The sequence below is a fragment of the Photinus pyralis genome, unplaced genomic scaffold (genome assembly GCF_008802855.1).
Source record: "Photinus pyralis isolate 1611_PpyrPB1 unplaced genomic scaffold, Ppyr1.3 Ppyr1.4_LG8, whole genome shotgun sequence".
NCBI classification, from domain to species: Eukaryota; Metazoa; Arthropoda; class Insecta; order Coleoptera; family Lampyridae; genus Photinus; species Photinus pyralis.
In genome coordinates this window covers 22,257,080-22,385,038 of record NW_022170819.1, presented here as the reverse complement: position 1 = coordinate 22,385,038, position 127,959 = coordinate 22,257,080, and the positions used below count along the sequence as shown (strand labels likewise).

The window sequence follows — 127,959 nt, the reverse complement described above, 5'->3', positions numbered from 1 at the left end:
ACTGCCTTTTTTTGAGGCCCTCAAAAAAAATCGTCTCAGATCGACCCGGAAAAAAATTTTCTTATAGAATGTGGCCTGTAGAATCTATAATTTCAAACAGTTCCAAGATTGGGCTACTAGTTCAAAAGTTACAGCCCTTTGAATTTTCTTTCGAAATTGGTTTCTAGTCCATAACTTTTGATTGAGAAGTCTGATCGAAAAAGTTCGAATTGTTTTGGATTCTACGCACCAAAATTAATAAGAAAAAGTGTTTTCCCGAGAAATTTTGGTGTAGTCAATTTTTGGTAAAAAAGGAAGGTTATACACTGCCTTTTTTTGAGCCCCGAAAAAAAATTGTCTCAGATCGACCCGGAAAAAAAATGTTCTTATAGAATGTCGCCTGTAGAATCCATAATTTCAAACAGTTCCTAGATTGGGCTACTAGTTCAAAAGTTACAGCCCTTTGAATTTTCTTTCGAAATTGGTTTCTAGTCTATAACTGTTGATTGAGAAGTCCGATCGAAAAAGTACGAATTGTTTTGGATTCTACGCACCAAAATTAATAAGAAAAAGTGTTTTCCCGAGAAATTTTGGTGCAGTCGATTTTTGCTAAAAAAGGAAGGTTATACACTGCCTTTTTTTGAGCCCCGAAAAAAAAATTGTCTCAGATCGACCCGGAAAAAAATTTTCTTATAGAATGTGGCCTGTAGAATCCATAATTTCAAAAAGTTCCAAGATTGGGCTACTAGTTCAAAAGTTACAGCCCTTTGAATTTTCTTTCGAAATTGGTTTCTAGTCTATAACTTTTGATTGAGAAGTCTGATCGAAAAAGTACGAATTGTTTTGGATTCTACGCACCAAAATTAATAAGAAAAAGTGTTTTCCCGAGAAATTTTGGTGCAGTCGATTTTTGGTAAAAAAGGAAGGTTATACACTGCCTTTTTTTGAGGCCCGAAAAAAAATTGTCTCAGATCGACCCGGAAAAAAATTTTCTTATAGAATGTGGCCTGTAGAATCCATAATTTCAAACAGTTCCAAGATTGGGCTACTAGTTCAAAAGTTACAGCCCTTTGAATTTTCTTTCGAAATTGGTTTCTAGTCTATAACTTTTGATTGAGAAGTCTGATCGAAAAAGTACGAATTGTTTTGGATTCTACGCACCAAAATTAATACGAAAAAGTGTTTTCCCGAGAAATTTTGGTGCAGTCGATTTTTGGTAAAAAAGGAAGGTTATACACTGCCCTTTTTTGAGCCCGAAAAAAAAATTGTCTCAGATCGACCCGGAAAAAAAATTTTCTTATAGAATGTGGCCTGTAGAATCCATAATTTCAAACAGTTCCAAGATTGGGCTACTAGTTCAAAAGTTACAGCCCTTTGAATTTTCTTTCGAAATTGGTTTCTAGTCTATAACTTTTGATTGAAAAATCTAATCGAAAAAGTACGAAATGTTTTGGATTCTACGCACCAAAATTAATACGAAAAAGTGTTTTCCCGAGAAATTTTGGAGTAGTCGATTTTTGGTAAAAAAAGGAAGGTTAAGTATTCAAATACTATGCGAAGTATTCGAATACTAAATATTTGTGAAAGTAATTGAGTTACAAAAACAAATACTGCTTCCATAAAAGTATTTAATTACAAAGTATTTGAATACTTTAAAGGATTTGAATCAAAATCGAATACTGCCCAGCTCTGGGTTTATTTGTGTTTTTGTTTTACTTTTTGTAACTGCAGTTTGCGGTCTATTTGCTTCCTTTATCGAACTAAAATAAAATGTGAAGAGGAAGAAGAAGACCGAGACACTTCGCAAGTTAAAAATTAGGTTTAATAAAAGCATTGCGGTGGTTGAGTAAAAATCGCTATACAAGCCGAGTATCGATCTCCAAAATCAATCCAGTGTTTTAAGAAAATAACTACGGTACCATAGTGATTATATTTCCACCCTTCTTCTACGCAAAATTATAAAGAAGATAAAGATGTTTGTTTCTATTGTAGATTTCTCTTACACTCTATATAAACGGCATCAAACGTTTTGTTTCTCTTATTTGTAATTTACGAAAACGAATAGACCTCATGAGAAAATATGGTGCCAATGCATCATCTATGAACTTATTGATGCGTTGAAGGCGTATCTATAGACTTAATTAACCACGATGGTCAGAAACATTAGCTATTGAAAGGAGACCGTATTCATTCGGGAACTGAAAGGAAAGTCTAGAAAGAGAAATATATCCAGCATTTACTAAAAATTTCTCGACGTAGATAGAGGTAGGGAAAAAAGGAAGATTAAAGTAGAAAGTAACTAACTGTTTTATGTTTATCTACCTTTAAGCAGGAAATGTACAAAGTTCTAGTTTATCGTTATATACAAAGCATTTATTTTATAACTTCTAATGAATATTAATAGGAAGGGGATTCTATATTTTCTGGCATTCCGGTTGTTTGCTGCTCTCAAAGGATATGTAAATATCACAAAATAGGAATTGTAATTCCGCTAACACAAATAAACGTATTTTCTGGGGAAAAAACTCATTAATACTTAAAACAAAAGATTTGCAATAAATCAGCGAAAGAATAGGCATTGATTAGATAAAAACAGAAGGGTAGTTCGACTGCCATATAAAGGCGAATAACGAGTTGATATTTCTGTCACGAGGCAATCAATTTCAACACATAATAAAATTTCTGTAAAACTCTGCGTCGACATTAGCATATGAAACGTAGAGTTGGAAGGCCGTTTTTCATTTTTTTATGTAGTCGAAGAATGCATACTGTATTATCTATGAATTATAACTCAAACTTTTTCCCTATTCTCGGCCATTAGTTTCCAGTTTTTTTTTTTAATTTTATACATAAATACGCTTTTCCAATCTCTTCATTAACAATGGCTGACCCAAAATCCCATTGTTAAACACTCCCGAAAAAGAATGCGGAAAATTTAATATTTTTTCGAGGAGGAAAATGTTTTATGAGAAGCTGGCGTCTAGAAAATATGATGCAATAGACGTTGTGTGAGAGTGTTTGTGTTGATAATATGCCCAACGTATAAAAGGGATAATTATTTTTTTCGTTACTTTAGAAAGTCTTGTTTTAAGTTCGTAATCTAATTTGCAATTGTTGGGAGAGTACTTCAAATTCCCTTAGGCGTGTCCATGAATATATATTCAAGTTTGAAAGATTGTTATGCAAATATCGTAAAGTGGTTACTTACTTCTTATTTTCAAATTTAGAATATGCTTCGCGGTAATCGGGCTCCAAATCTAAAAGTTTGGAAGCAATTAAAATGTAACTTCGTGCAACACATTTCGGAGTGATATAGGTTTTTAATACGAGTACTATTGTATTTCTAAACTGTTGGGAAATGACTAAAAATGTGTAAAGGAAGCGTACAGTAAAATAGTCCTTTTCATTACAATTAATGTCATCACTTCGGCCTTTGTCCTAGGACGGAGGAAATTCTAATTTCGGGTTTATCGACATAAATCCGTTATAGTGCTTTACCTACTCCGGTATGGTTTCACTATCGACCCCCAGCTTCATCGACCCGTGTTGATGCTAATGCCTTGACTGTGGTGTTGTGTTCCTCAAGTTAAGTAGTTTTTCGTTGTGGACCCCAGTCTTTCTGGATGCCCCTGAAGGAATCTCACGATGAGGATGATCTAGCACGGTGCTGTGAATTTTCGACCAGCGACGTCCTTTCGATTGTGGCAAACAATCTTCGTGTAGCAATTTAAAAACTTCATTTTGACATCGAAATATCACCTATCGTAGCAATGCGAATAAATCAGCGAATAAATTTAAATTTTTGATACGATTACTGCGGACTATTTCATCAACGTGGTGATGATGGACCCAAATGTAATTACTATCGAGAATTGAGAATAGTCTTAAAAATAAGTAGGTTTTGCTATTCAAACATATGAATGTTTAAAATGCATAATTTCCCTTGGGAAATTATGCTTATTAGACATTCAAACTAGTAAAAACTAACGTACAGTCAAGATTATTATACGAGCATTACTATCGCTTAATATGTATCTACCAATTTTAAAGTATATACCGAGTTTATTGTAAGTTGTAAATGCATATTGCAGTTCTATGTACCAGTAGTTAACAGCTGAAGTTTCATATTGTGCGAATTGCAACTAGGTTTCTCATTTTAGTGTGTTTATGACTGGTTAGATTTACAGGAATATCGGCCATTCTAGGAAGCACTGCCGGAGACTTTATAATTGAATTTGAAATGGTGTAAAGCATTTCCAGGGGATACTTCGTAAATTAACAAAACGTACAATGAACAAAATTACCGTCCCAGTGAACTAAATAGCAAACACGCATTTATCTTCTTGTAATTGAAGACGTCGTAGAACCCCCTCTAAATGAATTAAACGGTCTTCAAACGTGTTACAGATGACCAATGACGTCGTCAACATTGTAAACGCCTTTTCATCCATCCAAAAATCTCTGGAATGTGGATGGTGCTACCTGACTTACTTGCGGTACTTGCCAGCACCCAGACCTTGGGTATAGGGCAACGGATATGCGTCCATACCCGTCAGATGGTTCACTTGTCGATAATTTCCGGAGGATTTTTGTGCCAATATTATCAGTGAGCCCAGGGGAAATTTTACGGTACAATCACTTCATCCTGTAACATCTTGCTTTGTGGCTCCACTCCAGGCTTTAGAACATTAGCAGGTTCGATGGCATTTATACGCTCAGGAAGGGTTCGAAACTGACCTAGTTCTTCCTCCAGGAATTGGTTTAATCTGTGTAGCTGGACTTCTTCGAGTGCTCGCAGACCTGCTAGATCCTGATCCTGATCGAGTCGGGAAAAAATATATCTATAAATAGCGTACGGTCACAAGTATCGAGAGTAATACAGTGACTTTTCGGAAAATCCAACTGGCATTTCACTTGTAAGGGTCTGCCATTCACGGCAGGTATTTGGAACAACCCTTGCGTCGATACTACAGTTTCTTGTACCAATGATGTTTGCTGGTTCTGGATGATCACCGGGCACTACTGGTATAATGTACATCTAGAAGTTGCCCTCGAACTCCCTGTGATAATATTCTTGTTTTCCGAACATGGGCAATCTCTGCATAATAATGTTCGGCCACACCTGCAACAGAATCGCTTAAAGACCACCCTGTAATTAAGCTTTATATGGCATCTTTCTTCACTTAATACCAGATCACATAGGTGATCCTGTTCCTGAATTGTTCAGACTGGGATACAAAGTTCTCCCCGGGCTGGACGGCCTTGTGGCAAAACGTACCCTTTGACTGGAAGTAGGCCTCGGTTCTTGAACAATAAGCGGTGGCAGCTTTTCGAATTGTCTAGTTCTAGTAGTTCGGTTGGTGAGTTGAAAATTTAATGGCGTCTCATCCAATTCCTTCAGGTCTGCTTATGGTTGCGGTACCAAAGAAAAGCTATTCCCTTTAACAATTTTGGAAATGCGAGGGGTAGGTCGGCTCCTATAAACCCATAACATTCTCGCAGTTCGTGTTTTCTAGGAAAGCCTGAGTACTACCGAATTTTCGCAATCTCAGACCTTCGCTGCGCAAATAAGTCCCACATCTGCTACTTTGGTGTCACTGGAACCTAATTTTCTGTCGGTTGTACTCATGGTAAGTTGACTACCAATACCAATAGGAAGAGAAAATTAAATTAACGGAGCTAACAAAAAATGAACTAAGCATGTATGAATAATAAACTTATGGCTTGGTTTTCAATTGTTGCTCGGGCGCCATATGTGAGATGTACTGGTTTTTACCTTTGGCTAATTCCATCCGGCTTGATAAAGGTAAAAAAACGGAATAGTTTTAATACTGTTTAATTAAATAATCAATTATTATAAATAAGAAATTACAATGTAGGCAACTTGTGTTGCATGTTGTGGTGGAACGGACAGGCGTTACATCTGTCGAAAACGTCGCGCGCGTTTTATTCTCCTGGTGCTACGTGATGAGCGGATTGAGCGGTGAGTAGTGGGCTTCGGGCTTGGATCGATTCATTAACTGTAATTAAATTAATTATTTACAACGGTGAACAGACAATCAAAAATAATTTTGAGAATCGGGACGCATCGAGCGATTCTTTAAAAGCGTTAACTTTTTTATGGTTCTATTTAACCAAATTGCACAATTTTTATTAATCAGAGGGCCAAGGGCCTATTATATAGTTACCTTTCTTGTTATATTTCGGAAGTTATTCTATTTGTTACATAACTAGGAAAATTCCACAGTTCGTTGATTTGCATAAATCATCGGGACAATTGTTAGAAAAGGTTGTTTTACGACTCCACTAGTGTAAAAAAATTAAGAAAGTTCTGGCAGGCACCGAGTCTGAAAGACAAGGCATGGTTTTTAAATTTTGTTTATTTCATTATGCAATAACTTTAAAAACTGCCCGATAGATAGTTACATTCACGAAACTCCAACCCCTTTAAAATTTCGCTAAAATACAGAGGGACAGCTGAGACCACTTTCTACACCTGTTGCACCAGAGTCGAAACCGTAAAACATTTCAACTGTATCTCGTAGAAAATCCCCATAAACAACCAATGCGATGCATGTTCCAAGGTAAAATCTATGGAGATAAATACAGGACTGAAAAAATTAGAAGATACTGTAAATAAATTTTGTTTGGTATTTGGAGGAAGTAAATTACAAGATCAAACGAACTTACCTTAAGTGATGTTCGATCTTGATTATATGAAGGCCTCGTTGAAGTAAATAAAATTGTAGTACCTCTGCTTTCCGTTAGAAAAACCACACTTTAAAGCGAAACAAGTAGGCTCCGCATGTTTACCCGTTGTCAAGCCAACAACGCCTCAGTCTCTTTGACAGTAGTTGTTGCATGGAAGTAAATGGGATTTAACAGCATAAATTTGGGTGGGTATGGGACTATTTACTTCAACGAGGCCTTCATATAATCAAGATCGAACATCACTTAAGGTAAGTTCGTTTGATCTTGTAATTATATTCGGCCTCGTTTCGTAAATAAAATTGTAGATGTTTAAAGATTTTGCAACAACTTTATTATAATACACGATGTTTTCGAAGAAAAACAATATCTGATTTTATCTCTAAAATACAGAAAACATTTATAGAACAATTCCAGTAACACAATTTTAAGCTATATTTAATACCGCTCTAGCAAAAACAGTATTGTCCTGCACAGGCCTGTTATAAAATCGTGCAAAGGTATTAGATTTTGATGACCATCCAGCAGCAAGTCTGATGGTATCATAGCTTACTCCGGACCTGGCTGCTTTCGAAGTCGATGCATGCCTCGTGCTTTGCGGTTTAAATTGGGATGTATCTAAACCACAATCTTTTAAGGCTTGACCTATCCATCTACCTATAGTCTGAGTTGAAGCCCGACGATGAGGCTTCTTATTGGTGATAAAGAGAGACATGCATTGACCTCTATCTTCCTTGGTCCTTTTCAGATACTCTAACAATACCCCTGCCACACATAGGTTTGGATCCGTTTTATAAAAGGGCAAAACTAATAATGGTTGCAATTTATTTACACCTGAAGTCTTTATCCTATTAGGGATTCTAATCTCAACCTTGTCATTAAGAACAACAATGTTATCAATATTAATTAAGGACAGAGTTTGAATCCTTTGACCTGTAGCAAGAGCTAATAACAGTACCAGTTTTTTCGTTAAACATGGCAGAGAAAGAGTTTTATTATTGAGAGCCCTTGCATAACCCAAGGCTATGTCCGGGTCCCATACATTTTCATATCTAGGCCTCGGTGGTCTCAGACTAAAAACACCTTTAAAAAATCTCTTTACACGAAAATCAGACGCAATTTCTGGTCCTGCTATTTGTGCAATTGCACTTCTATACGAATTCAAGGAACCAAACGAAACACCTATATTAAATTGACAAGTCAAAAAATCTAGCAAGGCTGGAATAGTGACACAAAACGGATTAACTAACCGTGTATTACAAAATGTCCACCACAGTCTTAATCCACTGTTATATTGCTTAAGCGTCGAAGCTGTAATGGAAGCCAAGCAGATTTCTATTGTGTTTTCCGGTATGTTTTTGAGTTGAAGAGCTTTCCGGATAACTTCCCTACCACCAGGGAAAGGTGTTTTGCCATCGGATGTGGTATCCCGCTAAAAGAAAGTAATCGGTCAGAAGGTTCAAGTATTAACGGTTCTTCCGTTAGTAACGATAAAAACACAGGGTACCACGGCTGAGATACCCAGTAAGGGGCTACAACCACCCCTTCTGCTTGATCTTTAATAATTTTTTGAAGAGTCCTCAGCATTAAAGTAAAGGGAGGGAATGCATAAAAGGAAAAAACGCTCCAATTTAGAGTAAAGGCATCTACCCTGAAAGCTTCTGGATCTCTTTTCCAAGACACGAATGTCTTGCATTTTCTATTCAACCGACTAGCAAATAAATCTATATCTGGGACACCAAATCTTTTCAACACTTTTTGAAAAGCAGAATTTTCTAGAGACCATTCTGTCTCCTGGTGTTCCTGTCGAGAAGCTTTATCCGCAAAAAAATTCTCGCTTGACGATATGTAAGATGCAAAAATGTAAATATTTCGTTCTTCACACCAACCCCAAATGAGTCGAGCAATCTTGTTAAGGTTTTGAAACCTCACACTTCCCATACGATTAATTGTACCAATGGCAGTCGTGTTGTCCACCCGACATAAAATATTGCAATTATGACAACCTCGAGCAAAACATTTTAACCCAAATAAGACTGCTAAGAGCTCGAGTTCATTAATGTGATTTTCTTTCTCTGAATTGGACCAAAAACCAAAAGAGGTGTTACCATTACAGTATGCTCCCCAACCGGTCTTCGATGCATCAGTAAACAATTCTATATCGAAAGTGTCAGAACGAATAGGATTACATGAAACCGCCAGTTTACTGATCCACCAAGAGATATCTGAATGTAAGAAGGAATCTAGAGTCATCTTAGCCTCATAGTTTCCCCCAGAATGCCGTAGAGCTCGATATTTTTTTTGTTCAAACAATTTTGTATATAGGAATCCATATTTTATAGCTGGGGCTGCCGACACCAGAGATCCAATAAATTTTGAGAATTCTCGAATCTTACATTCTTGTACAGTAATGAATTGATTGGCAAGCTTAATCAATTTAAGGCGTTTATCAGATGGTAGGGATAAAGACATTGTTCTGGAATTATACACAAAACCTAAATATTTGCAAGTCTGGTTTGGTATAAGGTTACTTTTCTTGTAATTCACTATAAAACCTAAACATTCAAGTAGTTTTACTGTTTCCGTTACGTTGCTAATACACTCGGATCGTGTTCTCCCTAACAGGAGAAAATCATCTAGATAAACAACGGAAAGTAAACCTTTCTCTCTAAGCAGACTTACAACGGGTTTTAAAATTTTTGTGAATACCCACGGTGCACAGCTCAGCCCGAAAGGTAGACAATTCCATTCGTATAACTTGCCATTGAAGCAAAAACGTAAATATTTTCTATGGCAGGGGTGAATGGGTATTAGATAATAAGCATCTTTTAGATCGACAGTGCACATAAAGATATCTGGCCTAATTAATCGAGCAACAGTAGTGTAACCCTCAATCTTAAAATGATCAACAGTAATAAAATTATTAAGATGTTTTAAATTCAAAATCAATCGATTAGATCCATCTGGCTTAGGTACAAGAAAAATGTTTGATATATATTGACCTTCCCTCGGCTCAACTATACTGATAGCCCTCCTAAGCAACAGATCTTGGATTATATTATTTACAATTTTGGATTCTTTTTGTGACCATTTTGGTTCTACAGGTACACCAAGTTGACTTGGTTTTGTATGAAAGGGAATATAAAATCCCTTGATATAGGACACTATCCTATTGTCAATACATAACGCACTCCATCTAAACGCAAACTGTCTGAGTCTTCCACAAGGACTACTAACCTCTAACGATCCCTCTGTCCTTGTTTGGATTGGAAATGTTTGTAACGTTCCTGCCTCTTCAGGGGAGTGTACGCTGGTGCTCTGGTTTGGGTGTAGGGAGTTCGGTAACTTTGTCTCAATTGTTGCACTCCCTTCTTCTGCAACAACGGACGTTTTGCGTTTCCCTGTTTCGAAGGTAAAGACGGTCCAGAAAATGTACGCTTCTTAGGTACCTTTAATTGATTTGCAGATTTTTCCAAATCTTTTGCGGCTTTTATGCTACTGTCTAATTCACTTCCAAATAACCACTCGGTTATGCAAGTGTTTTTTAAGGTATCCCGTAAATCCTTATTTAAATTGAGTGCGATCAGGTCCCTACGCGATATCGACTCGGTGTGGTAGATGTCACTCAGCAAACGTCCTACATCGTTCAAAACTTCGATGTACGATATGTGTTCTCCGCTTCCTTCCTTAATTAAATTTGTGACAACACAACCAACACCAGAAATCGCAGCACTTAACTGCGATTGAAGTTGACTCAATCGTATGTCTCTCCGAAATGTACCGTCTTGCACCGCAACTTTTACCTCCGGGTTAATTTTTGGAGGTAACAAATCTGGGCAGTTTTTCGGTGGAAGATACTTTTTAATTAAATTTGTTTTTATGTCTTCTGACAACCCTAATTTTAACAATTTTGTCCAGCGAGAAGCCAAGTCCGGATGGATTGAATCGGAAAAACCTTTTTCCATAATGTCATCTTCACCTAACAAAGTTAAAATAGCTGGCGGAAGCACGTCCTCAGACTCGTCTTCACGAAGCTCCTGAATTGTTTCATCTGCAACGCCAGATAAATATAAGCAACAATTCAAAACCCCCGGCCTTACACAACCAAAAACTTTAAAAGTTTGGAATGGGTATGACCGTATTAAATTATAAAAACCAATATAACAAAGACATAACTGAATTTTCAGTCGGTCTTCTAGGTAAAGACCCAATTAGTGTTGCTCTAGGCACAAGAACTCTACCACACTAGGTAGGTACCTATGTTAAAAAATTAACAAAGGCGAAATAAAACAGGTTCACCTCACTCGGCGAACTAACTGTACTCACTGACAGTTAAAGGAAGGCAAAAAAGCCGACCAGTGCCTCACTAGGCACGTTCACCTCACTCGGCGAACTAACTGTACTCACTGACAGTTAAAGGAAGGCAAAACAGCCGACCAGTGCCACACAAGGCACGTTCACCTCACTCGGTGAACTAACTGTACTCACTGACAGTTAAAGGAAGGCAATAAAGCCAATAAGTGCCACACTAAGCACGTTCACCTCTCGGCGAACTAACTGTTCTCACTGACAGTTGTAAAAAGAAAACGCATTCCAACTTACTACCATTGTGTGTAAAATTTTCTATCCCGGCTGAGCAGTTCAACAATTCTGTATCTGCTACTTCCTCATTAACACCAGAAGGGCCAGGAGAAGATAAACGTGACAATCCTTCACGTACTCTTGACGGCGAAAAAGGTGACTGGCTACATTCGCTATCAGAAGGATACGGAGACGGTGATTTCCGCCGGCGTCTTCTTTGTTTTCTCTCAACCTTTTCTAGTCGTCGATCAATTTTCTTAAGCAAACTTCCAAAGACGTGCAACGCATCTGGAGAAGGGCTGCGTTTCTTTAAATGTTTCGGCATAATACCAAGTAAAAAGAACGCACTAAAAAACGACGCGTGTAGTTAAACCAACACAAAAACAAAGACTGAGGCGTTGTTGGCTTGACAACGGGTAAACATGCGGAGCCTACTTGTTTCGCTTTAAAGTGTGGTTTTTCTAACGGAAAGCAGAGGTACTACAATTTTATTTACGAAACGAGGCCGAATATAATAAGCATAAAATATGGTGCAATATCCAAAATGTACATACAGGGTGTTACATGACCGTATGTAAAAAAAATCGGGTGATAGAGGGAATCAAGACAAGAACTATTTCCAAATAAACCGAGGGTCCAACGTGTTTCGTTTGGGAGCCACCCCCAAAGAAGTGGTGAAATTTGGATTTCTTCTTTAATGTTTTTCTCAGCAACCATAAGAGTCTTCTCATCGATGGGTCACACACTGGCTGAGCAACACTTCAAAGACTTTCGAGGATGTATATGTATGTATTTTGTACGTATTTTGGAACTCCGTATCTATTAACACCCGGGCGACTTTGAATCCTTCCAGTCCGCTTATTATGATTTTCAAGGTCTGGAAAAACGCACGACTCCCTGTCCTATTTGTACAGGGGGATTCAGATGGAGTAGAGTGTGGTGACCCCTTTTCTTTCATAGTGTTATTAGCCCGAAGTTCGGAACAGGTTAATGTTACATGCGATTTGCCCCAAATTACACATTTTTTTCGGAGTCGACAGGGTCGTTATTGATGACCGGATTTTAAGTAACACAAACAGGCGTTCTTTGCAAATAAAATTCCTCACAGTTTTTGTAAGCTTAAATATGGACCCTTAAAACCACAGTGACTTTATAGAGACAGTGGCGACAACAGAGTATTATTTAGTTTTTGAACATGAAAATGATGAATCTGGAATTAGTTTTTGAAAATTCGAAAAAAAAGTTCCACTGCAATTCTTAGCCGGACAACGAAAATGGAGAGAATTCCACGAAATTTGTTGTGTGCATGTTACGCACACACATCGAAAAGCTCAATGAGCGAAAATAAGGCCCAGAACGCGTTATGGACGAAGCATAAAATGACCAAACACCGAAATTAAATATTTTTCCGTGTTATAGTCGTGAACTTATGCTCATAACGCGTTGTGGTCATTTTAGAAGCGAGCATAATGCGTTGGTTCATTATCTGTTTTAATTAAAAATTACGTGTTCTATTTATTTTAACGATATTATTTGCTTGCTGGTCACTTTATTTTCATGTTAAAGGATTGCTGTGTGCAATGGAATGCGGTCAACTACACTGCCCACAAAACACTTATCAAATAGGGCGAATAAAAATTGCGTAAAGACACGTACACGCTTTTCGACCGTCGCGAACCAGCCACGTTTTTTCATTGATTCCAGTATTTAACGAAACGCCACTTCTACTATTAAAAATCTCTTTCTCCAGGACTTTCAAATAAATCCGCCCATTACAATTAAGGCCTCAACACACGAGTCGGTTTTCACCGAGTCGCCCGACGACCGGCAACCTCCTGTTATTTAATAAGACAATGTATTATGGTCATTCTTCAAACGAAAAAAACGCGTTCTGGCCGCTTCTAAAATGACCACAACGACTATAACACGTAAAAATACTTCATTTCGGTGATTGGTCATTTAGCTTCGGCCATAACGCGTTGTGTGCCTTATTTTCGCTCATTGAGCGTTTTCGATATTTGTGCGTAACATACATACTTGATGAGTTAAGGAACAAAGTTGTCGAACAGTTTTTTAATAGGCGACATTTTCAATTAACTACATGCGAAATTAGATTACTCACTAGTAAGCGGGGGACACTTTGTAACCCGAAGGCCCAATCTTCAAATAAGTACAACTTGTGTTAGAAAAGTTATTTTTAAAAAAACCAATCGACAATTTTGTTCCTTAACTATGTTAACTATGTATGTACATAACAAATTTCGTGGATTTCTCTCCATTTTCGTTGTCCGGCCAAGAATTGCAGTGGAACTTTTTTTCGAATTTTCAAAAACTAATTTCAGATTCGTCATTTTCATGTTCAAAAACTCCCAGATACCAAATTTCGTCGAAATCACAATTTTTTCGCACCCCCAAACAGGGGTACGCTCTTTCATGGTAGGAATTTTGGAAAAAAAATTTCAAAATCGGATAGGGCATACCCGAAAACCTATTCAAAGACGTGCCACCCATATTTGTAAATCTTATGGTTGCTGAGAAAAAAATGAAAGACGAAATTCAAATTTCACCACTTCTTTGGAGGTGTCTCCCAAACGAAACATTAATCATTAAATTGTGTTTCACATTTCAGTGTCTTCTGTTACTTCTTGTCCCTTGTCGCGTGTTTCTCCTTCCGGGATAAAAAGTATTATTTTAGTCCCTCAAATGGAAGACAAAACACGTTGATTTACTCATTAGGTATTTAGGCCATTTAGGGCTTCTGAAAAAAGTTTTTCATCAATTACCAGTAGTAAGAGGTTAGGCACCGTTTTACATCTAAAACACTTTATAAGCGAATTACATGCCTTATAATATCGTAAATCCAAGTTATATGTCCGGCTACCTATATGCGTCTTTAAAAATCGAGTTTATATAAAACTGGAGACGGAAAACGTAAAATAAAGCAAACACAGAAACAAAGTGTAAACTAGTAACGTGAAGCCGTCACAATCACAGGTGACACTGTCAAAACAGTATAATTAATTATTATAGCACGGAGTGTACCGCGTCGTTTTGGAGGCTTTCTATTGGCCAGTTTGGAATTTAGCTCCAATATGGCGACCGGAACCAACGACCAATCAAAAACGAGATACCCTGTTGTCGCCACTGTCTCTATAAAGTCACTTGTAGTTTTAAGGGTCCATATTTAAGCTTACACAAACTGAGAGGAATTTTATTTGCAAAGAAGGCCTGTTTGTGTTGCTTAAAATCCGGTCATCAATAACGACACAAAGCAAACAAAACGGACGTGCCAAAAAATGTTTGTCGTCCCACTCATCTAAAGGAGCCTTGACACTAGGACCTACTACAGTGTCACATTCTGAACCAGATCCCTTTTTCTCTTTTGGACCCTTCCTGACTTTTAAATTTTTTCTCTAAATATTTCTTTAAATCCAGTGGCCTGTCTTAGATAGCAGAAGAAGGTGTTCATCGTACTTTTCATCTGAAAGTTTGTCCGTTTGCTCCAGTATTTTTGGTACTTCCATCACAATTTTAATAACCATAGAAAATAATATGAAAGATTAACATGCGTCAATAATTTTTCTTCGCCTTTACAGAGATGTTATAACTTATAAGGTATCTTAGTAGCAGATTGGAAAGCGGAATGGATCGTTTGGCACAAAAACAAAAATTAGAATCAATTCGGAAAAGTGTTTAGGTTAAATATAATAATTGATTCAGCAATATTAAGCGCCGTTTAGCTTAGAAAGCACAAACTGTGATTCAATGGAGATCCACGTCTATAAAAGTGAGGTAGTGGATTTCGAGAAGATAATATAACCTATAAGACGCAATCGACATTGAAACCAATCCGCGAACATTCCTGCTTAACAAAAAATGCCGGTCCGCTATTGTTTTTAAAGTGTCGCTGTCGCGAAAGTTGCGTTGGGTCCGTTTCGGCTTTCTGTACAACAGTATAAATAGCCAAGCACAAAGAGAAATGGAGGGCCATTTTAATGGCTGCAAGAAGAAGATCGGTTTAAAATAATTCTCAGCCGAGGGGTTACAATTATAATTAGGGTGTAACGTTCGAGTAAACAATACGTGACCGACATTGAAACGAAATCGCTTGATTCTCTAAACGGGTTAGAAAGTCCTTTGATGCCGCTCAGCTCGTAGTCAGGCTCATCGCTAATAAATCAAAGACAAGTTCGACCGTGGATCACCCAGAGCAGACAAAGCACAGTCAGTCGAATTCCAACTTTGAGAAAACCAGTCACACTCATTCGAGAAGTCACAGCGAAATGAAACTCAAGAGTCTGCATCACCAAAACATCCTTCCGGACGACGCGCGGAAAATCGCGGGCAAGCTGCTCGAGGGCATCGACAGCGCGATTCAGAAGCGCCACCAGTTGGCAACGGCGGCAGATGCCCGGGTCTATGACTACTTCGTGCAGTATACCTGAGATCAAGGGGTTGCATTCGCGCGAGAATCGATCCTGTCGTGCAGACCCTTCTGGCAACTGAAACAGACCTTGAATTTCCGACAGTCTGAGGTGAAGAACAATATCGAGAAAATCTTCCATTCGATGGTGATAGACTACTGGCCAAGTCCGTACAGCGAGAGACCAACAGAATGGCTTGTCGATTGGTACGAATTGAGAGTGTGAATGTTATGGGTATTTTTATCTATTGTCCTGTACCAGGCTCGTTTCTGATTTTCTTTTAATCTGTCGACGTATTGGTAGACTTCACGATTAACTTCAAACATAGACGTTACGGACTAGCCCAATACACCTTTTTCCTTCGATGATTTAGTTGTTGATTTTCTATGCTTCTTTGCACCAATTCGGTTTCTTTATTCATGACATAGCGAAGGAGTGGTTTGCCACCCGAAACGTTCCTCTCTCAAATCTCGCATGGTCCACATGTTCTACTTACATCCCGGATAATATTTTCTCGATTTCACATGTTGAATCAGCTTTTTTCGAAAACTGCAAATGACATTCGGATGGTGACCAAACTCTTTATTATTGATGAGAACCTGTGTTCAGGTCGAGGTTTTCTTCGTGTCGATTTGGAAAAATTTGCCCTGTAATGCCTCTTCCTAATTTTTGGCAGATGAACTATATCGTAATACAACAAACTTAAATGTGTATTTATTATTGCTATGTGACTACCACTTCCCTTTTTATAAAGTACAAACGAAATACATAAGATCAGTACAATTACGAATAACTGTCCAAGACTGAAAAGGGATCGACCTGTTGAGATTTTTTTTACCGTCTCCACTCACACACCAACAAACACAGTAATAGATCTGACACCTAGGTATTTCCAGGCTGTCCATTGGTAGTGTATTTAGTTTCCGTCATATATACAAGCATCAACGACGCATTGAAGACTTTATTTCAAACATGCTTCCTATTCATCCACACCAACAACATTTCATGTTCTTTATAATAGGCTTTTGCATTTGGATTTGGCAGGTACCAACTTTATCTGCTTCTGCAACAATCCACTGAATGACAGAAGCCATTTTATAATATGTATAGGCTGTATCGAAAGTTTATATGAACAAAGGTAAATCTCACGAGTACGACGAAATTAAAATATTACCTTTGAACTGTGGCAGGACCGTCTGAATTCAGAAGAGCGCTTTCTGCCAATAATCTGCAATCAGATAAATCACAGCAAGAAAACAAGAAAAGGTAGTAACAGCGCGGCATAAAAATGCGAAAAAAAATTTAAATTTGTCACGTCGAGCGACTCAAATACTAGAAATCAATATTTAATGGAAATCAAGATTTCAATTTACGTTATATTACGGTATACAAATCGTAACGTAACGTTAACTTCAGGAACTAATTTTTAAAGTAAAAAAAAAATGACTATACAAAAAAAGTTATCTGAAGGATTTGAAACGTAATCAAACGAACACGGGTTTCGATTTAGGTCACTACAGCAAATATTGACGATATCAATCTAACTTAAAATGGTGGGTCCCCATGTAAAATGCAATGTCATCCAGGTTCGATGTAGATATTTATTCCACGGATGCCGCGTAGTAGGTAGTAATAACGGGTGATCAAAAATGAGTTGCTGTCGAGTCGCTTTTGGAAGTTCAAGTTAAATACGATTTTCCATGTAAACAAACATTTCAAAGGCGACTCGACAGCAACTCATTTTTGATCGCATAGTATAGTAATGTTCAATGAAGAGATAAATATAGGCACCATCGCAACAGCACAATCTTCTCTGAACAAAAACAAGTACAGCTTGCAAGCAGGATTAAAAAAGAAGGGACACAATTAAATGCAGAAAGGTACATGGCGTGACCTCTAATGACAAAAAAAGGAACTAAGGTAAATGAAACACACTATATCTAGACCAAACAGATTTACAGAGGAAATATATAAATGGCATAACAGGTACTAAATGGAAAGCAAATTTTAAATGTTCAATGTAAAGAGACGTCACAAACTATCATCTGGGGACGAAATAAAAAATTTTCTTAAGTCACTTACTGTAAATACAAAAGATTTCTTTGTCTTGTATTCTTTGTTTGAAGCTTTCACACACGCACGGCTAAACCTGTCCTAATTTTTAATCACAGCCTTTGACATTGCCAACAACATTTCCTATTCTTTGTAAATAGTGTAACGAAGCACTAGGAGTTCATACCAACTTTAATGACAACACCGTACATTTGGGATTCTACCAGCTTTAATGAACACCCGGTATTTAGAGGCGTTGTGGTACGAAATGTGTTGTTCCGGAGCAATTTACTTCTTTTAGGAGTTAAGTTACTTGCCTGCTTTTGTTTTTGTAAGGTACGAAAGTTTTCTTGCCAGGAAGAGCTTCAGTTCCGTTAATTACTTATTGGCAGATTTAAGTTTCTCAATGCTATTTTAAAAACGACCATTAAAGCTGCAAGGTCTTGCAGTTTATTTCATTATCGCAGACATTTTAAGATTGACCCAACATTCCAAGTAACAATGGACATTACTACTGATTTGGAAATTTTAATCCGGAAAATTAAGTGAGTATAATTAACCGTAGTTAAATACTAAGGTGTGTTTGCGGTAAGTGTTTGCTAGTTTTCTGCCGGTAATTAGAAGGAGAGGTATTGTTTTGCCGTAATAAAGCTGCTTAGACCCTACGCCCGTGTCCGACCGCTGTTTGCCCGTATGGGCACTGGAGTTTCCTTTTCCTTTGAGAGAGTTTGTTCATGGTAACCACTCCTATCGCCGACCTTTGACCAGGAGCAAGGGTTACCGTTCCGTTCCGCCGGTTTCTGCAGCTTTCGCCGTATAAATCTACAGGGTGGCCATTGGAATATAGTATATATTATCTCGGTAAATATCGAATGTATACAAAATTTTTCTAAATGAAAGTTGTTTAACATTTTATTTTTCATAATAACGCAGCATCAGTTGTTTTTATTTAAAAAAACAAATGAGTAACGAAAAACAATTCAATTTTTTAATGGCAGTGCACCTTTTCATTTGGCTCATTTGATAGAGATTTTTTTTCTCTTTTCGATGATTTAACATGTTAGTACCTTAATTCAAGAAAATTTTTCAAAAAAAACTCACACCAACACACATCAATAACATTAATCCAGATATCCTACATCAAAATAAAACAAATGAACGTGTACGTTTCTTATTAAACCTTGAAGACAAAATGAAATTTGCAATAAAATGGTAAGAAACGTACACATTTATTTGTTTTATTTTGTTGTTGGATATCTAGATTAATGTTATTGTGATTATAATATTTTTTTTGAAAAATATTCGTATATTAGGGTACTAACATGTTAGATCATCGAAAAGAGAAAAAATCTCTATCAAATGAGCCTAATGAAAAGGTGCACTACAATTTTAAAAAATTCAACTATTTTTGGTTACTCATTTGTTTTCTGAAATAAAAACAACTGAATGCTGCCTTATTATAGGAAATAAAATGTTGAACAAAGTTCATGTAGAAAAACTTTGTATACATTCGATATTTACTAAGATATATACTATATTCCACACATAAAATTTTATTTTTATTTCATTACATCTTATCTCATTAAACTATACCGTTTCATATTTGCGCGGACTTCCCCACAAAGTTCATCGTAATAGACTTTATTGGATTTTGTAGGTATTGACTTTTCTTCTGCTTATGCAACAAACCACTGAATGGATGGTGTGTTACGTTTTTCAACTGAAGTCATTTTATGTAGTATGAAGACAATGATTTTTATAAACAAACTTCAAGTGGAATGTCCATGGCAATCGTGGAGTTAAGAATAGCCCGCCCGCTTAATCATGTATTTGAGTAACTTCGATATGATTTTATCTATTATTTTTAAATTAAGTACGTATTATATTGTAGATCATTAAAGCACTTGCAACGTTTAAAGTCACCCCGCGTTGCAGGGGATGCCTAAGAATCACAACGTGTAGGTATAAGAATGCTTTGCCGACGAGTGGAAACTTTGGTCAGTTGTATTGTGCAGGGTTAAAAATCCACCCCTTACGTGGGCCTAAAGCATAAAATATATACATTGAGTTTTAGTAACTTTGTTTTCAAGGCAATGACGTAGGCAACTGCTTATGTAAGACTAAAAGAGCAATAGATGTCTAAATCAACCCTAACAATTCGGATGCACGCGATTTTTGTGCGTTACTGGTCAGCACTCGAAGTATTTCCCATTCGTAATCTCTGCTGTTATCGGCGTATCCCAAATCGGAACAAATGGGCACTTGAGATAGGAAAGATTAAATTATACTGAAAGTATAAATACCTACGATAATGTCCATAGTCGTGAAGATTTTTGAAGATGCTACGACTATTAGTTTTTGTAAGTTGCCTGTGTATTTTTGAAAGCGGGCATATCTTCGTCAAAGCAGGTGGTGCCGCCCGTAAGTACCTACATTTTATTATTGCTGTCTCAGTCTCATTTTATCAGATTTGCACAATCTTATTTCTTGCCATTTATTTGCATCTGATTCTGTAATTTCATTGGATCCCATCGGTTCACTTTTTTTTGGGTCAAATTAATAGCAACAAATAGTACAATTTGAATATTTCCCATTTTTGGGATCCACTTCATGTAATTTGACTTAATTGTTTGAGATAATTGTGAAAATAAACAACCTAAACTCAACTTTTGACAAGGTAGATTACCATAGATATACTTAATATAGATACCTACTCAAGTGGAACACAAAAGCGATACGTGTTCCACACGAGTTTGTTTGTACTCATTACCATTGGAGCAACCAATTTCCAGCAAGATTAAATATTTGGAAAATCTACACGAATGCTAATTTTAAGATAGCCGCTCTGTAGTCCCCAATTACACAAACATGCTTGATTTTATTTCAGCAGTACCAGCACCCCGTGCGATCTGCGAGAATACTGCCTCTCTGATCAATACCCCCAACGGAAATGGAGAAACGTCACTTCACCTTTCCGCCCGATATGGCTACGTCAACCTAACAGAACAAATGGTTGTAAGCGGGGCGAACGTATCTATACAAAATAAAGACGGCGACGCAGCTATCCATGTCGCCATGAAGTATAATAATACACAAACCGTAATTGTACTTATGAAGAACAAAGATTCCTTAACGGCTGTGAACAAGGAGGGGCAAACGGCGCTCTTCAATGCAGTAGCCAATAATAGTTACTATTGGACCAAAGTACTTGTCGAAAATGGAGCAGACCCGAAGGTAAAGAGAAAGGATGGCATAACTGTTATTTATCTCGCCGCCTTCCAAGAAAATGTCCAAATAGTAAAATACCTTATCGACCAAGGCGTAGACGTTAACGTTCTTACCGACAGAGGAGTCTCTCTCCTCGAGGTCGCTCTAAACTCGAAAAATCAACAGCTGATAGAGTTGCTAATTAATAGGGGGGCCAATCCAGACCGTGCTCTCTCAAATGGACACAACGCGCTCCATTTAGCCGTTTTACAAAGGAACGTATCACTCATCCAATTGTTGATCAACAAGGGCGTTGATGTTAAGGCTAAGGACGCAAAGGGAAATAACGCTTTGCAATTGGCCATCAACGAAGGTTATCCAGAGATTGCCATTCTATTGCTCAGCGCTATCGACGCCAAGTGTCACTCGGCGACTCCTTAAGGGAAACCGTTCGAGCTAGTTACCAATATAATGCTTGGATTGTTTAATTTTTATAAACGATTGTCGAATTTGTAAATGGCCATAACCAATTCTTTTTTTTATTGATCAAATAAATTATATGTATGTTATTAAACCGTGTTATTTCTGACGTAGATGAGCTAAAATCAAAATTATGACCTCTCGAAGGAAATATTTTTCACTTCCGTGAATATAGCAGAACTCTCAAAATTTCGAAAATACCATGTAATAATAATAAATAATAATAATAATAATAATGTAAATACTCTATGATAGTGCTGCGACTATATCAGATTCGTCAAGTAGCGTAGATAAAACGAACACTAAAGAAACAAAACAAAAACATGTACTACAAAAGAAAAAAAAGTAGTAATAGTTACAGGTGCCATTCCGCACTTAAAAATTCATCGACAGAATAAAAAGGGTGTAATTTAAGGTATTTACTTACCTCATTTTTTAATTTATTGAAAGATAAAAGACGCAGATTTGAGGGTAACTTATTATAACATTTTATCCCGTAATAGTTACTACAGTTCCGAGATGTTGTAAGTCGAATAGATTTTGAGCTAATATTGTCTCTACACCTAGTGGAGTATTCATGTATGTTATATGAAAACTGGTAATCAGCAATGTTTTCTTTTATGAATAATATACAATGTAGAATGTACAAGCTGGGAAGGGTTAAAATACCATGTTCAACAAACTTACACCTACAACAACTTCTGTAGCCTAAATTAGTGAGTATCCTAATCGCACGTCTTTGTATAGCAAACATCCGTTTAACCCCAGAAGAATGTGCCCATGCAATTATGGCGTAGCTCATTACTGAGTGGAAGTAACCATAGTAAGCATTTAGCATAACTTCATGAGATGTCATTGATTTCAAACTCCTCAAAACAAAACATGCTTTCGACAATTTTGTGCACACCTGATTGCAGTGCTCAGACCAATTCAATTTCGGGTCAAGATATACACCCAGGAATTTTAATGAACCAGTATTATTGATTTGATCAATTTGTTTTAAACTAAATATGCACTTAACTGATTTATCATGATTTACGAGCAACTTATTATCAGTAAACCACTCTTCAAGAATATTAATTCCGGTGCTTGTGTAGTCAGTTATGGTGTTACATCTATTTATTTATAATAAAGTAGTATCATCTTCATATAAAATTAACTCATCATGCTTGGTTACCTGAGCAATGTCGTTAATATATATTAGGAAAAGTACTGGGCCAAGTACTGAACCTTGAGGCACGCCTGTCTCAATTTGTTTAAAACCCGATGCACAGTAGTCCAGGCTATATAATATTTTTTACAAGAAAAATTAGTTACCGGGCGAAACCGGGTTTTTCAGGCAGGTGAAATGAATAGAAACTGGGAAAAAATAATTAAAACAGCTGAATTTTTCCGCGGGTGAAATCACGGGGGTTGAAAAGGGTGGAAAGATTTCTTTTGCAAATTGTGGCTAAACTATTAATTTTAGAGGAAAATGTTCAATGTAAAAGCTATAGAGATTAGAAAAATGAGCAACTTTTGTATCTTCACTATTTTCACATAACCTCCAATTTTCCTAGAGAAACCGGAAAAACTGTTTTTCGTTTTTTATTTTTATTTTTGCGAAAAATGTCGTAGGGGTTCGGAGGAAACATAGCTTGTTTTATGATAAAAAAGAAAATAATTTTTTGGGCCCGTAAAGTTGGACCGTTTCCAAGATCTCACTATTTCTGAAAAAAACCACCTCTTTTTCAAGGGGATGAAAAATCTATTTTTTTTTATCGTACAGAGGTGCGCGGGGTAGCAAAATTTTCGGGATATTTTAATAAACAAAAATAAAAAAAATATTATTCCTATAGCAAAAATTCGAGAAAATCGCCAAAAACTTGAAAAACAGTTTTAAGATATACCTACACGGTTTTTGACATGATAAATCAACGTGTTGGCCGTTAATAAAGATTTTTTCGAAATCTGTCTTCTGGCTACTCTTTAATGTTTGCTTAAATATTGTCTTTTGTTATCTTATGTTCAACTGCTTTAGTTAAAACGTCTTTATTATTTCTTTTTTCTGCATTTTGACCGCAATAAAAGCAATTCGAAATAAAATGGATTATCTTGCTTCTTAATTCCTGAACAATTTCTTTTTGTTCACTGACTCTTCATCCTGCCTGTTTTATAGCTGATGCAATTGCGTTGGGCCTGTTGATAAACTTGCAAAATCTGCAATAAGAACGTTAGTTTTACCGGTCAAAGCAAATGATTTGAGATTTAAAACATGGAATAAACTTTTTGAGGATTTTATTCATAATTCCTATAAATTAACAATCAGCAGGTCCAGCTTAATCCCATCAACTGTAAAACAGGCAGGAAGAAGAGTTAGTGAGCAAAAACAAATTGGTCAGGGAGCAAAAGAATTCGATTTTACTTCAAATTGCGGTAAAATGCAGAAAAAAGAAATAATAAAGTTGTTTAATTAAGGCAGTTGGACACTAGGAAACAAAAGAAAATATTTTAGCAACACTAAAGAGGAGAGACAAGACAGATTTCAAAAACTTTTTATTAAGGCGGATCCAATACATTAATTTATTTGCAAGAAAGCTATTTGCCTACAAAAACTGTATATCTTAAAACTGTTCCCCCAGTTTTTGCCTCTTTTCTTAAAATTTTTCTATTGGAATAATATTTTTTATTTTTGATTATTAAAATGGAAGTCGTTACGAAAGTTTTGCTACAAAAAGAGGTGTTTTTTTTTCAGAAATCTTGGAGAGATCTTGGAAACGGTTCAACTTTACAGGCCCAAAAATATATCTTCATTTTTATCATAAAACAAGCTGTTTCCTCCAAATTTCAAGCCCCTACGACATTTTTTTCGCAAAAATAAGAATAAAAATCGAAAAAAACAGTTTTTCCGGTTTTTCTAGGAAAATTGAAGGCTCGATTGGAGGTTATGTAAAAATAGTGCAGATACAACAGGTTGCTCATTTTTTTAATCTCTATAACTTTTACATTCAACATTTTCGTCTAAAATTAATAGTTTTGCCCTTTCAACCCTCCGGATTTCACCCGCAGAAAAATTCAACTGTTTTAATTATTTTTTCCCAATTTCTATTCATTTCACCTGCCTGAAAACACCGGTTTCGCCCGGTAACTAATTTTTTTTGAAAACCTTTAGAAATTCATATCGACCTCCAAAGATACAGCTTCTCGAAGATCCGAAATACTAAGATCCTTCTCACGTATCCAACTATCTTTGTGGTTGAATCCAAACTTGTCCGCGAATGTGCACATTTTACCGAGACGGTAAAGTGTATGCAGTCCTCCTTTGTTGTCCAAGCCGTCCATTCCCGATCGTGTGATAATTCGTTCGGGGGAATCTGCAGCGCCTATTCCTTGGTAGGTCCACTGTGAATTGTGGTACTTAAATCCCCCAACGTTGTAAAGGCACTCGTGAAAGTCCTAGACCCCGGCTTACGATTTGACAAGCTATAGTCAAGATCGGTAGGAACGCCGTAAAGCTTGAATCGGAGAAAAGCGAACTCCCTGTAGACCTTCTTGAGAAGACCGGTCTCACCTACAAGTCGCAAGACAAAGCCGTTCCATTTTGGATGTCTCGTCTGATCTCTCTCCGGAGCAGATCAAGGAACCCACCTCTATCTCGACTTCAGTTTTGCTTTCGAGGAAGTCCTCTCCTTACCGGACAAATCCTTGAAAGTGATGTTCCGGTTGGTTTGCGCGAAACTGGAGACTTGAGTGCGACGGTACCGTACGCAAGAATCTCTTTAAGCCATCGTGCATACGTCGGACGGAATGCCTGCCGCATACAAAACCATGTCTGGATCGTGCGGTGCTTTAAGTGCAAAAAATTCGGTTCCTAGTGAAACTTAATGCGATCACTGCGTAGGTAGTCAAGACAGCAACGCCTGTCCTAAGTTCCAACAGGAGCCCTCCTACGCAAATTGCGTGAAGCTAGGACATAAAGGCTATGTTATGAAGCATAAGGCTTCCGTCGCGAACTGCCCTTGTTATCTGAAGCGCGTTGAATGCAAAATCGTGAACACTAATTATGAACAGTGAGAAAACACTGAGATCTCTTTTGGGGAAGCGAATCTCCAAAATTCTCGAATTGCGACCTTTGACAATAACATCGACGTCTTACTGGTGCAAGAGCCATATAAAGTTAGTGCGAGAAGTGGGTATAGATCAATGGTATAGAGTAGTCGGTACTTCCGCTCCTTATAACAAGATCACCGGATGTTCCTCATTGCGGTTTTTCTCTGCTATAGTTTACAATAGCCTTAAACCGAAGGGTGCCGTTTCACTGAGTCATTTAACGAACAACTGCTCAGGTGTAACTATGATTACCGTTGGGAACACCTCATTGGCAATCGTGGGCGTTTATTAGCCGCCAAATGAGGATGTCCGAATTCATTTGAAACATCTCAACTGTCTTGAATGAGTTGAAAGTCCTCACAGCTCGCGATTTTAATTCTAATTCGCCGCTTTGGCACTCCTCGGCGACGGACGCACGAGGTGCCTTAGTTGAAAACCTCGTTGCGAGACGTGACCCATGTGTTTCAACCCACCAAACAACCCGCACACCTTCTCGAACCACATGGATTCAACTAACATCAACGTGCGCCTGGAAGGTTTTAGCGGACGTGCTCATCGTATGATACGATTCGATTACACCGTCGATATTCCAATAGAAACCCTATGATCCTTGATTTCAAATACTTAGATCTGGTCCCGGTCCGACTCAACGCGTATTGCTCGGGCCAAATTCCTGTGTACCTTCCACCTGATACTACGTGTCACGATCCTTAGATGAAACTGCATGGAGGCTGACAGAGTTGGTCCGTCATACGAGCCAAGTATGACATAAACGAAGAATCGTTACTGATGGTGATGTGAAAGACTGGACAGGCTGGAAAAAGAGATCCATGGGAGGAGTCTGACATGTCGGGTAACCCTGGGGAGTAGTATACCGCATGTCTTCTCAAAAGCAAGCTCCCAACACTGTTTCCGAACAGCAAACGATAGAATATCCTCTTTTTTGACGACGATCCCACATTGGATGAACCTCTGCGCGCCGAAATGCGTTCCCGATAATTCAACTTGGCATCCAGACAGAACTTAGTGGTCATTAAGGCAGACATTCCTCCACACCAAGAATCCCCAAACATAAAACTCCTGGACCGGAGGAAATTCACAGTAAGGTACTAAGAACAGCACCGGAGACCCTTTTCTGACATTCTCGCCGAACTATTCAATTCCTGTATAAGACTCGGCTACTTTCCTGTCATTTGGAAAATTGGTAAATTTTTAACTATTCTAAAACCCGATAAGTAGGATCTCACCAATCCCAACTCGTACAAACCGATAACCTGATTACGCAAATCTGAACCTTTCTATCCCAACCAATATGGCTTTGGCCCCGGACAAAGCTCGACCGATTGTGTGCAAAGACTAGTAAAAAAAGGCGACATTACCGAAACATTCAACATTCTATTATGAATGCTCTCGTCGTCAGTCCCTGCTGACGTTACTCGCGTCATTCGTAACTATTTTACGGACCGCTCGATCCGTTTTACTTCGGTACCCTCAAAGGTGCCCGTCTCTTCCATCTCAGCCTGATGATGACGTTTTAAGACGAAATCGATAGCCTATAGAAAAAAAATTTTTTTTGAGTTTTGATTCCTTTATTCGTTTACAATCTTATTAAGTTTTAGTCCGTTAATTATCGATTAAACGATTTTAGTTTTCTAATGGTATACGAAACTCCAGGATTGAAACCGGCAAGGTCGTACAGTTTAAGGAAAATATCAACGTGATAGCAGATCGCGCCGCTTGACCTCTAATCCCAAAGAACAAACGAGAATTTCTGGATTGCCGGACTTGTAGAATTGCCGTAATTAGGCGAATGGGTTGCAGTAACAACCTTCGATTAAGTCGAGATTACATCCGTTAAGCGTTTTTATATTTTACATGAGATTCGCGTCGAACCATCCGAAAATTAACCCGAAGGTGTCGTCAGCAAAATTAAGTTTGTCACCTGTAAATCGCCGCGGGGTGGTTTTTTATTTTGTGCGTTGAGCCGCAAGCGAATGCAAGTCAGCACCGGGAATTTATCGCAGGGTGAATTTTATTATGTGAATGCGTGTCGAACCAGCGAAGTTAAGTCTAACACTTGTAATTTATCGCAGAGCGATTTTATACATTGGTACGACACTCTTATTATCGAGAGCGTGTTTTACTTGCGCAAAAATAGCGCACACCTATGGTGACAAAACTGAACCTCTACGGCACTGGCAAAAACCGTAGTATGACAGTTTTTTTATTTACCCACTGCTAGTTCAGTAATAAAACTGTTTTTTATACTCTTTACCTTTCGGAAGTTTGGTCTTTAGCTTTTCTTAAAACCTAATATACAAAATCCAATGTTTTGGTTTGATTGAACTCGAATAAATACGACTGGATGTAAAGGATTGCTTCGGTTTAGAAACACATATATAAAAAAATGCAATGCCTATCTCGTTATCACGTGTCCATTCCCAATTTGATCATTATCTAGAATTCACCTTTACCACATAATGAATTACTGGTACATTCTCCTGTCCAAAATACACACACACACACACACACACACCCTCACCCTCTCTCACCTCTAAATGCTAAACAAAATTTTCGTTTAACCAAAGGAATTACTGAACTGAACTGAAATTAAATGCAAATTTAAAATCGCTGAAACAAAATAACCAAAATCGGATTGGATTTGATGCTAATTAATAAACGCAATAAAACTCTGTTTCATTCAAGTCATTTTCATGGGTCGATTCCTCTAGGAATATTAAAATTACTTCGACCAAAGTTACAAATCTTGATTTATTAATCATCACGCAGATCGAGTGGTTATTCTCAATGAAACAAGAAATTGACTGTAGTCATATTTGCGAGGTCAAAGATTAATTTCTCATCTGCAAAACTGACAGGTAAATCCAATTAACTGAGCCACAAAAATTCAGAAAAGGCTGTATTCAGGAACATTCATCTTAATAGCCAACAAAGATCCTTCAGAACATCTAGATTTTTCAGATCCTTGTCCGTATTGTACGTTTTCAAATTACAGATTTAATAAAAGCTCCTCGCATTGTTTACTCAACTGACTTACGACAAAAAAAGACCTGATCACGTAAGTATTTTATTGAACAGTGTTACAGTGCGTATTTTCAAACTGTTTCTTCACTACTGTAAATGCGTTGGGTTTTGCTCTACGTGCTGTTACTTCTAACATCTATAGCACTAGCAGGATCATTTTGCTGTGATTCAAACAACATTGCGGAGTTACCCTTTGCAATGACATTCCCACCGATGTTAATCCGAATTGCTTTCTCTTGGTGGTACGGAGATAAATTGGGAACAGTTGCGTCACCCTTGCTACTAGCGCTACTGGAAATAATTGTCCCACCGGATAATACCAGGTTCACCGATTTCTGAGAACCGGTAGGAAGCGACGTTGCCAAATTCGTAGCGTGCACATTGCCACTGAGCGGTACTTGTATTCCGTGTCCATCTCTATGATCTACCGTGTGTCCACTGGTACTCTTGGGAGCGTTCCCTACTCCGGAAATAACAAGCTTGACTGCTTTTTCGTTATCAGGCGTAGCGCCCACATCACTACTTTTACGGTTGGCGTTACCACCGATCTGTATTCGAACCGCTTTCTCTTGGCCATACGGAGAATTGTGCATACTATCGGGACTATTTGCGGCACCAGGTCTAGCAAAAGTCGTTCCACTAAGAAACGATGTTTCCAAATTGTTGTGTTTCGCGTTGACTTTTCCACTGAAAAATGCATCTTCTTGGCTATATGTGGCAAATTTGTGGAGTGCCGGCTCGCCCGTGCTGCTGACCCCGCCGTGGCGAATATTTGCACCAGGAGATATAACCAGATTTACGGTTTTATCACCACGACCTAAAGTACTGTCAGTTGGCGTTGTCAAGCTGCTGTCTTTCGTAATGAAATTGCTAGAAAACCCTCCTTCAACTACATTATCTACACCTTGGACTGCTGTGTCTCCCCCCTTGAAATCATAGTGAACTACAGTGGTTCCGTTACCAAGCAATGTTGTCACGTCTTTCCTTATTGGCATGTTGCCACCGACAGAAAACCGCCCCTCTCCGCTTACGTTGGTGGCATTTAAGCCAACCACATGCGATGTTATAAACTTCATTACACCGATCTGATTGACAACTGCCTTATCCTCAGACGGATCAAATGTGGCTTTAGCGCCTACGTTAAAATCGTGCCCCAACACCATTTCTAGGTCGTTTTTATGCAGTGGGCCATTGCTGCTTGCACCATAGTGCCTCCAAACTGCACCTAAATCAAAGTGGGGTCTTAATTCAACAACACCAAACAACTGTGCGACAATGCTGAAATTATATTATAAAAGATACGGCCGGACTATCGGAAACCCGACTAAATTGCAAACTTACGAAGATAAATGTAAGAAAGTGCATTATAAAACCCAAATTTCAGCATATTTACCTGCGGCAGGAGTTGTGCTTCCAAGGCACAAGAGCACAACTGCACTTATTCGCAATATCGCCAACATTTTGCAATTGTTACTGAAATTTTTAAAACATCCTTATATAAATATAAAGGTTACAACCTAAGATAAACGAGAATATTCTGATAAATGACGAAATTTGGAGGTCACCTACATACATCTACCGTATCGCAAAACTACAAATTTAAAATGTTTCACGTGCAGAAGTTAAACAGTACTCCCTAGGCGTCACCGGTTAGGAACCAAAAACATGAACAGCCTCCCGGTGGGATTAAATGTAAAGCTTTTCGCTGAATATACTGCTAAGTTCTGTCATCAAGGTACTGCCTAAGGGTGAAATTATGTAGAGCTCATTATTATTGTTTCATGGTATTATTACTTGTCGGAGAACCCCCGTAACATCTCCAACGTTTTATTGACAGCACCACATACCGAAGCGCGCGCAGGTTTCCAAGACGCGTAAATTTGTCACTTCCTTTCCGACAATTATTCTTCGGCACGCCGATATTAAGCCGCTTAAAATTTTTCCATGAGATGAATTGCAACCTGTTTAGTTAAAAGCCATTTTTTTTTTATTTTTATTTTTTTTTATTCTCCTTTAATTATACAATCTGCCATAGCTTATTTAGCAATAAGTATTTTATAGGATTGAATTAGTTATTACAAAATGACATGTGGGGCAGAATTCCAGCGAAGTCTCCCCTTACATTTTTAATATGTGATGTATGCTATGAAAATAATATAGGTATACTTTTCGATTATAGGCGATATCTTGGTGCATTCTTTTAGGACTCTGCCAGTTGGCGGTTGAACCGGCGTATCTGTGAAGTTTTTGTTGTAATTGTCGTATGTTCGGATTAACCCTCCCGTGGATTAAAGGTTTGTGGGAAGTTGCGATTAGATGGTTTTTTAATGTAACTTTTGCAAAGGGTTTTTAACGTACGGCCTATAATTCCATCGAGTTCGAGTTTTAAATCCAAGCAAACACTAAGATCTACTTGTCAAGGGCAACCACATTTAAAGCAGCCACTTTGAGATTGCGGATAGCAGCCATTTTATAGGACAGGTATCAACATCTGGAATCTGCATTTGGTCGCGGTTTTGTTTTAAATCAATTTTAATCAATAATTTTGGATATCTCGCATTATTCTTGCATTTGTCGGGAAACAATAATTATTTTCGGGGACAATTTTACTTTATTGAAAAAAAAAATAGTATTTCTTTCGTTAATTTGGATTGTTATTTTCCTTGCATTTTCCTAGTTTAATAAACTGGGTGACGCTCAACTAATGGTAAGTTGTAAAGAAGTGCCGAAGATGACATGCTCAAAAAGAATCAACCGCTCTGGAAGATCTCTACCCTGAGCTAGCTGGCCGTTTATGCGGGGGGTTAGAGTCAAAGCAGCGGTAGCTTAATCCTACTGTTATACTGTCGTTGAAAGTGAATGTTTAAAATTCAGTTATGCGGAAGCATGTATTACGTTTGTGAAGCAGTTTAGTTCAACTGTTGTGTCTACCGTGCGCTTATCCAATACCAAGTTAAAGGTAGCCTTTCCGCTCTAATTACAACGAACCCAGTGTCGCCTTACTCAAAGTAAGTTCCGAAGTATCTTCAGTGTGCGTTTGTTTGTGCGCCATTTATTGTAAATCGCAGTTACGCTGGGAGATTTTGGAATTAAGATCTCTTTAACCAACTGTTTTTATCGATCGCTTGTTGTGTGGTATTTGTCTTCTGGCCCTAAGTCCCTTATTTCTTTTGGCTTATTTGATTCATTGATGTCGAATAAACTTGTTTCAACTGTGAATGTGTTTAATCGAGCAGTAACGACGTGATAATAAAATAACGTTGTAGTATGCCATTTGCAGACGCTACACCAACAGTTGACGAAGTTTGTGAGCTCAATTTAAAACTTTAAATAGAGAATCATCGAGAATTCCGACCTGACCCTAGCAGAATGTCAACGTTGTGTAGAAATCTTTGGATACCTACAGTGTGGTTCAAAATTCTGAAGTGAAGGTACAATAAAATTAACTTTGCAATTGTCGACATTTAAGAGGACCGTAAAACAATACGGTTACTCTATGTATGGCTATGTAAAATGATTATTTTATTGCATACCGGTCGTTGCGAAGAGTTCAGTTGTAGCTAAAAACTTAATTAATTTGTGAACAGATGGTCGCAGGTGTTGCGTTTTAGATAAGAATTGTGCGTATTTTAACAAAATAATAATGAAGTCTGAACGGACATGAGAAACACAGGGAGGAGTTGTTAAATGGAAGAGAAAGTTTTTCGATATAGATTTTCGCCTTTGGCCTTTCGCTTTTGGCCGTTTGTGGGAAGTCGGGTTTTTACCCATGGCATATTAGAGCTTTCGGAACTACGTCAAGTGTTGGTCGTGTTTCTTATATTAATTACAGTTGTATTTGCAAGTAAAGTCAGTTTCTGGTTAGTAAATTTTATTTAAAAAAAAAGATTGGCAAATTAAGGGAGTGTAGGTACGTCGGTAAAAATTAAATAGTAGAATTCGAGTTTCAGAACAGTTAAGTGTTTGCGTTTTGAAGTGACATTAGTTTGTTTTATTCTTGTGTGTATCAGTTTCTTTTTAAAATGAGTCCATGCTACAACCCCGTATTTTAAGAACTTCATGTTAATCTTTTTTTGCATTTAAAGACACTCAAATTAGTCCGACACTTGTAATTCATCGCAGTGTTTTTATATATTGGTACGACACTCTAATGGTGGCATTCCTGTGACCCATAAAACTAGAAGAATAGACCTATTAAACTACATGCCGTAATTCTGTAACGGTTTCGTTACATTTACAAGGTCCGAAGACTCACATGCATAATATAAAATTAAACCTCTACAGATGGCAAAAAACCTTAATACGACAATTGTTAATTTAGTTACGGCTTTGAATATACCTAATTTTATATTCAAAGGTTACGGTTAGTTGAGTAATAAAAAATGATTTTATTTGTTACTCAGTTGTAAACGTTGATTAACAAGACAAAACGCAAACGGGTAAACGTCATGTTTAAACGCTACTGACTTGTAAAACTGACAGACTTGTAAAACTGACAGCAGACTGTAAAACTGACAGCAGACCTGTAAAAATTTTACAAGTTAGTAATCTAGTAATTTCATTGGCCAGAATTAATGCGAAGTCTCTGTTACATGGATCACATGATATTTTAGACATTTCTTCAAGATCAATTTAAGAACTAATTATTTACGTTTACTATTGTTTACAAATGAGTAACAAATAAAATATTGTACATTATACGCCAGGTAATAGTTTTTACTGGCTCTAGGAGATGACGGGCTCGCCTAACGGCTCGCCAGTCAACTTCTCCTATCGCCAGTAAAAACTCACTTACCTGGCTAATAATGTAAAATACTATTATACCCCTTACCTTACAGAAGTTTTGCCCTTTAGCTCTTCTTAAAACCTAATATTCAAAGTCTAATGCTCGGGTTTGATTGAACTCGAATAAAGACGCATATGACTTTAGTTGATTGAAATATATTAATACAAACAAAAGCGACAGTTTCCATTTTTTACTCGTTCCTGGTTGTGAAGTATTGTTTTAGTTTAGAAATAGAGATACAAAATCTCGTGATCAGGTGGCCATGCCAAATTTGATTATTATCTAAAATTCATTCTCCTGTACACCTCTGAATACTAAACAAAATTTTAATCCAACCAAAGGAGTGGTATCACTAGAATTAAATGCAAATAAACAATAAACGCAACAAGAAACTGTTTCATGCCAGTAATTTTCGTGGGTCGATTCCTTTAGGAAAATTAAAATTACTTAGACTAAAATTACAAATCTTGATTTCTTTATCATCACCCAGAGCAAGTGTCTCTGTGAAACGAAACAAGAAATTGACTGTAGCCATATTTGCGTGGTCAAAGAATCCACATATAAAAGATTAATTTCTCATCTGAAAAACTGACAGGTAAGTCCACGCAAAATCCAATTAACTGAACTACAAAAAAAATAAAGAAACAGCTATATTTAGAGACACTCACTTTAATAGGAAGTAAAAAAAATGGAGTTAAAATGGAGGTAGCAGCCCTCCCACTGTTACAATGGCTCCTTTGGATCGTTCCTATCGTTCGGATCGTTCAGATCGCTCAGCCCCAGTTGCACCAACAGAATTAAGCCTTGCTTAAAGTCGAACTTAAAATCTATGGTGACGATTATTAAGACAAAAATTGCTATGGTATTTAAGTTATGCTTAACTTTAAGGGATACTTAATTTTGACGGTGCAATTGGTCCTCAGTCGCTCAGATCTTTCAGTTAGGAAATGTATGTATCGTGTGGGTGGTACTCCCTCGGTACAGACGATTTCAGATCGCATCAATAACCTTCCGTGTGACCTAACGACAGTCCTGGTATAACTGCTGAGACCCCCTGCTTTACATATCCTCCGAAGCATGGTAGTCAGGAGATGTTCTGTACTCCTAAAAACTGGCAAGTAGTGAAAATGCGTTTTTCGATGAAAAAACCGGATCTGATCACATAAGTATTTTATTGAACAGTGTTACAGTGCGTATTCTCAAACTTTTTCTTCACTGGTTGCACTGGCTTTTGCTCTAGTCCAAAAAATCAGTTTAGTCTTAGCCTTGCATTAATTTCTAACCATGTTACTTCTGACATCTATAGCACTAGCAAGATCTTTTTGCCCCCTATCAAACAACAGACTCCCCACATTATGATTTCCGCGTGCAGTAGCTACCTGTAAAGCAGTTTTTCCTTGCAAATTTTTGGCGTTTATATCAGCGCCCCCATCTATAAGTGCCTTTGCCGCGTTTTCTTGACCATACCACGCAGCCGCGTGAAGCGGCGTGTCTCCTGAATCATTCCGATCATTTGGATTAGCGCCGCGTGACAGTAGCAAACTGACAACTTTAGCATGATCGCGAGAGGTCGCGGTATCAAGTGGCGTTTGCGAATGGTTGTTCCTGGCCGTTATATCGGAACCGGCATCCAGAAGAGCGTTGATTGCGTTTATTTGCCCGTGCCAGGAGGCTACGTGCAGTGGAGTTCCTCCTCTGGCGTTAACTTCATTCGGATTTGCGCCACTTGATAGTAGGACCTTTATTATGCCTGCGTAGTCGCGCGCAGCTGCAATGTCAAGTGGGGTCTCGGATTCCTTGTTTTTTGCGTTTACGTTGGCACCCCCTTCTAAAAGAGTCTTGATTGCGTTTTGATGGCCATGCCACGCGGCTGTGTGCAGTGGAGAGTTTACGTCACCATGTGACGTAAAGATTCCTACAGTACGCCTCAATGTCACGTCTCTATTGTCAGTGGCGCTATTGAGATTCTCCCCTTGTGATATAACCTTAGTTACTTGGTCGTCCCCGTGGAAGTAACCACTATGAGATTTCGTCGCTTTATCTAGTGCCTGACTTCGCTTATTGTCAGGTACGCTAGATATAACAACATTTACTACCTTTTCGGTATCTCGTGGACCAGTACCCAAAGGCGTTGTCAAACTATTAGTTTGACCATAGTGAAATGTCGGGTCCTTTGTGCCACCGACACCTTTGTGAACATTTGCAGATATAACCAAATTTACAGTTTTTTCGGCACCACGAGTATCCGCGAAATCTATGGGCATTGCGGAGTTACCCTTGACACTGACATTCCCACCGATTAGAATCCGAACTGCTTTCTCTTGGCCGTACGGAAGAGTCGCGTCACCTTTGCTACTAGCACTATTGGAAATACTTGTTCCACCGGATACACTAGTAGGAAACGCCAAATTCTTAACGTACGCGTTTTCACCGAGCGGTGCTTGTATTCCACTTCTTTTCCCATCTGTATGGCCTACCGTGTACCGACTGGTACTCTTGGGAGTGTTCCCCGCTCCGGAAATAACAAGCTTGACGGTTTTTTCATTACCAGGCGTAGCTACCACATCTGTACCTTTAGGCTTCACGTTACCGCCGATCGGTATTCGGACTGCTTTCTCTTGGCCATACGAAGAACTATGCATACTATTAGGAATATTTGCGCCAAAGGTCGTTCCACTGAAAGACGTTTCAAAATTGTTAGGTTTCGCGTTGACTTTTCCACTGAAAAGCGCTTGTAGTGCATCTTCTTGGCTATATATGTCAAGTTTATGGAGTGCCGAATCGCCCTTGTTGCTGACACCGTGGCGAATATTTGCACCCGGTGGTGTTATGACCAGATTTACGGTTTTATCGCTACGACCCAAAGCTGTTCCGTCAGTTGGTGCTGTCAAACTGTTACCTCTCGTATTGAAATTGCTGGAAAAGCGTGCTTCAACTACATTATCCACACCTTGGACTGCTACGTCTCCCCCGTTGAGATCACAGTGAACTTCAGTTGTTCCGTTACCAAGCAATGTAACCACATCGTTCCCACCGCCAGAAATCCGCCCCTCTCCGCTTACGTTGGCGGCATTTAAGTTGACCACATGCGATGTAATAATCTTCATTACGCCCACCTGGTTGTGAACAGCTTTTTCCCCAGGTCGATCAGATGTGGCTTTAGCGCCTACGTTGAAACCGTGCCCCAACACCATCTCTACGTCGTCTTCATGCAGTGGACCATTGCCGGTTGCACCATAGTGCCGCCAAACTGCACCTAAATCGAAATGTGATCATAATTCAACTACACAAGAGAACTGTGATCATTGAAATTCATGCAACCGGACTGACAACTATCTTCTAAAGAGTGCTTCCGAAAATTAAAGGAAGTGCACTACAAAACCTAAATTTCAGGATGTTTACCTGCGGCAGGAGCTGGGTTTCCAAGGTACAAGAGCACAATCACACTTACTGATACCGCTAACATTTTATAATTGTTAGTTAAATATTTAAAACATCTTTATATAAATATAAAGGTTACAACCTATAGATAAACGAGAATATTGTGATAAATGAAGAAGTTTGGAGGTCACCTACAGCTACCGTATCGCAAAAATTTAAAATGTTTCACTTGCAGAAGTTAAACCCTGTGCTTAAAGCCTAGCGCCACCAATTAGGAACCAAGAGCAGTCTCGCGGTGGGATTTAAATGAAAAACTGAATTATTGAACAAAAATTACCCACACACAAGGAATATTTTAAACCAAATGTCTTGAATTTGAACGTACACTTGACTATTCTGGCGAAATGTAGAAATGCTAAATAACATAAAAAAATTTATTTAAAAAAATCCGCATCGACCGGGGATCGAACCCGGAACCGCCAGCGTGACACCTACAACGATTAGACGAACGACGACGGCTAGCATCCTAATAGATATGGATTTTTAGTGGTTTCTTGGTGCAGAAACTGCATGAAATGTACCTCGGGAGCAATCACCTCATACAAAACCAGTAGAATAAAACGCTGTAGAGTTCCGTATCGACCGCAGTAGTTAAAGCCTGACTATTTCCTCTCTCTTTTTTACTTGCTGTTTTACTAGCTGTTTTATCTTTAACCCACCCCAATAACTCTTCCAACCGTCTGAAATTTCAACATACAAAATTATCTCCGAATTATGATTTCATTTATATCGACGACAATGGCTTCACTATGTTTTAATGTCTGCATTAGTTACTCTAAACAATCGATGAATCGTATAAAAGTCTCATAATTGAATCTTTGATCACGACTCATTTTCAAATTCCTCGCACAACAACACATATCACGTGATACATTAAGTCCCATTCGCAAAATTTTGCTTCCTGTATTATTTAACGGTATCGTCGTATTGTAAAACAGACGACGCTCTTCCTCCTGCAGCCGATCGGTTTATTCATGTGTCGTTATACCATAATGATGTGTCGCCCAAGTTTGAAAATCTTGATATTCGTCGTATGTAGCCTGATAGTTCGATGAATTCTCTGTCGTCTGCTCTGCCGTCATTCAATATAGACAGTGAAACGAGACCACATTTAAAATTACTGTTCTACGGTATTTTATGTACGACGGATATTATATGTAACTTGTTTAGTATTTAAAAAAATTTTACCGGGTTCAAAATACCCCCAGCAGAACCGAATGGCTGGCAGATTAGTGCCATTATGACACCCCGGAGCAAAATGGTCGAACACAAACACACTGCACACTGTATATTTAATTTCAAAAATACCTACACGCGATTCAATTTGGCCTTATCGGAACAAAATGGCCGACCAGTTAACGATCTATTAGCAACCATAGACATAAACATCGATCACAAATACTCTGCATTACCATTACACCCTGTATATTTAAAATGACAGCCAAACACAGTAAACATTTCAAATTTTCCGCAAAAATTCAAATTTACCGCAACAACATGACGATCAGGAAATTCAACAATTCAAATCTCCCGCACAAATTTAAACTTGCCGCTACAAAATGGCCGACATCCGGAAATTAAAAAATTACAACTGACCACCACAAAACTAATCACAACGCAGCACTGTGACGTCAGAAAAAATAGGGTGAGGGGATAGTCGGGCTTTGAATACGGACCGCCTTGTACACCTGAGATGGGAAGGGGCAACTCTTGCATCTTCCATGGGCCGCCTTTTTCGCATCGACTTCTTTTTCCGTATCGATCGCCTTGTACACTAGAGAGAACAAGACGCATCCCTGGGATCTTCCATGGGTCACCTTTTTCGTATCAACCGCTGATTAACATCAACTCTCTTGAACAAACGAATGAGAGTAGTTCTACATAAAACGAGTTAAATAGTTAATATTCTAATTATGATGAATGAATAAAATTCTGCTTATCTGTAAATAATTTACACATGAATTATGCAAAACCTATAGAGAACTACTTACTGCAAATATGGTATAGTTAGAAATACATATACAGGGTGATTCCTATAGTACCTGCCACCGTTTGGGAGCGTATAGGGGGTGCCTAGGGGAAGTCTTTTCATATAGGACACTTGGGGTCGGAAATCCAAAATAAGGGCGCCAGAACCAAATTTATCTTCTGGAATTTCACGCCTGTATGTAGGCAACCCAACCGACCGACGTTTCGCGCGGAGCGATGCAGAGCGAGTTAGCGCGAGGAAGCGACATGGGAGGGAAGGAGGGAAAACGACAGTCAAAAGCAATAACGTTTACAAGTGTTCAACGTGGCCACCGTTGTTCTCAATGCACTTCCTACATCTAGCCAACCACTCCCCTCGAACTCGCGTGAAGACTCCTATGTCCTGGCGAACAGCCTCTCCGGCCATGACGACGCGCGCAATTAAGTCCTCTTCGGATTCGACGGGAGTCTCGTAGACGTGCGCTTCCATCACACCCCACAAGTAAAAATCTAATGGGGTGATGTCGGGCGAGCGGGCAGGCCACTCCACCGCACCTCCACGGCCGATCCATCTGTCCGGATAGGTTTGGTCCAAGTGTTCCCTCACCTGCCGCCCGTAGTGAGCAGGGCACCCATCGTGCTGGAACCAGTGGTCCCAGTACAAGTTCACTGGAACATCCATTAAAAGTTCTGGTAGCACCTCGCGCAAGAAAATCAGGTAATTATGGGCATTTAGACGCGGAGGGAGGATGTAAGGCCCCAGTAGGTTGTCCCCCAGGATGCCAGCCCAAACGTTTAAAGAAAACTTGTCCTGGTATCCTCGCGTAAACGTTTCATGAGGATTGTGCTCCGCCCAGTAGTGGCTGTTACGAGGATTGAAGGTCCCCTCTCTTGAGAATCCTTTCTCGTCAGTAACTAGCACGCTCCTCAGAAAGTTCGGATTAGCTTCTTCCTCCTGGACGACTAAGTTGCAGAATTCCAGCCTCCTTTCATGGTCACCCGGCCGTAACTCTTGCACTTTCTTAAACTTATAGGGGTGTAAGTTGTTGTTGTTGGCGATGTTCCACACTGTGTGTTGACTACAACCCACCTGATCTGCTACAAGTCGAGTGCTAGTACGCGGGTTTGCCTCGAAACGTTCCAACACATCCTCCTCTAAGGCATTTACCAACGGGCGATCGCGATCACGGGCGCTAGTGGGCTGCGAAATAGGAGGAGGTCGGTGTAAACAAACAAACTTTTCGAAATGGGTGCTTAAATGACCCAAGTATCGATGTGCATCACGAATCTGTGTGTAAAGTTAAGCCTCCGTCAGCTTACCTGCAATTGCCCTGTCTCGCACAGTCGGAAGTGAACTTCTTGAAAGACCTGTCTGCAGGGTAACTGACGGTTTGGATACCGCTCACCGTACGCTCGTCGTGCAGCTCGTGCGTTACCATTTGCCAATCCGTACATGAAGTGCATGTCCGCGTATTCCGTGTTAGTAAAACGTGCCATAGTGTTTATTCACTTGATACACGTCGTTGCAGACGGGATTTCGTGGGTTTAAACAAAATTCTGATCAAGTGTCAGCCACACATCGCCGCCTGAGATCGCTCCGTGTGCACCGCCGGCCGGTTGGGTTGCCTACCTACAGGCGCGAAATTCCAGAAGGTAAATTTGGCTCTGGCACCCTTATTTTAGATTTCCGACCCCAAGTGTCCTATATCAAAATACTCCCCTACACACCACCTACACGCTCCCAAACGGTGGCAGGTACTATAGGAATCACCCTGTATGGTATTACATCAGCACTCTCTATTTTTTTTAACATTTATTAAAATATCTGCAAAGCATTGTCGAAAAACTTAGAGAAGGAAAGAGAAATCTAAATCGAAAATTGATAACCTACCAAGAAATTTAAGTTGGCATTCAGGAATATTACGCACACCCTTGTCGACTTAAAAGTGATCATGAAATATGGGGTAATCGACGAAACTAACCGAACTTTTTATTCATATTATGGAAAAACAATTTTTTTATTGTCTTTAATAAATTATTCAAATCTACAAAAATATAATTTACCCAAAATCGTCCTGAAACGTTCATTTTCATGCCTACTTTATGTCAGGAAATTCCATGACAGAGGCAGAGAAGACTACCTTTCCTGCCGCTTGTCACTTTACCGGCCGCACCGTCACTTTACCGCATTTGTGACATTTCTAAATGTCTATAATGACTCCTGTCATCACTGACAGATTGACATTAATCAAAAGTTCTAAATAAAAATTGAAATTTTGTATTAAAAGAGTAAAAGACGATTTCGGGTAAAATTTAATAGAAAACTCGTCAGTAAAATGTCATTACCTGACTCGGAAGTTAAAGTACTCGGCTCGAAAGGGGCCTCGCCCTTCAATATTTCCTCGCCAGTAATGTATCATTTTCCTGACTTTTATGTAAATATCTATTAATTAATATTTAGAAAACCAGCTTACAGCCATTTTTATGACTCCGTATCTCTAAACTGTACTCCTAAAAATCCCTAACTTAAATATATCTAACATTATTGTGGTTCACGTACCATACCATCAAAACATTTATAATAAGAAAGTAACCTGAAGTGAATAGAATGGGTAAGATTTTTGGAGGGCAGATATTCCAAGGATGAGTTTTTGAAGACAAAATACTAGTTTTTCGAGGAAAATTATCCGAATTCCCACCATGAATTATTACTTACTATATTTAGATATGGAACAAGGCCTCTGTGTCAGAATTTTTGAATTTTTAAAAGTATTTTTACTTGGTATGGGAGAAAAATTGACATTTTCTTCTACAAAAAAGTATCTATCGCCTGAAGCTCTTTAACCTATGGAGTGGTAGTTTTCTAAATGGCCTTCTGTGGTCTTTAACATTGCAAATTTATGACTTAGACCAAAATTTTGTACACTTCCTCGCACAATGCGAGAAACGCATTAAAAGAGTTTTTATTCTACAACTTCACGTTCATCGAATGAAGTACGTTAAGCCATTTACCTGGAGTAGAAGGCTAAATATTATTATAAATATCTACCTTCTATAAAGATAAATTATAGCAAATATCTTCTGAATTCTTATGATCTTTGTCCCTCAAAAATATGGTTTAGTTCGCAGACACGCTTGATAACCTTACCGTCTGATAAACAGTCTAGATGAATAACAAAACAAAGATTTTTGTTTAGCTCCCATATAATAACACATTACAGACCCAAACAAGAATCCGTGATACAAATTTTCCACTGCACGGTCGACTTAGTATTTATTCCAGTGTGGCTTTTCCTGCACTAAGTTGAGCACCCTGGCAGAATCTAATGTAACAAACCATACTGAAGTCAAAAATTTCATTTAGTTGAATGACAATCAGTTGAAATCCAAGCTCTTGATGGATCTCAATGATACAAAGACAGCGGGTTACACCTTCTAACAAAGGAATATTGTTAAGTTGCCAAGCACAGCTTACACTAAACCATATTTCTACAATCTCTTCGGTACGGGGGCAGAATAAGTTGCGATGAATATGCTCTGCCCCAAGATGTCTGTCCGTCTGTCCGTTAGCACGATATCTCTTAGTTGACGGCTCCGTTCAATAATCTTAGTCACAAACTGCACACTTCAGATTTTTATGAGGCAAAATGACACCATCAGCTTTCTTAAACCCATCACCCTAGTCAAAATCATGAAACCCGATACCAATTCGAGACGTTCAGACGCTCTCACTTCCTAAAGCCATTAAGAACACAAAGCCAATCAAATGGGACAACGTCGAAAAACACATGTACGTTGACTGCAATTACCCAATTTGTTCTTCCCACCGGTTACCAAGACCATTGTTCATCTGGGGAAATGATAAAATTCGCTAAATAATTTAATATGAAAATTACTTCTTTAGTTATTTCTACGAACAATCGAAAAAATTAAACCAAATCTAATTTAACTAAGTTACCGCTTCACCTCAGAATAAACAAAATTCAAAGAACTGGGTACTACCAATGGCTAGGGCAGTCAGTGCAAAATTAAAGCATTCAAGCCACACTGGCCCATAGGACCGTGTCAACGATAAGGGGCAATCAAAAATAAAGGAAGATATATCAAAACTCTTACCAATGAGTCAACGGGAGCAAGATTAAAGTGCCCACGTTGGAACACTAAGAAAGAGAAGAGTAAAATTCGAACTCTTATTTTACATCGCCTTCACTGTTCTTGTGGTTCACGTTACATCGACGAAACTGGTAGATCAGTTAGAACTCGAATTTCAGAGCACGAACGACATGTTCCAGTTCATCATAGCTCTAATTAAAAACGGCCGCTATACTTTGTTTCAAGAAGCCTCTATCCCATTCTCCCATCTTCTATCAAAGAAAAATCCAGGAGGGCATTGAGAACACCCAAACAACTTGACGATGGATGGTCACTTTCTCCGCTCTAGAAATCTGTTATCTCACTGGCTGATGGGTCATTTTCTCAAATTTCTCCTGACGGAATAGGTTGAAATAGCTAGGTTTAGCCTTCTCTTTTTCAGTGTTCCAACGTGTACTTGTATCAATAATTATTTCCATGGTAACCGATGCTTCAAAGGTAAACAACACGAATAAATTATCCATTAATCAATAATCTATCTCTGAAACACCTAATTTTGTGGAACTGTGGACTTTTTGGCTTCTTTTCAGGAGTATTATAAGTGAATAAGATATGTACCTATTTTACTTTATTTTTGATTGTTAATTTGTGTTTTCTTCTCCTGATGAAGCCCCTTACGAAAGTGGACGAAACGTTGACTTTGCGTTCAACATTGACACGGTCCTATCCCAGAAGTCGCTCGCATACCACCAGCCGTTTTGATGGCAAATTCCATGAATTCAGAGATCGTGCTAACAACTTTTTCATTCATTCGCCGGTTCAAAGATCCTAAGTACTCTCAGACAGTGCCCTTTTGAGTGCTCTAAAATTTGTCATTCACTACCCTTATGTTTCTATGATATTGTCACAACTCACAAGTGTTTTAGTTTACATTATTTTATGACTTGAGCAATTCATTTGCCACTTTCACGTGTCCGCGTGCAGAAGCAACATCAAATGGTGTAACGCCCCATTGGTTCCTAAGGGTGGTGTCGGCGCCTTTACTAACCAATGCGGTAATAATTGCCTCATCTCCGTACCACGCAGCAAAATGTAGCGCAGTATTGCCATAGTACACTGGTGAATTAACAGGTGCTCCGGCGTTTAAAAGTAACTTCACCGCATTTAGTTGATGCCTTAGAACCGCCATGTCTAACGCAGTTAGATTCGCCTTGTTTTGGAGTGTACTATTTGCCCCATTTTCTAAAAGAGCAGCAACAAGTGCGTCGTCCATGGTCAGGTGTAGATCGGCGTCGCTAGATCTGTTGGCAGCAGCCGCTCCCAGGTCTGCAAGTAATTGCAGAGTACCTAGGAATCCAAATATACTGGTATCTGTCTGCTTTTCAAGAATCGCGGCAACAGTGGCATCGGCTCCGTGCCATACGGCGAGGTGTAACGCAGTGTTGCCATATTTATTCGGTATATTAGCAGACGCTCCGGCACTCAAAAGTAATTTGACAGCATTTAAATGTCCTTTAAGCACCGCTATCATCAAAGGAGTTTGATTTGCCGTGTTGCCGCCGTTGTTGCCGTCGTTATTAGGTATATTAGCAGATGCTTCGGCATTCAAAAGTAATTTGACAACATTTAAATGTCCCTTCATGACCGCGACATCCAATGGAGTTTGATCTGCTTTATTTTTGAGAGTAGTATTTGGCTTCTTTTCGAGGATTGCGTCAACAATGGCATCGGCTCCTTGCCGTGCGGCGATGTGTAACGCATTGTTGCCATCTTTATTTGGTATATCAGAAGACGCTCCTGCATTCAAAAGTAATTTGACGGCAAATAAATGTCCTCTAAGCACTGCCGTATCCAAAGGGGTTAGATCAGCTTTATTTCTGAGAGATGTATTTGGAGCCTTTTCAAGAATAGCGGCAACTATAGCATCGGCTCCTAGCCAAACGGCGACGTGTAGCGCGCTGCCGCCGTGATCCTTATTGGGTATATCAGGAGACGCTCCGGCGTTCAAGAGTAATTTGACAACATTTAAATGTTGCCTCATAACCGCCACATCCAATGGGGTTTGATCTGCTTTATGTTTGAGACTAGTATTGGGGTTCTTTTCAAGAATTGCGGCAACAATGGCATCGGTTCCTTGCCATGCGGCGATGTGTAACGCATTAAAGCCATACTCGTTTGGTATATCAGGAGACGCTCCGGCATTCAAAAGTAATTTGACAACATTTAAATTTCCGCTCAGTACCGCCATATCCAATGGAGTTTGACCATCCTTGTTCTTGAGACTAGTATTTGGCGCTTTTTTGAGGATTGCGGCAACAATAGCATCGGCGCCGAGCTGAACAGCCTGATGTAGAGGGGTATTGCCATTTCTGTCTGCCAAATTAACCGAAGCCCCTCCGTTCAATAACAATTCTACAACATTCACGTTTTCTCTTTGAATTTCTATATTTAAAGGAGTTTCATCCTCCTTGTTCCTGATTGTAGTATCAGCATCCTTACTGAGAAGAGCGCTAATAATATCAACATCTCCTCGCTCGACGGCATGATGCAGTGCAGTATTGCCTTCGTTGTCCATTGAATTAACAGGCGCTCCTCTGGATAGTAATGCTACTACGACATTTAGGTGTCCACCTATAACAGCAAGGTCAAGTGGAGACCTTCCAGCGCTGTTCCTGGAACTAATATATTTGTCAAGGATATCGGTTACTTGATGAACTTCTCCATTCGATGCAGCACGATGCAGAACTGAATTTCCTTGCGAAGCTACGCTATTTGGCGCCCCGTGTACTTCACCTGAAACAAAACGTTACCGTCAGTCATAACCCAGGAAGGTTAACAAATAGTAGTTCTTTGGTACGTGTTCGTTTTTACGCCGCCGCCAACAGTTTAAGAGATTCATTGTCTGTTAAGCCAAAGCAACACAAAAAGGAGGATTCAAGATGGCGGGAAAATAACCGAAATACTCCGGGCAAAGAGTAACCATAAGGGCCAACTGCCGAAATATGATCTCCCACCCCGAACCATCTTGCAAAATCTCACACTTCGAGCCAACTGCCAAAACATCCAGGACCAACTGCCGAAATTTGATCTCGCATCCCGGGCCAACTGCCGAAAATTGACATTGAACCCCGCACCAATTGCCAACATTTGACCTTGACCCACGGACCAATTGCCAAAATTTGACCCGGGCCAAAGACTATGAATGTAGTGATTTCGGCTGCACTATCATCATCAGGGTGCAGCCTAATGAAGCTTTTTGATTAGACACGACGTGGTGTGGTTCGTGAAATAAATAAAATGTAAGGCCACGCCACTGTTTCCCTATAAGAATCATAGATGGCTCCTAAGGTCCCCTAAAAAATTAGCCCAAGATCATTAGGCGTACCATAACTGTGTACATTTTGATCGTTCACCTTCACTTTTTCCCAAGCCTTCAATCTAAGGATGACCGAGTGCTTCCCTGATCATTGCAAGGTACTCAAGTCAGAACTTTAGGTTCTTTTAAATGTGAACCTATGTTTTTCGCCGGTGGTTTCGTGTTACAAAAATTTTCCGAAATATTCCATTTTCCCCTTGTAGCTAGCTTCCTGTAACATTAATTTAAGAAATATTCACAATTCAGTTTTTACATCGCCAGTAGATGTGTCTCGTCTAGACGATCTTTCCGCCCTTTGAGAGTACCCTTTTCCGTCACTTCGTTTTGAATATATTTGCAGTTAAAGTTTTGACATCCTTAGTTGATACATCTCGTCCAGACGTTCTACTTACCCTTCATTAGTAACCTCTTATTCCCACACTTCCTTTTCAAGATATTCGAATCGACTTCAAACGATTCATTTTGTCAGGAATTTCGCTATTAAAGTTTTGAAATCACCAATATTTTTTTCAGACGTTCCAATCGCCGTTTATGAGTACCCTCCTCCGACAATCTGATCTTGTGGTATAAGGAATTATATCCGATCACGTTAAGGGGTTAGAAGAAGTACTATGGTTGCTAAAAATTAATTCCTTTTGTTGAGACCTTTAATACCCCCCTCCCCCCGCAATCGCCGCTGCCCTATTTTAATACAAAACTATCTAATAATAGTTTATTTTCCGAAAAAATACCTCAAAATGCTCGGAAATACCCAAAAATGTGAATGTGAATAAAGGTCTGCAGGACATGCAACTGCGGATTATATCAAACATTCGGTGCACAGCACTGTGCTAATCCCCCCTTATGGTTAGGCAACACACCTTACATCTGAAACAAAAATATGACATGCTCTGTATATAACCAATCGACCGTTCTGCGCAGATGGCGAAGACTAAGGGATTTTCATAACGAAGCTAGGAGAAAAAAATGAACGTGGCAGAATGAAGAAAATGGCGACGGGTCGATGGAGGGCATCGCGCCTTCTTGGGTTTTTCTTCTTGATTATTTAGGTTGTAGTGTTTCGAAGGTGTATTTACAGGTAGTAACCATTTTATTCTTTCTTGTACTACCTATTAATCATTGAATTTCTTGCCACAATTTGATATTATTTACATTTTACTGATTTTACATAACTGCGATATCTAAAAGTGGCGTACTCCATGCTTTTGTTTTTGAGTACCGTTAGATGAATCGTGTTTGTTTATACTGTACAGGTGATTATGCCATTATTTTGTTTTATTAAGTAGGTATTTATTTCTGTATTCACGAGGAGTTGATTATCGTAACTTTTCCGTGAGGGAAGTTTGATTGTTCGCTGTATCTGTTACTTTCTTATTCGTGGCGTGCTGCAGTCCTTGTGCGTTAGCTATACGAAGGGGGGCTCTTTTATTTGATGTTTCAATGTTTGTGTGTGTGTGTGTGTGTGAGTGGTTCACTCTGTCTCCGTGGAGTGGGTACAGTTCCATCTTTCGCTGTATCTGTTACCTACTCGTCTCGTGCGGATTGTAGTTCTTGGCATCTTAGCCATGCGAGATATTTAGGGGCCCTCTCATTAACATTTCCTCTATTTAAAATATGTTCTGCTTGAGCGATAATCGATTTTCAAATGAATACTTGCTATTGGTATTCTCACATGTACCTTTCGTGTTAAATTAATTTATGTTAACTGAAGGTTGGAGTAGAGCCACGACATTTTGATATTTCTTATGTACATGCCATTTATTTATTTTACGAGTTGTGTTATCTCAATTGATCGTACAGGTATTTTGATGTGTTTTTGTACTGAATTGCTTTGTGAGGTTTTCCACTGCATTTATGATGTCTTGTTTTTATGAACTTGTATAATTGCATTTGATTTGAGTATCTGATTTTTATCATACAATTTGAGATGTTTTATTTATGTGTATCTTCTCTTGCATTTTATTGCTGTAGGTGTTTATTTCATGTATTTGTGTGGCCTATGCCGGGGTTTTTGTCCCGCAGAAGGTTTCCCTATATATTTATTTGTTCTTGTCATTTTTACGCGCAAAAGTTCTGTCTTTTATTTAATTCCCTTCCCGATTATGTGTTACGTCCCAACACATGCAAGAACCGATTACACAACGTAGGAGTTCATTCGTGCCATCCAAATTCAAAAGTACCGCGAAACGTCCATCGTTTCGACTTGAAAGGTGGGTGGCTCTGCTTGTAGTAGTTTTTCCCAGAGTTGCCAACGGTAAGTATAGGGTAAGTCAACGTTTTCAGTGTTGACTTGATAGACCCTTAGGACCATTGTAGCGGTTTACAAGTGCAATTGCACTAAGTAGACAACACTGAAGTAAAATTAAAGTACGTATGATTTGTAGGGAAAATGCACTTCAAGTGATCGAATAATGCACTTAACATATCATAGAGTAATGGCTCAGTATGACCAAAAATAAAACAATAATTATCAATTTTATACCATAGCTTATGTAGAAACCTTAAATATACCAGTTTGAAGAAGAAAGGATCTTAAGCGCGCGCAATCGTAGTTAATATTCAGAAAATCCGCGTTAAAACGGTACTGTCACTTTTACGCTTGCATAACTTCCGGTTTACATCAACAACCGGGCGTGGAAGGTATACATGTATGGTACCATTTTAAAGGTCTTTTCACTGCCCACAAGATTGTAGTGAGCAAAAAATTGTGTAAAAATTCAAATTATTTCTTAGGGTCTTGAGAAGCTTCATGCAAAATTGAGTGCTTGTACCCGCTTGGTAAATGTAATCTAAAAATTTTACAACCTCACTATAATTCGCAATCTTCGGTACCATCCGAAACGCAATCCTACTATATGAAATTGAAATATCACCCAAAAATACCCCAAATTACCTAAAAATATCCGAAAAATTAATACCTACAGTTTGTACAATCAAATATCTCATTGGTTTCCCCCTCGATTAGAATACTATAAAGGAGATCGCGCGTGTGTGTGGGTCCGAACGGAGGGACAGATAAAACGCAAAAAGTAGCACATTTTTTAATTCTTAAGAAAATGCTCTAAAAATAGAAAACAAGTTAAAAAGTAATCGTAAACGATTTACATAAAGCGCATTTCCACTTGCATTCATTTCCCATTTGTAAGATGCAACTTCTGTTAAAATCGTAAAAATCCGGCCACAAATATGAAAGATAGCGTTGCACATGGGCAATCCATTTTTGACGTGCTACTTCAATTTCAGTTTATGAGAAGAAATTCATTTCAATGCTTTTCTAAATAAGAAAGTTGGAACTGCGCATGCGCAAACCTAAATTTTGAAACTAATGTTAGATTTTCCTTTGTTCCAAGCGCCTAAATATCAAATTTCACTTAAATGCTTCTATAAAAAGTTGGCACTGCGCATGCGCAAAATAAAATTTTGAAACTGGCGCTAGATTTTCCTTTATTCCAAGTGCCTATGTATCAAATTTCATTTAAATTCTTCCATAAATCAAAAAGTTGGCACTGCGCATGCGCAAAACCAAATTTTGAAATTGGCAGTTGATTTTCCTTTATTCCAAGTGCCTATGTATCAAATTTCATTCAAATGCTTTTATAAGTAAAAATTTTGCAATTCGGTTTATAAATGGTCGAGATGCGAAAAGGGCACTGTGAATTTTGAATCGATTCGATTCAACTTTTGGCGTTGCGTATTATATGGCTAAAGCTATGCCCATATTGAATTTCATGCAATTCAGTTCATATTTAACGGAGATGTAAAAGTGATCGAACATTTCTAAACAAAGTTATCGTTCACACGGACAGATAGATGGACAGACAGACAAAGGAACAGACGGAGAGACCAACCGGCAGGCGACAGATAGCAATGCAAATTTATAAACGATCTCTAGGATCGTTAATAAACGGCAAAAGTGTAAAATTATGGAACATGTAAAAAACGGTTTTTTGTTTTTTTTACAATAACTTTTTTTGTAAGCGGTACAGAAAATTCCTTCCTTGGTACAAAACTCGACATCATAACGAACCAAATAGCGAAAAAAGTAGAACAACAGCTCTTAAGATAAAGAACTAGTAGCGTCACAAAACGAGCGGACGGACGGACGGACGGAAAAAGTGGCCACGATAGCGCATTTTTTTTTATTTTTGTGAAAATGCGCTAAAAATGTACAAATATTTTTCAAAATAAACGGCTTCCGCCAAGTTTGATTATTAAATGAAATGCAATTCTAATAGGTATGAATAACAATCATGAAACGGAAACGGTACATTTTTTTTGCTCCTGCATAAGATTGCCTTGGGAAAGGTTGCTCTGCAAATGTAGATGAACCCTGGTTAATTTTATACCTGTCAATTGTCATTTTCTATAGGTAGCGTAATACAGCGTAGTACTATTTATAGAAGGTGTTTTGTGTTTATACTCTTCTTGACATTGTTCATGCAATAAATTAATTATTATGGGACTTTCCCACTGGTCTCGTATAAAACCACAGTGCCGACACGAATGGACTTGCCGCTATAGCAATTTAATGTGTACTTCGTGGTTCGTGCATGTAGACTTTTTTAATTTCTCAAGAGTCTCATATTCTTATAATTTTATGGATATTTTCGCTTCTCCAAATTCTCCAGATTCGTGAAATTATTAAACATTTTTTGGTACTTACCTATATAAAATTCAGAAGAATCGATTTGAAATTCTTCTGATAAATCCAATTCTGAAGATTCTTTCAATTCTTAGAATTTTCCCTATTTTTCAAATTTTTCAGCTCCATCAGATTCGTACAGTTACTTTCGTTTTCTATATTATTATTCCCATTTTTAAAATTGCCCAGATTTTTTAAATTCTTCACACTAACATTAAGCAAAATTTAAATGAATTTCTGTGATTACAACGCCACCTGTTACACGACAGAAAAATGTTTCGAATTAAATCTTCATAGGTACTAGAATCGAGATATGGAATAAAAAATTTTATATATTTATACAACGGGTGGTCTCATCCACGCTGTATATTACATATATTCCAAATCGTAAGTCTCTCACGCCATGGATTTTGGAACAACAACCAGTTGGTTGTACTCGTCTTACTATAATGAAATATTGAAGTAGGTTTAGGTGTATTTAAACAATGGTAATCTAGCATTGACCAAAAACACTTTTACTTTTATTTTATTCAATGGTAATAACATGGACAACATAGAGGCAATGCAATATATGGTAATAGCAATAGGAACCAACGAATATAATTTAAATTTTTCACTTACCATTTACATTATTAATTATCGCGGTTTCACTTTCCAAGCAAAATAAAAAGAACGTCACCACCACCACCACAACACGGTGCATTTCGACAGATTGAATGGAGAAAAATAACGTAACATGCCGGTTTATTTATGTTTTGCGTGGAAATACCAATGACGGGTTTGGTAATCCAATTGTTTGTCAAAAGTATGATTCGCTTCTAAGGTCAAAAGTCGTGCATCCTGCGATTACTATCTTTTCCCCAAGATAAAAAAACACTTATAAGGTCACAGATTTGCTTCCGATGATGGCCTGAAAATCGCGATTTTGACGAGCTACCAAACAGTTTTTTTATGGTAGGTATCTGTTTATTGCAAAAATGGTGTTAAATTTAAAACCTACATGCAGGAATGAGGACGAGTCGGCCCGGTCAAGCACGAGCACCAGGAGGAATTCCCAAAGCACGCCTAAGAGACAGTACGATACATGCAGGTACCACTACACATTCGGGAACAAACTGTCAACCACCCTGCAAGGAGAAGTCTTAAAACTCGTTAGAAGCGGTAACCAAACCAGCAGGAATCATGGGAATGACATACAACTAAGCACCACATACAGACTACAGACGTACATACAACCCGTACCACTTAGACCGAAGAGACTCGCTGCAGACAAATTAACGGCAGCGCGAAAATAGTACCAGACCATGATAGAATTGAGAATAGCTCGACTTTCCTCAAGTGATTTGGCATCGTCACTGCATCTGGTGTCTAAGAAATCCAACGAGGAGAAACCATGCGGAGACTACATGGCACAGAACGCCAGAACCTGATCGATATCCAGTTTCGCATATCGTAGACTTTTCACAAGAACTCGCAGGAAACACCGTTTCTTTAACAATCTGTAACCTGACTTTTTCCTGCTTGAACATTTTTCTTAATAAGTGTAGATGTAAGTTAATTACTGTAGTAAATTTGTTATTATCTTGGTACAGATTTTTTATTACCTATAGTTCTTTGTGTCGCCGACCGGGGTCGTCCAGTGTTTTCCGTGGTCATCCCTTCTTTAAGTTTATCTTGCTCGTGCAGTTGTATTTCTTCTCTTCAGTGAAGGTTCAGCTCTCGCCTTGGTTACACGCAAATGTTCTCTTGGAGATACGCCATTGCATTCTTGACTTCCGAGTGTACCTGAAAAGGGCTTAGTGTTGTTGGCTTGCCCATATTATGTTTGAAGTGGTTTCTCTTTCTCTGTGATGTGTTGGTGGCTCCATTGACTGGTATGGGAAAGGACTGTAACCAGTGGGCAAAGGAGTTTCGGATCAAAAACAAATCGAGGCTCTGCTGGAGATACCTGCCCTCCAAGGGCTGAAGACTTGGGGACTGGGACTGAGGCACTATAGAAGACACCTGCATAAAATGGCATGAAGTAGTCGCCCTGTGTAGGGGGCGCTGACAGGTAGAAGGGAATTGAGAACTGGCAGACCGGAGAGTTTAGAATTTTGGTATCCTTCATACACTGTGCAAATAAAAATCGGCCCACATTGGCAGTAGAGATTCGGGACTACCTACAGCGGGATGAAGAAAAAGGTAATTAAAAAGTAGATCGTATATTTGTAATGTTTCTGCATCGTTTAAGATTTAACTATTATAGGTCCTGTTTATTTACCTGTCAAAGTTAAACTTGAAACATGTACCACACACGACACAAACGAATTAGCTATTTTTAGATAACAATTGCAGTGGGGTCTGTCCCTTTTTGTTTATGGCGAATACGTTGGCACCCTTCGCAATTAATAGACGAATCACATCAATGTTCTTTTTTAGATCGGACGAATCAAGAGGAGCACATTCCATATTGACCAATTTGTTATAGGCGTCGGGGCCCAACAGCAAATTTACTATTTCCTTCCCATGGACGGCAATGGCCATGTGCAGTGGTGTGTCTCCTTCCACATTTATAGAGTTGACGTTCGCGCCTTTTAGAAGAAGAACCTCGACCGTTTTCGCATGTAGTTTGATGGAGGCAATGTGGAGCGCAGTTGCGCCGTCATTCCTCGCGTAGTCAACGGGTGCTCCATTCTTGATCAGTGTTGAGGCAACATGATACTTGTCATTCATTGCAGACAACATGAGCGGAGAGTTCCCTTCGTTATTGAGAATGGTCACGGATGCTCCACCGGCAATAAGCACGTCTACGGTATCACTGTTGTTGTTGTACAATGACGCGAGATGGATGGGTGCGTTGCCCTCCGAGTTTTGTGCGTTTACGTTCGCCCCATTTTCGATCAGACGTGAGGTCACGTTAACGAAACCAAAGCGTGAGGAAGAATGAAGGGCAGTGTCTCCAAGTTCGTTTGCGGACTTGACTACTTCTACGGTTTCTTTACAAACTTCCCGTTCTGAAACAAAATCCATAGATTTCAGTATAAAATACAAATTGTAAATCCGATTTCAAATTAGGTCATTAAAGTACCGTGTCATTTTTTTCTGAAATTATTGAAACCAACAAAAACTTAATCTAGCTACGTTTGTTTCTGAGATTCAGGGTGAAAACGAAAAGTTTAACATTGGCCCAAAGTCTTATTTTTAAATGCAACGCCCTGTATATCTTAACGTCAATTTTTTGGATTCTTTTTACCGATTTAATTGAAGTATCACAAGTTATATTTCTTTAAATTTTAACCGTGAACCAAAAATAAAAACCTTGTTTTTTGCTGTTTCTGAATAGTAGGCCATATGGATTAATGGAGATTTTGTTTTTTTTTGTAATAAACTTATTGATAGTCTTAACAAAGCATTTGAAGTTTCTGGATTAACTAGAAAAGTTGGTCTTCTAGTGTTACACATGTAATGAATTCAGACATATCAAGTCGAATTGTCCTAAAGAAGAAGCTCGACTAGAAGAAAACTGACGGCACGTCTTAACGTTCACCAAATTGTTTGAGTAAATGTGACCCGTCCGCCCTCACGTGGTTTGGTGCGATCCAGTGACTACTCTGTTTGTTCACCATCTTGAAACAATACTTGGGAAATGAAGGCCGCTGGTATGAAAAAGCCTTCGGAACCCAAAAGTTCATTGTGACGCGGACTAATTTAAAGGATAGCTAAAAGATTTCAGAATCTGTAATTTGTATATGAAAAATCATTGGAGACCTTAATTTACGGACAACCCTTGTATATATTCTTGCGAAAAGCAGAGTGGGAACGCCGCCCCCACGCGTTCTCGGTCCACTACAACACTGACGATCTACAGATTTGATAAAGAATCCACCTGCAAAATTTCATTGTAATCAGTCCCTTCGTTTTCGAAATAGGTATAGTAGTCCAGGAAATGAAGGTTTCGCCCTGGCAATTTTCTCAAAATGAATCGATTAACTTGAAATTTTGACAGTAGGTAGGGAGTATCCTATGGATGAAAATTTATATCATTACAAAGGGCGCTTTCACCCTGGGGATGGCTGCCACCCTATCTCGGTGGTGGCAATTTTTTAGCACAAGAATAGATAGACAAGTATAAATTGTGCACAATTCTTGTGTAGGTAAAGCGCATTTTTTTAAACCGATATAGCTTAGTAAATGGTGGAGTTATAGGGTAGTAGCATGCTATCGATGTTTACTTTTTTGGTAGATAATTAATGGGGAAGGGGCTCTTTACACATAAACATTTAAAGGCCGTCTGACATACAATCAAAATCCTCCAGCACTCCATTCTGCAGATATTTGCACTGAAAGCTTTGACGTTCCACTTGCCTTTTATGAGTACCCTCTTCCGAAATTTCGTTGTCAAGGTATTTGCTTCGAAACCTTTAATTAGAATACCATGAAAGATAAAATCAATTTCCCTCTCCTTCTCCCACTCATCTCGAAAAAGAGTCGCGCGGGAAAGTTATATACTTTGTACAAACCAATTTATTTCGATGGGACAGGCCTTTCATTAGAATACCATCAAGGATAGAACGTGTGGTGTGTTTGCCCCCCCCCCCCCGGACGGACAAAACGCAAGCAGTAGCACATTTTTTAGAGCATTTTGTAAAATGATCGCTTTTAATCTCACTTTGGCTTACTGGCTGGCTGGCTGGCAGCAAATGCCAGGAGTGTACATGTACGTACCGGGGTCGTGTAATAAACAACTGTGGGATGGTGCTACATTATTGATGTGGGATAGTCGACTTTGGGCGCCCAACATTTTCTTAGAGCTCTAATCGCGGTCTCTCTTTCTCATGTCGCTAATAGAAGCTCGAGCTATGAGAAGCATCTCAAGTTGAGTACTATTTTGTGGCGGGTTTTTAGCGAAATCCACGAAAGTGCGAATTGCGCGTGAACGAGACGTCGGAACTAGGTACCGCAGCCGACAAAGAGAATGCGGTAGCCCCCGACAAGATCTTACTGATGTTGAAGCATAGGCGCCGACTGCGCCGGGGCACAAGGACACGTGCCCCGGCTGGAACAATTTAGGGGGGGGGGGAATGCCACCCCTAGAAATCTCATATACTTTAAGTAAAAACAACAAAAAGGTAGAGTACAAGCCTTTGACGTTGCCTTGTACGGGTATATTCGATTGAGGATGAATTGAGAGTATTTTTACACCTTATTTCTTTCCGTCTTGAGAAATTTTAAGTTTGAACTACTCGTAGTTAGGTATATTTACTTATTATGTACATATAACATAAGTAAGAGAGTAAGTAAATTTTTAAAAATTTTAAAATACAGTAATATAAATTATCTTTGCGTCAAGTTTTTAGTACTCGTAGAAACGGTTGTGCCCCCCCTGGAATTTTTAAATGTCGGCGCCTTTGTGTTGAAGTCAAAACTTCAGACACGAATTGCAGGTGAACGGGAGGTGGGTACCGACAAAGGGAATACAGTAACCCCCAACGAGATCTTACTGTGGTGGTAGAATCAAAACTTTAAACTCGAATTGCGGATGAACGGGACGTCGGAAATGGGTACTGACCTACATACTGACAAAGAGAATGTGGTTGCCCTACACAAGATCTTACTGATGATGGAGTCAACACTGGCTAATCGAATACTGATCTGCCAGAAAAAAATGCGCTGAAGTCCCTTCAATCTCATACGAGGACTTTGATAATTTTTTTAATTCTTAAAAAAAATGCGCTAAAAATTAATTCTAAGCCAAAAGTGTTCTATAAATTTTTTTTGGAAAGTTACCTCTCCAGTTATTCGCGACCGAAAGTATGAGTTTTTCATAGAAAAGATCAATGTTTTTAATTGGTTTATCACGAAAAACTCGAAAAGTATACATTTTATTAAAAAACTGTGGAGAACAAAATCGTAGCTTTTTTAATAAACAAAGGAAATGGTGGTTTTTTAATTATTGCTGTATGACCAATACGAACCGAGCTGTGACTTGTTAAAGGTTAGCTCTTGTTCGTAAAACACTAAATTAGAGAGTTTCACAGTCAAATAACGGCAAAACTATGCATTTTTCGAAAAAACTTGTAGAGTATTTTAAAGTATTTAAAAAACCTTTCTTCTTTTTTTAAAAAACAAACTTTAGCATAAAAATTAAGTGAGTTGCGATGAAAATAAGGTAGATCAGTACTTTTTTCAGGAAAAAAATTTGCGCAAGCAACCTCCTAATTGCCAACCTAATTAAAATTAGTCCTTCCCTTTTTCCAGTTTCCTCTAATTACGTATTATTAATACACTTTAGAAGTGTGACCCAGTAATTTTGAAATAATTCAAACTAAAAGTGAAAAACGAATTTCTGGAATTTTGGGAAAAAGGTCCTTCGCTTCAAAATAACTACAAAACAACTGGAGATACATAAAAATTGCTATAGCATTCAATTGTAGCATTCCAATTCCAAACATTTTCCTCGCCGGGAATGTTCTGTACGACAAAAATTAAGTGAGATATAGACATTTAAAGTGTGTATTTATATGCGAGCACTTTCTTGTTTTAGCCCTTTAAGCTCACCCCATTTTAAAACTAAGAGTTTTAAAGGGATTTGATGTAAATAGCCTTATCTATAGTTTTTTTGAATGCACTTGATCCCAAATTTTAATGCAAATCGAGGCATTTTGAAAGAATTGCCAGGTTTTATACTATTTTAAGTTTCGTTTGTTGGACGCCCCAAATTTTGAACTCGCCAGGCACTCGTTAATAAGCCGATTTTAAGATCCAAATCAATTTTTAAGTCTGTAAAAATGAATCAAATTCTGAATGCACAAGCAAAACAACAAAGCAAACATTTTGGGACCAGGATAAAGAAGATAGACCTTCAAGGTGGGTAGTACAGATTCTGGTTAATGTGTTGATTTCATACATCATAGCAAAAGGATCATGTTGGCGCCATCGTGGAGTTTAAACCACCTCACGTATGTACAGCAAGGGTAATTATCGCGGTACCTACCAAAAGTTTTCGCAATTATTGTTTTGGGACTTGTGTTGGTAGTCTAGAGCATTGTTCAGATAAGGTATCTGGTGCATGCTTGAGGGTAATCATGTACTTCAATTGTAATCTTTGCAACATCCGCTGTAATCAATCAAGACTCAGGACTGAAAAACAATGGTCTGTGATTAGATTTACCTACTCGCGTGCGTGTTTTGGTATAAAAATGTGGAATCTGTCCGAAATTTGAATGAACGTCATTCAGCTAGGAAAATTTCACCATTGCACCATTTCTGCACTGAGAGCCAATGATATTACAAAGTTGACACTTTTTCCTAAACAGTCAATAGGTACTAACAAACGTAGTCTTGAGAAACTAACTAAAGTGAAGTACTTACTGACTTCTTCGGCATTCACAAAAACATCCACCCTATTAAAAATACAAACAACGTAACTAGCAACAAGTAACAATCGCGACATCTTACAAGTCTCGCGACGATGGCAAAACAAAAAACGATAGGTAATATATATCCTTTAATCCACCTTAATCTTTGCAATCTGAAGTGGTCAATTGTGTATCAAACTAAAAACAATGATAAGAGCAGGGATTGTGCAAATTAGACTAATGCACGTTATATGTCATTTATTGAAAATAACATCTTACTACAACCAAAGAGTAACTATAATACTCTTTGCTACAACTCAAGAGGTGTATAAATTGTGACCGAGGAGATGATAGTTGGGTTGATGACTGGACGTTCAGAATGACCTCTTTTGTATATCACTTCATGTATCGGTGATGATAAAGTAAAAGTAAAACAAAAAACAACTGTAGGCTTGTTTAAGTAATACTTAAATAATTAGATTTTATCTTGCCCCACCTAATGAGTGAGATAAAGTAAGGTGAGAAGAGAAATTATCTGAAAACATCAAGCAAGCGATCAATAGTAGTTATAACAAAGACATTTCCTCACGGGAAAGGCATGAAAAAGGGCATTTATTTTCTTTCAGTTGCAAATGCCTAAACCATCTGCATTTTGCTGAATATTTTTGGGTTTACCTACAGATTGAATGAAGAAGAAGAGATTCCTCGATTGTTATGCGCAGTCGCTGGAACAAGGGTTTTATGTGGTAAAGCTTAAACGGAAATCGGGGGGAAGGGGAGGTGCTACTGGTTCTCGGTCCTAGCAAAGACTAGGATAGTCTTTGGTCCTAGTAAGGTATCCATATAAAAGGTTTCTAGTGTTTTTCTTTTGTTGTTTTGGATGCTTGCGTACAATCTTGAAATTTCAAGTACCAATTTGGTACGATTGAAATTTTACTTTAGATTTTGATTCATGGTGTGCTCCCGTCACTCTGGTTTATGGTAACCCAGTGGTTCTCACTTACAAACCCGATTGAAAAGTTTCTTATTTATGAAATTTGATACATAGCCATTTGGAATAAAAGCAAATGTAACGCCAGTTTCAAAAATTGGTTTTGCGCATGCGCAGTGCCAACTTTCTTATTTATGGAAGCATTTAAATGAAATTTCATACATATACACTTTAAATAAGAGCAAAACTAACACCAAGTTCAAAATTTAGTTTTGCACATGCTGTAGCCATACCCAGGAGCTCGTTTTCTATATTTATTTACACGTTTATTATTGTTCACGGTTTATTACTTTGTTGAAAGATGCCCGTAACATTTTTAGCGTTTTCATAGATGGCTCCATCTATTGTTGGAATTTAACAACGCAATTTTACCGTACAGTGGTTGTCGATTGTCACTTTATTTTCTTTCACACGTCTAACTAGTGTACCTATACGTCGTTTAAACAAACAGCTGAAACGTGACTTAGAACGCATGGAATTTTAATTGCCATATACATATTGATCTCTGGCGCTTGGATTCATTTCGAGATTCCGTCTTTGATAAATCTAGAGAGAGAGGGAGGAAAACTTTGCTACGGGGGTTCCTTCTGGATTTGAAGATTACCATCGGTTCCGCCCGGCAAGGCAAACCGTCTTCTTCTTAGGCTGCTCAATCGGTAAAAATAAATGCTCCGGCTAACTCAAATCGGTGGGCTTTTAACTCTTTTGAAACTGCGTAACAAACCTTGACCTGCCGCCTACCAATCTCCTGCCTCAACTCCTACTCCTCCCTTTCCTTCCCCTCGTTCTTCGTTAAAGACATAGGCACATTGGAACCAAATAGATAATATATTGAAATGATATTAGAGATACAAACAATTTACAGGGATCTAGCAGTTCTTCTCTCCTCCTGGTAAAAACCACTAGCTTAACAATGACAACTAAACTAAATAAAAAATCCTATCAGGTGAAACTAATTTACTCAAGGGGTGGCCATCCTCTACAGTTTGAAAATTGCAACAACAGGTAATCGTTTTTTAATCCAGCGTGGGCTGGGACTTATTTAAATAAACACAAAAATTTATCCTACTCTTTGGTAATCGTTCATTGGACTTTAATAAACAATCAAATCAAAAATTTTTTTACTATAGCTTAATTACCAAAAAGTGGAATTTTACAGAATGTTACAAATTTAATTAGACTAACCTTTACAACATTTGTACAGCCGATCTTGTGAACTGCTCTTTCCTCTGGTACAGGGTGGATGTGATGAAACCTGACACTTAGGTCTCTGTGACTTCCTAGGGGGTGGCTTGAATTTAACACACGGAAACAAAAATCCACGGTGCCTATCCTTCCTCGGAACGAAAGCAAAGTTTAGCGTTTGAACTGAAACTTAGTCCAGGAAATCCTTCGCGTGGCGAGTGGGAGACGGCTAGTTGCCAAAGTTTCTACACAGCACGTGTATTTAATTTTATTTTATTAGTTTATTAGCTTTGACCGCCTGCGGGAGACGGATTTTTGAGTTAGCGGTACGGCAGAACACAAACTTTTATGATCACTATCCGACGGTAAACCGCGATGGTTCGACGTATTATTTCACCAGCTCTTCTTGGGGCAAATATCTCTCCGAAACGCAGCGCTCCTTCGACAAATGACCGTACGGCAATAGTAGTTAATTCCACCTGGGGCAGATCCCGAAATTCTGCGCCTTGAGGACTAGGGCAGCACTTTGACTTATATATCCTCGAGAAATCACAACGTATCCTAACGCGATTCACTGCATCCAAAGTAAACTGGGGTGAAGCTCAAGGGTTCGCCAAAATATCACCTGATTGGAACCTGGGTCTTCTTCGCCAAAAAAATCAACGCGAAAAGAAAATAACACTTCGAAACGGGTGCAAAAAGCACGCAACTGCGAGCAACCGAAATAAGCCGGTGGCTCAAACCGCCAAGTGTACCAAAACGATCGCTCAAGGTACGTGTTGACCGCTTGACGTACTAACTGCGAGTCTCTTATAAAACGCGATCACTAGGTACGTGTTGACCCCTCGACGTACTAAACGCGAGTCCCTCCAAAAACGATCCCCTTCTTCAGAATTGAAATGAAAAAACCACACCCAAATTACCATAAAACAAAAATGGCTCCCGCTAGAAATTCTCCCATTGGTTTAGATAAAGAAGACTTAACCCACTCTAACTTCGTCGTCAACCTCCAGGAACTGCTGAATAAACTGATCTCACGGTTTTCTGCTGACGACGTGAAAACTCCTTATCTCTTGATGGCTCGGTGCTATATCCGCTCCTATTCTCGGTCTAGACGGCGCCAAAGTTGATAAACGAACGACAAAAAACTCGCATTACTCATGATGACGTCAATCAGCTTTGCACTTTTCCCACGACGAAATTAAATCTGAGCGAAATTAAATCTATCGGACCATAGTCTTGAGCGAACCGAAATGCCCAAACACAAAATTTCTAACCGGAACAAATAATGAAATATACAGGGTGACCTTCACTATCATGACAAGAAATTTCGAAATTTTATAATGAAATTTGGCGCGAAATCAAACCACTCGTTACAACTTACTAAAGGGATAAACAAGGCAGACTAAGAGATCCTCGAAGGAATGCACAATTATGGGGAAAACATAAACAATATTTGATGTCATAAATGCGGGTGGTTTAATACTTTAATACAATGATCTCAAAATATCACCAATCTGACACTGTAATATATAGATCTGGTATGTCAAAATGGAAATTCAAAATAATCTCTAATAAAAACATATGAGAAGCCAACACGTAGCCGGGGAAGGTATTTATCCAAAAGGGGCTTCCGCAGAAACAACAAAATTTACCTTAGAACTACAGTCGCAACCTTCTGAGCTCAGAGGACGCGAAACTGCAAATCTGTAAACAGACAGACACACAAACAAACAAAATATAAGAAGGGTAATGATTCGCGTAGCACAATATATCGCATAAACAATGGTTTATTTAAAGTAAAAAGATAATGCGTCATAGATAACATACCGTAAACGGCCTTAAACTTGTAAGATAAATCCGCAGAAATGCGTCAGCGAAGTTGAAAGTAAGCTAATAAGAGAAAAACTTTACTAATCTTAATACAAACACCACATATAATATCCCAAAAAGGTAGACAATAATGTCAAGTAAGTGTAATGGCGTGTAGCTTAAGTACAAGTCAAGATCGATTCGAGTTCTTCAAAAAGGTCTGCGCGCGCCAACAACAAGTGGGAAAAAACGCGCAAGAGAAATCTAGACGGGGAGGTTTTAAAAGAAAGCTATATCACAAATTGGATTGTGCATTTTTTTAATTCGTCTACATGGTTGACATTCATATGTTTTTTGTAACAAAACCCCATTTTTTGGTGGTTTGGTCAGTTTGGTCTGTTAGTCTACGCAGCTGAAAAACAATAGCAACCTTTCTTATATCGTTGAGAACATGCGTACCAATTTTCAAGTTAGGCACCTAGAAGGTTAGAGATGGTTCGCCATAGAGTGCAACTAATGATGGCGCTGCGGGTGCCACCAAAGATCGTTTCGCGAAAGTGGGGACAATCTCGCTGAGACCCCTGAGAGGAAAGATGGATCCGGTGCAGCAGGGTGGATCCTTTAAATAAGTGGCAGGGGAAATGGGAAGAGAGACAGTCCCGGACCAGAACACTGGTGACGAACATGCCGAATCAGGTAAAGAGGAAACATCGGGAACTTGGATTAGGTATTGATATCATCTCACATCTGGTACAGTTCCTAACCGCGAATGTACCTCCACAAAATAAAGAGGAAGCCAATCGAACAGTGCCAAGACTGCTGGGAGAGAGATTGGATAGACCACTCAGTCCTGCATTGTACAAGATGGTAGGGTACATAGAATCGGAGAGGTTGAGAGACTGAGGTTGTGATTTGGATAGAAAGGGAAGCAGCAACACAAGGATGCCGTCAGCGATGCCCAAGGTTGTTATCCGACTGATAGGAGAAGGGTTTTAAATGAGCGCAAGCCCCATATGCCCCCTGCAACGATTTGAGCTCAACAGCAGGAGGGTGCGAAAAGGCATTTCCTAATACCCTGTACCACAAAAAAGTGGCTAATCTGTGTAACGGTAGCTCTTAATTTAGATTTTTTTTAAATTTTGGAGAATTTTAGGGACGCCCATTCTCATAAGTTTGATAGCAAAGAGTATACAGGGCGGCTAAAGTGAGGGCTTGACAATTTGAGTAAATGTCATTGGGTTCTAGACAAGTTGTAACCATTCAATGAGTCAAAAGAGTTAAGTCTTGGCGTTACGTGCGGCCGTAAATGACCAAGTCTTTATTGAGAAATACGCAGTAGAAGTTCATAGAAAAGCTTAAAAAGGTTATTTAAGCGAGAGTTGTGGCCCTGCTCACTGGGAGTACCATTTGGGAGCGTCAATAGGCTGGGAGGGAAATAATCCGGGAAAGGGCATTCGAGTTGGAACCACCGTACACCAAGAGGGGTCCAAACCAGATTTTTTCAGGCATTCGGTTTTGGGCGTTTTAAATAAGACGAGTTGTTAACGTTATTTTATTACACGCGAGAATTATGTAAATTTCAGAGTAGATATGCAGTGAAATACCGAGAACGTTACGATTATACTTCTACCAGAAAGACGTTCCGTTAACAGTTGGCAACTTTCTGGATTAGGACGCGAGTCATAATCGGGAAGGTCATTGAATAAAATGCAAAATTTTGTGCGTAAGAAAAGACAAGAACAAATATAGTATATTAAGTATGGAGAACGGTAAGGGATTTTTACCGTTCGAAGACAATTGTTTGGAGGAGGAGCGAAGCGACGACTCCAATTATTGTCTGAGAACGGTAACCCTTAACGTTCGACGTGCTTATAAAATTTTTTGCGCGATCGAAATTAAAATTATGCAACCAATATAAATATGCACTAAGAAATTAACGAGCAGAATAAATCGAAATGATCGAAGTGGTATGGTGTACATCACTAGGTAACCAGTTTATTTGTCAAAATTGAAATTAATAATTTCATAAAATTGTGCATGTGTCTGATGTAGTTTGCTAGCTTTGCACTTCCTTTATGACTTTATGAGCGTCTTGCTATAGGAAAAACAGCACAAATTGTACGTTTAATTTACCTAACAATAATTAAAGATTAAATGTAATGTAAGACTGTTGATTTTTAAAAAGGCGTCGGTAAGTATTTTTGCTGTTCTGTTTTTAGATCGGTAAGTAATTTTGACGTCGTCGTAATCATAGCAACTGGTAAATTCTACGTACTGTCATGGAAACACCCATGGTAAATAGTCAGAAATGACCGATCGCGCAAAAAATATATTACGCACACAAAGACACAAAAAGAGTTCAGTTTTTATGTGTACGAAAATACTTTTAAAAATATCTTACTGTGGAAAACGGTTTATTGACACAGTTCCACAGTTTACGGCCCACTCTTCCTTGATTGTAAAGTTCTGTCAACTGTTTGACCAACTGGATGAACTGTATCTAGTCATAATGTGCACTAAAGTCAGTTTGCTTGGTAATCATTGGTCATTGACCAACATCGTCACACAAGTGTTAAAAAGTCTAGGGCATTTGGCACTCGTCGGAATGATATGGCCTCATAAGTGTTTTAGTTCACGACCACGTCTTGAGCAGTATATTTGCCACTTTCACGTGTCCTCTTGAAGAAGCAATATCAAATGGAGTTTGGCCCGCTTTGTTCTTAAGGGCAGTGTTGGCGCCTTTGCTAACCAATGCGGAAACAATTGCGTCGGCTCCGTTCCATGCAGCAAGATGCAGCGCAGTGTTGCCATCGCTGTTTGGTATATTAGCCGATGCTCCGGCGTTTAAAAGTAAGTTGATCGCATTCAGGTGACCTCTTAGAACTGCCATATCTAACGGAGTTTGATTTGCTGCGTTTTTGAATGTAACACTTGCGCCCTTTTCTAAAAGAGCAGCAACGAATGCGTCGGCCCCATGCCATACGGCCTGGTGTAAAGCGGTATTGCCATCCTTGTTCGGTATGTCACCAGATGCTCCTGAGTTTAACAGTAATTTTAACGTAGTTAAGTGTCCTCTTAGAACTGCCATATCCACAGGAGTTTGATCTGCCTTGTTTTTAAGACTAGTATTTGGCTTCTTTTCAAGAATTGCAGCAACAATACCATCGGCTCCGTGCCAAACGGCGAGGTGTAGTGCGTTGTTGCCATCCTTGTTCGGTATATTAGAAGACGCTCCGGCATTCAAAAGTAATTTGACAGCGTTTAAATGCCCTCTTAGAACTGCCATATCCAGTGGAGTCTGATCCGCTTTATTTTTGAGAGTAGTATTGGGTACTTTTTCAAGAATAGCCGCAACGGTGGCATCGGCTCCGTGCCAGACTGCAAGGTGAAGCGCATTGTTTCCTTCATTATTTGGTATATTTGGAGATACTCCAGCATTTAAAAGTAACTTGACTGTGTTGAGGTGACCCCTTAGAACTGCCATATCTAAAGGAGTTTGATTTGCAGCATTTTTGAGTGTACCACTTGCACCCTTTTCTAAAAGAGCAGCAACGAATGCGTCGGCGCCATGCCATACGGCCAAATGTAGAGCGGTGTTGCCATCTTTGTTTGGTATGTTAGCAGACGCTCCTGAGTTTAATAGCAATTTTAACGTACTCAAGTGTCCTCTTAGAACTGCCATATCCACAGGAGTTTGATCTGCCTTGTTTTTGAGACTTGTATTTGGCTTCTTTTCAAGAATTGTGGCAACAATAGCATCGGCTCCGTGCCAAACGGCGAGGTGTAGTGCGTTGTTGCCGTCCTTGTTCGGGATATTAGGAGACGTTCCGGCATTCAAAAGTAATTTGACAGCGTTTAAATGCCCTCTTAGAACTGCCATATCCAATGGAGTCTGATCTGCTTTATTTTTGAGAGAAGTATTTGGTACTTTTTCAAGAATAGCTGCAACGGTAGCATCAGCTCCGTGCCACACTGCAAGGTGAAGCGCATTGTTTCCTTCATTATTTGGTATATTTGGCGATATTCCAGCGTTTAAAAGTAACTTGACTACATTAAGATGACCTCTTAGAACTGCCATATCTAACGGAGTTTGATTTGCTGCGTTTTTGAGTGTACCACTTGCGCCCTTTTCTAAAAGAGCAACAACGAGTGCGTCGGCCCCATGCCATACGGCTAGATGTAGAGCAGTGTTGCCATCTTTGTTCGGTATGTTAGCAGACGCTCCTGAGTTTAACAATAATTTCAACGTACTTAAGTGTCCTCTTAGAACTGCCATATCCACAGGAGTTTGATCTGCCTTATTTTTAAGACTAGTATTTGGCTTCGTTTCAAGAATTGCAGCAACAATGGCATCGGCCCCATGCCATACGGCGAGATGTAACGCATTATTGCCATCTTTGTTTGGTATATTAACAAACGCTCCGCTTTTCAAAAGTAACCTGACGATGTTTAGGTGTCCTTTTAGCACAGCCATATCCAGAGGAGTTTGATCTGCTTTATTTTTTAAAGTAGTATCCGGACCCTTTTCAAGAATAACAGAAACCATAGCATCGGCTCCGTGCCAAACAGCGAGGTGTAGCGCGTTGTTGCCATCCTTGTTCGGTATATTGGGAGACGCTTTAGCATTGAGAAGTAGTTTCACAGCATTTAAATGCCCTTTCAGAACTGCTATATCGAATGGAGTTTGATCTGCCTTATTTTTCAGGGTAGTATTTGGTCCTTTTTCAAGAATTGCGGCAACAATAGCATCGGCTTTGTGCCAAACGGCGAGGTGTAGCGCGTTGTTGCCATCCTTGTTCGGTATATTGGGAGACGCTCCGGCACTCAAAAGTAGTTTGACCGCATTTAAATGTCTTCTAAGCACTGCCATATCCAATGGAGTTTGGTCTGCTTTATTTTTTAGAGTGGTATCCGGACTCTTCTCAAGAATAACAGAAACCATAGCATCGGCTCCGTGCCAAACAGCGAGGTGTAGAGCGTTGTTGCCATCCTTGTTCGGTATATTGGGAGACGCTTTGGCATTGAGAAGTAGTTTCACAGCATTTAAATGCCCTTTCAGAACTGCTATATCCAATGGAGTTTGATCTGCCTTATTTTTCAGGGTAGTATTTGGTCCTTTTTCCAGAATAGCTGCAACGATGGCATCAGCTCCGTGCCACACTGCAAGATGAAGCGCATTGTTTCCTTCATTGTTGGGAACATTTGGAGACGCTCCAGCGTTTAAAAGTAACTTGACAGCATTCAAATGTCCTCGCAGAACCGCTACATCTAAAGCGGTTTGGTTGGCTTTATTCTTGAGGGTAGTATTAGGACCTTTTTCCAAGAGAGCCGCGACGATCGCATCTGCTCCATGCCAAACAGCGAGATGGAGAGCGTTGTTACCGTCACTATTTGGTATATTAGGGGATGCTCCGGCATTCAAAAGTAGTTTGACCGCATTCAGTTGTCCTCGTAAAACTGCCACGTCTAATGGCGTTTGATTTGCTTTATTTTTGATGGCCGTGTTGGCATCGGCTCCGTGCCATACGGCGAGATGTAGCGCCGTGTTGCCTTCTTTGTTCGGAATATTGGCAGACGCTCCGGCCATTAAAAGTATTTTTGCAGCATTTAGATGCCCCTTTAGAACTGCCATATCTAGGGGTGTTTGATCTGCTTTATTCTTTAGACTAGTATTGGGGGAACTTTCGAGAAGAGCGACAAGAATAGCATCCGCTCCATCCCATACAGCGAGGTGCAAAGCTGTATTGCCTTCGCTATTCGGTGTGGTAACTGACACTCCAGATTTCAAAAATAATTTGACTATATTTAAATATCCTTTTACAACTGCCATCTCTAATGGGGTCTGACCTGCTTTATTACGTAGGGTAGTATTGGCACCTTTATCAAGAAGGATGGAGACAGTTGCATAGGCCTGATGCCAAACTGCAAGGTGTAGTGCCGTATTTCCCTCGTTGTTGGCCACATTAGGAGACGCTCCAGCGGTTAACATAGACTTCACAACACTTAGACACCCTCTTAGAACTGCCATATTTAATGGTGTTTCACCTGCGTTGTTTACGACGTCAGTAAGGGCTCCGTTGTTAAGAAGTGCGGCAACAGCAACATCAGATCCGAGCTGAACAGCCTGGTGTAGAGGGGTATTCCCATCGCTGTCTGCCAAATTAGCTGACGCCCCTCCTTTTAATAGCAATTCTACAACATTCAAGTGTTCTCTTTGAATTTCTTTATTTAGCGGAGTTTCGGCCTCCTTGTTCCTGATTGTAGTATCAGCATCCTTACTGAGAAGAGCGCTTATAATATCATAATTACCTCCCGTAACGGCATGATGCAGTGCAGTATTGCCTTCGTTGTCCATTGAATTAACAGGTGCTCCTCTGGCTAGTAATGCTACTACGACATTTAGGTGTCCACCTATAACAGCAAGGTCAAGTGGAGACCTTCCAGCGCTGTTGCTGGGACTGATACATTTGTTGAGGATGTCGGTTACTTGATTAATTTCTCCATTCGATGCAGCACGATGCAGATCTGAATTTTCCTGTGCTTCACCTGAAACAAAACGTTACCGTCAGCCGTAGAGCAAGGAAGGTTACCTATCAAATATAGAAGTGATCGTTCTTACCATGACTCTTGGTAAAAAGTAGAACCGAAATTATTGCAATGGCTGTTTTCATATTGCAACTCGACTACAATCTCGGTTAGATGCTGTCACTGTGTAGACGAAACTTACAATGTTTGAGGAAAAACTACTGAACCATGAAAGTTCTAATCTTATCATCATTTTTTGCAAGCGGGAAACACCGATCGTAAATACTAATAGTTTCGTCATTTGCCTGGTTATAGGGGATTTTGTTCAATAAAATCCCGCCGGTTCCTAGCACCTGCGGCTTTTATTGTGTAACTAAAACTTCTATTCCAGATCATTCCTGGAAATATTCTACCAAAGGTAGGTAGCTGATGAAAATTGGCAGCCATAAATCGTAATACGTATTTTAATGGTAATGGCAGTTTAATATTTTCAGTTCAACATAATATTTTGGAAGATTTTTGGTATTTACTCTTCAATCAGGCCCATTCACAAACCATTCGGGACCACATTGTACTTTGAACGAACGGAATAGAATAGAAGAATTCATCAGTTGATCACACTGAACTATAGTATAATTACCTATAGTTCAGTTGTTGATCACTATTCCTCGTGGTGATTTGGAATATGTTGTCACCATTATAGTGCAGCCCAACGCGCTGGTGAATGAATATTTTCATTACTGAAAACAATACCCACATCAAAGGTTCAGTACACGAACTTATAAATTAAGATGGACTGCTGATCAGACAGTTGCATAGAGGTAGAAATGGCCCTAGCATGGGCGCGGCCATGATGTGCACATTTTAGTTATTTTGTAGGGGAATTTTCCTAGTCCTCAAGTTTTGGGACTATTGCAGCCTTGGAAAATGACATGTGTCACAGTAATTTGTTTAGAAAACGTGAGGTTAATGCTTGTTTATTAGTTGATTTGAATTTCGCGCCAATTGAGTGCACATCATGGCTGCCCCCTTGAAATAAAGTAACCTTGGGCTGCCCCCATGTAGGTGTCATATACGTCAATTCAGCATTAGCAGTCCATCTTAATTTATAAGTTCGTTGTTCAGTACAAGGTTCAGTAGTATCATAGACCATGGTCTATGGTAATATATATGACTGAAGTCTTGTGATCATATACGTGGTGAGATTTGTGAAGAAATCAATAAAATGTAATACGAGGTTACCGGTTTCCTGTCAGTAGGAGAGCCCACTATGCTAAATGGGGAATTGAGCATGTTGAACTGGTTCAAAAAAGTAGTCACCTGAAAATACTCGAGCGGGTCACGTGTCTCTAATATTGGAGGTATATAAATCTGCCTCTTTGCATAGTGGGGGAGGCTGCACGGAAAGGTAGAAAATTGACTTGACTAATTTCCTTCGAAATAAAAAAAATTCCAACGCGCTCACGTCACGCTCAAATGGTCGGATTATTGAAATGCACACTTTTCAACACGTAGTCAACCTACCTTACATTAATCTGACGCGCTTAAGTAAATCCCAAAATCCCCTATTTTGTAAGTATCCCTTCCAATTTCGCACGTCGCTATATGGCCTTTAAGGTTCCGCGGTCCCCAAGAGCGTGCCGGCCTGTAATGTAGGTCTCGACTCTCGATTATTACTTGATAAAATGACAATTTGTTGTTATATTCAGTAACGCAAATCAGCTGTTCCTACGGTTGGTTTTAAGCCTTCGGTGGAGTAAATATTTTCAAATATAGCTGCGTATACGTGTTGCTACTTCGATCACTGTAAGTTGACGTAGAACGCTATTAAATGGTAGAGCAATTATAAACCTCTCTCTAATTATAAGATTATCTTATTATTATAAGATAAAAATTATAAGAAAGAATTTAAAAAAGAAACACCGTCAAGTCATTGGCAGTACCTAACATTAGTCTGTAAAACATTCAGCTTGATTCATCCAACCGTTATTACTTAATTATATCTGTAGAAAGTTCGTGAAAAACCGACTGAAAATTGTTTTTACGGAGTTATCAAATGCGACCTGAAAACGTCTGTACCTAGGCAGTGCCACCCATACGATACGATACTATAAAATCAAGCCAAAATGAAAGAATGTAACTTTATGAATTAGTCGCTCAGGGATTTTGAAAGAAAAAATGGGCGTGGGGCCTAATTTAAGATCGGTGTGTGTCTAAGGCAGATCGAATTACTTGCGGCGGCTAAAAGTCATAAACCACCCCTCAAGGCGACCGCCTGCAAATTCATGGGAAGAAGTGACCTCACATTAAACTACCGAAACTATATACAAATAAAGATCCTCCCGATCTAGTCTAATCGTTGAGTGAAGGATTTTATGTTACTCAATTCAATGGTCTAATAAATTAACCTACCTAAGATAATCTAAACGGGGCACTACAGTGGTTACAGTATTTCCATCCCTGTGACTGTCTCTTCGCGGCGAAAAGTTTTAGTTTACATACAACAATTCTATATACAAATCAAACATATCGACAATTTCCACAAATTTGACCGAATTTCCAAATTTATATAAATTTCGGACGAAGACCATGTCATCAAGCCATAACCATAAATTGAGCAAACATTTACACCAAAAATGAAAAAGATATTTCTAGCACCTTTACAAAGAGCGAAAAATATGTGGATGTGAATGAAAGTATGTCGTGGACTTCAAATGTAGATAAAATTTGAGTTTAAAAAATATTTTTGAGAAACCTACTCGCTACTCCAAAAAGGAAAGGAAAAAAAGGAAGTTATGAAGACAGAGAGAGATGAGTTCTGTAAAGTTTCTACTTCGTTAGGTCAGCAAAAAAGGATCATTAGTAAAGGAAAGTCTAAAAAAACATAAAGTGCCCATCAGATGTACTTCTCAGCCCAAAACCGAACTCAAAATGTTAAAATAATCGAATGATTTTTGCCTTGTCGATAGGCCGTCCAAAATTATCCTAGACATTTGGGCCGTATATTGGCTGCTTCAGTAAAAGAATATTGAGTTATGAATTTAATTACCAAGAAGTTCATGTTCTGTTTGATCAGTAGGTACCGGTTTTTTTCTATGAAATCTGAAACTAGAAAGAGAAGAGCAAAAGGTTTTGCTCCTATACACAGTCTCACTTTTTAAGAACCTGGACCCCATCACGACAACCTGTCCGAAATTATGACGTTGCTTCTTTGTAGAAGGGAATATGTGCCATGCATAAAGTTGTAATGAGTATCTGCTTGAATTCGGTGTGAAAGTTTCTTTTATTTTCCAACTTCTCAGCGGGGTCGAAATATTGGCAAAAGACCGGTTTCCAAAAAGTAATATAAAATGCCCGCAACTTTTACCGGGGAGACTGCGCTTCTTAATGCTTCCTCATTTCTAACCTTATCACTCCATTTTACATTTAACAACCTTCTCCTAGTGCGCATATCGATTGCTTTTTCTCAATTCTAAATCCATCTTACTGTTCAGCACCACTCTCTTTCTCCTATACGCTGCCTTGGACATTCCAATTCTTGCCATTACCTCATTTTGACTGAACCAATCGTCTGATATTACCACTATTTTGTTTCCTTGTTCCAATTTCTCTCCCCTTACTCTTACATCCATTACTTCCTCTTTTCCGTCAAAGACTATGTACCTAACGGTTCAGGTTCCTGGTGCTACTGATGAAATTCTTCTTACAGTTTTCTTGGTTTCTTCTTTTATTGTAGTAACATTCGTACTTTCTTCCCAGTTTAGATCAGCGAAAATGGATTAAGAATAGGAATTAATTTCATAGACTTTTCATGCATTGATAATCTCATTAGCAATCGTCACAAAATTTCGAAAAATACTAATTCAAACTGATTCGCAGAATATTTATAAGTTTAGCAGTCCAATATATTTTGGGGCAGTATGCAACTTCCATATTTCCTTGTCTTTAAAACAAATATTTTGACTCCCTTTGTAAAGTAGTAATAACTATCATGGAAATTACAGAAGATTAAACAATGAGTCCCTCCTAAAAGGGCGAAAACATAATTCTAAGTGAAATAAAATATTCCTGCTGATAATTAAAGTTATTTGAGTAAACAATGCAAATAAATTTTGGACTTTCTGTCTGTCCGTCTGTCTGTGGACACGATAACTCACTAACGGTTTCGAATTTTCCAATTCTGTTTTTAGCAATAGACAATGGTCAAGGGACTAATTGACTAAATTTTGGTAAATGGTCGTCAACCGGAAGTGATCTTGTCGGTCGTTGTCTATATTGGTGCAGTTTATTAAATAATACGCACGAAAATATACGCGATTTTGGTTCACTAGCAATTCGTTCCAAAAAGACGAAGTCAGTACCTTGTATTCTTTAAAGTTCGTTGACACGTTGCTTTTCTCGCTACCTCAGGTCGGATATAACGTAGGTTAGGTTCCGCTCTTTGATTCCACGCACTCTTTTAGCACTTTCAATTACGCTGCCAATCTTAAAAGTGTGATAACTACCTTAGCTAATTGAATAACCTCTATTTATTAAATTGGCCCTCAATACACCACCTGTCACTTACCAAAAACTGCACCGCTAAAATAACCAATTGTGCGAAATTAACGCGGCCAACGCTAGCCCCTCTCTATTCTTCGTCGGTTCAGACGACGACTACCTATTTCCGCACTTCTCCCGTCCCGGTCGGCCGGTCGTTCGGCTTATCTTATCTCACATTCCATGATAAAAATAATTTTGCTAACGATCTAGTATGAATTCCTCCAATATACAATTTTCCTTCCAATTAGGAATAAAAGAGAGAGGTTATTGTAAATTGAAAAAACTAGATACCTTTTTGCCTCTTTAAACATAGAAAATCGATTTCTTTTAGATTGATAGAGAAAAGAATATTTCTGAAACCCTGAAGTGCTGGCAGGAGTGAGAAAAATTAGGCTACTTTGAAGTTTGATTATATTAAAAGGTACAATGGACAACCTACCAAAAAATAGAACAAAGGCTATAGTCCTGCCTCTAAAATTCATAGAAAATTCACTTGTCTTAGATCGACAAAGAAAAGCGCATATCATGCTATGAATTAAACTTCAATACAAACAAGTAAAAAGGTTTTCGCCCTAAGGCGAGTAACTTCAGCGCATTTTCCATAAATTGATCAATACTTCCCCAAAGGTCATAGGTACCTATGTTTTTCATTACTAGAGGCATATATAATAATAATAATAATAATGGTATGGTTGAAATTTAAAAAAAATATCTTCATAAATAAGGAAGTTGACACTTACTGCGCAGTTGATATTGCACATTTGCACGTCCATAAATAAGAAAGTTGGCATAGCGCAGTCTGCGCATGCGCACATCTGATTTTTATTATATGCGATATATTTGCCTTTATAATCTGTGATTAAAATTTCAACAAAATATATTAATAAATAAAAAAGTTCAATCGTCAAGATTTTCCTTGACTCAGGTGCCAGAGTGATACGCTACCGAATGCAAAAAGAACGAACTAAATATCTAGAAAACTGTAGGAGTAGTTAAGGCCTCGGACAGGCGGACAGACGGACGGACAGAGAAAGTGGCTGCAATAGCGCACCTAATTTCGTTGGAAAATGCGCTAAAAAGATGTAAAAGATGAACATTTTGTTAAATACAAAAACAGGAAAAATAAGTTTACTCTTACGAGATGTTATTGTCAATGCAGAATCTAAATTTTATTCCAATTTAGGAAGTAACGAAAGAATGCAGAAATGTCATATGATAGTTAGGTCGATCAATAATATAAATATCATTAGGTACCTCAATAAATTTTCCAAAGTCACCAAACGTAAACGTATACAAGTAGTAAAAGGAGCAAACGTCTAACGGAAGCGGTAAATCTTCTATTTGTTTTGCAGAGGATCGCCTTGGGGAAGGATGCTCTGCAAATAATGTAGATGAACTCCGGTTCATTACGCACCTCTTCTTTGCGATCGGTAGCGTAGTACCTATGAACCGCCTGGTTGTTTATTTGTAATACAAGTACTATTTATGGAAAGAACTTCGTTTTTATACTTTTCCTGACATTGTTGATGCAATAATTGCGGGACTGTCCGGCTATTCTGTAATAAACGCTATGCCGACTCGAGCATAATCATTTATACAAATGTGTACAAGTAGGTACTTTACAAAATGCAAATCGAGGGGCAATGGACGATGGAAATGGTAATTCTTTGCGAGTAAAATGTAGATCCAGGTCCAGGCGACATTAACATACTATTTTATCTATTAAATTTTCAAAATAATCTAAGATCTTCTTGCTGAGATATAGAAGTGGACATTCGTTGTGTTACATCCTGTATATTGAAGAACACTATACTAAAAATGGGGTGATTAATTACCGGGAACCATCGATGATCAATTACTGTAGGTAAATGCAGAAAGTGTGATTTTTCACATTATTGACATTCTAAAGGCTTTTTTAAGGGTTTTTAAGGGCTACCAAAAGTCGTTTGTGAGTCTCCAAGTGTCTAGAGAACCTTATAAATTATTAAAAATGTTTACAAAGCTAGTATTTAATAGTCTCCAAGAATTTTCGAGAACTTAACCTAAAAAAAGTTTCGTGAATTTCGTGGTCTCCAAAAGCTAAAGCTATGGCAGAATTATTATGTCCAAACGCAATTCAAGATGGCGGTAATTATGACACCGTAGATACTTCCCGATAGGTAGAAACAGCTGACAATTTACATTTTCAGTTCTTTAAAAGTTGTTAAGAGGTTGATTGTTTGTAAGAAATTCCAAAATCCCCCAAACGTACCTATAGAAAAAAATCATCTAGATGCTTTGAAAGAGTTTTTGTTGAGATTAGTTAGATTCTCACTTTGTAACAGGAACTTGTATTGAGGTTTATTTTTTGGATTTTTAGCGCATTTTTGAAAAAAATACGCTATTATATTCGTTATGGCTGGCAGGCCGGCTGTTCGCGTGAGATCTCCACAACTACAATAGCTAGAGAATTCAAATTTTCACTAAAAGCTTTCTGCTATAGTGTAGATGTGCAGGCACTAGTCTATTTTGAGTTAGATTACTTGTGAGATCGATAATTGAAGAAAATAATTTCGATATGGGTTTCGGAGGTGCTATAATTTTACCGTTAGATAGCGCTACCAGTATAAAAACTTATTATTTACTTTGTGATTTGTTTTACAAAATGAAGACGTACCCTCAATTGAAATTAAATAAAATTAATTATTTAACGCAGCCAAAATTACTCGTGGGATCGATAATCTTAAACTTCGCTAATAAATTACTGACCTGCATTACCAAAAATGCGCTTTAATCATGCATATATGCTGATTTACAACTTGTTTTTTATAGTGAGGCAAAATTAAATTTCGCAAGGGTTACGCTGTTTATGTATTGGGTTCAAATCGAAGAATCGACCAGTCCAAAATGCTAGTAAATCTAGAGTCGGTAGGTTCTGCATAAAGTTTGCGAACTTTAATTTTATGTTAGATTAAGTTAGAATTACGAAGGAAACGCAGAATTGCGAAAGTAAAAAATCGATTCGTGGATTTAAACGAATTAAAGGAGCTAATGATTAAAAATGGCCGATTTAATTAATAAAGCGCCATTTTGGGGCGCGAATTAATTAGAAAAGCTAGTGCGAATGCATCATGGAGAAAGGAAGTAGAGAGAATTGATCGGTGAGCCACCGATCGAGAAGTCACGTTCCTTTAGGGGCTCGCGAGATCAATTTTGTATGCGGATAGTTCGAAAACTTGAATCACTGTTATACGGGCGTCAACAAAAAATAAAGTGATTAGAAGATGTTTTGAGATTACATGAATTTTGTGAAAAGAAAGTAAATCAACCAAAATTGCTTACAATCCACCTGAAAACAAATAAACTAATTAAAAAATTACGTGCATAGAAATAGACGATTTTATCTATTTTTTAAATTCAATATTAAATAATGACAGTTCTTCTAATTGAATCAAAAATATAAACTATAAAAAAAGTGTTTGCTAAAGATAAAACTGATGTTACATTTCTGTGTTCAATTTTGGCATTTAAGAAGATTGTTGATATTCATAACAGAAAACGTGACCACGTAATATTTCGTAACATTTTGGAAACTGGATTTTTGAAATAAATCTAAGATGTGTCTATCACAGGGATCTCGGAAACCATAAAAGATACGAAGATGGTAAAATTAGGAAAAAGTTACGCAATTAAAGAGTACCTACTTATCATTCAGAAATCAATAACTTACGAAGATATGTCAGAAAACCCGAAATTGGCCGAGTTTATTTTTATTTTTTAACAGATACAAAAAAAATAAAAAAACTTTCTCATTACCAATATTTGAGCTCTACAAGATAGGGTTGAGAGATTTTTAAAACAACATTTCATTTCCGAGAAATCATCAACTTTATTTTTGTATACGGGCCGTAAAAAAGTACCTACATACTGTATTGAGTGCCATTTTTTATTACGAATATGACGATGTACGGTACATAAAAAAAACAAAAGTTGAAAACTGTTGGTTTCAACAGGATGATGTCTTCAGCTTTCTTCGGTCAAGGCGCGTGTCTATTGATAATGGATTAATTATTCTTAAAGGAAAAGGTGCTGCGTCAACCTTTTCTAGTTTTAGTTCAGGGAATTGTAAGACGGAATTACTCTGCCGTCGCTCAGATCTGCGAGGGAAAGAACTGACCTCGCAATTTTTGCGCGGGCCACATTTTTTTTTTTTTAAATAAGGGCTCGGGTTCAATGCCCACTAACCCTACGTTTAGCAAAACTCTGGACAAGAGGAATTTGTGCTTTTCACACATTCTCAAACTATCGCTACAAGTTTGTATTCTTTCTTTACTTTTTTTCGCTTTTATGTTGCCGCGTATTTTAAAAGCGATTCGTTGTCCACTTTAAACCAACTTTCGCCCACTATTCATATAAAGCGGTACATATGCAAGTTTACACATTATCACTACTTTTATTTTCCCGTCGCTTTCAAACGCTCGTCACTACCACAAAATTTCTATCAGAAAATCGGCCGTCCCGTAACGAGAAAAGAGTTCCGTAAAGCATGCAATTCAAGCGAGGTTCATCCCAAACCGAAGAGGAGAGTCGTTATTCTATCTGCGCATACAAAAAGAGGGATCGTTTTATTAAGTTATATTTAATGTAAATAATGTAAACAGTTGATTTACATTCAATCAACCTGCGTATTTCTTTTCAATAATTTTCTTTGAAAATCATATATTAAGGTCATTAAATTTGTTTGGTTTAAAAATAAATCTAATTAATGAAGTTTCTAACTGAGTTGAAAAAAATTAGTTCTCAGGTTCAAATGAAAAACGCAAATGTTAATGGGCGGAGGCGTTTGTGGGTTCTATACCCTGAGATGCACGTGAACAATTTCTTTATAAGTTTTGTGTTTTGGATCCGTTACCGTTTGTTAATTCATTCTTTCGCAGCAATAAAAATCACGCCTACTAACAATAATTTATTATTACAACAGAATGTGCTGAGAATTGCCCCCAGCCCCTCGAAACCAGTCCGGTACGAGAGTGCGAAAAAAATTAGTGAACGTTAGCCATTTAGCTCACATTTCCAATTATAAAACCCAACGCTCTGTCAGAACATGACCAATTTCGCAATTCCGTCGTATCCCTTCAATTTGGCCAAATCGTAAGGAGTACGTTCCGAATTATCCTTCACCTGCAAATTGGCACCGCCCTTCACCAGTTCCTCCACTACATTTGTAAAGTGACTAATAACTGCCAAATGCAACGGTGTGTAGCCCTCTTTATTTTTGACGTCGACCACTGCGTGATTCTCAAGAAGAAACTTAACGATTTCGACATTCTGCTTTGAGACTGCTATATGAATGGGCGCGTTTCCATCTCGGTTCTCTCCATTCACGTTCGCGCCGTTTTCCACCAGAAGCCGCACGATGGGCAAAAATCCGTTCCAAATTGCTAAATGAAGAGAAGCGTGGCCTTCGTGATTTTCAAGATTGATACTGGCTCCCTTTTGCAGTAGTAGTCTAGATATGTTGAAGCGGTTGCCGATAACGGAGAGGTGAAGGGGCGTGTTTCCCTCTCCGTTAACGGCATTAATATAAGTGCCGACATCTCTGTTAACCAAGCTTGTGTTCAGGAGAATTTGTGCAATCCCGAGGTAATTTCGGATCACAGCTCGATGAAGAGCTGTGTTTCCATCTCGGTTCTTCGCGCTCACTTTGCTGCCGTGTAAAATTAGTAATTTGACCGCCTCTTCGCAATTGTACCAAGCTGCTTCGTGAAGGGGTGTGTTGCCGTGGTTATTTTCGGCATTCGCGTGTGCGCCATTTATTAAAAGCACATTGGCGAGTTCGCCGCTACGATGAAGTACTGCTAAATGTAGAGGTGCGTTTCCTCGTGCATTTTTAATGTTAACCAGGGCGCCATTGGCGAGCAAAAGTTGAACAATCTCGATCGCTTGAAGCTGTACTGCCAGGTGAATTGGGGTGTTACCGTCGAAGTTTTGAATATTCAAAAAAGCGCCCTTACTCAGAAGTGTTTCCTGGAGTCTGTAGCCGTCTTTGGTGATGGCCAAGTGTAACGGGGCATTGCCGGCTAAATTTTGGGCATCAATATCGGCACCGTGCTGAAGCAGCAGAAGAACAGCGTGCTCGAGCTTCATCGCTACAGCTACGTGTAGCGGTGTATCGTCATTCGCATTCTTTGCGTTGACGGGTGCGTCTTTACCAATCAATAGATCAGCAATATCCAAGTAACCTTTGTCCAAGGCTATGTGTAGTGGTGTATTCCCTCCTCCGTTTTTCACTTTCACTTCGGCGCCATCGCCCAGAAACTTCACTACCACCTGCTTGAGTCCTTGATCGACAGCTAAGTGTAAGGGAGTATTTTTTTGGTGGTTGGTTAAATAGAGTAGATCAGCACGTGACAGCAAATCGATCAGGTGGACGTACCCCTTGGACAACGCAACGTGTAAAGGAGTGTCTCCTTCGATATTTTTGACTTTCAGCTCTGCCCCGCGTCGTATTAGGAACTCTGCGATCTCCTTGTGTCCGTTGGAGGCGGCGAGGTGTAGTGGTGTATTCAGTTGCTTATTCCCCTCTTCCAACTCTGAGCTTTGAGCCAACAAAGTCTCAACGATATCCAAGTACCCCTTCGCCACTGCAATGTGAAGAGGCGTGTCGTTGTTCTCGTTCTTCTCGAGGACATTAAAGCGGTTATCAATCAACAATCGTACAATATGTTGATGGCCCTTTCTCACAGCGACATGCAGCGGACTATCCCCATGGGAATTTGGTAAACTTTCCGCTCGGTTCCTAACGAGAAGTTCCGCAACATTTAAATGGCCTTGTTCTGAAGCGATGTGAAGCGGAGTATCGCCTACGGTATTCTGCACGTTAACATCTGGATTGTTCTGAAGTAAAAGGCTAGTGATTTGGACATGTCCTTGTAAAACGGCAAAATGCAAGGGGGTGAACAAGTTTTTATTCTGGGCGTTTATTGGGGCGCGCTTGCTAATTAAAAACGCTGCTATTTCAGTGTGACCTTTCAAGACGGCAAGGTGCAAAGCGGTATCTCCGGCACTATTCATTGCGCGAATATCGGCATTGTGCGCAAGTAAAAATTGAGTAATTTGGTCGTGTCCATAAAAAACAGCTAACAACAAAGCAGTATTGCCGTGAGCGTCAACATCTTCGACTCTCGCGCCTTCGCTAATTAGAGTTGATGTTATTACCAAGTGGCCTCGTGTCACGGCTATATGAAGGGGAGTGTTCCCCTCCGAATTTTTCGCTGTTAAATCGGCATTTTTCCCCAGCAGAAAGTTGATTATCTCCTCATGGCCCTCCCATGTAGCCAAATGAAGCGGAGTCTCTCCCTTACTGTTTCTGATATTAACATCGCAAATTTTTTCCGTCAAAAACCTCACAATTTCGCCATGCCCTCTTATTACAGCAATATGGAACGGAGTGTTACCTTCTGCATTCCGAATCCCCAAGTTGGCGTAATCCAGAAGAAATCGTATTATGTCATTGTGCCCATACCAAACTGCCAACAACAGAGGAGTATCGCCGTGACCATTAACATCTTCTACTCTGGAACCTCTCTTCATTAGTCCCATTGTTATTGCCAAGTGACCTCGTATCACTGCTATATGGAGGGGCGTGTTCCCCTCCGAATTTTTCGCTGTTAAATCAGCGTGGTTATCGAGAAGAAAGTTGATTATCTCATCATGGCCCTCCCACGTAGCTAAATGAAGCGAAGTCTGCCCCTTTCCATTTCTGATGTCCACATCAAAACTTTTCTCAAACAGAAGCCTCACTATTTTGATATGGCCTCTTATAACCGCCGTGTGAAACGGAAGATTGCCGTCCGCATTACCAATTCCCAAATCGGCGTAATCCAGAAGAAAGCGTACTATACTTTCGTGACCGTACCAAACTGCTAAGTTCACGGGAGTGTCCTTATTTTTGTTTTGCGCATTAACATCCGCCACCTCTTTAATTAGGTGGTGGATTATGACGTCATGGCCATTGCGAATCGCGGCATGAAAAGGCGTTTCGCCAGCGTGATCGATCAGATCCGGGTCCGCGTTGTGTTTAAGCAAGTATAAGACTACCTCCAGATGACCATTCCCTGCTGCTAGGTGAAGCGGAGACTGGCCGTTTGCATCTTGACCGTTGATCAATGCATTTTGGTTAATGAGGGATTGTACTTGGTCCAAGTTACCACTCGCAGCTGCTTTGTGTAGTGGTGTAGTTTGGCGTGCTGTATCTGAAATGAAAACCAAAAATGGAAGAAATTGTCAAAACAACGGCTGTCTTGGGCACAAAATTATTGTTGGTCAGCCTCGGGTTGAGTGTTTGACGCGCGGTTGGTAATGTTGAACGTCAACCAACGTTCGCAAAGTGGTATGTATGTAAGGCCATAAGTTCATATGAAGTTTCGTTTAGCACCGCTTGTGAATTGAGAAAACATTACCCATTCGGAGCGTACCGTTCTCATCTTACTATAACCGTAACTATATACGAGCACGAAAAGGCATTCCGCTTCGTAAGCTGCTTTTGAAACTGCGTTAGGTTACGCAAGATTTACAGTTTCTCCAAGAAGCACCTAAACAACGATAGAAGGTATTTCCGGTGATAGAAGAAAGAAGTAGTACTCGTAAAACTCGTAAAACGCGCAACGCCCTGCCTTCTTATAAATAACGTAGCTCAGAATATGACAACCTTGCTTTAGAATCACAGCGTGAAGCGTGCCCATCTACGTGGACAGCGTCTGCGGAAAGGAATCTAAGGTAATGTGCAGTTTAATTTTTTCGCGCAGTTAACTACGAGTGCATGTATCCAAAAGACATTTCGCAATCCTGTTCAGCGACTCACTTGTTGGTAAATATTGTGCAAGAGGTAATAACTTCGCTTTTAAGTTTGCGCAGTAGTAAATGCGTTGTAATGAATATGTTGGAGTAGATTGTGACACGAAAGGTTGTCAATTTATGTTATTTGCTTTGAACGTAACGGCGCAAGTTATTTAAACTACAAAGAATTAGGTAACCGCATTTATTATTTTTTGTAAATGCTTTGTTTGTTAATGAATAATTGTTCATGCGCTCGGTTTTTATATGAATCTGATATTCGATAAAAAGAATTGAATGTTCCAATCAGAAATCAATTTGTTTGAGTGTGAACGAATGCGTTTTCCAGTTACATACAGATTAAAGCTGCCTCCTCCCCATTTACTAACCAGCTGGTTATTTACAAAAATACAAAACGTTTCGTAAAACAATAAATAAACATTGTTGTTTTGTTTACTTTCCTATATTCTTTAAGACAAAGTTTTCGCCGAGACCAAGCCGTGGCACCCCAATACATGAAAAAACGGAACGCTACCCGAATCATCAATGCAAGTACCGTTGCATTTTGACACCCATCAGTGATACTCGAATTATTATCAATGCAACAAAGTGCCCAAAGCAGAGCTCGAGTTAACGACCTGAAAGAATCCCACTTCAAAGAAAGCCATGTCTAATTGTCTACCTTAATTGCTTTGGAGTTTTTGATTCTTTGAAGGGTATGTCATACTTGAGGGGTGATTTGGTCATTTTGGGGCGTCTAGAATCGTGTTGTGCAACATTTGATTTCCGTAGGGATACGCTGAAGTTACAAATTTATCGCATCAGCAGCTATGAGAAAGGATTGAGTGGAGAAAATTCCGATGAAGAGCGCGTGTCAGCAAAAGCATCTCTTTTGCGTTGGAACCTGGAGAGGATAGGGTGAAACTGGACGGAAAAGAAGAAATTAAAAAAAGAAAGAAAAAAGAAGAAAGTTTGGAAAAGGCAACCTGAGAGGACATGAAACAAGTATGAATTGTGCACAGCTCCTGAGTATGAATCAGATCTTACAAGACATAAGACAAATGAAGAAAGAATTCGATACGTATAACACCCAACACGAGAACAAGAGACAAGTTTATTTGTTAGGTTTTGTTTTCGTGTAAAAATGACATATGTGTGTAACTTAGATAGGTTAAGATAAAAACAAGTATAAATTGTGCACAACTCTTGTGCAGATAAAGCGCATTTTTTTTAACCAAAATAGCTTTTGTTATGACATCACCAATGGATATATTTCTTGCAGACGTCTCAATCGCCCATTGTGAGTACCCTCTTCCAAACTAGTTCCGCTCCCCCCCTCCCCTCCTCCCCATACCTTGATAAGAGGACAGAAACCAATTGGTTGTCGTATGTAAAAGTTATGCACGTTTTACTTTCAAAAACAGCATCTCAGAAAATAATTCGTGGGGGGGGGGGGGGTTTTAAAAGAGAAATTTGATGGCCGTCTGCAAAAAATTCCAGGACTCTAGGACCATTCCCCTAGAAGTAGTTCAAAACGGTAGAAGTGCGGACGGACGGATAAAACGCAAACAATACCACTTTTTTTTTTAATTCTTAACAAATGAGCTAAAAAATTATTGATAAAATTTTGTTTGTGTCATTAGACAAGTTTTTTACTAGTCCGATAAAAATAATGGATTCATGAAATATTACTCGCTATTAAAAAATAAAAGTGGAAGTAGGTTCGCGATAACGCTTGTTTGTAAAAGGAGTGAATGATGACAGTAGGGAGAGCCTCCTTGGTCTTAACGCTCCATTACACGAGAGGATGCTCCGTTACGCGATAGTTGAACACAGTTTTGAATGCAAGTTTTTGAAATCTACGTCGCCGTAGTTTTGTGAGTATTGAGTTTGTATTATACCGGTACAGTCAAAGTTTTCGATATAAAGTTAAAGGTGGACTTACCTCATTCTTTTCTCTGGAATTGAGTGTACCGAAGATCATCATATCAGAACCAGTAATTCACAAGACAGCGTCTGATTTCAACAAAAAAAAGTTCGAATAACGTCAAGATCGTACGAAAGTTTGGAAAGTACCTAAGTGAAATTTTTATTTTATTATTGTGATCTGTTGTGTTTGATTAACATTAAATTTATTCGTTTAGACGTAGGTAGCATTAGGGAAAGGTATGGTTTTTTGGCGGTTGCGTTTGTGCTCTTTTTATTGTGTTTTCTTATATCTAATTTATTAACAACAGAACATTTACATATATACAGGGAATACTAATCGTCGCCGAAGAGTCGTCTCATGGTGGCTTTCCGGTGGCGGTCGCGGATGATGAAACGGCGGGGGTCGTCCACGGAGATGGTGGCCGGATCGATTCCGTGGTACGTTGCAGGCTGCTGGCAGGAGCGTAGTTTCCAGGCAGGCGGTGCCTTGGTCGGGCTCGGCGGCAACGGCGATACCGGGATCGGCAGAGGTGAGCGACGTAGAAAGCGCCGTAGAGCGTTGCGGCGAGAACGCTTTTCCTTCCGCGGGGTTGTAGGCGGCATCAATGCTGCGGAGAGGGGACTTGATTATGTTTCCCGGGCTATGATGAGCGCCGGTTGTGCAGGCTATGAGGAGCGCTGCTTCGCTGGCTATGGTAAACGCAGCGGTGAGATCGCTGCTATGAGGAACGAGCGAATCTGATTCTACCCACGGCCGCTCCGGCTTATAAAGGGCCGTCCGCGCGTGGGGGTTGTGCGAAACTCGTTGCGTGGGAGAAACTTCTTTTGTTTTGCTGCCGGTTGCGCGGGTACCTGGTGGCGTTTGCACGTGATCGACATGTCCCAGTAAGAAAAAATCTATTGCAAATGCGTTACTGCAACATCACATAGTGATGTATGATGTTAGCTCTTTAGTTGCAATAACGTGTAGAGGATGTTACCGCAATGCCTTATGTCCGCGTCAGGGACGTTAGTTTTGTAACGTTTAAATGTTAACGAGTATGTAACGTTTGCAGTTGGCATCACAGACACATTACTTCAACGGTATTTATTTTACTTCTAGATTACACAATAAAAACATTTTTGGTAAAAAGGATTACAATTTGATGCCTTATTATTGGAAATCGAATTTGGTTTTCTTTTATAGTGCAAGGGGTGTTATTAGCTGATAACCCTACATTTCCCACTCGATGCACTATGCGAACACACGTGCCTTACCTGGGATTCGAACCGCTAACCATTGAGAGTCGATATCGCCAACCCGCGCGCCGGACCAACTGAGCCACTCGGTACTCAGATCTGCGTTTAGGGAAAATATAACCCTTCTTAAATCTGTCATGTAGTCGTGCTATTAAATTTTATAAAACGAATGTTGCTCGCAAATACAGATAAAAAATGTTACAACAATTTATTAAATACATTACTTGATAAATAGATTCAAGTGAAGAAGCGACAATCATTTCAGTTTGCCTGTTTCCCTGTATACTGAAAGTTACACATATTAACATTTTACGTGAAAAATAATGAAATGAATTAACGTAAAGAACAGATAAGGGTTGCCATAAATGCAGTCAGGTAGTGCGGAGATTCGGCACAAGTATTTCTCTTATTATTCGCGTGTTTTGTGTAAGCGCGCACGTTATAAACAATGGCGAGCAATATTATGTATATATTTTTGTTGATACTCTCCCTTACATTTTTAAATGTTTAAATATAGGAAAATGTTATTGCATACGCATGGAAACCAATTCCATCTGTTTCTGCCTCCGCACTTGACTATGATGATCATGACAAACACGTTTATTGGTTGTTAAACGTACCACGTTTCTTGATTATTACAATTAAAACGTTGCTCCTATGTGTATTGAGTCACGTTTAAACAACGGCAAAGACGAAAAACAAAAGCGTATGGCAGGAACATCACATTTTAACGTTCAATTATCAGTCACAATTAAAACGCCACAAAAAATTATGTCAAACGAACGCCATCTACTAAACGTTAAGAAGATGAATAACAAGAACTCGTTACATTCACGTTTAAAGAGTGATGTTATACTACTAACATGCGTTAAAAGTCACTATAGTGTACACGAATTAAATGTAGCTATCAAAACATTGGTTAAATGTTACGGCAATGTACCAACTTAATGTTTATAAAACCCCTCTGTTGTGACGTTACAAAACGTCCATGTTACGTTCCTTTGTTACTGGACAGGGACATCACATTTTAACGTTCAATTAACAGTCACAATTACAACGTTACAAAAAATTATGTCACACTAACGCCATTCACTAAACGTTAAGAAGATGATAACAAGAACTCGTTACATTCACGTTTAAAGAGTGATGTTATAATATTAACATGCGTTAAACGTCACTATAGTGTACACTATGTAAATGTAGCTATCAAAACGTTGTTTAAATATTACAGCAATGTACCAACTTAATGTTTATAAAACCACTCTGTTGTGACGTTACGAAACGTCCATGTTATGTTCCTTTCTTACTGGGGTGCGTCTGCCGAAGGTGTGCGTGATCGGTACGTGTGCCACCACAGTTTAAATTTAGATTTAAAATGTTTGTAATTGCTTTTAAATTTTGTTACGTGTATTTACGAACCTAGTAAAGTTAGAGTTTTGTGTAATTTGGTCAAGCCGAACGTCTGATTTAAAACTTGTCTACAAAATAATAGTTATTTATGTATTAAGGGCATAATAGTGATGTTTATATTCTCGAGGGCGACGAGTTAAAAAGCTCGAGGGCCTATGGCCCGAGAGCTTTTTAGTCGCCCGAGAGTATAAACATCAGTTTATGCCCGTGGTACATACACAATTTTATGTTTTACAAATAGTTTTCTTCGTCATAATTCGTTTACAAAATAATTCATTATATTTGATCGAGAATGCGTGGTTCAAATTTCTTAATGTGATTGAAACCATCCAAACGTCAAACGTAATTTTAAATAATTCAATTCATCGTGAATGAGGAAGAAGTTCCAGAAACTACACGAAATAAGGCCAATCTTGTGATTTAGTAGATATTGACAATTAATAATTAACGTTTCTAATTTTCAATGACCTGCAAATATTTGTTTGTTTTGTCATTAAGTATAAATGAGTTACTATGGTGATACTTAATGCCCTAGGGCATAAAGTGGTACTTTATGCCCGCGTATCACAGATATAAAATGTGCTATGATAGGTTAGTAAGACATAAATGCAATTTATGAATCTAGTTTTTAGTGATCTTTTGGTAAAGAATAGTAGAGTGTCATTTCAGTATTTTCAGTGTATATTTGTATTTTTGTATTGGTCATACTAGGTTACCAAGTGATTCGCACAGCAATATAGTAATAAACAGCACTAAAGAGACCCGTGGAACCATTGCAAAATAGAAAACAACTAGGTCGTTGAATGAAGAAATAAGACTCAAGTAAAAATTAAAACAGAAAAATATTTTTATGCAAAAAAAAATACAAGGAATAGAAATAACAGAGAATAATGTAAACTGGGCAAAGAAACAAACATGGGGGGAATTTGGTAAAAAAAAGGAAGAAGAAAGGAACAAAATACGGAAATTAAAAAATTAGTTTTTTAGCTACAGCAAATTGGATTTATTAGTATGAAATTAATCTGGTCAGTGTCAGACGTTAGCATTGCTTACGCAATATTGTATGTACCGCACTATTTACTATTACTACTTCTTGTATTTGTTTGTTTGTGCTGTGATCTGTTACACATTAGGCAGAACGTGCTCTTCTGAATTCAGACGGCCGCTACGGCCAGAATTCAAAGGTAATTTTATTTTAATTCGTCGACTCCTTGATATAACGTTTGATTACATACTGGCTTTTGATACAATGGAATTACTGTCATTTAAGAATTATAGCTCCATTGTTTTCTGTGGAAGCCTGTTTTGATATTAATACTTACTCCGACTACTGGTTCATCCCCTTTTTACTAAACATTAATTTAACTTTAAATATTGACATTGCAGATCTATATATTACAGTGTCCTATTAGCAGTTAATATGGTTTCACACCTACAAAAAATGAGAACCGAAAGACAAGTGCTGCAAGCTAAGATTCAAAGTGCAAAAAGAAAAGGCCAAAGCCACCGAATTCAAAAAGAACGAACAAAATATATTGAAAACTGTAGAGGTAGCTGCGACTTCGGATGGACGGGCGGAAAAAGTGGCCATCATAGCGCCTTCCAACATGAGTTGGAAAATGCGCTTTCTTATTTGTAAATGTATTTTGTTGAAATGCCACCACAGATGTTTTTAGTAAAGACAAACATATCGCATATAGTAAAAATTTATGAGAGTATTTATAAGCGTATGTATGCCTTAATTTATTTTCCTTTGTGCACATAAATATTCCGTTATATGACCTTTCAGGACCTATGTACGGATCAATTCATCGAAAATGCGCTAAAGTTACTCGCTTCCTTTCACTTTTTCATCATTTCGGAAGATTCTTCACGCGTGGTTCTTGAGGATTCCGATGAAGAGGTTAAGCGAGTCTAGGAAAACTGGCTAACACTAACATGCTCATAGATACTAGTGGGTTTAGGTCAATAATGATCGAAACATGTAGAAGATTTTCACTCACTTAATTCTTCATGAAGAAAGAAATATTGAAGTGGTAGCAATAGGAAAAACGAATCTAAATCAACTTGTTCACTTACCATTTGCATTATCAACTGCGGCGGTTTCACTTTCCAATATGCAAAACGAAAATAACACCACCGCCGCCACAATAACACGACGCATGTCGACAGGTTAAGTGGAGCAAAACAACTTCAACGCGAGTCTATGCCGGCGAACAAGTTTGACATGCAATGGAAATACCAATGACGGGTTTGGTAATTCACCGCTTACGAATTAAATGTAATACAAATTGTTTGTCAAAAATATGATTAGCTTCTAAGGTCAAAAGTCGTATTGTGAGATAAAGAGAAGTTAGTATGTAAATCGTCGATCTTGTGGTAGCCATACGTTCCATTGTAGGTACAACATCCAATGTGACAAATAGGTCCTTTTTGGTACACATGTATATTTCAGTGATTGTATCTGATACACTTGAATCGACATCCTAATTGGGATTAAAGTGAGTGTGATGGGGAAGGTGTATGGAAGTTCAAGGAAGACCTTTTGAACATCTTAAGCATTAACAGACGTTGAAAATTTGCGATTGAGTTTGTGGTAATCCACCTTTATGGTTAGGCAACACACCCTTACATCTGAAACAAAAATACCACATGCTCTGTATATAATCAAGTGTGCTGTGTTTCCGATTTAGACCGTTTTGCGTAGATGCCGACGACTAGGGATTTTCATTACGAAGCTAGGGAAAAAATAGTGTAGGAAAAGATGGCGTCAATGGAGGGCATCACGCGTTCCCGGTTTTTTCTCATTGACTATTTTGTGAGTTGTGTTTTGAAGGTGTTTTTACAGGTAGTAACCATTTTGCTCTTTCTTGTACTAACTATTAATCATTAATTTAATGTCACAATTTATTATTTAGGTACATTTTGCTGATTTTCCCCTATCCAAACATGGCGTAGTAGGTACCTACTCAAGCTTTTGTTTGTGTACCGTTATCTTAATCATGTTTGTTTGTTATACTGTACAGGTGATTATGCCATTGTTTTGTGTTATCAAGTATTTTTCTGTATTCACGAGGAGTTGATTATCTGTGTGTTGTTGCTCTGCTCGATAGAATCTAACTTTCCGTGCAGTCCGATGATTTGCTGTATTTGTTACTTTCTTATTCGTGACGCGCTGCAGTTCTTATGCGTAAGCTATACGGAAAGGGGGGTTCTCTTATTTGATGCTTCCCTGTATGAGTGTTCCAACTATATTCCGCGAAGGGAGTATCTGATACAGACCGATGATTCGCTGTATATGTTGCTCTCTTACTCATGCAGGCCGCAGTTCTTGTGTCTCGCAAAATGAGAAGGGGTCCACTAATTAAAATTTCTTCTATTTAAATTTTAAAATATGTTTTGCTTGAGCGATAATCGACTTTCACATGAATACTTACTAGTGGTATTCTAACATGTACTTTTTGTGTTAAACTAATTTATGTTAACGAAGGCCACGCCATTTTGATGTTTCCTAGGTACATGCAATTTATTATTTTACGAGTTTTTTGATCGTACATGTATTTTAATGTGTTTTTGTACTAAATTGATTTACATGTTTTCCACTGTATTTATGATGTATTGTGTGTTTTGTTTTATGAATTTGTTTAACTGCATTTGATTCACTTATCTGATTTTAATTTTGTGTATTTGGTCTTGCATTTTATTGCTATAGTCCCGCTATAGTTGATCTATGTATTTCATATATTTGTGTGTGTTATGCAGGGTTTTTTTTACTTGCTGGTTCGTTTTTCCTGATTTGTCGGTTTCGATTTGCTCCGCGGAACCAAGCCTTGTATTTAATTTCTTTGCACAAAAAAATTCTGTCTTTTATCCCAACACATAAAGGACCGGTTACACAACGTAGGAGTTCATTCGTGAGATCCACATCGAAACAAGTGCTACCGAAATTCAAAAGTGCCACGAAACATCCGTCGTTTCGACTTGAAAGGTAGGTGGCTCTGCTCATAGTTTTTTCCGAGAGTTGCCAACGGCAAGTATAGGGTAAGTCAACAGTAAAATTACATTGATTGACTCAATATTTTCTCGCCAGACCTGACCTTTATTTAGAAATATACAATTCGTTGTTGTTTTTGGATTGCTTAAGATTTAATTATTAAGAACTCTTAGTTTAGCTGCCAAGGATAAACTTTAAACATCTACCACAAAACGAGTTATTGTTTACTAACACGAGTCGTCTTCAATTTCCCTCAACAAATGAGTTATCTCTGGATAATCGAAGTGTACTGACAATTGCAGTGCACGCTGTCCGTTTTTATCTTCGGCGAATACGTCGACGCCCCTTGCGATCAATAAATCAATCGCATCAATGTTCCGGTATATAACAGCCGTATGAAGAGGAGTGTGTCCCATTATATTGACCTTTTTGATATCGGCGCCGTATCTCAGCAGCAACTTTGCTACTTCATTCCCATGAACGGCCACAGCGGCATGAAGTGGCGTGTCTCTTTTCGTAGTCATAGAGTTGACGTTCGCGCCTTGTAGAAGAAGAAATTCGACCATTTTCGCATTTCTGTTGGTGGAGGCAATATGGAGCGCAGTTGTACCGTCTTTCCTCGCGCGGTTAATGAGTGCTCCATTCTCGATCAACATTGCGACAATATGGGGGTTGCCATTCGTTACAGACAAAATAAGTGGCGAGTTCTCTTCGTTATTGAACATGTTCACGGATGCTCCTGCGCCAATAAGCACGTCTACTGTATTACTGTTGTTGTGCCATACTGCGAGATGGATGGGTGTGTTGCCCTCCAAATTTTGTGCGTCTATTTCCGCTCCTATTTCAATCAGACGGTAAGTCAAGTTGACGAAACCATGGCGCGAGGAAGAATGAAGTGACGTGTCTCCATGTTCGTTTTCCGACCTGACCATTTCCACAGTGGCTTTACAACGTCCACGACCTGAAACATAATCCCGATTTTAGTATAGTAAATTTATTTCTTTATTATCCGTCTCTCGCATAATGCTTTTTCTGCGTGCCCCTGCAGAAGGTCTTAAGGTGTTTTATACTACTCAGGTATTAAGAAAACTGCAGGAAAACCTAACTCGGAGTAGCCGAACCGAAACTGATCTAAGGAAATTCTCATCTCTGTCGCAGATGAAAAATTCTTACCTCAGCCCAGGTTCGAACACCCGACTTCCGGCTATGTGGCCCAATGCTCTACCGCTGAGCCGCATAGTCGCCGCGAAAAGGCATATTTTTATTAAAATGAGAATTTTCCGCCATTTTAACAAATTAAACGGGAAACTGACGGACGAGTCCATGTCGAGAAAAACGAAGGTGGGTGTGCGGTTGCGGCGCTATTTTTGCGAAATCATGAGGAATGGGTGCGACAAACTAACAAATTTTTTTTTGCAGCGTCAATACAAGCTTTATGGTAGGTAAAAATTATCCGCGACGTTTTTTAGCGTCAAAAATAGTGGCCAGCGCGACGCATCGTTAGGATTTTACGCCATTTTCCCTCTTAAAACGTATGCGATAAACCACGTTCTAGGGAGTTCGCTGAAGCCAAATAAATGCATTGACAATCCCTAAAATGAAAGCCGAAAAGTTTGTATTTCAATACGTTTAAATTTGGGGCTTCTCGTCCTGAGACAACTTTCTATATTGTTGGTAGCAGTGCCTGGATGTAGTAGTTCACGCTCGAAAATCTGAAGCGTTATACGATTCCTGTCACAAACCACAGAGTTCATACCAATGGTGAGCGAGCCGAAGGCAAGATCGGCATAAACAAATCGCTCGCACGAAGTTCTGAACCATGTTGCAAGGTTCCCGTCACAAAAAACAGAGTTCATACCAATGCCGCGCGAGCCGAAGGCGAGATCATCATAAACCAACCCGCTCGTCCGAAATTCTAGACCCTTTTATACGGTTCCGGTGATAACACAAAGAGTTCATACCAACGCCGAACGAGCTGAAGGCGAGATCGGCGTAAACCAATCGCTCGCTTGAAATTCTAGACCGTGTTGTAGGGTTCCGGTCACAAAACACAAAGTTCATATCAACACCAAGCGAACAGAAGGTGAGATCGACATAACTCAACCGCTCGCCCGAAATTCTGGATCCTGTTATGCGGTTCCGGTCGTAAAACAAAGAGGTCATACGAATTCATACGACGTTTACCAACACCCCAACATATACGCATAAATAAGAGAAGTCATTGAAACTTAATCGTAATGTGAAAGTTTAATCTGATCGGGTCTTTGTTAAAAAAGAGATTTTATCGAAAAAGTTAATTGGCTATGTGATGACCAGATAATCAATCCATGTATTTATCAATACGGGTGACGGAGCAGTGTTTCGTGTATCGCCGGGAAACTACGATATGGAATTGGGCAATGGGGGTGATCTCTACTTTAAATGCGAAAAATTGGAAATAAACAACTTGTTTTGGGGTCGATTCTAAAAGCGTATGTCATTGTTGCGCTAAAATTTGATGGACAGTTTCGCCAAATAAAGTAGTGAAGTGTTCGGTTCGCCATTTATCGCGTTCCTACAGTTCAGACCAGATAATTTGGATATTATTTACCTGAACTATAAGGCATTATTTTTCTTGAGATCTCTTGAATTGCATTGTCAGTTTGTCCGTTTTGCAGACGGAGTGTACCTTGGAGTGTACTGTTAGCCTTACATTTTTTCTTACAGGTTTGGTTTTTGTATTAGTTTTCGTTCGCATAGTGTGTGTTAGAATAAATTCTTGTAATTTCTTTTTTATTAATCAATTATATGCCAATTTGAATCCCAATTTGAGATCCAGTTTAATTTTTCTGTCTGATTTTTCTAGTTTCTTTTTATCCGAGTGAATTTGATTTAGGCTTTCGTAACTTTCAAATTCATAAAAGTTAAGTCATTATTATGTTAGAATTGAATATATCATTAGGATTTTCATACCACTTGTGTATTGATTTAAAATAGGTTTTACATTTACAACACTTACATTGACTTATTTATATTGTTTAAATTATTTATTGATTTAAATATATAATTCAGGTAACGTATCGATTTTTATCTTCTTATGATATTTAAATTTGGCGCTCCCAATTTTTTTATCATAAATTTAACCAAATTAAGTTGTGCATATACCAATACCACATTATGTATTTAACACATAATACCATCGACATATAAAATGGACTGCGCGTGCTAATACGAAGCCTGGATACTGAGGGTGACATACAAGCACAGCCACAGCAATGTCGACCAAGAGAAGCGCGATATAGAGAGGTTGCCTCTTAGTTTTCCTTTCTTTTTTACCTGCCGTATCCGCGCTTAACACTGGCACGCGCAGTCCATCTCTATTTATGTCGATGCACAATACCTACGAGTAAAAATTAGGAGGGAATCTAACGGTGGTGTGAAATACTTTTCCCCTCAAAAAATGTATAGATCAGTTTCAACTTCATACAGAACTGCGAATGGTTTGATGTCGGATGGTAAAATGAATCAAATTCTGAATGCGCAAACAAAAAAAAACATTTTGGGAAAAATAGAGATAGGAGGTTCCTAAACCATATTGTCGTACTCGAAACTTCGATTCGAGCCGTTATAGGTGGTTTATGTATCAAGTTAATAAATATAGGCAATTGCGGAGTTAAAAGCATAAAATAACATTACCAATAAAACTGCAACAATCTCTCGGAGACCAAGCGTATATTTACGAAAGAGTTATGAGATCGCAAGTATGAACTTATCCACTGATATCTTTGACCTGCTGGAAGGCTAAGAGTGCTGAATGCAGGGGTTTTGAAACTACTTCATCTGGGACAATCTGCGCATCAAATTGTTAACATATTTCCAATTCCCGTACAGAAAGAAAGTACACATACCAAAATCGCTAACCTTGACCTAGGGGAATTTTCCACTACGAAGGAATCTCTCGAGATCGACGACTTTTGTATTTTATTGTAACCCAACGAAACGTAAGATTTTACGGTAATGTGTAACATTTTCAATTAGGAAATTAAGTTTTCTATTGTAAGTGGGTTTTAACACGACTTAACTGGGGAAGAATTTTTAATTAGTTGGATTATTTATTGTTGTAATATTAGATTTTAGTTAATGAACCTACTCCCATTTAAGTACAAATTTGTGTAAGCGCCATACCAAGATCTGTATAATATTGGTGATCACGGAGGGACGTATTACATTTTCTTGTCATTACTCAGTCGAGTACACAGCATTCCTATTAAATCCATATTTCTATAAATCAGTTTAAACAAAGAGTATATAACGTTATATACTTTTTGGTTTAAATCATTCTGACCCCGTTACTTACATTGTGATACTTAACAGTAGAGCTTTTAAAATAGGACTACTACAGGCCAGAGGCAAACATATAATTTTATCATGCACTTCAGTTGTAATAAATATTTTAGTTTATCGGTCTGTGATTAGATTGTAGGCAGGTACCTATTCGTGTGTTTTGCTGTAAGGATGTGCCTTTTATATCCGAAGTAAAACTACTTCTGTTTATTAAATAATAAACCTAATGGAATTAGGCAAGTTACCATTAATCTTCTTTACTAGGAGTCAGTGATACTTACCTACCTTTATTTTATTGGTAAAGAATTGTCTCTTTTTCCAAAACAGTCAGTACTAGGAAACGTAGCCTTAAGAAAGTAAATAAAGTAATGTATGTACTTACTGGCTCTTTCGGCATCGACAAAAACATTCACTCCATTAAAAATACATACAACGTAACTAGCAACAAGTAACAATCGCGACATCTTACAAATCTCACATCGATAGAAAAACAAAAATGATAAGTACGTAATATATCATTTAATGCACTTTATCTTTGCAATCTGAAGTGGATATCAAACTGAAAACGATTATAACCGCAGTGATTATACGAAAGGATTTGTGACCTAGGCGAAGATAGTTGGGCTGATGACTGAACGTTGTTTTTATAGTTCTATGTCACTCGAATATTATTCTCTTTGAAAACTAAAATGGTTTCCAGCATGTGATGACATATCCCGATAATTAGGCAACCCATCTTACAACGAGAATGATAGCACGACGAAGATACACGAATTAGGCCGTGGTCTTGAGTAATGATTGCCATATCATCAGCAAACATTGCCAGCGAACATACTGGGGGAACAGCAATATCATGCATAGCTATATTAAACAACAGAGGGCCCAGAACAAATCCTTGAGGGACCGCTGCTTTAAAGTTCTTGGTTTCTAAAGTGGCTGCATTTACTTTGCTTGCAAACGTTCAATTTCAGAGTTATATTGCTATGATGATTCCTGGGATTTTCAGCTGAATCATTTTGTAGAGGAGGCCGTTGTGCCCGACTGTCAAAAGCAACATCAAGGAACAAGGTAGTGTATTGTTTGTCTTCAAAGCCTTTGGTGATAGTTTCGTTGATTCTGGGAAGTATGGAGTGTTGGGATATGTATTATGTATGCTATAGGGCGATATAATGTCGGTTTTTTTACATTTTCCGGGCATTTCATCACTTCAGATTTAAGTATATTCCAATCAACTGGTCCAGGTCGCCGGAACAAGGGTTTCTTGAGACAAAGCACAAGCCGGGGAGTAAAGAGGTTTTTTAACCCCTTGTTAAGTAATGCCACTGTCAACTATAACCTTTCAGCATTTTCTGAGACTACGTTGCATCATGGACTAGTCATAAATTCGAGTAAATCAGCAGCAATTGTGTTGGGAAGAAAGCTAGATCGCGATGTTGTGAAACTGAACTTTAAAATAATAGTGAATATCGCCATTACCATTCAAGGAAGAGTTATAAAAATTTGTTACTCTATTTCGATGAAAACTTAAGGTTCTCAAAACGCGTAACCAAAACATGTTACTTAAATTTGAAGATATCACCATCGTCAGTATTTACCGTTAATATAAAAAAGGCGTTTGTGTGAATGTTTTGGTTTTGTACGCAACTAGTGCACACAAATGTTTGTGTGCTCAGTTATTGTTCTCCTTATTTCGTTAGCTACGCCTTCACCGAAGGTAAGTTTTGTGAGCTTTCCTAGCGTAATTGTCTAGGTAATTGTGGCAATCTTTTTTCAAGGTGTTTATGGCTGGAGATATATCTAAAGCATGTACTTTTGATTTTTACCGAGATTTTTACCTCTTCAATCACTGCCCTGTGGTTATAAATCGCCACCTGAAGTCAGTCTACATTTCCCGTAAATTATTGAAAGGTATTACGTCTTATAAATGTAGGAACTTGTGGATCATTCTAAATGGCGACAAGAGCCTTCTTTGTACCTGCGTCATTTCCGTTTGTGTGTCTTACTTGCTTTGCTAATCGTAGCAACAATTCTTGTAGCAGTGATCTTTTGGGTTTATGCTTTAGGTCGATCGACCTGACTCAAACACAATTGTCAGAGTCCTCAGTGATTACCAGAAGATTCAATTGGTTCTAAATAAGGGGTTGTTCGAATCGCTCGGAAGATTCCTTCTAATGCCAGGTTAATCCTAGGCGCCCTTATTTGGAAACCAGTGGGACATTACACCATTCCGTGTTATACGCCCTTGTATCGTGGTCAAATAACGAGAAACATCATTGTGTTTCTAACTTACCGGAGTTTACCTGTTCCCCGTAGTAAATAATTCTCTAATTACAGCCAATTTGACAGACATTCAACACAACGCACCATCGTATAAGAAAAACACGTGGAGGGTTATTTTATTTTGACCGAGACTACATCCGGCCTTTGATAGCGACAGCAAAGGTGTCGATAGTGTCTCTATATCGGCCACTCACTGATGCAACGCAAGTATCCTACATTGGAATTTCGTATTTAGTAACAGTTTTAGAACTATGCGGGCTTTTGACCTCTGGCCAGCCGGCTAGAGTTGCCTGAAGGCAACCCAGCGCATCTCCCAGTTTTTTTGTTAGTTCTCGATAAAGAAATTGTTTTTAGTAGCAATTGTTTTCAAAATTAAAAGGGAATATAGTTTTTTTCCGTTCAAAAATAACACTAAAAAAGAAGATAATTTATTACAAAACTAACAGAGTATTCTTAAAACTAATTACAGCTGTCATCATTAGGTTTTCCTTCTTAGTGGGTCCATTACGTCTCACATAAGGCATTGTTAAGGGTAAGTAACAGACTAGCAATATCTGGATAACCTTTAGCCAATGCCAAATGTAACGCAGTGTTGCCCTCCTTAGTTTGGGCAACGAGATCGATGCCCTTCTTAACCAATATTCGAATAACATCCGGATTTCGTTGTATAACCGCCGTATGGAGCGCGGTGTATCCGTCCACATTAACCGCATTGATGTCAGCTCCACTGCCAACGAGCAAGTCCAACAGCTCCTCGTTACTGCCGTACATGGCCGCATGCAACGGTGTGTTTCCTTGTAAGTTATGTACGTTGATGTTTGCACCTTTGCCAAGTAGAAGCTTCGCAATTTGCACGTTGCCTTTGGAAACGGCAATGTGAAGCGCGGTGTTGCCGTCTTTCTTCGCATAGTTGACGCTCGCTCCATTTGTAATAAGCGTGTTGGTCATTTCGTAGTGGTTATTAGCCACTGCCAACAGAAGGGGCGAGTACCCTTCGTTATTGTGAACAACTAAAGACGCGCCACTACTGAGAAGCGCATTTAGGGTGTCGGTATTGTTGTACCATACGGCCAGATGTATGGGTGCGTTGCCGTCCAAATTTTGAATGGATACATTCGCGCCACTTTGGATCAGTTGTTGGGTCAAGTTGACATAACCGACTCGGGCGGCCATGTGAAGCGCTGTATCTCCTTTTTTGTTGACGGCGTTGATCAAGGGCTTGTTTTGCTTACAATTCTCCGGACCTATAAAATGATCAAGATTTTAGCATATACAAATTTCACTAGTAGATACTAGTAAATTAAATGGCTATGGGGTTCAGGTCAGACTCAAATGTTTTGTTTTACCGCTTATAAGGTTGACAGATAAAATGCGGTACTTATAAATATGAGTGAAAACAGTGGGAAAGTAGCATTCATTAGGCAATTGTACGTGCGGGGTCGAACCTACGCTTGTCGTTTTCGCGGAGGTTCCGTCCAACTTAATTAAGGGAAGTTAATTGTTTAACTATTTTTATTTTATTAAAATTTCAGTTATTGAAGCTTCTCCCATGTAGGTACAAAATTATATTAGTAAGATTTTTAAATTTTCAATAGATGTCTAGATCATTATAAAGCCCAAGTAACATTAGTTGCCAAAATGATCATTTGGGGAATTATTTTTCACAATTCTGCCGAATCCATATTCCAAATCCATTCTGTTGCTAGTATACTACCTCCATTAAAAAAAGGGAGGGGAGGTGAGTATTTTCGTATAGGTATGTGGGAAAAAAAGAAGAAAGAAATTTTTTAATTTAATATATTCAACCATTTAGTAAATTTTGAGTTATATATCAGTGGGATTGAGCGGAATCCGCTTTTCCAAATTAAACTAACTGCGGGTCGAAAAGGGTGAGTATTAACAGAAGATAGATTTCTATATTATCAGAACTGACATACTATCTACCTAATTAATTGCGTTTCAATAATCTCTTCTCGCCTACGTACGAATTATAAATGAAAGAAAAAGTTATTTTTAAATTTTGATATCTGTTGTCGTCTGGTAACAAATCGCATACGATTGTAGTAATACGAACAAGGAAATGAACATACAGGATGGTCGGTCAGTATTGCTGACGTGACCAAACCATGGTAATGGTAATCTAACAGATAAAAACAATAACAAGGTATTAGTAGATCTTGAGTTTTTAAAGATATTCGGGTTTTGGTTGTGGTGGAACACAAGTCCAATTGGATTTTTCACCCCGGAAACGTAAATTGTTTGATGGGTTTTTCGCCCGCATTCAGAGCTCGCTTGCGAGTTATTGGAGAGAGAAAGAAATCCGCCCGAAATCAGCACGTTTTATTTGGACAATAGTGTCTAATTTTTGATTGGTTGTTGAGATCGGCGGCCGTGTTGCATCAAGGATATGTAATATTGTATTGTAGTGGACGCAACACATGTCATGCGTGTATTGTGTGTTGCCTACTTCTAATTTGAATTTTTGGTGCAACATGGCGGCTGAGCTCCTACTACGTTCGCACCTCCAGATGCAGTGTGGGGTCGTATGGACTAAATGCTTCTCTTACTAATTTGCGCCATTTTTCGATAAAGCTATCCTTGTTCCTCGCCCCAATAATGCCAAACTTGACACATAATTGAACTGAAGTAAAAATACAACATACTCTCCTTGTGCTGTCATAAGTTTGGCAAGCATGTACTGTATGCCCATAACCATACTGCAGCTGAAGGTGCAAACGCACTATACAGGCTGATTCAAATTCGAGGGTCACCATGGGGATATCGAAAACTGTAAGAGATAAGCAGGTATTTTAAATTTGGCAAAGTTGCGTATTTTGATGCTTAGCAAAATGCCGTTTTGAAACTTCAAAAATTCCGGCTACTTTCGGAGATATCCAGAAAAGAACGAAATTTTGCAAAATCGTTTTTACTTTTTACCGAAGTTATTTGAAAAGATATTTCGAAATAAATGACACATTATTTTAGTCATTTTTTTCCCTCTACAAGATGTTAGTTTTAAATTTGGAGTCTGACGGTTCGTTTCCGGTTAACCATCGTCAACTTTGTTTTTTCTTATGTCATTTTTACATTTTGTGTCATTTGATAGAACGAACGGAACGGATCGATCGGAAGATGGCGGTGAAATTGGTTATTTTAAATGGTATTACGACAAATGAATAAAAAAATTTGCTGTGGCTAGCACAGATACCACTCGCACACCTGCGCATGGGCGATTCTGCCCTTTTATGTCTAAGAATATGTGTACCAAATTTGGCTTCAATCGGTTCAGCCGTTTAGCCGGAAATGTACAGACGGACCGACAAACAGACCGACATCATCGATATTTTGTCTGATCGTATCCAAGGTAGGGGGTCATTTTTACCCCAGTGCAATACCTCCCTTACTGACGTGCTGGTGGTAAAATGGTACATGCCTTTTAAATCATTGGTATCGACTTCCGGTCTAATCGAGTTTTTTTGATAATGGATTGTTCATAACCGAACAAATTCAGGCAATATGTCATTATTATAAACAAACTTTTGATTACCTTATCCACCTAAGCTCAGTTACAAAACCAAACTGCTTAAAATTCATTTTAGTAGAACTGATATTGGAAATTGGGTTATTTAAAATTCAAAAATTATTCAATCAAAATCTTCTATACAGTTCATTTAATGGTACAATCGGACCTAAATGCAATACTATTGGATAAAGTGAAGGGCGAAGAAGCGAAATGAAAAAGTGAAAAAAAAAGCGGTAGCACTTACTTTTTGGATCGGGCGCAACGGGCAAAATTTTCGCCTGGACAAGCAGCAAAGTGCCAAACAACGTAATCAACCGCAAGGACATCTCGCAAATTTGTTCGCGCGCGGACACTCAACTATAAGAAAACTGAAGATCGTTACACGAAGAACTGGTTTGGTATAATGAAGTTTATCACACGGTGGCTTCCGATTTATCGACCTCCTCAGTCCCTCTAATCGCAAAAATTACCAGTTTCCCAACTTCTTAAATTCCGACAATGTCGGATGAGTCTTCCGATAAAGAGAATGACACAAAAGCAAATTATGTTTTTTTTATAGCGGATATAATTCTTGATAAGGCAACAATTCAGTTGCAATCTTTTACTATTATTAGAATTAGTCGTACCTATCCCTGAAAGGACGTCAATTGCATGTAGGTACCTACAAAAATTGGCACGTTCCATGAAAATCTTTGCACGTGGTTTTCCCCATTGTTTTATCTAGGTGATTCCCGTTTCCCCTCGACTAAGGTAAAGGTAAATAAAGATAAAATTGTGAAAAAATGAGGTCGGTCGACTAAATTACGTCGGTAATCGAATAAGTGTAGATTATTAGATAATTGTTTATTGATGCTTTATTAATGGGTAAGTTAATATTTGAAGATTTGTAAAAGTGATTATTAGATTAAGGCGACCTTTGAAAATAAGTCTATTTGCTATACTATTAGTGCAATTCAGAAAGATTTGAAACGTTATCGCAAGTTTCTGGAAAGCAAAAGTGGAACAATATTGTCTTGAGTCAAGGTATCTACTTATCTTTGTATTGAAACAACGAGCGGAGCAAGACCAAGAGGGAGCAGGACATTATGATGGTCGATTTGCTGAACCATCACCGAAAGTACTCACGTAAACCGGATTAATGTAATTCAGTTTAAATTGCCTATGAAAATTGGAATTCCTTTGGAGTGAACCGCCACCGAATTTGTTTTCCAATGATCCAATGTCTTAAGGATATTTTACATTTCAAGGGCTGAATACCTATTCCAATATTTAAAGGAAAATAACAAGTAATTTAAATTGCGCACAACCCTTGCGCACATAAAGCGCATATATATCTCGTCCAGACAATTCACTTTGCCTTTGTGGGTGCTTTCCTCCGACAAAGCGTTTTCGAGATATTCGCTAGCTAGTTTTGACATCACCAATAGATATATTTCTTTCAGACGTCCCAATTGCCCTTTGTGAGTGCCATCCTCTCATAACTGATTTATAGCATACAGAGGGTATGCCAAATTTAATAACCAGTGTAATCATTTTCTGTATGTTATTTGATGATCGGATGCATAATTTTTTTAGCTATTATTACTGTAACGGCAGACATTAAAACAATTTGATTGAGGTAGTTTATATGATATAATTTTTAATTTATTACTACAAATACCAGCCCCTACGAGCCTGTTTGACATCCTACGTCAATGATCACCATAATTCTGATCAAGTACTTAGGTATACAGTTGGTACCTATGGCAAAGAGTAACTAAGTATTCTTTGCCTATGGGAGGGGTTCACGTTTACCCCCCCCCCTCACCCCGCTTATGGTTAATTTTAACTTTTCAAAAATGTATTAATAAACTTATAAAACCAAGTGAACTTGTGACCTGTGAACCACCCCCTTATACCTACGTGCTTGAGTATGGCGAAATGTAGAAATGCTAAATAACAAAAAATAACAATTTAAAAAAAGTGTTGCGTCAACCGGGAATCGAACCCGGGCCGCCCGCGTTGCAGCTGCATTGTTAGACGAACAACAACGACCAGTATCTTATTGATAGATATATAATATGGATAATGCATATGGATGATACTGATAAATAATGAAATGTAGAAACGAGAATTTCAAAATGTAGATGTAATAAACACTTCTAAGTTAAAATACCAAAAAAAAACTCATTATAAAATAATCAGCGATCTCCTCCTCAAAACCTACTACAACGCAAGATTGGAATTTTTAATTTCAATTTTAACATGGCATACAATCAACTGAGCCAAATAAACGTAAATGGCCGATCTGTACAGAGTATTTTGTATAGGTACAAATAATACAATATTATTGTATTTTGGAAGTAGTTTTATGACTTTAATCCGGTTGCTAATACGTATTTAGAGGAATTTTTCGAAAAAAACTTGTCCATCCGTCTATTATTCGCCAATCGATTTCTACAGTCTGTGTAATAGGAACTGTCGGTTGTGCCCAAGGATACTATATATAGTATCCTTGGGTTGTGCCATCCAATATTTTCTTTTACGTTTCGTTTGAATGTCTGGTGCGCATTCAGTCCGACGTCGGTTTACTCTCTCTATCTTTATGACAAGGACAAAGATGTCGATTATTCCGACGTTTAATTAGGAGTTGCAACATTAAAGTGTCAAACTTCGTTGATTTTTTTGGTTAGGTTTATGAGTGACATATGACAAACGCCAAACGTCATCCAACATGCGACTCTACGTCATGTCTTATTAGGGGCGTTCAATGCATGAATCGATACGTATCGATTTATATCTCTTTTGATAGTTTACTGTTCAACAAACTCGATAGGATTCTTAGACCATATAGTACATGGACTGCTAATTGTAACTAAAATATGGTCAAGGACATCGCCTGGGTATGTGAGATTCAGGGTAAACGAGTCTGTTCGAAATTGTCCGATGAGACACGATTTGAGGCTGTCAACCTATAAATTAACAAACTTCAATTAATTAATCGCCTAGATATGGCAAAAAAGCAAACCTATTCTTATTTGTGGACGTATAGAAGATAATCATGAGTATTTAAAGCTTCCCGTACTACGCGGTTACCATAAAAGCTACTCCTACGCGATCCAAGTGGTGTTCATTCGACTTTAGTTTACCCTGAAATTCACATACCCACGACTACAGTGCCCTCTATCCGTGACCACCCTTTAAGGTGGGTTCATAGCTCTCCGTTCATCCGTTGCGTTGATCCGTCAAACGGATAGTACATTTTGGTAAGGTTCATAGCAATCCGTCCACATTGTACATTTGCAAGTACAGTGTGAGCAACAATGATTGAAGCGTGCGTCATCACCGCTTGTTCCTATTAATATCAAAACTACCTTCTTTGTATGGAGTTGTATACGAAAATGACGTTCTGCGCTGTCACAGTGAGGTGCGTCTATTCGTATTTCGTATCTTGTATCAAATCAGCATATGCTATGAGCGGCACATTGCCAATTTAGCTGAAGCGGCACGCTTCAATCTTTGTTGCTCACTCTGTATAACCATAACCTATACTTTATTTTGTACTGTACCCTCCGTGATTTTCAGTATGTAAAAATGGTACGAAAGTAAGAACACGTTGCTATCTGAATATTACCGTGAAGAACGAATAGGCGAACACTGTTAACGTACCAAACATAACCTCACTCTTGTTAAAAACGGACCAACGGAAACGTAAATGTTCAACTTCAACCAACTTTTCCGTCGTAAACGGACTATTACTATTACTATCGACACCTAACAAATGAATCGTATGAATTGTCCGAACTTTTTGGATATTTTGTCCAAAAAATTTGGATTTCTTGTCTAAAAAAAATTCGATATTTGGATATCTTGTCGCGCCACCGACAAGATATCCAAATCGGAGTTTCCAAATTGGTTGGATATTTTGTCGCTTTATTTGGATTTGGATAATTTGTCGATAAAAATTGGATATCTTGACGAAAACAATCCATATTTGGATAATTTGTCCCTAAAAAGTTGGAATTTGGATTTCTTGTCGGTCCCACTGAAATCAGGGGAAAAACCATTTCAAATGCGAATATCTCCGAAACGAATCAATAGAATTTAAAAAGTAAATCAGATTAGTAATCACGATTAAATTGGCTTTCAAATAATGTGCCATTTGCCATAGGATTCCATTTAAAATTTTAGGGGTTAAGCTCCCTACGTAGAGGGGTGAAGACTTACTTGGGTTCGAGATTTGTATTCCAAAAGTTGTCCCCCTCGAATACAAAATTGACGTGTTCGAGGATTTTTCGAAATTCTAAATTTAATACCCTAAAAGTCCTCTGTATACTTCTCGTTGGGCCACTCTGTATAATTCACTTGAAATAGATTGATTTAGGAAAAATAGAGAGCGTTGATGTAGCTCAAGATCATTACAAGGTATAGAGTTAATGGAAAAAGACGCAAAAGTAACAGATAAAAGTTAACAATATTAAGGTGTTCGCTCTAACCTAAGTAACACAACCTCGAACACAACGTAAAGATCTCTAATTTCATTGGTCAGGCATCAAGGCAGCGACGAAGAAACGCCGGTGCAAACATGACAATGCTCGACGCCGTGCGGCCCATATGATACGAATAACGAATCTCCGCCAGAAAACTTACACTTCAACGTTGCCATATTCGATGGTGTATGGTTGGTTGCCTAAGTGGGAGTAAGCTTCTTATTGTCATTACTTTTGTCGGTAATCTCTTTGATCTAAGGGTAATCTTACAAAGCCTGAATGGGTTGCGTGTTACCACAGATGTATTACAGAAACGCTAACGCTTATCCAGTAGAGAGTACTCCCGCCTTAACTATATAGACCTACAAGAGGCCGGGACACTTCGCCGACACGATTTTCTTATGGTCCATATCGCCACAAGTGTACAAGGGACGGCACTAAGCCGAACCTGACCACAACCACGATTTATGTAAAAATTCTTGACAGTGTGACGGGCATGGCCGGCATTGTCCCTTATACACTCGTCGACTGTCGGCGATGTTGGGAATCAGCGATATGGACCATCAAATCATTTTACGCGACTATACATATTAGATAATTAATGAGCCTGACAGCATATGCTGGTGAGTGGTGAGCAATGAACCACATCATACCTTGTAAAGGTCCATGTGGCAGCTTTTTGATTTGAGGTTTTATAAGGCTTAAACATTCAAGAAGGTACACTTTCTACATAGACATATGAGAATAAGACTATACTTAGTGCATGATAGTAGCAATAATCGAATCGAATATGGGTTACAAACACCTATTGAGCTACTTCTAAATTGTTTATTTGTGGTGAAAAATGGCATGCATGTTTAATAAAACAATGAAACATAACAATTACAATATTTATTATTATTTACTTCCTTCAACGACCGATTTTAATTCTTTAAGAGCATCAATAAACTCTGTAGCAAGTGGATTTTCAGCAGCCATGATGTTCTCATACATACAAAGTGTTCGTTCCTTTAGCATATTTAAATTTCTATGTTTTTCAAGTAAATCTCTTTCCCCCTCTGCAACTTTCCGCTCGATTTGCTCTTTGAATTCACATAATTTTTTCTGTTTATCCTTTTCTTTACTAATTTCAGAATTAATCTTATCTATTTTACAATGTAATGCTTGGATAGCTACATTAAGTTCTTCCAAATTTGTGCGAGTGGCAACATTTTTTTCTTTCAGTTTCGTGTTAATCTGAAGGATAGAGGCCCGGTTTGTTTCAATTGTCTTGCGGATCTTATCGTACTTTGCTTGCTGCAGCTTAATTTTGTTTTCGTAGTGCGTTACATCCTCCTGTAAAGATTTAATTAATGCGGAACCTTCCTCTAACATCTCGATTTTCTCTTGAACTGCAGTCAGTTGATCTATTTCCGGCTTTTTGTGATCTATTCTTTCCGCTGCACCGCTCACTTCTTCCTCGAGAGTTGACTGCTTCACGCGTAAGTTTTCTAACAAATCCTGTAAGCTTTTGTATGTTTCTACGTTAGTGATTTGTTCGTTACAAATGGCAATGTTTGCCTTTAAATTCTTCGCTAATGTTTCCTTATTCTGATAAGTGTCGACTACTGTCTTCAATTCCTGCTGCAATTGCTTGCAGTGCCTATCGTTATCCTCCTGTTGTCCCTGTAGATTTTTATACCTTGCCTCCACATCCTTGAATTTTCTCTGCAATTTTTCTTCTTCGTCCAACAATTTTGCATGCGCTTCGGCATTCTCTGCTAAATTTGTTTGCAGCTGTACAACCCTTTTTTGGGTCTCAGAAGTTTTAGTTGATAACTCCCTTTGCCTTTGTATAACCGACTTAATATCGTTAACATTACTATAAAAAACAATCAATATGTTCATCAATATTCGCATTTTGGTTTCAGTTCGTTTTGCGGTAGGTGCATACAGATCGGTCAGCGTTAACGAACAATCAACACCCGAGTGGTTCTTCAGGAATCTGTTAATAAAACCTAAAAGGTTACACATTGAATCGGTTTCTACTGATGTTGCAGGTACAGTTACATCCTCTCCGGTCGCTTGAGTAAAGAGAGTGCAAATAATTTGCCGAACACGTTGATAACATTCGATGACATGTTCCGAAGATGGATTCTGTAACTTTTCATTGTCGTTTTCGAAATCGGGCCAATATTGGTTAATAAATTGGAGCCACAATTCATCCGCAGATTCCATCTAAAGATATGAATTAATTCCAAGGTAGGTCTATTTGGTTGCTACCTTTTAAAACTAAATTAGCACAAGAATAAGAAACTTTACTTTTTTAAACTTCAGGATTCAGTTACAACTGTGGCTAACGAACCGACCCTACAACTAAACGTTTCCTGCTTGTTTTTTTTTCGTTTTGTGGCGCATCTACCAAGACAAATAGCGATTCCTTTCGGCTACTTCGCGATCTAGTTGGATCACTTTTTACGAAAGAACGCGCGAATTTAAATCAAAGTATGGTTAAGTTTACGGAGTACACATTTGCATTCGAATTACGTACCTATTTTTTGTTTGGATTGTGAAAATAATTTAAATACATGTGCAAGTTATCTTGCACGATTATGGTCCTCTTCAGTTACAAATATTGACTAACCTAACATTTGAGCAAAAATATCCTTGCATTTATAGCAAGGAATTGGTAATTACAAAACTTTTATGTTCAGTTTGTCCACGATTTTAGCAATCATGATCATAAGATCACACTTCGAAAGAAAGCACCTATTAGGATAATATTAATAAAATGACATCCGATCAACAATAGTTATTTGTTTCATTAGTACAAAAAATGTCAGTTTTCGGGACGAGGAAGATAGTTGCTGGACGACGCGTTAGCGGAGTCCAGCAACCTTCCGAGTCCCGAAAACGCATTTTTTGTACGAATAAAACATAAAATTTTTTCTCCAACCCCCTTTACTTCAAATTATATTCGAATTTAGATTCAGTCACAGTTTCACTACTAGTATAAGAACTTCTGCTTTCTTGTCCTCACGTGTCATGCCACTCTAGTTTTTAGGTTAACTTATAACCTATTCGTTCTTACTTCTTACTTCTCACCTCTCGCGACTTTGTAGGGAGCAAATCTTGAGGTAGCATATTCTGCCGTTTCTATAATCTCTGGCGGAGTGCAATCCATGTCGCTATCAGTTTCAGTCATTTTATTGTATACACAATTAATATTGTTATATTTTGTATTGAAATAAAAAACTTACCATACAGTTTTTTAATTAAAATTAATTGCAATTAACTTTTTCAAATTTTGAATTCAAAATGACAGATAATAGTGCAATGGGTCTGAAGTAGATGGCGTTACGCGCGACGGCGGGTTGTATACGTATTAAAATTACGTTCACCGAATATGTAAATTACGTTACACATGGTTTAAATAAAAATAGCGAGCGTAAATCATTTTCAATACATGTACATACGTATAGGTAACATCATTATTTGCATTGAATATGCAAAAATATTTGATTTGTATGTATAGAAATATCTTACAACCTGCAATGTAAAACGATGTCAATGTGACATATCTCCGTGATTGTAATTTTTTAATTGGCCAACTTTCAAGGTCAATTTCTTTTTGGTACTAGGACCAAAAGTATCTACTTTTTGTACAGTTGCCATGGTGAAAGCGATTAATCCGCAAAACGTCAATTTTACGTACCGAACACTGTCACAAAATAGCGTCTTATTCAAGTGGTTGGAGAAAAAAGTTATTTATGCATCAAGGGCACTAAGGCGATATTTATGCCAAGGGCGACGGAGCCCGAGGACCTCCGACCCGAGGGATTTAAGTCGCCCGAGGGTTAAATATCGAGTAATGCCTGAAGTGCATACAAAATTTTATTTTTCATCGTTCCAAATAATGCATCGTCATGACTCTATTTTTGCGGACAAACTTGACTTTGTTAAAGGTTTGACGAACCGGGGCGAGCATTGAAGAAGTGCCCATTTCAAAGGCCCTTCACCTACGGTAGTTGATTTGAGTCATTAGCTCATTACAGTTAGTTAGTTAGTAAAAAAGGATTTCCCGAAATTCCTACGGGAACGAGACGAAACAGATTTTTGCGTTTTACATTTACAACGTGGAAAGCACTTCCTCAAATTCCCACGGGAACGAGGAAAACAGAATTAAGACAGACGGTAATGTTTATGCGCGTACGAAGTCGCGGATGCAGAAGCTAGTTTTTTATAGAATTTGTTCAACTTCAATGAGCGCTAGTATGGAGATGTGTAGTCCAAAAATATGTGTCTGGTGTCATTCAATGGCCTAAAATTTTTACGGTACCGGAAAAAAGGCCCCTGGAAAAAAAACCCACGGAAAGAAAACCCCCCGGAAAAAATCCACGGAAAGAAAGACCCCCCTGGTAAAAAAAATCGGAAAAAAAACCACAGGGAAAAAAGGAAATATTGTGCGAGAGTTAAAGTTGCATATTGTTTACTGAAACAGGAATATCAAACAGAACTCGGTTGAGATATTCTATTAATAAATTTTCAATATTATGACTTATAGCTTCTAAGAAGTTTACCACATCTCTTTGTATCAATCGCCGCCTAGCATCCACCGCCTTACACGGCCGAGAGGGGAAGGAACATCTCTCGCATTTTCCATGGATCGCAGCTACGTTAGCGATCACCGATAAAGTTAAGAACACCACTACCACCTAAAAAACAATCTTGAAACTTGGAGTAATATAACCTCACTTTCGACGAAATGAATTGAACTTTTAATTAAGATTGTGGAAAATTTAGGCTAGCCTTTTCCGCAGATTTTTTTATTGACGACGCTTCGTTAACGTGCCCTCTATCCATTTCTATCAATTTCATGATCCTATCTGGGGGCTTATTAGCGTCACGTAACCGCTATTTCAAGTATAAAATCTAAAAATTCAATCCAATTTTCAGATTTTCTACTTTAATCGCTTATACTATAGGTATATACTTGCTTTGTACAATCGCCCTAAGATGTATACCTACCTATTGTGGAGATTTAAAAAAGGGGGTTTTTATTCCAGGGTTTTTCTTTCCGTGGGTTTTTATTCCTAGCGTTTTTATTCCGGGGTTTTTTTCACGGGTTTTTTCTCCTAGACTCAAATTTTTAATAGGACTAGGTTTTCGATATTTTGAGTCTTTTACGAGATATAACCGTAAAACCGCAAAAATACCCTTTTTGTAGGTGTAAGTATTTTTACCTCCCACCACTTAAATCTACCCGGCGGGGTAGGGGGGGGGGCGAGTCCTATTGGGTAACAAATGAAGCCATTAAAACAATAAAACCTTAGTAGAATTTAAATCCGATTTGGATTTTAATCCTACTGGCCTCCTATAAGGAAAACAATTAACTTTAACGCATTGCATTGTATTGTATTTGATTTGACTGTCTAGCACTAAATAATCTTAGCATTCAACTTTACTTATGAATGAAATGATCCCATTATGATGGTTTTGGTTTATACAAACGGGTTTAGTCCTCTCTTACGAACAGACGAATTAAAATCTTACCTGTAATTGCACAGTGTTAATTTAATTTTGAAGTGTTTTCCTTGAGCTAGGCTCTTTCAGCGTTACGCAAAATTATGCTTTTCACACACTGAAACTGCAAAATAATCTCATGGCAAGAACACGTTTATATTTCTGTACGCGACAATGTGTACCTATTTACATAAATTATTGTCCAAGCATTTTTATGTAAAACATTGAAATTTATGGATTTAAGATTTTATCTAATTTAATATTTGAAACGAGCGCAGTTTTCTTAATCTGGCAGATGTTTAGTGACAATCGACTAATTGTACAGGTAGGTATGGCGATGACGGCATACCTTCTACTACCTATATGTGTTGTCATTATCCGAATACATTAGGAGATGTTGCGTGAGCAGATGAAACCGGAACAGCTGGAATACGGTGTTATTTGTAATTACCATCAACGCACGTTGATGAGTACGTAACCAACTGCCAGATCATGGTATACTGTACAGTAATTGAATCGTACAATTCGTTTAACAGTATCAATAAGAAGGAATTATATACACAAACATGATTTTTGAATGAACTGTTTATACATTCTAGCTGTACACTTTTATATAAGATTCTTTGAGACGATTTTTATTTGCCATCTGCGTGACAACATAACTTCTGGTTATCTTTTGATAAACTAAAAACTTTCTAAAGAATTAATTGAATGCTTAAAGGAGATTCAAATATCTGCAAATTATCATTTGGTACCACTTAAATTTTACTAACAAGATAACCATTCATCGCCTCGAGTTCCGTAATCGATGTTTCTATTCTTCTAATCGTAATAATCGGTTACCAGTATTCGAATTATACCTCAAGATGCGATTGTGCACAGCTTGATTTTTAATTCAATTAGAAACTTATTAGTTAACATTTTATTCATGTGTGGGCATTAAAAAATGCACTTCCTAACACTTTCGAGTTGTTAAATACTTATTTTAATGACTTCAAATCTAATGATCCGAATTACGATTCATTCATTCAATTCCGCGGAGGTACAGTTACTGTTGTCCGTACGTAGAGAATATCATAGCCTATTATGGAAATTGCAACACCAAAAAGGTGTACAAATCTTTAGCTTTAATTTGGTAGAAATGCTTAATTACTGAAAAATGTTTCAATGAAGCAAGGCAACGTCGTATATGTTCACTTCTTCAACGCACTTTAATTTCAAATTTTCTCAAGCATCTCCCAAAATAATGAAGTGAATTTTTAGAATATTAAGGGAATATGTTTCAGATACATCGAAGATCGGGTAAGAATTACGATACTATAGCTCTTTTCTCTTTCCAATATGTATTAGGTTTATGCCATTTTTACTTTAAACATTTTAAAATTGAGATGTCATCTTCAAAATGGCGAATTATCGAAGCCGATATTTCATGCTCAAGTACCGTTGCCCGAGAAAAATTGACGAAAATGCATGAATGTACCTGGCCCTTAATCGAAAATCGCGCAAAACCGTTTCGGGGGTATCGAGGGGGAACCAAAATGACGTTATGAGTGACAACCCCCACCCCTCCCTTAACCCCAGCCCCACCCTCTTCAAAAATCCTAAATTACAACCCCATACTTGTGACACATCGTTGGAAAGCTACTGAAAAATGCTTTCCAGTGGTATCAATAAAGTCATTATTCATTAAGACAATTTAACAAAAATTTAATAATTAACAGAAAGATTTGGTCGCTAAATTCGAAGAAACGGAATCTGTTATCAATAAAAAAAGAAAGCAACCAAGATTGCTTAGTGAAGCAGATCAGGTTGAAGTTCTTGGCCAATTGCCATAAATCCCTCAATGTCAACATTTAGTTTTTTTTGTTAATTATTAAATTTTGAGGTTTTGAGGTGAGGGGTTGTCACTCATAACTGCTGCTAATTGATAACTGGATATCTTTTTGTTTTAGAAAATTCCATGGCATCACAGATGATTGAAAAAGATGCGGGTTTTATTTTTCCAATTTTCCGTCTTTATATGAAAAAAACTGAAAACTAATACGGTTGATTGACGTAAAAAAAATTTTTCTACAGAAAAACCTTAATACATTTTTGCTCTAAAATAATTTGGGGAGCCAATAATCGCATGTTATTAATTTTACATTGAAATCCCTATAAAGCGTTACGCAAGTCACCACCCTGTATAGTGGGTTGAGTTGGTAGAGTAGCCTTCATTAAAATTGAACCCCGCCCACTCAAAAATAAACATCACTAATTTTTTAATAAAAAATAAAGCTAATTATTTAGAAAAAATTAAAATAGAAACAAAATTCCAACATCTCATTGCATTGACAAAGTAAAACAAGTGATCAGGAAACCATTCCCTTTTGTTTGATTATCGTACCTGTCAGTGGCGCAATCAAAAATTTGCTTTGGGAGGTGCTAGAATTACAAGTTGTCTTAGTGCCAACCCTTTGGGGGGTGAGGGGGGGGGTGAAAGAAGTAAAGGAGTAGTACAAAACTCAACCTTTTATTTTGACTTAATACAATGCATTAGTAACAATCGAATTTAGCTTGACGTTGGCAACCCTGACGCTAAGACAACCGGAACATCGAATTCGTTTCATTTGTCCACTTCTTGTCTATGTGTAAGAAACTTATTCTCTTTAGAATTTTGGGGAGTGCTTTAGCCCCAAAGCACCCCCCTTGGTTGCGCCACTGGTACCTGTCATAATATTAATTATTGCGCTGTGATCTGTGAAAAACAAGTAAATCGGTTAAACGGATTTCGGAAATGAGGTTATTTACGCCTGAAGAACCACACGATATGATGCAAATTTATTATGCCAGAAAAACCAAAATTCAACAAACTCTGCTAATGCCTATTTTGAAAAATATCCGGAACGAAATCAACCAAACAAAAGTTTTTGTTTAAAAGTACACAGAAATTATTTTATGTAAATGACAATTCATCAACATTTACTAGAGAGATTTCTTCTAATTTAAATATTCCCATGCTTGGAGAACATAGTTTACATAGTCCTCAAATTACAAGCCGTTTAAAATACATATCAGTTAAACTTTGCAGCCTGGCGAGTGGCGATAATAATAGGCGACTTAATTTATGTAATTTGTTACTTGATCAAACTACTGAAATAAATAATAAATAACTAAAGAAATAAGAATTCTAGAAATGTTTCATGATAATTGTCTGAAAAATTTAATTTTATAGTTTTTGATTAACTGTTTTTTTGTGATTTTGTTAAAAAATGTTTGTCAAAATATCTTCTTTTTACCTGGTAAACATTGTCTTGAGTCACAGTGTATGTCCGTGATTTCTTGCGTTTTTACGAATTAATAGCGCTATTTCTTATTAATGATTGTTTACATTTTTGAAATCAGAAAAAAGCTCCATTAAATGACATAAAAAGGAAATATGGCTTCAATAAAGTTGATGATAGTTAACCGGAGACGAAACGTCGCACTTAAAATTTAAAACTAGCATCTTGTTGAGGGAAAAAAGTGGTCATAATAATATGTCATTATTTTGGAATATCCTTTTAAATAACTTCGGCAAAAAATAAAACGATTTTGCAAGAGTTCGTTTTTTTCCGAATATCTCCGAAAGTAGTCGGAATTTTTTCAGTTTCAAAACGGCATTTTGTTAAGAAGTGAGAATTGAACATCTTTTGTTTCATCATGGTACACTTGGGTTCGGGAAATAACGTTTTCTTACAAATTGACGTTTCGACTTGGTTTTTCTCTGAAATTTTCCTATGGAATGTGTGGTTTGAGTACCCAGGGGTATAAATTGTTTAGGGGGGTGCCATTTGAAATTTTTAAAAATATAGCATTTGGCGAAGGTCAATCAAAAACTTTATTTCTTCTACAAAGTACCTAAAAAAATGACTATATAAGAGGTCTTAACCTATGCCCCAGTCCAAAACTTAGCCGCCTATGCGATTTAGTTTCTCTCCAAAACAATTTCTGTCAAATATTGACGAAGAAAGGTTATAACAGCGAAATTGTTAAAGTTAGGGCTATAACATGTTACATAAAAAAATAAATATTTTTTAAGTAGATTTCAAATCAGTAATAAAATATGGGGTGTTTCATTTAAAAAACGCAAGTTTGATACGTCACTGGAATACAGCACGCCCCTGGTGATCAAAAATATTTTAGAAACATGCCGGCGGTAATTGCGTACAATTTTGCTCTAAGACTTTTTTCGGTATCCCTTTTGGTAAAGTAATTATGATCCGAGGGATCTTAGGTGCTACTACACCCTGTATACTTAGGTCGCTTTGTAAACTCCGCAATGTAAAACTAAAGATGATCAGTTATTTTTGATACCTTATCTTAAAAACGCCCAATAGCTGAGAGTCTAGAGAACAGGAACTATCATAAAAGAGTATTTTATTTTATAGCATATATTTTATGTTAGATTGACATTTTAATAGGTTTGAATGAGTAGGCTAAGCCGTTCTTTAACCGTAAGGATAGATAAAGTGATCCCTTTAACCGTAAGGGTAGATAAAGTGAAACAGATGATTGTGCATTCTAATGACATCTGTCACTCTTATTTTAAATGCACGATATAAAATGACGTTCAGAATATATGACAATTTTGTTTCTATGGAACGATCACGACGGCAGAACCTAAGCTTGCTATTTTTGATGTCTCTAAATTAAATTCAGAACTGCCAAAAACTTTGCAATTATTTATATGGCTTCTGCTATAAAATAAAGTTTTGTATTATACACGACGATAAAAGGAAACTAACCATCTCGTGAAACATCTTTCACTCAATGGTTAATATATCCCTTTATCGTCTTGTATAATAAATAACTATTAATGGTAATTTATAAAAAAATTAAACAAAAACTGTTTAAAAAACATTGTTCGGCAATAGAACACAAAATCTGAAGCCAAAAATAAAATTTTCGTTGAAAAAGTGTTGGGATCTTACAAATATAAATGAAAATTTTATTTTTGACTTTTTAGTTCAGATTTTGTATTCTGTTGACGAAAGGTAATTTTTATTTTGTTTTATTTTTTGTCTTTTAGTATTTTATATTCGGTCACTAAAAAGGCAAACAGAATGTGATATAAAAAGTATATTCATTTTATTTTATTTCTCGTTCGTGGCCCTTGACATAGGAGGGTTCCATAGCACGCACAGCGAGTGATAAGTGCGTGACTGAAACACGCATACACACAACGTGGAGGCTGAGAGATGACCGCCAACATTTGAGTTCAGGAAATATGAGGTACCGTAAGAATATTTTCAAAAGTTTGAACGGAAGAATCAAGTATGCATCGAGCACATTATTGCTTATTCCATATTGCAAAAAAACTGTGGGGACTGAGTCACGTTGGACCCCAAAATTTGGGTACAGGAGCTACCGGGTACCATAAGACAATTTTCAAAAATTTGAACGGCACAATTCAAATCCAATATGCATCGAGCACAATTGATTGCCATTATCGCTTATTCCGTATTAAAAAAAAACATGGGGGGCTAGGAGTCAAGTTGACCACCGAGATTTGAGTGCAGAACTACCGGGTACCACGAGACCATTTTCGAATATTTCACCGGCTCAACTCGTTAAAGTAGTAGTGCAATATGGACCTTAAAAAACCGGGTACTGAAAGTCAAATTGGCCCCTGCGTTTCAATTCGGGGAAAACTGATTTTCCAAATTAGCACAAATTAAAATTGGATCTGCACAATTTAGCGCAACACTAGCACTATTTAAAAACTTTCATAACATTTTTTTTTTAATTGCAGGGGATAACTTGATGAAGCTATTCTTTTGTTGATTCGAACCTTTTCAATTGGTTTCGTTGGATTCTTCAGTCAAAATTTGGATGTACGAACTTCTTCAGAATATTCAAATTCTTGAAAATCTTTCAATTATTCATGCTTGGGATGTTTCGGGCGCACCTCTAATTTTTCTTTTTTTTTGAAAATTTTCCGATTACTCGTATAAGGTAATGAATTACGAAAAAAACTATACATTTGAATAGAACAGAAATTGAGGACGCGGAAAGCAGAAGTTTAATTGTTCACATTTGGTCTAATACCAATTATAATTGTCCTGCCTAAATAATTTCCGCGAGATGCTAATTAAAGAAATTGGTACGCAAATTGGTTTGTAAATACTCTTTCCTTTCTTCTGTTCAATATTTAAACACTTTACCCTACATTAAGTAGTAAAAAAGTCATCAAGGCAGCACTTAGATCCACCGTACATGAATTAAATAAAAACACTCAATTGACTCGATTGCTTTACTTCCATTAGCATAATTATTATGCAGCGGAACACATTACCTATAAGGGAAGAATAAAATCCAATTAACAAGCGTAAAAGGATCTGCATTTCCATTTTTGATTTTAACAGATGACAATTTACTTTATCATTAACGTTAATGATAATTATTTACATGTCTCACGGGGCGGAAAATTAATTTGGGAGTGAAAAATGAACAAATATGAGAGCAGCTCCGTGTGCCTTGGGGAGGCTGTGACATTTTAGTTGACATTTCAGTCCGAAATGAGATACACACGCATTGCAGGGGTGAATTGTGATATCTTCCTCAATTTAATGTACAACGCCGCCGATAATAACGTCTGCTTTGATATTTTCGTTACGGACAATTAAACTCTCGTATATCACATTTTACGATTATAAACAGAAATTTGGTTCAGGTTCCCATGTTGTTTCGTTTTTTGAAGTGCTTAATTGGCAGATATTAAATATACTTCCTTCTTAAGAAGACATAAGGGGTCCACGGACTGTTTAATAGTTAATCTTTGAAAGGGTTATTCTTTAATACAAAGAAATACTGAAGGGTTGCCCGTTGGTCACACGGTCAGGTCCAGGTTGGGCAGATGCTGCACATTCTGCCGGATAACTAAGATTTATTGCGATATGTCATCATGAGAATGTTAATTAGGTTTCGGCAACCGTACTGTACCTACCGTTTCAAAGAGATGTCACGAAAATTCGCGCCTTAGAAATTGTTATTGTTCCGTATTGAAGTTATTGAACAAATCGACCTCATTTTCTATTATGCAATACGTGCACGGTCGTTTTGAAATTGTTGAAGATTAAAATATTTTGCACGCAGTGCAGTGTGGAATTTGTTTCACGCTGCTGATCGGAGCAGATTATCAAACATTATGCAAAGACAGCCTGATTTCTAGACATGCGTTGCCCGAGATGTTGTAACTCACTACGTACGCATTTCCGATTCTGTCTTCTATTTCTGCTTACACCAGACTTAATGCCTACATGCAGGATGCTACATCATAAAAAATAACTATTTGTAAGATAAATGAAATCGATTTTACTCCTAAAGCAAAAAATTACTTTCTACGGTGGCAATAAAACAATATTAAACTTTACGATTTGGCATTTCTTCATTTCCTTTATTTTTATCTCAACCAAGAAATGATTACGTAAAAAATGAAGATCAAGAACGCATGCCGTCCACTTAGCTCTATGGCCCTGTAACAAAATTTTACTAGGCTATCCACTTTTAACAAGTAAATTCGTTCGACTTTTCGTAAATACATATTTCATCAAATTGGTGTGAATACCTCTGCAAAATTTTCGACAGACAAAATCAAAATTCCCTGCCAGCTTTAGCTTTGTGAAACTATGGTGCGTAAACTCGTCAACGATTGTGTTCGAGTGATGCGCAGCTCCAAATTGGCAGAGATTGGATGAATTTTCGTACTTCTCAAATTAGGGCTGGGTAATAAAAAAATATGTAACGCGCATTATGATGCTAAAGTTGTGCCAAGATAGGGGTGCGTTCGGTTGGGCGCACTACCAGCGAAGCATATAATTCTTAGTGCATGTAACTGTAAGTGCTTATTCAATAGTCCTACAATTTAGATCTTTTTAATTTTGAAAACGGTCTTATTTCAAACATGGCAATTTCGTTTGTATTACCATTCAAATTTACTTTGTTATCTGCCTGAATGTTTGGGGGTTAAGAGCAGATTTATACCGCCTGTAGCTTATATAGACCGATATCTGGCTACAGAAAAATGTTAGTTATCGTTACATGGCTGATTTTTTTTTGTAAAGGATCCTGATATATAGGTAGTCAAGTAGAAAGCGTCATGTCTGCCAGCCAGATCCCGTGGCTTATTAAGGCTGAGAGGGGCGGTCAAATAAGTCAAATTTTAATAACTTCCGACTTTCCGACTATATTTTTACCTCTGGCGTCTTCTGAACCCAACGCAAAAAGTGTATGAGAATTTTTTGTACAGCTTATCAGATTTTGTATTTAACATCTGTCGCTATGCTATGGTGCTTACTTTTCCAGAAAAATGCAAATTAAAAAAATATAAAATAAATAATTTAACTTTCCAATTTAAAATTTTTTTTAAATTTTATTTTTATATTTTTGTTTTTTTATGTGGTTTAGCGTTTGTAAATTTAAAAAAAAAATTTTTAATTTTTAATTTTTTTTATTTTATTTTATTTTTTCTTTTTGTTTAATGGTTGTGAGAATATAGTTAGAAAAAATAGTAGAAATTTGATTAGGTTCAAAAAAGCATCGATATGTCAATAGTCAATCTCATTACATAGGTTGGTAAAAATGCTTCGCATTTTAAGACTGCGCTAGAATGAGTATATTTTGCACAAATATCACCGAAAATGGGGTATTATACGTTTGTGTATTAATTTTTGCAAGTGTAATTCATGATCGGCGCAATACGATTTTTTGCACAATTTTATTAGACGAACCCACCATAAAAATTTCTATCAAATTACCCCACATCATTGCGCATGCGCTATACGACTTTTGGCGGGGCCATTAACAATTTTTTTGAATTTGTGAAGAATGTTTTTGTTTTTTTGGATACATCACCTATACAAAGTCATTTTAACTTTCGATTCAACTTGTTAATTCCAGATCTGCACATAAAGTACATAATATTTTTAAATTTTGATAACACTTTTTGGTTTTGAGGAGACATCCGCTCGGCTCCGGCGGCTTTGCCGCCTCGCCTCACTATAATTCGTAACGGTGCATAGCTCGGCTTCGCCTCGCATTGTTCACTGTTCAACAAACACAATTTCTCAGTTTCAATTTTGGTGCGGTAAGAAAATGCTATTGAGCAGACTGAATAGACCTTTTCTTTAATTTTTGAGGAATATTTTGGTTTATTGAAACATAACCTATTTTAAAATTTCGATTTAAGATAAAGTATATCGGGCCGAAACTAATGTCAGCGAATCAGTATTTTGTTATAGAACTACGTTTTGGCAAGGATCTCCGTTTTTTTATTAGGTTTAGATGAATGACGGGAAAGGTGGGCGCGTGTAGGGCCGTAAGTAAGCGTCGTTTGCCGCCGCGAACGGGGAGAGGCGGGTCTACGGGAGAGCCCTCGCTAAGCCCAACTCGCCTTCGGCTCGCTCGGCATTGATGGAGGAAAAATGCGAGCCGTTTTCGTCGCGAGAAGGGCGAGCTCGAGTTATGCCGAGTCGAGAATTTTTGTTTGAATTTGTATTTCGAAAAAAGTTAAAAAAAATTCTTAAATCTACAAATAACCTAATGTCCACCGTGCTTGTGGTCACATTCGATTTAGATTCATTTATAATTTTTGTTTAAATTTGTTTTTCAAAATCTTCGGTTATTTTGCTTAGTTGGGGAAGGGTTATTAAGAATTTTTATTTCGGAAAAATATCTTAAACTTACAAATAACCTAATGTGCAAAGCTGCTTGGTGTCACATTTTGTTTAGCTTCATTTATAATTGTTGTTTGAATTTGTATTACGAAAAAAGTTAAAAAAAAATTTCTTCAACCTACAAATAACCTAATGTCCAACGCAGCTTGATGTCACATTCGATTTAGCTTCATTTATAATTTTTGTTTGAATTTGTCTTTCAAAAAAGTTAAAAAAAATTTTAAAAATCTACAAATAACCTAACGTCCCAAGCTGTTTGGTGCCATACTCTTCATTTTCAGTTTTTTTAAAATTTGTATTTTAAAAAAGTATATATAAAATATGTAGGTATAAAAAAGCCTCGCACTGTTCAGTGTTCAACAACGACAATTTCTCAGTTTCAGTTTTGGCATGGTAAGGGGTGGTAGGTAGGTATCTCGTCGAGATCTACAATCGCTCAATTGTACGTTTTGCTCTAACTCGAACGGTTCGGCCGGTAGAAGGCGTCAAAGTTGGAAAATGCGAAAAACGCCCTCATCGCGACCGGCACTCCGGGTCGCGCGGTTCCCAAACGGGACCATAGAATTGAATCGCACCCCGGCACAAATACGCTCCTCCACGTCGTCCAAGACCTCAGAAAGCCCCAATAGGATCTTTGGCTTAGTTTTCGAGTTACGAATTTTTTTCTAAAATTTTCAATTTTTTCGCTTCTTATGGCAGCTACCCCGACGGGTGCCGCGGGAATTTCCTTAACCCTACCGAAAGTTGCGCCGACTATCTAAACTCCCCGAACCGGCGTCTCGACTCCGTAACTCGAACCGTATAGCTACGACGAATTTTTTCCCGCGCCCGCGCACCTCGACGACGATGCTCCCCAGCCGCCAAACGAAATTTCCCAGGTCCCAAATTCTCAGAATCGACGCGAAATCGCTTAAAAAGCGTACGATAAAATTTTCACAAAATCGGTAGTACAATTAATTAAATTAAAAATGAAAATCGAGTAAACGGTTGAGTTCCTTATTTAAGGATCGAAAAACCGAAGCGAATTGACGCTAAGCCTGATGATGGGAATACCCGAAATCGATAGCTAAAAGAAAATTAAATACAGGGTGTCAATTTTAAAACTTGCAGTCGGCCATATTTTCCAAACTAAGGAAGATATTGAAAATCGCGCAAAACTGTTTCGGGGTTATGGAGGGGGAACCATAATGACGTGACGTGAGTGACAAGCTCCCTACCCCCTCCCTTAACCCACCCCCCTTCAAAAATCCTAAATGGCAACCCCATACTTGTGACACATCGTTGGAAAACTATTGAAAAATGAAAGATTGCTTAATGAAGCAGCTCAGGTTGAAGTTCTTGGCCAATTTGCCATAAATCCCTCAATGTCAACATTTATTTTTTTTTGTTGATTATTAAATTTTTGTTAAATTGTCTTAATTAATATTGACTTTATTGGTACCACTGGAAAGCATTTTTCAGTAGCTTTCCAACGATGTGTCACAAGTATGAGGTTGTCATTTGGGATTTTTGAAGAGGGTGGGGCTGGGGGGTTAAGGGGAGGGGGTAGGGGTTGTCACTCGTAACACCATTCTGGTTCCTCCTCGATACCCCCGAAACGGTTTTGCGCGATTTTCAATATCTTCTTTACTTTGGAAAATATGGCCGACTGCAAGTTTTAAAATTGACACCCCGTATACCATGAGGCCGTTTTTAATTAAATTTGTTAAATTTTATTACTTCCACTTCGTTAATTCTTTCCTTTCTTTGGCATACTATAGTACATAGGACGCGTCATACATAAAAAGCACTAAACTCACGTGACACAACATAGATAAATTAAAATTATATAAATTGGTAGGTTCTTAATTAAACATTCACGTAACAACATAAAAAGGTTAAAATATCACAGACTTCTACAATCATTAACGTATTCGTTGATAGTGTAGTAACATTTTGTTGATAAAAAATTGTTGTTTTTCTGATGAACTGTTGGGCCGTTGAGCATGATTTCACGTGTTCTGGAAGCAGGTTGTAGAAGTGAGTACCGGTATATATAGAGGAGACCATTTTTACAGCGTGCTGTTGGGTTTTGGCGAGTATCGCCTCTCCTTCCCTCGTGCTGTGTCCCTGGATAAATCCCTGTGTTGCGAAGCTTAGTTTATTTACTTAACTATTTTATGTAAGTAATATGACGTTACTATTAGGGTGCCATACTTCTTGAATGTATCTATGTATGATTGGGTACCACGCATGTTGAATATGAGTCTGAGAACACGTTTTTGCACAATACAAACACGATTAAATTCCGAGGACTGGCCCCAAACTATAACATTATAGGACAGCAGTGAATGTACAGTAGCGTGATAAACACTCAACAATGATTTTTGGGTAGTTCTTTAACGTCATAAGAAGTCCTCTTTAGGTGATTGTTCACGGATATACCGAGATATTTAACCATACGGACTGTTGGTAAAGCGGTATGGATTGTAGATCGGGGGAAGGCGGACAGTTTTGCTCTGGTTGACAATGAGTATGTCATTCGCTTCGACTTCACCAATATATGTCTCGTCCAGACCATTCATTTTGCCTTTGTGAGTACTTTCCTCTGACAAACCGTTTTCGAGATATTCACGCTTAAAGTTTTGCCATCACCGGTGAATACCTTTCTTCCAGACGTCGCAATCGCCCTTTAGGGGTATCCTCCTCCGACAATCCGCTCTTGAAATACAACCAATTATAACCGATCACGATAATAAGCTACGAAAAAAAGTGACTTATCGCTACATGACTGATTTTTGGTATAAACTATGATGATACATAGTGCAGTGGCAAAAGTCATGTGTGCCAGTGAGGTCCCGTGGCCTAAGGTTGAAAGGGGCGGTAAAATATGTAAAATTTTAGTAAAACTTCCGATTTTCCGACTATTTTCACCTCTGGCGCCTTTATTTTGAATCCGACGCAACAAATGGATGACTTTTTTGTACAGTTCATCAAGGCACATTTTTTTATATATAAAATTTTTCGCTATGGTGCGTACTTTCTGAGAAGTACAAACTTAGAAAAATTATAAAATAAGTCGTGTAACTTTTCAATTTAAAATTTCTCAACAACTTCCAAACTGTAGAGTTTCTTATGTCACATTAGCCAGTGTTTGCGAAAAAAATTACAAACATTTTTTTTACGCCGTTATGGCTCTTTTAAACTTTTAACACCCTCAAAAAGCCTGAAGATGGCAACGGATCGAATCTATACCTAATTACAGTGACTCTATACAAGACAGTGGCGACAATAAATGTCTCATTTTTGATTGGTTGGTACGCGGTAGCCATTTTGTGGCGAACTTTGAAATTATTTGCTTATGTCATGTCATGTAATGTCATCTCATGTCATGTACAGTCACAGTCACTGTAATGTCATGTATTCTTGGTTGTTTCCTTAAGTCGTGTTTATTTATTAGTTTTGTAATGTAAGTAGTGGAGTTTCGTGTGAAAAAGACAAATTACTACTACGACACTGATATTATAGGTTTAAAATGCCTGGCTGTGTTACAGACTTACAGTAGATTGTAGTAATTCAGCCAAGAAAGGCTCCGAAGGACCTAGCAAGACGAAAGGAGTGGGTAACCAGAAGCAAAAGAGATCACTGGACTTTAACACACAATTCTTGTTTATGCGAGTTAACAATCAACGTTCTTGTATCTGATCAGTATACTTAGTTCATGTGTTAGTTCTTAGTACTTATATTACGTTCACGTTTTAAGATATTATTGAAAAATAAACAGGAACAACCTTCGCACTAAATTGTAGTTTTCCATTTAGTATAGGAAAACACTGCTGACTTTCCCATGCGTCCTTCGACGGTAGGCCGACAGGCGTCCGTCCGAAGACCTCGTTAAATCGCTCGATCGGTAGTAGCGATGGGCTTCCGCCTCCGAGCGTTCTTTCGGTTATTAAGCAGGATAGGTCTAGTTCGTTATCAGAATTATCCACACCAATCGCTCCACCGACTAAGAACAGCCATCCACCACCATCCATCGAATCAAGAAAGAGCTCTGAATCTGCCAATCCTTCCGGTGTTCGGGCTTGGTGAGGTTTCCCGTGTTGAGTCAAATTAAGCCGCAGGATCCACTACTGTACACGAACGGAATTTAGCCCGCATTAATCACTTTAATTTGCCACAATATGGCGGACGGGCGTCTCTATAAAAGCACTGTGTACCTAATACAGCGTCTTTATACAGTGTGGCAATCGCTTTTAAAGTAGTTAGGGCGCATTCGGCTGAAGTCAAGCGATGTACTCGGCGTACCTATTATTTAGTTACTTAAATAGTAGCAAACAAGTTTTTAAAGGAAACTAATAGAAATACGGTACGAGTGATATTTTGTACCTTAGCACAATGCAAACGTCATAAATGATTTTTAGAAAGGTACAGTAGTCAACTTGACTAATCTCCCTAAACAATCGCATTTTATTTTATGGCGCTAGTAACTACAATTAGTTACTTACAATAATTTGAATGCTGTTTAACAACCTACTGCACCTGGTGGAAAAGTCATCAGATTTGAACGCGCCCTGCATATCGCGCCGCCAGAGTAGACGCCGCGCCGGCCAGCATCATGCCAGTTTCAAGCAGTTTCTTTGCAAATATCTTCCTTATTTCATGTATGTACATGTACTTTTCCGTGCATATTTAGATTCGTCACAAAATTTCGCTTCTAATGAGACCCATGTCATTTAAGTCTTGATACAAAAACCTTCGCTAGCTCAGAAAAACCGAGTCTGGCCATAAGAGCCCATGTTAAAATACCCTATTTTTACTGTCAATTATCTCAGAAACTGCACATAGGAGCTATTTTTTGTTGTGACATTTAGAAAGTGCGTCTCTCAGAGTGACCAAATTTTCATCAACTTCTTGTTACTTTTACCTAGGGGCTCTAACTACTTTAAGTATACCTAAATGTGTTATCCATTAAATGCGTAAGGTTAGCAATCTGTTGTTTGTTGTGTATCTGTGGTTGTTTATATTGACGTTGACGGAGCAGGTCAACTCGATGATGGTAAACTCGGCGATTCTAAGTCGGCGATCGTCAACTCGGCGATAATAAACTCGGCGACGAAACACTCACAAAATGATTATGCTATCACTTTTAACAATTAGATTACCTGAAGCATACATTTGGGGGTGTTTATTCCACCTTTGAAAGAATCTTCGAAGGCATTTATCTTCCTGCAATCTCCTTGGGCGGTACAATTCTGATCCAGAATTTGCACTACCAGCGAAAATGATCAGTTCACTGGCGTTTGTTCCAGAAGCGGATGTGGTTACTGCCATTGGTGAATTTGAGAATTATTTGCCAGATGAATTCGAACCAATTTTGGAATGGTTCAGCAATAATTATATCGGCCGGCTAATAAATAATGGGACCAGAGTGCCACCAACCTTTCCATCGGCGATTTGGTCCGTTTATTTTCGGACTTTAAATGGACGAGATAGAACAAATAATTTCGCCGAAGCATGTCATCGTAAGCTGTAATTAGCCTTTGGTTCTGGGATTACTGATCCTACATTATGGACATTCACAGAAAATGTAAGGAAGGTGCAGGCAGCATATTATGATGCTGACTACGAAAGAGCAATAACAGTTACAATTTGATCAAGTTGGCGTCGCCGAGTTGACCGTCGCCGGGTTTACCATCGGCAAGTTGACCATCGCCGACTTGGTATCGCCGAGTTGTCGCCTACCGTGACGTTGACATATGATTTTCGCGAATCGTACATTACCCCACCTTTTGTTCTCGAGAAATATCCTCCAGAATTACTTATTGTCTTAAATTAGAAACTTTGTACGTTACTGTTGCGAATCGTAAATTAAAGGCAAGGACTGACTATTCCAAACCAAATGGACAGCTAAAGAGATAATTTTGTGTAACAAAAAAAACGGTATTTTTGGGCACATACAAAATGGATTTGTCAGTTTTCGAGATCTAGCTAGCACTTAACGCTGTCAAATTATGAAACGGTATGGGCCTCTAAGTACGGCGACCTTTGGTGAATAAAAAGAAGATAAATTAGGTGGGATTTTTGTCCAAATAACTAACTTAAAAATTACGTTATCCGCGATTAAATGATCTTGTAGAGATAGTTTAAAATAGCCACCCTGATTTATTTATTATCATCATCTGCTGCAACAATTAATGAATTTTGAATAGGGGCGCACTCAGTTCCTGCGCCACTTGTCTCTGTAGGGTACGATTTTATTACATGTTATACGCGTAATCCATCAAACCGTGCTAAAACTTCACAATAGGGATTGAACACCTGCCGTTGTATCGTAGGTGTAAGATTTGGGTTACGCGTATACGGATCGAAATTTCAATGATATTTAAAAAACGCAACGAAACGGTAGAAATATATAAATTACGTTATATGTTTTGTTAACAGGGTTGAGAATTTTGTACTTCTCTTACACATGTTTTTTTATGATAGATCCTGCTTCCCGTATAGAGATAATAACGTAGTTCCGGTTGGCTTAGCTTAACCGTCAAACTTGCTCATTTCCCGCCAGCCTACATACAGCAAGGTGCAGCTACCCCTCTCGATGTATTCATGATTCTTTTTTCCACGTAATTTATCAACCACCTTAACAATAGAAGTAAGTTTTGCCGTTTCGGTAAATGTAGATAATTTCCTGTATGCTCGAATTTCGTTCTAGGGCGATTAAATTCATTCTTATCGTTTGTTTTATATATTATACTAAAAATCTATCGTTTAGGTCCTTTTCGTAATGTTGCCGTCTTTACGGTATTCGATTTTTTAATTGGGCCGATTTACACTTAAGTACTTATGCATCGATCAAAAGTTTGTTTAACCCATAGTTCAACTAGCGCTTTAAAATCTCTTCTGTCAATAGTTGGGACAAACGTCAAATTTGTTAAATATTGTCTTGAAAATCCCGCAACGGGGAAGCTGCAAATATCACCTGTGCTAATTTGATACCGGAGATATCTAAAGCAGTGCTGTCATATTGGGTGATATTTGAAATGCCATTGTTGGGACAGTCGACATTTTAGGCTACTAAGTACACTTCAAATCTAAGACACGATTTTCTTTGTTTGGCAAATTTACAGTTAAGTAGATAGAATTATAAAGGGCGATCAAACATGAGTTGCTGTCGAGTAGCCTTTGGAAGTATGATTTCCTATGTAAACAAAAATTCCAAAGGTAACTCGACAGCAACTCATTTTTGATTGCATAGTACTATCAATTTACGGTTTAAGCACTGGTATTCATCCACACTTTTGCCTCGTTTTCAATAATAATGACTAATGAGTCATAAATTGTGTGATCAAAACTCTCTAAACCTTCCCCATATAGTTTTTATTCGTTGAAGTTTTTAAAAATAAAAGCGACTATAGTTTCGGCGTACTGCCATCATCAGGCGATTAGAAGTTTATCACAATATAGCAAATTTGAAAACATTAAGAGCTAGTACTTACTGTAAAATTTAACAGGAAAACGGTAAGTTACAAACGTT

General features: G+C 38.3%; 9 protein-coding genes across 18 annotated transcripts; 1 reads left to right on the top strand and 8 right to left on the bottom strand.

Annotated features, from left to right (window-relative positions):
- Positions 1–6,917: 6,917 nt before the first annotated feature.
- On the bottom strand, positions 6,918–11,662 carry LOC116179757. Of its 5 annotated transcripts, XM_031499584.1 has the most exons (3): positions 11,290–11,662; positions 9,925–10,738; positions 6,918–8,119 (listed from the first exon to the last, which is right to left on the bottom strand). In XM_031499584.1, the coding sequence occupies exons 1-2, from the start codon at positions 11,591–11,593 to the stop codon at positions 9,927–9,929; spliced, it is 1,116 nt and encodes a 371-aa protein (XP_031355444.1). In that variant the 5' UTR covers positions 11,594–11,662; the 3' UTR covers positions 6,918–8,119; positions 9,925–9,926. The 5 variants fall into 4 exon arrangements, with proteins under 5 accessions (XP_031355444.1, XP_031355441.1, XP_031355446.1 ...); XM_031499582.1 differs by having other exon boundaries at positions 6,918–10,738; positions 11,293–11,662; XM_031499581.1 differs by having other exon boundaries at positions 6,918–10,738.
- An 8,950-nt stretch (positions 11,663–20,612) lies between these two features.
- On the top strand, positions 20,613–21,392 carry LOC116179463 (putative ankyrin repeat protein RF_0381). The gene has a single exon (XM_031499256.1). It carries the CDS (start codon positions 20,613–20,615, stop codon positions 21,390–21,392), a length of 780 nt encoding a protein of 259 aa, XP_031355116.1.
- A 7,202-nt stretch (positions 21,393–28,594) lies between these two features.
- Positions 28,595–30,069, bottom strand: LOC116179158. The gene is made up of 2 exons (XM_031498874.1): positions 29,959–30,069; positions 28,595–29,790 (listed from the first exon to the last, which is right to left on the bottom strand). Exons 1-2 carry the CDS (start codon positions 30,023–30,025, stop codon positions 28,679–28,681), a joined length of 1,179 nt encoding a protein of 392 aa, XP_031354734.1. The 5' UTR covers positions 30,026–30,069; the 3' UTR covers positions 28,595–28,678.
- Positions 30,070–34,504: 4,435 nt separating this feature from the next.
- On the bottom strand, positions 34,505–51,639 carry LOC116178879 (ankyrin-1-like). 4 transcript variants are annotated; one of them, XM_031498517.1, is made up of 3 exons: positions 51,492–51,638; positions 43,768–45,645; positions 42,628–43,714 (listed from the first exon to the last, which is right to left on the bottom strand). In XM_031498517.1, exons 1-2 carry the CDS (start codon positions 51,571–51,573, stop codon positions 43,790–43,792), a joined length of 1,938 nt encoding a protein of 645 aa, XP_031354377.1. In that variant the 5' UTR covers positions 51,574–51,638; the 3' UTR covers positions 42,628–43,714; positions 43,768–43,789. The 4 variants fall into 4 exon arrangements, with proteins under 4 accessions (XP_031354374.1, XP_031354375.1, XP_031354377.1 ...); XM_031498514.1 differs by lacking the exons at positions 42,628–43,714; positions 43,768–45,645 and adding an exon at positions 34,505–36,607 and having other exon boundaries at positions 51,492–51,639; XM_031498515.1 differs by lacking the exons at positions 42,628–43,714; positions 43,768–45,645; positions 51,492–51,638 and adding exons at positions 34,505–36,607; positions 36,754–37,138.
- A 1,541-nt stretch (positions 51,640–53,180) lies between these two features.
- LOC116179462 (ankyrin repeat, PH and SEC7 domain containing protein secG-like) lies at positions 53,181–53,882 on the bottom strand. Its single transcript, XM_031499255.1, has one exon. It carries the CDS (start codon positions 53,880–53,882, stop codon positions 53,181–53,183), a length of 702 nt encoding a protein of 233 aa, XP_031355115.1.
- On the bottom strand, positions 53,741–88,922 carry LOC116178878 (serine/threonine-protein phosphatase 6 regulatory ankyrin repeat subunit B-like). 3 transcript variants are annotated; one of them, XM_031498510.1, is made up of 3 exons: positions 88,737–88,922; positions 64,600–68,744; positions 53,741–53,866 (listed from the first exon to the last, which is right to left on the bottom strand). In XM_031498510.1, the coding sequence occupies exons 1-2, from the start codon at positions 88,819–88,821 to the stop codon at positions 64,831–64,833; spliced, it is 3,999 nt and encodes a 1,332-aa protein (XP_031354370.1). In that variant the 5' UTR covers positions 88,822–88,922; the 3' UTR covers positions 53,741–53,866; positions 64,600–64,830. The 3 variants fall into 3 exon arrangements, with proteins under 3 accessions (XP_031354370.1, XP_031354371.1, XP_031354373.1); XM_031498511.1 differs by lacking the exons at positions 53,741–53,866; positions 88,737–88,922 and adding an exon at positions 68,818–69,007 and having other exon boundaries at positions 64,437–68,744; XM_031498513.1 differs by lacking the exons at positions 53,741–53,866; positions 64,600–68,744 and adding an exon at positions 78,198–81,499.
- Positions 88,923–90,724: 1,802 nt separating this feature from the next.
- On the bottom strand, positions 90,725–95,482 carry LOC116179235 (putative ankyrin repeat protein RF_0381). Its single transcript, XM_031498973.1, has 2 exons — positions 95,357–95,482; positions 90,725–91,612 (listed from the first exon to the last, which is right to left on the bottom strand). Exons 1-2 carry the CDS (start codon positions 95,436–95,438, stop codon positions 90,879–90,881), a joined length of 816 nt encoding a protein of 271 aa, XP_031354833.1. The 5' UTR covers positions 95,439–95,482; the 3' UTR covers positions 90,725–90,878.
- A 2,184-nt stretch (positions 95,483–97,666) lies between these two features.
- Positions 97,667–101,285, bottom strand: LOC116179234 (serine/threonine-protein phosphatase 6 regulatory ankyrin repeat subunit C-like). The gene is made up of 2 exons (XM_031498972.1): positions 101,022–101,285; positions 97,667–98,498 (listed from the first exon to the last, which is right to left on the bottom strand). The coding sequence occupies exons 1-2, from the start codon at positions 101,101–101,103 to the stop codon at positions 97,759–97,761; spliced, it is 822 nt and encodes a 273-aa protein (XP_031354832.1). The 5' UTR covers positions 101,104–101,285; the 3' UTR covers positions 97,667–97,758.
- A 4,775-nt stretch (positions 101,286–106,060) lies between these two features.
- On the bottom strand, positions 106,061–107,718 carry LOC116179805 (myosin-11-like). Its single transcript, XM_031499657.1, has 2 exons — positions 107,509–107,718; positions 106,061–107,463 (listed from the first exon to the last, which is right to left on the bottom strand). The coding sequence occupies exon 2, from the start codon at positions 107,461–107,463 to the stop codon at positions 106,144–106,146; it is 1,320 nt and encodes a 439-aa protein (XP_031355517.1). The 5' UTR covers positions 107,509–107,718; the 3' UTR covers positions 106,061–106,143.
- Positions 107,719–127,959: the final 20,241 nt, after the last annotated feature.

What these genes read in the sequence shown, in the direction of transcription:
- LOC116179158 (XM_031498874.1), bottom strand. Translation starts at nt 30,025, where the DNA reads ATGTTGGCGATATTGCGAATAAGTGCAGTTGTGCTCTTGTGCCTTGGA. An exon ending in AAGCACAACTCCTGCCGCAG is followed by an intron (nt 29,791 to 29,958) that starts GTAAATATGCTG and finishes ACTTTGATTTAG; the next exon opens with GTGCAGTTTGGAGGCACTAT.
- LOC116179463 (XM_031499256.1), top strand. Translation starts at nt 20,613, where the DNA reads ATGCTTGATTTTATTTCAGCAGTACCAGCACCCCGTGCGATCTGCGAG.
- LOC116179757 (XM_031499581.1), bottom strand. Translation starts at nt 9,534, where the DNA reads ATGTGCACTGTCGATCTAAAAGATGCTTATTATCTAATACCCATTCAC.
- LOC116179235 (XM_031498973.1), bottom strand. Translation starts at nt 95,438, where the DNA reads ATGTCGCGATTGTTACTTGTTGCTAGTTACGTTGTATGTATTTTTAAT. An exon ending in TGTCGATGCCGAAAGAGCCA is followed by an intron (nt 91,613 to 95,356) that starts GTAAGTACATAC and finishes ATTATGTTTCAG; the next exon opens with GTCGTGGACGTTGTAAAGCC.
- LOC116179462 (XM_031499255.1), bottom strand. Translation starts at nt 53,882, where the DNA reads ATGGATTTTGTTTCAGAACGGGAAGTTTGTAAAGAAACCGTAGAAGTA.
- LOC116179805 (XM_031499657.1), bottom strand. Translation starts at nt 107,463, where the DNA reads ATGGAATCTGCGGATGAATTGTGGCTCCAATTTATTAACCAATATTGG.
- LOC116178878 (XM_031498510.1), bottom strand. Translation starts at nt 88,821, where the DNA reads ATGCGTCGTGTTATTGTGGCGGCGGTGGTGTTATTTTCGTTTTGCATA. An exon ending in CGCAGTTGATAATGCAAATG is followed by an intron (nt 68,745 to 88,736) that starts GTAAGTGAACAA and finishes GTTTTGTTTCAG; the next exon opens with GTGAAGCACAGGAAAATTCA.
- LOC116179234 (XM_031498972.1), bottom strand. Translation starts at nt 101,103, where the DNA reads ATGTCCTTGCGGTTGATTACGTTGTTTGGCACTTTGCTGCTTGTCCAG. An exon ending in CGTTGCGCCCGATCCAAAAA is followed by an intron (nt 98,499 to 101,021) that starts GTAAGTGCTACC and finishes ATCATTTTATAG; the next exon opens with GTCCGGAGAATTGTAAGCAA.
- LOC116178879 (XM_031498514.1), bottom strand. Translation starts at nt 51,573, where the DNA reads ATGCACCGTGTTGTGGTGGTGGTGGTGACGTTCTTTTTATTTTGCTTG. An exon ending in GATAATTAATAATGTAAATG is followed by an intron (nt 36,608 to 51,491) that starts GTAAGTGAAAAA and finishes ATTTCGATTTAG; the next exon opens with GTGCAGTTTGGCGGCACTAT.